The sequence below is a fragment of the Chelonia mydas genome, chromosome 18, assembly GCF_015237465.2.
Source record: "Chelonia mydas isolate rCheMyd1 chromosome 18, rCheMyd1.pri.v2, whole genome shotgun sequence".
NCBI lineage: Eukaryota > Metazoa > Chordata > Testudines > Cheloniidae > Chelonia > Chelonia mydas.
The window spans coordinates 6429785-6544065 of record NC_051258.2 but is presented as its reverse complement, the minus strand read 5'-3'; the positions used below and the strand labels follow the sequence as shown (position 1 = coordinate 6544065).

At 49.2% G+C, this 114281-nt stretch overlaps 2 protein-coding genes and 1 long non-coding RNA gene across 4 annotated transcripts; 2 read left to right on the top strand and 1 right to left on the bottom strand.

The window, feature by feature from the left end:
* The first annotated feature begins 10824 nt into the window (after positions 1–10824).
* SDHB (succinate dehydrogenase complex iron sulfur subunit B) lies at positions 10825–30074 on the top strand. Its single transcript, XM_007069289.4, is given in 10 exon segments — positions 10825–10851; positions 10853–10930; positions 10932–11036; positions 11872–12020; positions 13722–13807; positions 17180–17316; positions 17694–17810; positions 21424–21525; positions 23342–23464; positions 29860–30074. Coding segments are annotated over 10 exon segments (981 nt in total). The 5' UTR covers positions 10825–10845; the 3' UTR covers positions 29938–30074.
* Positions 27501–38745, bottom strand: LOC119563938. Its single transcript, XR_005222723.2, has 3 exons — positions 38620–38745; positions 35834–36045; positions 27501–30632 (listed from the first exon to the last, which is right to left on the bottom strand). It is a non-coding gene; the product is annotated as an uncharacterized LOC119563938 (long non-coding RNA).
* Positions 38741–109865, top strand: ATP13A2 (ATPase cation transporting 13A2). 2 transcript variants are annotated; one of them, XM_037881012.2, is made up of 29 exons: positions 38741–38918; positions 61856–61929; positions 63892–64059; positions 64540–64598; positions 66199–66310; positions 66436–66515; positions 73044–73121; positions 74777–74846; positions 76081–76215; positions 77343–77409; positions 80243–80374; positions 81450–81617; positions 82903–83013; positions 83117–83163; positions 84175–84363; positions 84457–84663; positions 97065–97178; positions 98446–98602; positions 99149–99269; positions 99934–100058; positions 100485–100645; positions 101428–101538; positions 102462–102541; positions 104015–104167; positions 105064–105160; positions 106264–106487; positions 106912–107063; positions 107191–107363; positions 108256–109865. In XM_037881012.2, exons 1-29 carry the CDS (start codon positions 38888–38890, stop codon positions 108424–108426), a joined length of 3567 nt encoding a protein of 1188 aa, XP_037736940.1. In that variant the 5' UTR covers positions 38741–38887; the 3' UTR covers positions 108427–109865. The 2 variants fall into 2 exon arrangements, with proteins under 2 accessions (XP_037736940.1, XP_037736942.1); XM_037881014.2 differs by lacking the exon at positions 38741–38918 and adding an exon at positions 38982–39089.
* The last annotated feature ends 4416 nt before the right edge of the window (positions 109866–114281 follow it).

The window sequence follows — 114281 nt, the reverse complement described above, 5'->3', positions numbered from 1 at the left end:
TATTCTGAGAGTACCTTGTATTGTACGTTAAATAACGCCTTTTCGTGCTTGAAATGTTACTTTTCTATGAGGTTAGATTTCACTATGAAAACTCTTCGTTTTCTCTCCCTGCTCCGTCCATCTCTCCAACCAGCATTTCTGTAGGTTTGAGTCCATTCTAATGTGTCTAAAATGCAGATTTTAGGGACCTCATTTTCCACTGCCTTGCATCTTGGGCAGTCATCCACGTTGATCCAAAGTGGGTAGAAAACTCTACCTTTCTGATCTGGCAGCACTTCTCACTGGAGTAAATGATGCGTCGTGAAGAATCTGGACTCTATAAGAGTTCAGCAACCTGCACCACAAAAAATAAAGCTGGAGATGAGGGCACGCCCTCCTCCAGTCTATGGGCAGGCTTCAGTTACATGCCAGTCAAGGCAGCAGAGTGGCCAGTGGAAGAGCGAGACAAGCAATGACCACACACAATACTATAGAAAGCAACACAGACTATTAGATGACGCAGGGTTCCTTCAACGGGGGCAAAGGCCCAGAAAAGACCTCTTTTTTAACAAGAGGCTGCTCACCCCGTTCCAGGCTAGTGCTCTGGAGAGCCAGAACAAGAGGACAGCAAAGGATGAAAGGGTAGAAGCGCCATGAAAAGAGTCAGACAGCTACTCCCTGCTCCCCTCCCCTCTGAAATCCCAGTCATTGGGAGATTGTTTGGGGATTAGAATGTAGACAGGAGACAGCGTTATAGATCTGCCTGTGGGGATATTGTGAAAGCCAACCACACAGAACCAAATCCTTCCCATCTGTTATATGGAGTGTAAATTAGCTGCTGTAGCCACAATGTCTTTGGCATGCATTTGATCGTCCAGTGTAGGTAAGGGCCCCCTCCCATCAGCAACATGCAAGCTGATGCCTCAGTCAGACCCAAGCAGCTAGTTGTATACCATTTCTTACACACCATGAGACCCCAGACAAGTGCCTTCCCTGCTCTGTGCCTCAGTTTCCCCATTTGAAAATTGGAAATAAGGCACACCTAGGGGGTGTAGTGAGGCTTGCCTCACCAGTGGTTGTAATGTGCTTTGAGATCCATGGATAGAAGGCAGAATGGACCTAATCCTGTGAAGGGCTGAGTGCCCCCAACTCCCCATGTTTTTAGTGGCTTGACATATTTCAGGAACAAGCCCCAATATTGCCAATTACATACTAACACTGAGCAGGAGATTCTCCTACTAGCCACGGAAACCAGGAACCAGTCCTCTTTTTAGCACAATTGCTGGAGGCAACGCAAGGGGGCAGTTACAATGGCACATGGCTTACCCGCCAGAGACAGCAACTGGAATTGGACTAGGCCTCCAACCAATCAAGCTGGTGATCCTTGAGTTGCTTGCTTGATAGGAGGAAGTTAAATTGATAGCTTTTAGCTGTGTTCCTATGGAAGATTTTTACAGCATTAATTTGTTGGGGGCAGATTGTTCTCTACGCAGAAATAATCTGAGTTGGGGCTGGAGACGCTGTGAGGTTCCCTGGCATCACAGAAAGAAGCTGCCCCCCTGTGGAACTAGAAGGGAATTTGATCTCCGGTAGACCAACAGCTTCACTAAAGTCCTTTGCTTTCACGTTGGCATCCAGCTCCCTCTGACGCCAGAATCCCCAGGCAAGAGGCCCAAATCATGAAAGCAGAGGGTGCCTAAGTTACTGCTGGCCCAGTTCTATGCCCTGTTCTGCCACTGATTCCCTCTGTAACTTTGAGCAAAGCAAGCTGGGCCTCAGTTTCCCAAGCCAGGAGGCTAGCACTCACCAACGTGGAGAAGTGCCTTAAGAGGCTCAAGTGAAGGGCACTGTTTGCATGTGCAAAGCATTCTCAGCCGTCTAGACTGAGCCCAAACCCTCCAGCAAGGAGATCAGGTTAGAAAAAGAGCCGGAGCAAGGTGCTGTGTGACAAGAGACGGCTGCAGCCCCCATAAAGCCGGAGCATTCACTAAGACAGTGTCACCGCTGATGCTAATACCACCGCCACCCTGGCCCAAGATTAAATTTAGTCCCAAGTGGCTCAAAAGATACTAAATGGCTTGTAGGGGGTGAGACTCCCAGTAAGGACAGGCCAGTCAGCTGGCTGCCAGGGAGGGCCAACGGATGACATCGCTGTCTGTTCTGGGAATCTGCCCGCTGGAGGAATGGAGAGTGGAGGCTAGAGAAAGATAGACCACATAACTGGTGAGCTCCAAACCTGCCTGTCTTTGTTGTGATGCCAGATCGGGTTACCATCCTGCTAAAGTGTTCAGAACTTGCAGCAGCTGAAGTGCCTCCAACTATGTGAAATGCAACCCAAGCGAGGGGGTGCATGCCCTCTCGCTCCAAATGGGGCTGTGCCGTCACCCCGCTAGCGGGAGGTCCAGGTCGGGCATGCCTGTTGCCCCTCATCCACCTGTCCTGGAAGATGGAGTCCACAGCTGAAGGAAGCTTTAGTCAGACATTCTTTCTCTCCCAAATGAAGGGTCTAATTATGCTCCTCAATTTGTGTGGAATGTTTTCGGAGGTCTTCGGCCAAAGCAAACAGGAGAAATAGCTGACTTGTGAGGCAGTGGCCATGCTGATTAGATGAGGACATCCACTTAATGAGCCCAGGTCAAATTTCCACTGTGTTTAGTAACAAGCGGCAGTAACATATACATCGACATCTTTAACACCCCGATTATTAGATTTTCCACCAGCGATGAATGCAGAGGAAGATCAGCTGCTAAGACTTCTCTCAGCCAAATAAACTCCTGAGTCTTTTGACGCTCTTCAGTGTCATCTCTGAGCAGAGAAATCAAAAGGATTCTTCCTATAAGTTCAAGTCTTGGCATTGTTCTCCAACGCGGAGTTTGTGCTGAGCATGCCAAAGGACTTCTCCGTTCTGCTTGTAAGCTACAGTGGGCATATGACACCCCAGCCCTGATTCTCTCCTCCTTTCCTCAGTGGTGTAAAGCAGGAGTAACTCCATTTTCTTCTGCGGTGTTGCACCAGTGTGAGGAATGATTATTTATTTGTATAACAGCAGCACCTAGGGGCCCCCATCCAAAATTGGGGGGCCCCATTATGCTAGGCACTGTTTGTGCCCATAGTAAAAGACAGTCCCTGCCCTGAAAGACAGACATAAGATGGAAGAAAGGACGTGTAACCTCTCTTTTACCCAAGAGGTTAGCCAAAATTCAAGGGCTAGCGTGGTGTTTTGCTTAGGAGGGAAAAATGGATGAGGGAGTCAGGTATTTCTTTGATGAGTTCCTGTTTATTTTCAAAGAACATACAAAGCCCTGTTTCCCTGAACACAGGAGGACTCAAACAGTAGGTGACAGTTTCTTTGCTCACAATACTAAGCCACTTTATAGCCAGCATTTAACCCAAAAGCTCTCTTTCTAGGCTGTCCTCAGTGGCATGTTCCCAGGGCTTGTTCTAGCTGTGTCTCCTGCTTCTCTCGCACACACAAAGGCACAAAACTCTCCCGAAACTCCTTCACCCACAAAGCTGAGGTTCCCGAGCGGCTTTCCTTGTTTCTGTGTTTTGGGTGGAGGTTCCTATTGTTCTACAAGGCGCTTAATTGTCTCTTACGTTTATCCCAAATGAAGGGCGGCTGTTACTCCCACCAGTTGCAACAAGGTTTAACTCACCCCTAACCAAGGGCTTATTCTCCTCATTTTACAGATGGGGAAGTGAATCTCGGAGATTAAATGACTTGCCCAAGGAAGAGTGGTGGAGTCAGGAACCGAAGTCAGCTCTACGGCATCCCCGTCTCGGGCCGTGGCCACAAAGCCACCCTTACTCAGAACCAGCGCCTGTATGCACCCCGGCACCTCCAGGTTCATCCACGTCATTGTTACCCCAGGTGCCTAGAGATGAATGGATCAGAAAAGACAATGGACTGTGTGACACTCAATCAGGTTACTGATCCAATGGGAATGAATTAGATAAGACTGCCCAGGATTATAGCAGAGGGACAGTGATTTAATGTGTCCCGACCAGAGCTTTATAGGGTCTGATGAGCCCATGGGAATTCTGATGTAGCCAGTCATGAGGGGAGCAGAGCTAGGGCCATGTGAACTATGCCATCCCACATGGTGCCCTACCCCAGAGGCTCCCTTGGCAGCAAAAGTCTGAGGGCAGGGAGCAGTGGCAAGAAAGAAAATGGTGGAAGAAGTGCTAAGCCACCTGCCCGTCCCCCTGAAGTCAATGGGCATTGTGAATCACCTGCCTGTCTCAGCATCAGGCCCTAAATCAGGAGATGGGAGGGGTGAGAATGGAGGTGAGCCACAGCTGATGAGCAACCAGAGCAACAGAAGATCATGATGGGAGGGAAAACCAGGAGTTTTGTTGGCATGAACAAAATCAGTGACCCCTCTCAAACGATCCTCACACTGGTGACCCTCCGTAAGCCAGCGCTGGAGTGAAGGCAGCATTGCAGGGGACCAGCTCACATCTGTCATAACGAAAGGTCCATTGAATATCCAACAGTGGATCTGCAGTCTCTACTCTGGCCTTGTGAGACCTATCCTGCCCCATCTGTTCTCCTGCCAGACGAGGCGTGTTCCGTAGCATGATAACGAGTGACAATACTGGCCTAATTTTCACAGCTAATGAGCAACCCCAGCTCCTAGGTAAGTCAATGTGACTGCAAATGCTCTGCATCTTTGAACACCAGGCCATAAGTGCCTGTACTGCTTTGAGATCAATTTAGTTAGACCTTCCGATTGCTTCCTAGTGCTCATTCTGCATCTGAGCTGCATGGTCTCTGCAGTTTAGATTGTAGGCTCCTCAGGGCAGGGACTGCCTCCTCTTCTCTGTTTCCTGTGACTCACATGGGATCAATAACTGATCATTTCAACAAGGCCAAGATGAAGAAGGCAAGAGATGAGGCAGCCCTGATGCCTATCATGACCTAGATCAATTAGCCTAGCAGACTATTAGCAACCCCGGGGGGGGGAAGGGGGTGATGTATTAAGGACAAATATTGTGGAAGAGGTTCTAAAAGTAACGGCTGCCAACACACAGGACAGAGCCCCATGGCTCCTTGGCATTGCTTTCTCTGCCCTGAAGGGAACAGGGCATGCCAACTCCCGGTCACCTCTCTGTTATGCAAAGGGCACCTTGGGTTACCAGCGACCCTGGCTTGGGAGTGGGTACGTTAGCAGGGGAAATGGAGTTCTGTAATCTGCAGGCAGGTCAAAGGGTTTGAAGTCGAGAGCTGGAGTTGGGGCACAGCTGTGGAATGGGATGCGTCTTTGGCACGAGGGAAACAGGATCCTGCTTGAAAAGGGAAAAGTGCCTGAAATGCCAGAGCTATGCGCAGCACAGAGCAGCAGATCTCCCTCACCTGCTGTCATGTGACCTCTCCCACCATATCCTTTTACCAGTGGGACAGGTTCTAACACACCTGTCCACTGGGCCTGCAATAATGCCTTTGAATTCTATCTGCCACTTAAAAGAGAGAACGCTCAAATTCAGCACCTCTAAGGATGGGGAAATTCTGTCACCCCCAGAAGATGCACTTTTTAAGTGTTAATGTAGCCACAGCTTCTCCAAGTTGGAAAGTGAAATATTAAGAAGCTAGGCAAAGTCATGGGGCCAGGTCTTTGCTTGGTGTAAATTGACATAGGGCTAGATCCTCAGCTGGTGTCAGTCAGCATAGCTTAAAAAGACAGGAGTTTGCTGATGCTTTAATAAACAGATCTAAAATTCTAATACGGAAATGGTCTTAAGGAAAACCTGATGTGCAAGAGAGAGGGTCAGAAGTAACCAAGAATTATAACCTGGCTAACATAGTTGAAGATACTGAATGCCTTAAACAGTGTTTCTTTCCTGTAACTAAAGTAAGAAACCTCTTGCAGGAATTTCCATACTAACCAATTCAGGCATGTAAAATTTAACAGAATATTTAATTTGCTGTTTTCTCGCCCGTAATCTTTACAATGAACATTGCTTTGATGTTACAGATATTAACTCAACTGTCAGCATTCCAACCATTTGGGTTTATTATTTTTAAAGAGCATCAGTTTTCATTAAGATCACTGTGAAAAGCAGACCAGAAGATTTTGTGCCCAAGCAATTCTCCCTGATGCCTTTCAAAGCTGTAATGGCAATTGCCACCCGGGTCACAGTTGGGAATATAGGACCTGAGCCAGTGCCCACTGAAACCCATTGAATGTTCCCCCCACCTTGATTTCATGGGCTTTGGATTGGGCCCATAGGGCCAAACGCTGCTTTCAGTTACGCTGATGCAATTGCACCCAGGTAACAGAGCAGAAAATGGTACCAGGTGATCCGGGCCTGTCATTACTAGTCTTCAATTCTGCAAATGGTCAATAGAAAAGAAAAAGGTATTTCTTGCATAGTTGCTGATCTGACAGTGAAGGGATCAGGGAGGAACGATGTTATAAAAACTGGTCTTGCCCAGCCTAGGGGAGTCCAGGCACTGAAAGGGACCCAGACCAAAAGCAAGCTAATGGCCCAATTCTTCTCCCATTGAAATCAATGACATAACTCCTATTGCCTTTAATAATGCAGGATAAGATCTTTAATACTTGACAAAGCTATTCTAATCTCTAGAGAAAAGCTGACCTTTACCTAATGTAACAACTGGTTTTAAAGATAACTGCAGAACAGAGAAAGTTCTTTTCAACATCTAAGAGCCCTTTGTCTGGTCATTAGGTTGCTCAATGGTTAAAGCAGAGGCATTCAGCTCCAGCGACTTCAGTTCTGTTTTAGATCAGCTCATAAGTGAAAATGAGTCACGTGGTTTCATCTGAGTCTGCAGTGGACATCTGCCCAGCTCCTAACACAACCACACATTCTGGCACAATTGAGCATGATTGGCAAACTCATGAGAGGCCCAGGCCTGAAATAGCAAGGGGTGCTCAGGTCAGGAGTGAGCTGCAGCTGCAGCACTGTGAGGGGCCCAGGACAAGAATAGCAAGGGTTGCTACAGGTCAGGATAGAAATTAATTGCTTGAAGGTGTCATAAGGGTTTAAAAGGCCATTCCCCTCCCCGCTACACCTCCCAACACGGAGGGCAGGAATCTGCTCCTGTAGGTATGTGTTTGAAGTGAGGGGAGGACAATCGCTGACAAAGACTGACTTGCAAGCTGCAGGAGAGGGTCAGCTTGCTCAGCAGCCAAACAAAAAAGTAATTCACCCATTGAGGTTTTAATCTGGTAGTCTTAAATACCATCTATCCTACCAAAAATACCCTGTGCTACCAACAGGTGTCAGCAAAGAGTGCAGCTGATCAGACTGCTCAGCGTAGGCAGATATTCAGCATTGTTAAAACCATGTACAGTAGAACCTCAGAGTTACGAACACCTCGGGAATGGAGGTTGTGCAAAACACTGAAATGTTCGTAACTCTGTTCAAAACGTCATGGGCGTTCTTTCCAAAGTTTACAGCTGAACATTGACTTAATACAGCTTTGAAACTTTACTATGCAGAAGAAGAATGCTGCTTTTAATCAGCTTAATTCAAATGAAACAAGCACAGAAACAGTTTCCTTACCTTGTCAAATCTTTTTTAAAATGCTCCCTGTTATTATTTTAGTAGTTTATGTTTAATGCAGTACCTTACTGTATTTGCCTTTTGTTTTGTTTTGGTTTTTTTGGTCTCTGCTGCTGCTTGATTGCATACTTCCGGTTCCAAATGAGGTGTGTGGTTGACTGGTCAGTTCGTAACCCTGGTCTCATACCTCTGAGGTTCTACTGTCATGCACAGGTTCAGCAGCGTCCTCTGTGCTGACACCTGTTGTTAGCAATGATTCCTTCTACAGTGCAGGCAAGCCTGCAGCGTGCCGAGTTATAAGCAAAGAAACACATGAGAAAAACCCACTTTGGGGTCTACGCCAGCTTTTTAGCAACTACGGGCTGAGTGAGTTCTACCTCTCTCTTTGGACTATTAGATGGTAGCTGTCATAGTAGGGCTCGTTTTATAGATGCTAACAGCACCCTGACGCAGCAGGTGTGTATCAATGGCCACTTTCTCCGTCTCATCCCAGCGTCTCCCTCTGCTTGACCATGCAGCAGAGTCAGAATCCATCCGTATTTAGCACATCTCAGCTTGATGGCTGCAGAAATGACTGATGGGCAGGAAAGGTGTCCCCAGCCTCTGTTTGCCAGACGCTGGGAATGGATGACAGGGGATGGGTCACTTGATGATTCCCTGTTCTGTTCATTCCCTCGGGGGCATCTGGCCTTGGCCCTGTCTGAAGACAGGATACTGGGCTAGATGGACCTTTGGTCTGACCCAGTAGGGCCATTCTTATGTTCTTATCTTCTTAAACTCAGTACTATGACGTTGCTGCTCCACTATGTGGACTAGATGCAATGGGGGGAAGAACAAGCCCTTATGAGCATGTGAACAGAATTTAGCCTCAGCAACAAGTGCCAAGCAAAATTATAGAAAACATCCAAAAGACAAAACACATCCAAGTTTAAATCTGACGTTATTGAAAGTTTTCTCCAGTGCAAATCTCCTTCAAAGTGTTAAAACAACCCCATAGTGTCCTAATCTAATTTTCTGTTCTATTCTATATAGGTTCTTATACCACGCTCAACACCGTGGCATTTGAGCACCTTCCAGCAGGGCATTAAGTAATCTGTCTGACATCTGTCACGTTTGTTCTCTCTTTCTCTCCCCAGGGGGAGATGTGTGTACAGAGGAGTGTCTTGTTTTGGATTATTTTTTAATGTTGCTAAATATTTAAGTTAGAGAAGGCAGGTCAAAGACATGCCTCTGGCACATGGAGTGGGGAAGGTGATGGTTTTTAGTTCCTGGGGGTATTTTATTCTAGTCTTGGACCAGCCCCGAAGAAAGTTCTGTCTCCCACACAGATGGGCTTTACCCTTATTGTAGATAGTTCCATTGTGCCAGAGAAGTGAAGTTCTCACCCACAGTCTTCATCCTGGAGCCCTTTCCCAATCTTCTGGAATGTCTCCCGTCTTCCACGACTTTTCAAAGATAATTGCTGATGGCTCAGGTATCTCCTCAGTCAGCTCCTTGAGTAGTCTAGGATGCATTTCATCAGGCCCTGGTGATCTGAAGACATCTAACTTGGCTAAGTAATATTTGACTTGTTCTTTCCCTGTTTTAGACTCTGATCCTACCTCATTTTCACTGGCATTCACTATGTTAGATGTCCAATCGCCACCACATGTCACCGCTGACCTCCAAGGGACGGAATGTCAGACTTTCTCATGTACTTGTGACCTTTTATGCTCTAGCGGTGGGAGGCCTAGAAGCCCTAATGCCACTGTAGTAAAAGGAGGTTCTGCTGTACCTCCTGGTAGAAGGACTGCACTTTGGGAAGAGTAGGGCCTGAGATAGGGTTGCTACCTGTCCACGCTTTCCCTAGATCATCCCCTTTTTGAAGTATCTGTCCCCAGAAATCTGTACGGGTGCTCAGTGCACACTGTCAGACCAGCTATCTGATTTTATGGGCTCAGGATTGTCCTGGATGTCCTGGTTATTTGTATCTCAAAGGTGACATCCCGAAACTGAGATCTGTCCCTGGTGATAACTGCACAGTCCCTGCTGCCATCACTGATTAAAGATGCCATCATTTTCCCAGTGTGTTAACAAAGCCTGAAGATGAGACTCAAAGGATCCTGTCACAGCCCCATGCCCTTGGTGCCATACCACTGTACTAAAGGCAGGTGGAATCTCCTTCATTTTACGCCAAGTAGGAGCAGTTGGTGGGCCCCTAGCAAGTCACCAATGTGTCCTTATATTGTGAGGTATGGATGCTCCCAGGTCTGCCTCCAGCACTCTCCAGAGCCACTCCCAAGTTGGCTTCTCAATGGCTCCATCTCTCCTCAGCCACTCCCAGTCTTCTTCTTCTTATGTGGCATCTCCATTACTGGTGGTTTGCAACCATGACAGACCATTCTGAATGATCCTCTGCTAATCTTTGTGGGTGAACAATCCTTTTTAATCCACCCAGGATAGCACATTGCTCCTCCAAGATCTTTTTCTGCCTTGTGTTCTTCTGCCATCAACTTTCCCTTCTTGTGCCCGTAGACATGTATTATGCACTGAACCTCTTAAAATGTGCCCTGCAAATCGAATTTTTCTTTTCATCAAATCTCTGACTAGCATTTGCAGTTTTCCAGTCATGTCCAATACTTTTTAGTTGATTACTTGGTCTACCCAGGGTATTTTCAGAATTCTTCTATAGCATGACCGCTCGTGCCGTCTGTATTATCGACTGTTTGAAAGTCCTTGTTTCACAGCTGTAATTTAACACAGATCAAATGTACGTTTTTAAGAGTCTGATTCAGATTTATGTACCATCTCATCAGACGTTTATGCTTCCGGAATGTCTCTTTCGCTCTTGCTGGTCCGGTGCTGGCTTCAGGATCCCGATCTTCCATCGTCCACCGTGATGTGCCCTAAGCAGCAATAATTTCTCCTTGCTGAACCGCCATGTCGATCACTGTGATCTTTCGTGGTTTCCCACGATCCTTGCAAACCACATTCAATTCTAGACCCTATTCTGCCATTCATAATCTTCTCCACCAACTTCATCAGACCTTCTTCTGAATCAGCCAACCGCATAGCCATCAACCAGTCATCCGCCACTCCCAATATGGCCGCCTGTTGGCGCTATCTGCTGAGCCTCTCCCAATATGGCTTCCCAGTGGCTCTATCTGCACTGGGCCACTCCCAATGTGGCCTCCCATTGGCTCCATCTGCCGGCTGCCTCTCCCAATATGGCCTCCCATTGGCTCTCTCTGCCCTCTCGCGCTCCCAATGTGGCTTCCCATTGGCTCCATCGCTCCTCAGCGGCTCAGCCCCTCCCCATAGGCCTTTCCATTGTCTCCCTACTTAGCCACTCCCAGTATGGCCGCCTCGTCGCGGCTCTGTGGTCTTTAGGGAAAGCAGCGTGCTTTCCTGTTCCGTCGCGGTGGCCTGTGGGATTGCGGCGGACCGTGTCGCGGTTGGTGTCCGTGCCCAAGATGGCAGCGGCCGTAGTCGGCGTCTCCTTGAAGCGCCGCGTCCCCGCGATGATCCTGTGGGCGGCCGCGCGGCAGGTGAGGGGGGCCCGGCGGGCGGGTCCGTCAGGGAGCGGATCGGGGGCTGGGCCCGCAGGGGAGGAGGTGGTGGGGTGCCGGGGGGCTGTGAGGGGAAAGGGGGGCCCCCCTGGGCGGAGGGAATCCGGGGTGAAGAGTCTCCTGGTAGCGCCCTGCCTGGGTCTCCTGCCCCCATCGCGCCTCTGCCGGGCCCCCCCTCATCGCCCCCTGGGAGTGGGTTGGGGGCTCCCCCGTCATCGTCACTGACTTAACGTCTGATCTTGGGCAAATCATTGCCCCTTTCAGTGCCTCAGTTTCTCTCTCTGTGAAATAGGGGCGGGCGCTGCGAGGCTGGATAGATTTGGGGCCACCAGGGACACGTCGGTGACTTTGGTGACAGCTGTTCTGTTTGGCTAAACATGAGGTTTTTGAGAGGCACGTGAATCATTTTGAAAGTTCTCTAGGTTGGTCATGGTTCTCTCTACCGATTTATGCCAAAAATATATGAGTAAGTAATGGACATCTAGATAGGCTACGCCCTGTAGACATTATATGTGGTGGTTACGCTAGCCAAAATTGGATCTGTAATTCTCCTCTGATGTTAGCAGTGTTGGAAACTGTAGCAGGTAAGGGGTAAGTATTATCTCTGTCTGTTTAATTAGAAAATGAAAATGCTGAGGTGGACGCTTGTTGAAGGCAACACAGTAAGTCAGTGGTCGATCCTGGGCTCCTGACTACAGATATCTTGCTTTAATCGCTAGGCAGCAAAATAAATCTCTTCCCAACCCAACATGTGTTGTCTAGAAAAATACACGAAGGAAGTCTCAGGGGCTGTGTTGTCATTGTTTGAGCATAGGCCTGCCGTGGAGCACAGACAGCAGCTGCAGCAGCACCCGCTGCTCAGGCCGTAGCACCACGTATCAAGACGTTTGCTATCTACAGATGGGATCCAGACAAGCCTGGGGACAAGCCGCACATGCAGACCTATGAAATTGATCTGAATAAGTGAGTATGCATGTCAGATTATATGGATGCTGACCCCAGAGTGCTGCTCCACAGAGATGCCTTTTCCTCTGTCAGCTTTGGAGTGGTGTAAATCCTTTAAGACTCTAGACGTGGGTTTAATTTAGTCACTCTGTAGCTGTTAATTAAAACTAATAGAGCTGTTATGACCTTTACATGATCATTCGAGCTATGTTAGGATGATCAGTTACTGCACAGACGTGTCTCAATCATGTTATGACAAGGCTTGATTTTGCCAGTGTAGATGGGACCAGATAATGTTGTCACCAGGTAAAGGAAGCCTGGTACAACCATGTTGTACAATTCCTTTAGTCTGATGGTAACACAGGGCCAGAACATGATAAGTAGAACTGTGTCCAGAGGAGTCCAACACAGGTGTCTCTCAAGATGATTAAAAGGATAGTTCAATTTCAGAATGTACATGAGACCCTAAAATGTCCCCAAGCCGTACTAGAAACGCAAACACATCCAAGGTTTTAACATGTTTTGGAATACATGATAAAGTTTCCATGTTTATTCCAAAGTAGAACCATGCTGCATGTACAGCTCATGCTCATGCTCCTTCAAGAGAAGGATCGAGTAGAAATTATGGAGGTTACATCAGCTCCTCTCAAAGTGAGCATGTGTGCCTGCCATTTATCACTTGGGTTTGCAGCTTGGGGTTGTATTAGAGATGCTCAGGTGGTAGCTGTGGCCAAGAACACTTTTTCCCTCTGCAGTTAGCAAGAAGTGTGCAGCCTTTTCTCTGGGATGTAGGAAGGAACCTCGGTACAAACACCTGTGCCTCTGTTTCCTCAGGATCCATTGCACGCTACTTGGGGTCCATCTTAAGTCTATTCTGAAATTCTAAACTAATGCAGAACGTAGCCACATGCTTATTAAAAAAAACATCTCGCGGAGAGAGCTGACTCTGTTGCTACTCTGTAGTCAGCATTGGCTTCTGACTAGTTTCTGGGTGGAATTTTGTTTCTTACCTATTACATAAACCTATTACATAAACGTATTACATAAACCTGTTACATACTTGAATGATTTTGAGACCTGGCTTTCCTTATGTATTATCACCTCATTTATGCTTAATGAGGACACTCAAACTCATAATAATAAACTCATAATTGATTTAAAAGGGAGGAGCCTGTAGCAAGGTCATTTACAATGAAAGCCTCCCCACTGTCCAACCCAGCCAGAGTGTTATTGATCTTTGGGGCACAGTGCAAAGCTCATCTGGTTTTTTGGTGGCTTCGTACCCCCCCAGGAATTTTGGTGAGGGTGTGTATTAAGGCACATGGGGTAGTATCTGTGTTTTATTTGATTGGGTGATATATATTTTGTCACTTGGGATTGGTTTAAATGGGCAAGCTATTGTATTTAGAATTTTTATCCTTAGTATATTTGATAGGCACTTCCTAATAGAAATGCGAAGAATAAAAAATCCAGTTTTTGTAGGATCTGTGTTCTGTAACAACAGACATATAGGCCGATAGCTGGAGGGTGCAGATACTGCTCCTCAAATAAGGAAATGAATCTCTTCAGAATTTCATCAGGAGCAAAGAGGGAGTTGTTGCAAACAAGGTCAGACAAGTAACTTTGTTTCCAGAATCTAATGTGTGAAAAGAGTGGAAAGGAAATAGTTGGGCTGTGGGGAATATGCAGGTTTATTAAAGTGACTGGTTTCCATTATAGGTGTGGGCCTATGGTACTTGATGCTCTGATCAAGATAAAAAATGAGATGGACTCCACTCTGACCTTCCGCAGATCATGTAGGGAAGGTGAGGTGCTCTTTTTATAATTAATTATAAAATCAGTTATGCTGTGGATCATTTGACACACTGGGTTCTGAGAAGATACTCATCTAAACAAAAGTGGATGATGAGAGTGGATATCCTATGTCCAGAAGAACAACTCAGGATAGACCTTAGTATAGGGTGACCAGACAGCAAGTGTGAAAAATCGGGACGAGGGTGGGGATAATAGGAGCCTATATAAGAAAAATACCCAAAAATCGGGACATCTGGTCACCCTACCTTCGTATACTATACTGCCTCTGATGCTATTATCTGTCAGGTTCAAGTGCTAGGCTCATTCATAGAGGAAAGTTATCAAATAACTTTGTTTCAATCTCAGTACATCAGTCAAAATTATTGCTCCTGAGTTTTGTTTTGTTTGCTGGGAATGATTGAAGGATTTTTCACTCTTTCCTCTTGACCAGGTTAAATGATTAGCGTCGGGGGGAAAATCAACCTTGATGATTTTAAAAGCCACTTCTGTTGTGTACCTTTGTGTGTGCTAGAATGCAGGAGGGTAATTGGCCAAGAATTGTTTCTGGTTTTGCAAATATTTCATATACTATAAGTCCAGAAGGGACCACTGTGTTCATCTAGCCTGACCTCTTACAGAACACACGCTATAGGACTTCCCTGAATTAATTCCTGTTAGAATTAGAGCAGATCTTTTAGAAAAACATCCAATCCTGATTTTAAAATGTCCAGTGATGGAAAATCCACCATAATCCTTGGTAAATGGTTCCAGTGGCTAGTTGCCCTCACTGTTCTATATTTGCGGATTATTTCTAGTCCGAATTGTCTAGCTTCAACTTCCATCCATTACCTTTGTCTGCTAGATTGAAGAGCCATCCCTCTAATATCAAATTTCTGTTCCCCATATAGGTAATTATACACCTTAATCAAGTCATCCCTTAATCTATTCTCTTTGATAAATTAAGTAGGTAGAAGTCCTTGAGTCTCACTGTAAGGCTTTTTTCCCAATCTTTCAGTCATTTTTTCAGCTCTTCTCTGAACCCTCTTCAATTTTTCCAATGTTCTTCATGAAATGTGGACACCAGCACTGGACAGAGTATTCCAGTAGCAGTCACCTGAGTGTAAAATACAGGGGTAATATAACCTCTCTACTTGTAGTTAATATTCTCCTGTTTATACATCCAAGGATTACATTAGCCCTTTTAGTCACAGTGTCGCACTAGGAGATGAGGTCCCTTCTAACCCTATGATTCTATGTAAGTATCATGCGCAGCTGATTATACATCATGACCCCTAGTCTTTTTCAAAGTCCCTGCTTCCCAGAGTAGCCCTTTATCCTTTAAATGTGGCCTAGGCTCTTCGTTCTTAGGTCTTTGGTTTGGCTGTCTTGAAACACACATGCTGTTCTCTTGCGCCGAGCTTACTAAGTGATGCAGATCGCTCGGTATCATTTACCTATCTCGTCATTATTTACCATTCCACCAATCTTTGTGTAGTCTACAAACTTTATCAGTAATCTCTCTTTCTTCCTGGTCTTTGATAAAAAATATTGAATAGTGTTGGGCCAAGAGCCAGTCTCCTGTGGGATCCTCTAGAAACACTCCCAGTTGATGGCAATTTCCCATTCACAATTACTTTTTGAGACCTATCAGCTAGCCAATTTTTTATCCATTTAATGAGTACCATGTTGATTTTGTAGCTTCTCTGCTATCCAGCCTTGCTTCTCTTGCTCAGTCCCAGGGTGAGACCATAATTCTGTTGGGAACGACAGTGTGCTGACCTGGGAACAGTTGTGCTGTGATGGCATGGGACAGAAAGATGGGTTGAAAGGGGCAGAGTCCTCATTTTTAACTAATTATACAAGGTTGCAAATAAAAACCAGAAACAAAGGGAAGGGGAATAGATTTCTGTTTAGTCTCAAGTACTAGAATCTTTTCCCCAGAACTGTCTAAAAGACATCTGGTTTTAAATGTTGTTGCCCAGTATTGACTCTGGATATCACAATGAGGAATTTCACACTATGCAGTTGCTTTCAGAATCTGGTGTTGAGGAAACAAATACCTAAGAGGTGGTGCTTACTCTCAGTTCAGTTCCCTATGCATTTGGAAGTAGTTGCTTTGAATATTGTTCTTTAAAAGTTTAACAGTCCCATATCGTGTTGGGCTGACCTAATATATGTCCTCTTCTGCCACAGACATTGTTTTGCTCTCCAGTCCCTATTGATAGCTTGCTGGGCTGTCAGAGGGTGCAGGAATTCCACACCAGATCCAACTAGTGGTCCAGCTAGTCCAGTATCCTGTCTAAAAGTGGCCAGTATCACATACTTCTGAGAACAGTTCAAGAATCCGCATAATGGAATAAACAAAGGAAGCTCCTTAACCTGTTAGTTACTGGTTGGCTTATCCCCTAAAACTGGGCTTTATGCCCCTTAAAATTTTTGTGTCCGTATAAAAAGTGAATCCCTCTTTGGAACACTAAATCTCTTCGTCTCAGTGATATTTGGGACAGGTTCCACAGAATCTGTTACCAGTGCAGAAAAGTGTTTCCTTTTGTTAGGCTTAAAATGGTTGCTTTTCAGTTTCACTGGCTTTCCCATTGTTCTTCAATTGTGGAAAGATAAATAGCAGCATCCAATATACCTTCTGTATATCATTCATTGTTTTATAATCTTCTGTCATGTCTCTTTTCTAAGCTACGCCATCCCAATTTGTTTCAATCTTCCCCTGTATCGAAGTTCACTGTGCCATCAGTCTTCTTTGGTTTTTGGGTCACCTGTGTTAGGCCCCCTTCTGTTTTTGCTACATCCCTTTAGGGATAGAGTGACCAGATCTGAACACAGTATTCCAGCTGAGGGGGTGTGATGGATTTTATATAAAGATACTATAATCTTAATAGTTTCCATTCCATTCTTTGTAGAGCCTCAAATATATTTTGCTTGCATGTGTTTTTTGAACACTGCTCCACATTGCACAGAAACTTCCAGGGAGCTGTCCACAGTTACACCCAAATCTATTTCCTGCATGGCTACAGCTTGGTAATGTGTATGTGTAGTTCAGATTACTCATTCCGATGTGCATTACCTTACCTTTGTCAACCCTGAATTTGCCAGCTTCTGCTACAGATCCAACGTAGTCAACTCTTGATGGAAGTTTGATGGAGCCTGTTTCATTGTTAAACAGTGACACTTCTGGCTGGCACAAGAGTGGCTTTGAATGAGATCCCAAGAGAATTCTGATCTTTCTTCTGGTAGAAGAGTGACAACTACACTAGCTTTTAAGATGGCATAATGGCTGGGGGAAAGGGGTAGTTTGGGGCAAGAAGGCCCCACCAAGAGGGTGAAAGGGTACAAGTCAGATGCTCCATTGTCTCTTCTCTCCTTCTCAGGCATTTGTGGCTCCTGCGCTATGAACATCAATGGTGGGAACACCCTGGCCTGTACCAAAAGAATTGACACCAACCTTAGCAAGGTCTCCAAAATCTATCCTCTCCCCCATATGTATGTGGTAAAGGATCTTGTTCCGGTGAGTTTCTGCCTCTGTTGTGATTTGTGGGACCACGGATGACAGTGTTTCAGACTATACCGTGGTTTTCAGGGATAGAGCGGCATGCCGCTGAGAGATCATTCCAAAATTCGTACCTTTATATAATGTCTTTCTAAAAAATTTTGTGACAGAACAATGAGAGCTGGGGCAGAGAGAGCTGAGTAACTGACTCCTTATTCCTGTAGCTTCATAGCCAGTGGTTACACCTGTTACTGTTAAATAGGAAGTGGGAAGTTAAAGGGGCAAATGCAACACTTTTTTTGCCTGAATGTGCATACAGAATGTCTGATCTCTTGCTAGTACAAATCATAGTAAATAGTCAGTGAAATAATTTTTGTCTTTTTGTTTAAACTCAGGACATGAGTAACTTCTATGCTCAGTACAAAGCCATTGAGCCTTACCTGAAGAAGAGGGATGAATCGAATCAGGGCAAAGAACAGTATCTGCAGTCTATAGAAGATCGTCAGAAACTGGTTAATACTCATGTTTTATTCCTCCCCACCCCACCCCGGTGCTTTAATTTCATCCATATAAGAATTAGGTTAGATATTTTAATATGTCTGTCGTCGTACGTAAGTCAGGGCTGTTCCTTAGAGGTAGGTGCAGAGTGGAAGGTGCAATCATTTCACATCCCTGCTAGAATCCTTTCAGAGATTCCCTTATGTGGTGGGAATTGATTGGCTGGAATGTGGATTCTGTGGGTTTGTTTGCATGGGAAAACTAACTACATAGTGTTAGTTACCACAACTCCTATGGGTTGTAGTCTAATGTGATTGGACAACAAGCAGTATAGACACGGACTTAAACATCAGATCAGCTGTCTGCACTGAGGTTTTGTCTTCGCTGCCAAAGAAAAATGTTTTTGTGGTTTTTTGTTTTTGCTTTTTTTATATCAAGATAACATGCATTAGATCTCTGTGATTTTACAGCGAGGTGAGACTAGGCTTTGTAGGTATTACCTTGACGTAGCTTGGTGTGGTCAACTCTATACCCCCTATCCAAGTTAGACCTCAGCTGACTACATCATGGTAAAAATGACAGTGCCTTGTTTCCACTAGGATTTTACAGGGAAATAGCTAATGCACGTTAGCTAGCTCACTGTGAAAACACATGTTTTTGGCATTGTGGACATAGCCATGGCGTTAAGCCACAGTTAATATTGTATAAGGTACCATGAGTCTTTGTTGGTCATGTTTTAACACACTGTTGTTTTCCCAGGTAAATAAGCCCTTAGGGGCTTTACACTGTTGACAGCTAGGATTGAAGACGGGAGGGCCTTTAAAGAGATTTGCCCACTGGAAAAGTCTTGAAGGAAAAAAGAAAACATTTCTAGAGAAAACATTTTACATTGCCAGTAACTTTCTGTATGTTTCCCCTTTTGCTACAGTTGGTGGAAAAATACAGGTTTTTTCTCTTCACACCCCAGCCTGTCTGGATAGATCCTGCGATCAAGTTATAATTCTGTGCTAGGGACATTGGTCTGTTGCTATGGCCAATACCATGGTGTTGCATTTGCAATATCACTGCAGTATCAAGGAGGAGCAGATGGGCTAGGTTGTCCAAAGAAGTGAAAGAGGGCTTAGTTTGAACTGCAAATATTCCTTTTTTAAAAAACAAACAAAACAACCCTAAGAAATTGTTTAAAAACATGTGAGAAATAATAGGATATCATTTCTAAAGGAATATCTGAAAATTTCCAGTGTCTCTGACATATGAAGCCATCATATGACTGCTAAAAATGTCAGTGGTACCATAAAATACCAGTACAGAAAAAGGTGTGTTATCCAGCCTTGTACCAGCTGGAAAGCTCTCTAAACCGGTGTTTCTAATCTTCATAAAAAGTCCAGTTTATGGTCCAGTTGGCGCGGGGCTGGCAGGCTCCCTACCTGGAGCTCACCAGAAGCAGTGACATGTTCCTGCTGCTCCTAGGCGAAGGAACAGCCACGAGGGGTTTGGTATGTGGGAGGGGATGCAGTTCACGGTCAATGGGAGCTGCAAAGCCAGCGTTCGGCACGGGGCAGGGGCAGCATGCAGAGCTGCCTGCCATGCCTCCACCTAAGAGCAGCAGGGACAGTTCGCCGCTTGTGGGGAGCCACCCAAGGTAAGCGCCCCCAGATCCAGCACCCCAAAGCCCCTACTGTGCACTTGTCCCGAGCCGCCTCCCAGACTCCCTCCCAGAGCCCGTGTCCTGCATCCCCTCCCACGCCCCAACCCCCCACCCCCTCCCGCACCCAAACTCCCTCCCTCTTAGTTAACTGGAATTTTTCACTTACCGGCACCCCCCATTCCCCCAACATGCCAGATAAAAAAGCATTTACTGTACGTTGTTTAACAAAACCCCAGAATTTCCCATCCAAAGGTCTGAAAGTCTGGATTAGGGTATGGAAAAGATGCCATGGTGCTAACTGTATATGGGATGATTAAATTAAAAGTCCTGTCAGCTTTCCTTTTATAAAGTGGCATCCATTTGAAATCTCATCAGTTTTAAAAAAATGAATTAAAAGTCTTTTCAGTTGCTATACAGTGCTGGAGTCTGATACTACCAATGTTTCGGGTTTTGCTGTTTTTTCTAAAAAAAATTCTTACCTTGCTTTGTGAAAACCTACACAAAGCAAAACTGACCAGGCACGATGTGATGTCAAATGCACAAAGTAAACTGAAAAAACAAAACATTTTTCTCAAATCTTTTATTTCTTGTAATCTCGGGTATTACTACTAACTGGTAAAAGTTTTGAGAAAGAAGCTAATTTCAGTTTGACTTTGTCCTTTTAAGTCTTCCAAAAATACATTGAATCCTTTTCTCCAGTCATATAGCACTTTTGCCACAAACTCTGATTAGCTTCTTGAAACTTAAGCTTCAATTTTTTAGGAAAATATAGTTGAAGTGTTGAAAATGAGTTTGATACTTCCTACATTTGGAAGGATTTCACTGCAGTACAGCCCATCTCTTCTCCTGTAGACTTATTTTATTGCTCCTCTTCGCTGATAAATTTATTCTTGTATTTTTAATTCAAAACCTTCAGAATTGCAGTCCTGTGCAAATAGGGTTCATTCTTTAAAAGGGGAGCCCAGTTAGAGTGTATCCCCAAGAAGCAATACTCAGAAATGAAGTTTAAATCAGATCAAGCAACACCCTTTAACTTGAGGTGGGGGGAAGGACATGGAGGACCTTCTTACAAAAATGACCCTGTTACTTTTATTTTTTTTTTTACTTATCAGAGGACACTTCCTGACTTGTGTTCATCCATAGTCTACGCTTGAGAGTTCTACTATGAAATAATGGACTATTGTGTTCCTAGCTACAGGCGTTGTGTCTACACTGGCCTAGAGGTCCAGTGCCGTACTGTATAGTACAGTACTTTTTTTCTTTTTTTTCTTTCTCTGTGTCCCTAATAAATGGAACTCTGAACAGTCAGGATACGATAATTATCTGTTTTCATATAATGTGCCAGATCCTGTGATGCTCCAGCAAATAGTTAAAGGAAAAACACAACTCCAGTGTTTTGTATATAGAAGTGGCTTCATGTTGTGGCTGGGAGAGCAGGGATGGTGTGACTGCCCTAAGTTGTATTTGTGGATCTGTTCAAAACACATGGTAAAATACCACTTCTGTTCTTTAGTGGTTTTGCCCTCCTCTTTTGGTAGCCTTCACTATTTCCTCCTCCTCCTGGGAATGTTGACTTGAGCTATGATCAGCTCTTGATGCATCCATGCTTTTCCTTACAAGCCCAGTAGGGCCTGCTTGAAACAAGCTGTTGGAATATAAGCATTGTTTTCTCTTCCACTTCTCCTACTCCCCCACTATTTTCATTGCCCCCTACCTCCACAAAGAATCTTATTACAATACAGCCAGAAGTAAAGGATCCCTGGTTTCCTGTTTCAAAGCACCAATTGACAGGAATCTCTCTGCAAGTGCAGAAACTGGTCCTTTACCACACTTAGCATGTGAACATATGGAAGTAGGAAGTCACAAGGGGGAAGAGGGTGGCCAGGGAAGCACATGTCTGTGAAGATCACCTTTCAGAAGAATTGTTTCATAGATAATGTCTTGCATTGCTGGCTGTCCTTTCTCCCGTTTGTATTCAGGACGGACTCTATGAGTGCATTCTATGTGCCTGCTGCAGTACCAGCTGCCCCAGTTACTGGTGGAATGGAGACAAGTACCTGGGCCCTGCGGTGCTTATGCAGGTAAGAAGAAGGTAACTGCTGTGTCGTGGGGGAGGGGCGGGGGCAGGGCGGCATGATGGTGTTTGATAAAACAGGGTTGTTGAGTTACTTTCTGGCACTTCCCCTTTTTCTGAAGCCAGTGGAAATGTGCAGCGTGGCACTGTAAATCCTTTTAAGGGGGTCTTGTTTACTCAGAGCTCAAGAGCAAGGGGATTTAGTAAATAACCTCAAATATATTAAAATACTATAAAATATATTTGACACTAAACTGGGAGGAGTGGTAGATACGCTGGAGGGTAGGGATAGGATACAAAGGGACCTAGACAAATTGGAGGATTGGGCCAAAAGAAATCTGAGGTTCAACAAGGACAAGTGCAGAGTCCTGCACTTAGGACGGAAGAACCCCATACACCGCTACAGACTAGGGACCGAATGGCTCGGCAGCAGTTCTGCAGAAAAGGACCTAGGGGTTACAGTGGACGAGAAGTTGGATATGAGTCAAGAGTGTGCCTTGTTGCCAAGAAGGCCAATGGCATTTTGGGATGTATAAGTAGGGGCACTGCCAGCAGATTGAGGGACGTGATCGTTCCCCTCTATTCAACACTGGTGAGGCCTCATCTGGAGTACTGTGTCCAGTTTTGGGCCCCACACTACAAGAAGGATGTGGAAAAATTGGAAAGAGTCCAGCGGAGGGCAACAAAAATGATTAGGGGACTGGAGGTGGTGGAATCTCCTTCCCTAGAAGTTTTTAAGGTCAGGCTTGACAAAGCCCTGGCTGGGATGATTTAGTCGGGGATCGGTCCTGCTTTGAGCAGGGGGTTGGACTAGATGACCTCCTGAGGTCCCTTCCAACCTTGATATTCTATGAAAATAAATTTTGAAAAGTCAGTAGACCCACACGGGGTGCACCTCTCTCTAATCCTGTGTAATTCATCCCCAGTTAGTGTTGGTTATCCACTCTAAGCCCTGCTTGTTGTGAACAGTGTGGATGGGGCATGATACAGATGTTATGAAAGGCCTTGTGATACTACTTAACGGTTAGGTAACAAGCGTTTTTCATTATCTAACAGCCTGAAGAGCAGTAAGGCACAAAAAGACGGTATCTTGTTTTTCCACTGCTTACCAGAGGCTGGCTTGCTCTTCTGGATGATACACATAGACTAATTGGGTCATGTTCTTTACTGTCCTTTAGAGATCCCCTTTTTTTTTCCTCATTCCAAAGAAGGGTATTAAACCCACTTCCTGGCTTGTTCCAAAAGATCAGTGGGTCAATACTGAATATAATACATTTGTAGAGAGAGAGAGACTGAGCACAAGATAGAAAGCCAGGAATTCCTGAGTTCAAATTCCAGCTCTGAGACTCTCCCTCTGTGACTATGATATTTTCTCTAATTTTTCTCCCTCAGTTTCCTTGCCTGTGGTGTTAAAATGACAGTAATACTTGCCTACCTCACATGGGTGTTCTGAGCAAATAACACTTTCTAAAGTGCTTTGAAGATGAAAACTACTTAGTAGTTTTTATTACATCTTACCTGTCATGCTAATGCACTGAGCATATTGCACTGGCAGAGGAAGCAAATTAATCACTGTTCCATTGATGAAAGATCACATTAGCTATTGCAACAATTTCCAGATATTTTAACTAATTACTTCCAATAACAATTGCACACAAGATTTTAAAGAAGTAGTTAGATTTTTGCAGCATATTAAAGGAAGTGATTTAGACTCCGCACTGAAAGCCTTAAGTTAAATCATGCTTTTGATATGTATCTTTAATCAAATGCTTTTTTCCAAGTATGGAAGGATACAGCATGCCCAGTAACGCTCTGCTTTTCAGGCATATCGCTGGATGATTGACTCCAGAGATGACTACACAGAAGAACGTCTGGCACAGCTTGAGGACCCATTTTCCCTCTACCGCTGTCATACCATCATGAACTGCACACAGACTTGCCCCAAGGTATGTATCCCTCTGACAGCATGTACCCCTATGTTCACCCCTTTTTTCAACACTATGATAAATTTCGTACAAAGTATGCCTTGTAAGGTATCATTTGAAAACTCATAATTTACTGATCATTATTGTTCTGGTAAAATATGTGGTGGTGATGTATATAAAGTTATAGGATTCTGCTGAATGATATTAACACAAGAATGTTCCGAGTCTGGGGAAGAGTCAAACCAGTTCCCCAGAGACACAAGTTTAGCCGACACCACAGCCAGATGTCAGCAAGATCAAATGGACTATCACCTGGTTAAGTGGCCACCCTTTGGCAGGAAAGAGGATGTGGGCAAAAATCTACATCTTGACAAAAAGAAACAGCTGGGGGTTCTGTCCACACAGACTTTGTCTCCTGAACCTCAGCTGGAGATGATCCTCAAAGAGGAGAAAGAGTTATAATTTGGGGCATCTCCTATCTCTTTTTACCTGTTCCTCCTTTCTACCCACGGTTTCCATAACACCTGAAGAAGAAATTAAACAGCTCTGGACTGGGGGAGGGATCTTGGCTGAAAGATTCAGGCTTTGTCTACACAGGCAAGTGAAAGACACCACTTTTGTCGTTCAGAGATGTTTTTAAAAAAAAAAAAACCAAACCACTCCCACCCCTGAAAGACAGAAGTTTTGTAGACAAGAAGTGCCGGTGTGAACAGCGCTTTGTAAAACGCTAATGCCACTTGTTTAGGGTGGAAGTTTCTCTCAGCAGGAGAGCTGCCGACAAGCAGTGGCTAGGCTGCACGCCTTTTAACGGCACAGCTGTGTCGCTAAACACCGCATAGTGTAGACATAGCCTCAGTCATTACCTTCTTTCTACTGTTAATAAACTTGTCTTACTGTTTTATCTAGACCGGTGGTTCTCAACCTTTCCAAACTACTGTTCCTCCTTTCAGGAGTCTCAAGCTCGAGCCCCCTCCTTGGGCCTCAAGCGTGTATCTTAGCTTTGTGGGGCCCCGGGCAGTAGCCCTGCTTGGCACCCCTAATGTAGGCCCTGCACTTGCGACACCTCCCCCCTCCCCGCAAAAAAACCTGTCCTGTGACCCCCAGGTTGAGAAACACTGATCTAAATTAATTGACATATGTTAGGGGGCTTATTCCTTCACCCACTTACTTCCGTGGTCCTTCTCGCATGAACAGAGAGCAACAATACCGGAAGTCCAAAGGTGCAAACAATTCGATGTTTATTGGGGTGAACTTCCAGCAAGCATGATTTCAGTTTCCTTCCTTAGTATCCTGCTTCCCAGCTCTGACAACACAGAGCCTTACACTTGTGTCCCTGTTCCCATTCCTGCCCTTAGCAAAACATGATTCCAATTTCCCCACTCCCACCCACCCACTCACTCACTCACTTCCTGATTGACTGCAGACTATATAGTAAAACTTGAGTTCTGCTTAGCTATACCTTAACCAATCATTTTCCTGAAATTTAACTAACCAATCCTAACATATTGTAACATGATTATGTAACCAATTATATCCCACCACCTTAATTAGTTTACACCCAGCAAAATTAATTATACAGCAGACAGAAACAATCACAGAACCAGACAGAGATTATACAGACAAACAATAGCAAAGTGGGAACTATAATGACAAAACCATACAGAAGTGAGGATTTCACATCCCAGCTATTGATAAGTGAGTTCTTGCCAGACAGGATGCTATCAAACTAAGTTTCCTTTTACATTTTCTAGGCACTTCCCTTTCTCTGGAGGTGATAGGCACTATCAGGACAGGATTGTATTCCTAACAGCCCAATAGCACCTTATTTCAATGTGACTAGTTTGGAATGTGAGGACGTGACCGGTCACTTCCCAGCTTATGGCTGCCTCTGCTGCTTAGCCAAAGGCCTTAGCCTAAGCACAGGGCCTCAGACTGTCACAGTAAGAGAAGGCCCTTACACTGGCAGACAGTGATTTTGATTCTTTCTTTTATACCTCTAGAACTAGCCAAGTGATAAGAATACACCTAAATTCTTAGAGTATAGGCCTTTACAGACAGACCTGAATATCTATATCCTAACAACATACCCCCTGGAAGACCTCTGTATGCACCCAGGAGTACACGTACTCCTGGTTGAGAACCACTGTGACTGGAGTCCCAGGGGAGCCAGCTGAGGTCGCTCGATTAGGGTGAACAGTAAAGAATGGGGCAGACAATCCCCAAAGCTGGTGGATATTCCAATACTTAAATTTACCAAGCCAGCACAAAACAGCTTCTACAATACCTCACTGGTTACCCAGAAGCCAACAACACCATTCCCTTAAAGCAACCCAGCCTCAGGCCTCCACCCAGACACCCAAGTCAAATATGATGAGGATTACTGAAAATCTTATTCATCATATAAAAAAATTCTACCAATCCCAAAGGATCAGACACATTACCTCCCAGGTTAATGAAGATTCCAGATCTTACCCAAATAGATGCTTTCAGCCAATTCTTATTAACTAAACTAAAATTTATTGGAAAAATAAGAGTGTATTGGTTAAAAGATCAGTATACATACAGACATGAGTACAATTCTTGAGATTCAAATTCATAGCAGAGATGGGAGCTTTGTAGTTGCACAGAGCTCTTTCAGAATTAGTTCATAGGTTATATTCCGATATATATTCAGGGTGGTCCAGTCAGGAATCTCAGCCTTGTGGCTTAAGCTTCCCTTGCATGAAGTCTCAAGCAGAAGCTGAGATATAATAAAAGGATTGGGACCCAAAACATCTTTATATAGTTTCAGGCCTTCTTGTAACAGCTCGGAGTCCTTCAGTGAACAATAGGCAATTATGGAGACTTTTGAAGTAGATCCATTTCCTAAGCATCACTGGTAATTATCTACACAGATTAACATAAGGCAATTGCCTGTTTTTCCACCATTCGCAGATGATTTGCTATACATTTCAAGGAGAGATGAATATAGGATATCCTATGTTTACAGTTCATTTAAATGTTAAGATGTCCTTTTGATCTCTGAATTAACAATACAGCATAGCCAGGGACTGTTTGATTACATTGTTAACCTCTACCAATATATATGTAAACACACACAAACACAAACATTATCTACTAATGTGTCTTTAAGTGTTGGATTTGGATCATTTATCCTGCGGGATGTTTAACCCTTTCTGGTCATGCGTCACAAACCACTGATCTAGACCGGGGTGTTTGGATTGAAGTGTTTGGGAAGCTCCATTTAGGATAACAAGATCTGTGCATATCATTTTCTATTAATAACATGACAGACTTTATATGAGCTTGTGTTGCCCAGTAGAGGGCTGGGCAGTACGAGGTGTTCATTTCTTGAGGGAAAGTCCGGGACTGGGAATTTGCTTGTGTCTCTCTGCTGTGTAAGGTGGCTGGCCATAGCACCCTTCACAGTATAACAGGGAGTAACTTACATGCCGGAGGCTGTGTGTGATCAAATCAGGAGTGGTAGCTCTCACAACAAAGCAGTGTAAAAAGCATCGCAGGTTGGAGAACTGAGGGGATACAGCTGTTCACCGGGTCAGATTGTGCCCTGGGTAAGGTCACACCCTCCCTGCCTGATCTCACTGCTAGGATGTTTGCAAAGATGATGTGCGGTGGGAGCAGGTGAGTAGAGTCCCATGTAGGTTGTTAGACGATCAGGTTGAGGAATGAGAGCGCATCAGGCTGAACAAAACTTTAAACTTACCCTCTGAAATGTGCTGTATGCTTATGCTCAAATAAATTGGTTAGTCTCTAAGGTGCCACAAGTACTCCTTTTCTTTTTGCTGTATGTTCTTGTGTCTGAACAATCAGCTGCTGCACTTGTATAGCAATAAGTGAAACCTATCATGGAATGGAGCGGTGACTGAAGCCCATTGTTTGTATTACAAGCAATTGTGACATCTCTTCTCCCTCACCAGTGGGGGTCATAGGTGCAGGGGTACTCGCACTCAGGCTGTGGGCCCAATGACTGGGGTGCGAGCAAGAAAGTCTCTTGACTAACATGTTTGTGAAATGCTGGGATTTTTTCCTAGGAACATATGCACCCCCTGAGCAAGGGGCCTCATTACCTCCCTCCCACCCTAAGAAAAAAATCCAGGAAAGAGTCTTATGAGCTCCAAGAAAAGGAGTACTAGTGGCACCTAAGAGACTAACCAATTTATTTGAGCATAAGCTTTCGTGAGCTACAGCTCACTTCATCGGATGCAAGACTCCAGAAAGTCTTGAAAGCTGCCTTCTTAGGGAATATTTGCCATGCACTTCAACTCAATTAGGCACAATTAGTAGTCTCTGCTTCAGAGATTAGGGCTATAATAGCAGTGGGAGGTGCAGGTAAGGACTGCAGTGCCTTGACTGAGTTGTGGTAGGCAAGGGAAGTCTATCGTGGTTCTAAATTTTGGTGTTCGACCATCAAGAGCAGTACGTTTATCCTCTAAATAAGTATCTGTTCATATTCCTGCCGTTCAGGGTATCACTGAAGTGCTGTATAGCGTGTGAGTGTGTGAAGAGGCTAAAGTGGGCTTCAGCTATGTCTGGGAATTGTAATGCAGTGGGAGCCTGTTACCAGGGCCAGTTTAGGTAGCTCCCAGTTTGCTTGTTAATAACGTGCAGATCGCTACATTCAGAACGACGGGAATGAATTTTTCAAATCAAATCTGTGCAGAAAGTAAAATCTCCATCATGTAGTGACCTAGTGAGTTGTCATGGCAGATAATCAAGTTTGAAGGGGTCTAGCTCTCCTGCAAATAGTAGTATTCTTTAACTCTACGTGGGTTGCAGCTGGAAAGGTGTGAAATTCTTCCCTATAGCTTTTTGAAAACAGCAAAGAAATTGCTTCTAATCAGATTTACAACTGAAAGCCCACTACCTAATAGGCAGGAGGCAAATGCCTGCTCCAGGACTACATAACTCTTGGAAGTAAGATTCTCAGGGATCATCCATCTCTACAAGTGCTGATCACTAAAACTCAGTGCTTCTGTGCGTATTAAATTGTGATTCCAGGTTACATTTATTGCTGACTTCTAGAGAATGTAGGTAACCAGTTACATTTGGAGCGAGATCATCAGTTGATGTGAACTGATGTAGTTCCCTTGAAGTCACTGTTCATCTATACTAACAGAAGATCCTGTGTGTGCGTGCACAGGTGAGAGGGAGAATTGTGGGAGCATTATAATGAAGCAGCAAATCATGGGTTTTGCATTTCTTACCGGTATCTATGACTTATTAGTTAACAATCACCATGTTTCAACCCAGACACTGTAACCCTGGGTCTTCCCTTGGTCATATCTGAATTCTCCATGATTAGCGGTCTGGCAGGGTGCTTGTGATTTTTCCCTTTTATGTTGAGATTAAGCATACTCATTTAGTTAGGCAGCACTACAGGATTATATAAAGGCCTTTCACGGCATGAATGGTGGCTCTACAATACAACAACAAATCCTTTGGAAAACTGAACAACCAGAAGCATGATGGTGTGCTAGAATCATTTTTGTGTTGTAGCCTGAAGTGCTTTTGCTTTCTATCCCTCAGGTTCCATTTAAGATGCCGTTCTTGCTTTTCTCCTAGTTTTAAATAAAACATTAGATTTTGTATCTTGACTCCAGTGAAACTTACACAAGAGACCATCTTGATTAGGCAAGCTCCTGCCTTCGGCGCCCATGTGAAAATACCTCCAAATGTATTGAGTACAACTCTGCTCCAACTTAATCAAGAGATCTTATCTCTGAGCCGTTAGGTTTGTTGTCAGTCCCTTGAGTGGCTGCTTGTTAGGTCTTGCTATATTCAGACCAAAAGATAACAAATATTTTTGTTTCTTAAAATGACATGGGCTGGTGCTAACAAATATATATTGTGGCCCAGGAAGGGGCTGCAAACATTTGAACAAGGGCCTTTTTTGAAGATTTTATCAGGGTCAGAATTGGGCACCATTGCAGAGAGGCAGCTACCTGCTGGATGTGTCCCCACTCACCCCACCTGGCTTGCCTCTTCCTCTCTGCTCCCCCCCACCCCCAGACATTGCTCCACTCCTTCCCTGAAAAGTTGGAATTGGGGGTGCAGTGACTTTGCATCTTCTCACATTATGGTATGCAGAGACATCCAGGATATCGCCTGTCTTGTCTGGGGCAGATCATAACTGAGTGGCTCCCCTGTGCACCCATATCATGCGAACAACCAAAAGGAGACACCATACTGGGGCTTGCCATGGGAGCAGGTGGACTCTACTTTTATTTTTCAAAATGAGAAGGCGTGGATTTTGCAGCCCACACTCTGCCAGCTTGTCTCAGTGGGGCCGGCGTGGCTGTGAGCTTACAACACCAACCCAGGTTGATGTAAAGGAAACTCTATTAAGTGTAGTGTTAATTTCTCTGTCCGCTAACTGTTACACTTTGTCTTTGTAGGGACTGAACCCTGGAAAAGCAATTGCCGAAATCAAGAAAATGATGTCAACTTACAAAGAGAAGGCAGTCAGCGCATAATGCTGTTTCTTAATCATAGACATAAAACGCACATACTGTAGCTGAAGGTAATTTATATCTGATTTAGAAAGAGGGTTCCAGCAGGGACTTATGTTTTCCAGAGATATGCATGTACAATAAATACTGTAAAGAACAAATAAGAGCTCCTACTTTATTAATATAATTGAACCAACTTCTCTCTCTCCCCTGTGCCTCCTGGATGAATTTGTAAATTCCAGCTGAAGTCTGAAATTGGTTGACCTTTGGTGTGTGCAGGTTATGGGAGTGCTACACCTCAGGCTTCACTCTAAGATTCTGGATATGGGGAAGTCCATCTGTTTCCACGTTGGCACCACAGCAAAGTAGTAACCCGAAGACGATAATTCATCTGATAACGTTCATTCAAATATAGCCATCGCTGAGGTTAAAGGTATGGGAGAAGCTTTCAAGGAAGGTGTGTGGGTAGAAATTACATGTGATGTGGGAATCATCAGCCTGAAAATTTGGGAGGTTTTATGGGAAGAACCTTGCCTGTCAATGAAACTGTAACTACCTAGGTAAGTGCTATGCTGCCTCAGACCAGTGGTCTCCCAGCCCGAGAACTTAATGATCCAACCAGCACAACAAATTCAGGGATGAATCCTGGTCAGGCGCTGCGTACATTGCATACATGCTAAGAAGTTGTCCGCATCAGATGCTTCCGAGTGCAAGAAACCCTGTAATGCAAAACTGTGGAATAAGCTACCCATAGTGGAATGTTATTTATTCCCCTGTTAGTTACTGGTCTGCCCTGAAGCACGAGGAGTTACATCCCTCCTGAAGCATACTTCTATTTAATGGAACCCTGCGTGTTCTTATCCATATAACTATCTGCTCCTTTTTTGAGTACGTAGAACTCTGGGGTGCTCTCAGAACGTGTGGCAATGAGTTCCATAGGTTAGCTATGGATTGTGGTTAAATCAATTTTCAATTTGCTTCCTTTTCAGTCTCATTGAGTGCCCCTTGTCACGGAGTCCAATGGGCGATACTCTGGAACTGCTCCCCATGAAGCCAGTCAGGACTCTGGGGCAGTCGCCTTTCTGTGAGCAGCCTGTCTTCAGGACACACAGCTCACCCAGCTTCCACCTTCCTGGGTCTGACCTCGGAGCATTCAGCATCCTCTGCCCCTCCGTGTGCTTCCCACAGCGAGTCCACCCAGGCGGGCTCCCGGGGAAGCCAGAGGGTCCTGCCCCCCAACTTCGCAGTCAGACGTGACTCTCAGCCAGACAGTAAAACAGAGGTTTATTAGATGACAGGAACATGGTCTAAAACAGAGCTTGCAGGTGCAGAGAACGGGACCCCTCGGCTGGGTCCATTTTGGGGGGCAGTGAGCCAGACAACCACGTCTGCCCTTCACTCCATGTCCCAGCCAGCCCCAAACTGAAAGTCCCTCCAGCCCCTCCTCCTCTGGGCTTTGTTCCTTTCCCGGGCCAGGAGGTCACCTGATTCCTTTGTTCTCCAACCCTTTAGCTCTCACCTTGCAGGGCGGAAGAGCTCAGGCCATCAGTTGCCAGGAAACAGGGTGTCGGCCATTCTCTGTGTCCAGACCCCTGCACACACCTGCCCTCTAGGGCTCTGCAATGATCATACACCCTTACCCCACCCCCTAGATACTTAAGAACTTCATAGGGGAACTGAGTCACCCCCACACTATTCAGAGGAAACATTAAGAACAGTCCCACTTCGTCACATCTCTCCCCCCTTCGAGATCGAACTGAGCGGGGTCACTTAGGCAGTGACCTGGGGAAGTTCGAAGCCGCCAACTTTCCCATGGATGCCCCAGCATCTCTCCCATTCCTTGGTAGGAGTTACACCAGGCCCTTCCAGTTTCACGCCCTCCCTTAGGTCGGGGGTGGTCGATAGCACTCACAGGCCGCATGTGGGAAGGTTTATGCGGCCCGTGCCCTTTGGCCACCCCAAAACCCCAGGGGGTCAAACTGGGATTGGGTCTTCTCCCCATCAAGCAGGCCAAACACAGCCACTTGGTTATAGGACGGTTTAACTTTCTTAACAGCTTTCACTTCATCTGAGACCTTCTCAAGGCTCTCCACACTGGATCTTTCAACAGGACAGTCAGTGGATCCATTCACAACAGAAAATTTCTGGCTGTTAGGAACTGAAACTGTCTTGATTAAATCACTTTCACACCCTTCAGTGGCAGTAAACTGCTTGCAAAGACTCCATGAGGATTCCCTTCCCTAGGGCTTTTCTATGCAACAATTCACCCCTCACAGAAATTCTGCCCTTACCCTCTTTACCTAGGGCTTGCTCTAGAGGAACACTTTCCTGAGCAACAACAGACCCTTTCTGGGTCTCCCTTACGTCCAGAATTACCTCTGGCCCATCCGGCGGATTCCTACACAATCCCCTTTCAGGCAAACTGACAGACTTCCTAGAGAAAAGGTCAGAAGCATTCTCCTTCCCTTTGCCACACACAAGTTCAGGAATCTTTTCCTTCTTGCTACAGGTTTCCACACCCTCAGTAGGTAACACAATCACACACCTTCATGCTCTCCTTGTGCCCTGGCTCGGATCTCACCCTGACTAGACAGAGTTGCGACACCCTTTCCCAACAAAACACTAGCAACAGGCAAAATACAAGCACCAGAATTGTCTGGGCTCTGGGATTTTACATAGACACTAACTGGATGCGACCTAGTTACAGGGCCATTCTCCTGAGCAGACCCAAACTTAGGACCCTTCCCTTCCTGGGCTTTAGCTGAATCCAGAACCAACTCTGAGACAACTGCACGACCCTCAACCGTCACAGGCTGAAAGGCCCCTTCTGTCTGCTTCACAGACAAAGAAGAGCCGGACACACTTTCTCCTTTCCTAGACACACAGCTTGGGATCTCATTCCCCTTGTCCCAGCACACAAGGCTGGTCACAGACAACTGCTTGGAGATCAGGGTAGCTCCCTCCATAGGCAAGTCAATACCCCTGACAGACACAGGCACATTTCCTTCCCTGTCCCAATTCTCCACCCAGCTAACAGGTAAGGTCCAGGGACACTCATCTTCCACTCTCCTCGCCTTCCCACCCTGCTGACTAGACACAGCCATCGGCTCACAAGGCTGCCTAGGCTCATCCAGACTTTCCTTACCAACACCTTGCCACTCCCCACAGATCCCCTGCCCTGCCTGTGTCTCCCCCCACTCAGCTGGGGTCTTATCTTCCCCCTTGCTCAGCACTGCCCTTGCTGTCCCAGTGAGGGTAGGCAGCGAGCTCGCTGCTTTCCTCACAGCATCAGAGCCAGCGTGAGCCCCTTCTCCAGTGTGCAAGGGCGCAGGGAGCATCTCTCTGTCCCACCCAGCCCCAGGGGTCTGGTTACAGGCAGGCAGGTAGCCTGAGCCTAGCCGCTCCTCCCTGCTGCCAGCCAGGTCATCTGCATTTTCACTGACCATTTCCCTCTCCACCGATTGGTTCCCTGGATTCAAATTCAAACCCTTGGCAGTTACAGGAGCAGGGTCTGGATCCTGTCCCAAAGAGACACAGTCACCCCACAACAGGGTCTCGCAGCCGATATCCCGGAGAACCCCAACAACCAGCCAGCCTGACCCCTCCTGGGTCTGCACAGGGATCTGGGCAGTAGGCAGGGCGAGGGGCTTCATCCCTGGGACCCTTACCCAGCTCACACAGCCCCTCAGCATCTGAGGCTGCACCACCCAGGGCCTGACAACAGTTCTCTCTGTCCCAGGATCTCGCCACCCCAGGAATGTCTCCCCATTGACCATCACCTTCCGCTCCCCCTGGGGGTCCGAGGGGCCCGACCCCAGGAAACTCCACACAGACATATAGGTTGGGACCAGGAGTGGGAGCCCGTCCACCTCCCCATCCATCTGGCTGACGGAGTCTACGGCCTTGGGACCCAGCGAGGGAGCTAGACACCGGGGCTTTTCCGCAGGGTCCCCCTGGTTCAGATCTCCAGCCTGCTCAAAGGCAGTGAGGTGGGCATCCACATCCCCCCACTCCTTAACCAGGGGCAGCAATTTAGTCTCGAGGTTCCCTGCGGAACTGGCCCCCCGGGGTCTATCCCCACTCACCCCTGGGAGGTCCCCTAGGCCTCTCCGCTCCCCCACCGCCAGTTCATGCTGCTGCTGCTTCTGCAGCTCTTTCTCGGGCTCTCGCTGTCTCTCACAGTCCTCTTGCTCTCTCGGACTCAGCTCCAACCCATGCATCTCCGATCCCCGGATGGGGAACCCGATCGTGAAGACCCTCGTCTGGTCGGGGACAGGAGTCTTGGCGATGCCTGGCTCCCACTCCAGCTGCTCCCAGATCCTGCGATAGCCCCATTTGGGTCAGGAATCTGTTCCTAGAGCGGTCCTCCTCCTCCAGCTGCACGATTAACTGTGCCTTGGTGAACTTTCCAATGCTCAACCCTCGCTTTCTGCACAGGGTTACAATGTCCTTCTTAAGGAAACAGTGACAGGCCATCACTCCACTCTTCCCACGTTGTTGTGGACTCACAAGCCTGTGTGCTCTCAGCTCCCCACGGTTTCCAGGAAGAACCCCAAGTATGCCAGCTTTTTCGAGGTCACCACCTCTTTGCCAGGGTCGAGCCGCAGACTCCTCCACCCCTTGGACTGCTCGCTGCAATCCCCAGGGGAACCCTGTTACTGCAAAAGTCCTTCTCTCTCCCAGGGCCAAGCCGCAGGCTCCTCCACCCCTGAGCCTGCTCACTGCAGTCCCCAGGGGGACCCCATTACTGCACAGTCCTTCTCGCTGGTCACACACTCCCAGGGGTTTACCGCCCCCTGAAACCGCTCCTCTCTGAGCCTTCAGCACGCCTGGTCCTCGTCAATCCCCCTTCGTTTTATTGCTCCCCAGTCACTTACTGCAGGAAGCGCCATCCACGGGGTGCAGTGCATCCCACCGCTGCCACCAGTTGTCACGGAGTGCCCGGGCGATGCTCTGGAACTGCTCCCCATGAAGCCAGGCAGGACTCTGGGGCAGTCGCCTTTCTGTGAGCAGCCTGTCTTCAGGACACACAGCTCACCCAGCTTCCACCTTCCTGGGTCTGACCTCGGAGCATTCAGCATCCTCTGCCCCTCCGTGCGCTTCCCACAGCGAGTCCACCCAGGCGGGCTCCCGGGGAAGCCAGAGGGTCCTGCCCCCCAACTTCACAGTCAGACGTGACTCTCAGCCAGACAGTAAAACAGAGGTTTATTAGATGACAGGAACATGGTCTAAAACAGAGCTTGCAGGTGCAGAGAACGGGACCCCTCGGCTGGGTCCATTTTGGGGGGCAGTGAGCCAGACAACCACGTCTGCACTTCACTCCATGTCCCAGCCAGCCCCAAACTGAAAGTCCCTCCAGCCCCTCCTCCTCTGGGCTTTGTTCCTTTCCCGGGCCAGGAGGTCACCTGATTCCTTTGTTCTCCAACCCTTTAGCTCTCACCTTGCAGGGCGGAAGAGCTCAGGCCATCAGTTGCCAGGAAACAGGGTGTCGGCCATTCTCTGTGTCCAGACCCCTGCACACACCTGCCCTCTAGGGCTCTGCAATGATCATACACCCTTACCCCACCCCCTAGATACTTAAGAACTTCATAGGGGAACTGAGTCACCCCCACACTATTCAGAGGAAACATTAAGAACAGTCCCACTTCGTCACACCCCTGTGTGCTACATATTTCACTCAGTTGCAGCTGACCTGTGGTTAATAGTTCCTGAAAGCCATCAGCACCGGTTAACATCCTAATTGGATACAGATCCACAAGATTCCATGTGCAAATATTTTAATGGCTTTCAGCTAACTGCAGGCACATGTCCCCTTTAACTTATTGATATGTCTGTATTCTATTACATCTTCCCTTCTGCAAAATCTACAATCTCTTCCATCTATGGGAAGAATTTAGTTTCCTTATGAATAATTTGTTACCTTATAAAAAATGTTCTCTCCATGCTCCCTATTGCTAAGAGGCAGAGCAGCATCTGAGTAGATGTTCATATCTTCATCACATATTGTTCCTGGAGTCAAATGAATAATCTCCTCTTGAATTCTGGTGAATTTTATCTGCTGACAGCTTAAATCAATTTGCTACTTATCTTCATGATGCCAGAGGCAAAATCATATATTGAGTGAAAGAAACCCTGCAGAAGGCAAGGAAAGAACGAGAATAAAGTTTGTGGCGCACCATCAGCATTATCTGTGTAGAAGGTTTCCTCTGTGAAACAAAGTTTTGATGATTTCTTAAGACTGTCTCTTCACCTAAGAATAAATAAATCCCGGCCATGCAGAATTTTGTTTTAATGGGAAGGAAAGGGAATGTACCGGTTGGCATATTTTAGGGGGATGTCTTTTTAATCGGTTTCCACTAGTTGAGGATTGAAGTCCATGGCCTATACAAAATTAAAGATTTACATTTTTTGAGCTCTTCATGTCAAAAGCATCCCAAATACAGTACAAGGGCTGGCCCCTGTGTCCATCACTAGGGTGGCTTTACCTGTTGCTGAAATGCAGCCACCTCTGCAGTAAAGAAGGTAGCAACAATTCACTCTCCATCCTCAACTCTTGTGGAGAACACTGTATGTAGCGGAAAGTGCAGGGAACCTCAGGTCTTTACCATGTAATTACCAGAGCTGGAATTTGCCTGGAGTGTGGGTTAACATCCTTCTTCTTCAGCTGCTATGGCTTCTTTTCAGATCAGGGAGGGTGCTGCTTACTGGTTAGCTCCAGTTCCGAATGGCTACAGCAATCCAGCATTTATGATAAGCGCACTCATCTCATTCTCTTATTTATGGGTCCGGCTCTAAAATTCACAGGCCATTTTGGTCAATTTCACAGTTGTAGGATTTAAAAAATTGTAAATTTCATCATTACAGCTATTTAAATCTGAAATTTCACAGTGTTGTAATTGTAGGGATCCTGACCCCAAAAAGGGGTTGGGGGGTTTGCAAGGTAATTGTACGGGGGGGGGTTTACAGTGCTGCTGCCCTTACTTCTGCACTGCTGCTGGTGGCAGTGCTGCCTTCAGAGCTGGGCAGCGGCTGCTGGCTGGGATCCCAGCTCTGAAGGCAGAGTCGCGGCCAGCAGCAGCGCAGAGGAAGGGTGGCCTGGTGTGATGTTGCCACCCATATTTCTACACTGCTGCCTGCAGAGCTGGGCCCTCGGCCAGCAGCTGCCACGGTCCGGCCACCCAGCTCTGCAGGCTGCAGCAGCGCAGTTGTCCAGCTGCGAAGGCAGCACAGAAGCAAGGGTGGCAATACCGCAACCCCCCTAAAATAACCTTGCAACACCCCCCCCCCCCCGCAACTCCCTTTTGGGTCCGGATCTCCAATTTGAGAAATGTTGGTCTCCCCTGTCAAATCGGTTTAGGGCAAAAGCACACAAAAGACCAGATTTCACAGTCTGTGATGTGTTTTTCATGGCCGTGAATTTGGTAGGGCCCTATTTATGGCGGCATGGGAAAGAGACAAGTGAATGCTGAGTCTTTGTTTCAGCTTACCTGGCCAAGCCGATGCTCAGTCGGAAAGCTTAAAAGTCAAGGAGGCATAGCTTGGTTTAAACAACAAAGGGAAACTGTAGAGTCATAAAGTTTAAGGCCCGAAGGGAGCACTAGATCAGCTGCGCTGAGCTCCTGTGTATCACAGGCCACCCACCCCACCCTGAAACTAGACTGTGCCCACAGGCTGAGAATAGCAGGGACCAAGGTGCACAAAGGCCCCTGTATGACGGGGAAATGATTATGTAAGATACATCCAGGTAATCCTAGCAAGTGACCTGCATCCACAGGCTGCAGAGGAAGGTGAAAAATCTCCAAGGTCACTGGGGGAAATTCCTTCCTGACCCCACCTATGATAACTGATGAGATCCTGAACGCCTGAGCAAGAACCAGCCAAGCACCGGAGGAAGAAAACGCTGGGTGCCACCTCAGAGCCCTGCTCCATCCCATCCAATGTCCCATTTAAAGTCATGGCCATCCCTGATGCTTCAGAGGAAGGAGATTTAAAAAAATAACAGAATACTTGGGGGGAGTGCCCTTCCTGACTCCTGGAGGTGGCCAGTTTCAACCCTGAAGCATGAGCTTTGAGGATAAGGTAAACACTAGAAATGAGCCTCATAGCTGCTAAGCCTGCCCCCTACTAGCAGATGAGAAATAAAATCCCAGGGAGGGAGAGGAATTGTTTATGGTGCCCATGAGGGTATAATTAGGATTAATTGCCCCACTGAGAAGGTCAGTTCACATGAGGAATAGTCTCCAAGGGGAGATGGTGGAAGCCTCAGTGAGTCATTTAAAACCAGGCTTCGTGGCACACTGGGCAAACAGTGACCAGAACCATCCTGCGCTGGCTGAGTAGAAGGGACTAGATAATAACCTACCTGGCCCCCAAGAGTGGCATGGTCAGCGTCAAGGGGACTAATTCGGCGGATCGCAGAAGAGAAAGAGAGGGTGCGGTCCATAGCTGTACATATGAAGTATAGATGGAGGGACACACAGAGCTCTAGATAGTGTGTGTCAGAGGTTGGGCAGCTAAAGCAAAGGAGGGGAAGTCAGGAATGGACTTTGCCTCTGCCACAGAAGTGGGTTACCCCCTGCGTAACCGTGGGCAAGCCCAGTCCTCTGCTCGTGCCTCAGTTTCTCATCTGTAAACCGGGGGCGCTGGAGTGTGTCTAATACCCGGGGGCGCCCTCCCAGCTCAGTCCTGCCGCAGGCGGGCTCTTACCAGGGCTCAGAATCGGTGCCGGGACCGAGAGACCCTCTGCGGGTCATGATCTGGGGGCGTCGTGGCAGCTGACCGGGCGTCCTGGGTAAAGACAGGACCCCGACCCGAGAGGACGCCCGGGCAGAGAGAAACTACAAGTCCCAGCCGCCCCTGCGCGGCCGAGGCCCGCCCCGCTGACCCGCCAGCTGCGGCTCCTTTGTGTCTCCGAAGCAGAGGGGCCGGGGCGGCGCGCGCGGGTTCGGCTCCCGGGGGGCGCCGGGTGCTGCTGATGCGCGCAGCCGGGGCCGCCATGAGCGCAGGTGAGCGGGGGCCCGGGCGTGGCTGCAAGCTCCGGGCCGTGCACAGGAACCCCCGAGGCCAGGCGGGGCGGCTGCAGGCAGGGCGCTCTCCCGGGCGGGCTGGAGCCCTGCTCTTGCTGCGGGGGGGGAGCTGAGCCGCAGGGGAAGGAAGTTGCGTTGGCCCCAGCTAGGGTAAGAGTCGGTGCCCCGGGGGGGGCCGGGGGGGCTGTTCGGTGCATCCCTCTCGCGCTGCTATTCCGGAGCAGGGCGCTACGGGCATCGCACGCCCCCAAAGCCTGGGCTCTGCGAAGCTGGGGACGCTGCTGCTGGGATTGACAAGGATGCTGGAGCCAGGCGGATCTTGGGGCGCAGCTGGTGGGATGCTTCTGGGGAGCGGTGGGAGGCAGCGTGGAGAAAGTGGGGTAACCTCCTACTGTGAGCGTGGGGGCGCGGAGATGAAGCTATGCCAGTCCGTTCTGATTCTCTCCTCCCAGCCCATCCTGCCCCACTTACTGGGGGCTTGGCTGGCTTGGTTTGGGGTTGTTTGATGTGCAGTTGTGAGCCGTTGGGAACAAGCTGTATCTGTCCCCGCCAAAGAGGAGAATCGGTTTCATTCACACACACCTGCCTCCACCCCTGGGGCTCTGGCAGTCTGCTCTTTGAATGATCTATTTGTCTCTTCCCACCCCCAAAGCTTTCTTAAGTTGGGCAGTTTGGACCTGCCCTGTGACACAGTCCCTCTCAGGGGAGCAGGCTGCTTTGGGGGGTGGCCATTTGTGGGGGCAGGAGGACTCACGCCACAGCGTTACCCAGGTCCCGGAGATGGCACGCGCCTGTTTGGTTTGTGTTTCTGGGGCTGCTCCGCTCAACAGCCCTCCCTTGCCAAACTGGGGAGCAGGGAACATTCAGGTCCCTTGGGCTGCGCTGAGTCTCCAACACGCCTCTGATCAGCAAACTTATTTCCCAGGGACTGTCTTGTCCCATCCCTTGCGTGTCTTAGACCAGGGGTTGTCCAGCTTATGGCTTAGAGCCTCCCTATCCCCTTTACAATCACCCATTGTCCTTGGGGCTGCTGCCGAAGTCGCTTAGGCACCAGACTGACATTAGGGAAGTCTTGATGTATTTTTAGCTGTGTTTGACTGTGCGTTCGCAGCCCCTGGAGGGAAAGGAGGGGTGGCCATTCAGCCCGCCAGGGATCTAGAGAGCGTTCTGCAGCTAGTCTTCAGTTGATAACCTAGGATCTACCACCCTGGAGTCTCTCTTCTCGAGTTGTAAACTGCTCCTGAGAGCAAAAGGGGAGGTGGCAGCTGAGTCCTGGAGTTGAGAGCTGTGACCCTCGCTGGGCGGCTTAGCACTTACTCTTTAAAAAAGGGGGTCTAATAGCATGGAGGTGACCCCAGCGCACCGTTTGTGGTCAGGCACAGCACTGCTGGTGAGCCACTGCCTCAGTTTCCCCTCACCCAGGGTATAAACAAGTCCAAGCAGGCCTTTCGAGTAGTAAAGAGCACCCTCTTTGGAAGGTGTTGTTTATTTAACCAAAAAGGGCAACAGGAAAACAAACAGAAGCTTCCGTCAGCTACCCCATCAGGAGTTCTCTGCCAGTGGTTTGATCAGTCTGATCTCCCCTCACTAGCCCTGGAGCCCTCTCACGCCGAATTCCCTGCCTGGAGCTTGGGCCTCTGCGCGTTCGGCCGGATGCCAGTCTTGCCCAGACAGTGTGCCGCTCTTTGCTGAGCCAGGACATCCCACGCCCAGTTCGTTCTCCTGGGCTCTCTAGTGCCTTGCGTGGCAGCACTGTGGTCTGGGCCTGTTCCTCTGCCTGTGAGCCTCGCTCTCCAGGGAGATGCCACTGGGAGCAGCATCCGCCTTCCAGCCTGAGCCCTGCTAAGCCTTTATTAGGCCCAGACGCTCGTTACCTAATTAACTGTCACCCAGCTATGTAGGCAGGTAGTCACGGGGGGATCTGGGTTGGCTCATTCTCCTTAGTGGAGCCTGTCATAGGTAGGCTGACCCCCCCCCCCAGCCCCCATGACAGCGGGCAGTCTAGCTAGAAATGATCCAGGAAAGTGGGTTCTAACGCATGTACAGCTTAGTCTCCACTTAAGTGTAGCTATTTCATTTGGGGTGTGACTTTTGTATTTCTGACATCGCCGTACTGGTGTAAGCCCGAGTGTGAACATGCTGATATTGGTCTAACCGATATCCCTTGTGCCAGGTGCATTGAACACACTTTTGCTGGTGATAACAGTATATTGGTATAGCTGCCCTGGCAAAGCCGTCCCAGTATAGCCCTGGTTTTATGCCAGTCTCCCAAACTGGCATAAGCTGTACCAGTATAAGCACTCAGAACTATATAACCGCATCCTTGCTCGGAGGGGTTTGCTGGTTTAACTACCAACTGTCCTGATCGAATTATACTGGGCAGAACCTACCTAGTGTGGACAGGTTTTACCCAGGTGAATACACTGCAGCTGCGGGCTTTAGGAATGCTGAAGAAAACCAGGTTTGTGTGCTGCTTTCTGTTTTAAAGGGCCGCTGCCAACTTTCTTTTTTTTCCCCCCACTGGGTTTTTTAAAAATTCCAGTATCTGACAGAGCCCTCCTATAAATAGCAAGTCCTGGAACTTTTTAAACATGCTCTCCAAAGAGAGAGCTAAGGCCCTGATCCCGCAAAGACTTGGACACTGGACCTCTCACTGCCCGAAGTGAAGCACCTGCATAAGGCTCTTGGGATGGTGGCCTGAGCAGACAGGAAGCAGCGAAACTGATGGTAAAGTTCTGTCGAATGCACAGAGGTAACAGCCTGGAAACAAATCATATCAGTTTCATAGATTTCCCCCGCCCCTCCAGGCCTGAGCGGTTCATTATGATCTTCTAGTCTGACTTCCTGCATAACGTAGGCCGGAGAATTTACCCTGTGAAATTAAGGATGCCCCCTTTAAATCTGAATTTTCTTATGCTGATCACGGAGGCATTGATAATATATGGTAAATGACCTCTGCATCAGCGAGCCCTTTTGCTTCTGTTGCACTGGAAACATTCACTCCGTTTTACATAAACGTACATAAAACAGGGTTCCTGCCCAAAGCAGAGCTGCTCCCCAGGGTCAGACTGAATGCACCATTCTGCAAAAACTCCTACCTGGCGGTCATGAACCTCAGTCAGAATTTCCTCTTTGCAAGAGGAATCAAAACCAATAATGAATGTAAAGTTCCCTTTAGAGAAGTTCCACGTGCGGCATAGTAAACAGCTGGTCAGGGTTATTCTTGGGTTCCGCCCGCCGCCCCACTCCCTATACCAAAGGACTTTGGCAGAACTGAAATCTTGTAACACACTACTTCTCGACTTCATAATGGGTTTCAGTTCTTAGTTTCCGCAGGGCACATCAGAACAGTGATGTGAGAAGGTAAACGATTTGCATAGATGCCTGTATGGTAATAGACTGCGTGCATTAATATTGTTATAAGAAAGGGACACGGTGAGCGTGGATTTGTCTTTCTGTTGTTCTAAATGAGCCAGTCAAATGCACTTTGAGTGAATAAACTGCTACGTACTGGCAAGACCCTGAAAGTTCCCCACAGTTACATTAATCCAGTCGAGACTCTGGTGAGTAAATGAATGTGCCTTGCAAGTGATTGGGATGAATTTGCTGCTCCTGGGAATGAGGAGCTGACAGCACTGGTAGGGACTAGCCTTACTAATGACAGGTCCTGTATAAACTTCCCAGGTGGTGCTTGACCAGGGCATCTCAGTGCTCAGCTGCCGGGCCCGTCCTGTGGGCGCTAGTGATGCCAAACGATGTGATGGCTTTTGTGACGTGGGTAAAATCCACGACACGTTAGATAAATCTAAATTTGTGCCATTTCTAACTCAAGAGGGGCCAAAAACTAACAGCCAGCGTTCACTTCTTGTTCTGTAAGCGGTACAGCTCTGACTCCTCCGTGCTGAATCCAGCTGCCTGACAGCAGTTATCACAGACATATTGTCTTTACCAGCCTTAGCCGGTGACCCCAACACCCCCACCCCCAAACTTGCCCAACCCGTGAGCTTGGCAACTCCCAGCCCCCCGCCTTAGTTCAGCGGGCTAAGAACATCCATTTATTCCTTTAAGGAGACAAAACTGTAAGGAGGTTGTCACACCAGCTGGAGCTGACATTCTCTTGTTAACACGACATTATTAACAAACGAAGATTGGACTTTGAGTTCACGGATAAGAGAGAGAGTTAGAAATGGTTACCGGCAAATAAAAGTGAAATCACACATCTAAAACTTCAGTCTAACAAGCTTTGGTTCAGTGCTTTGTCCAAGATGGCTCGTCTCGCCCACGGTCTTCCTGCAAGACGGTGTGAATCCCTCCTTGGTCGGGATCTCTTCCAAAGGCCCAAAGATGCTGGTTCCTTTGGCTTCTTAGGTAAAAAAGAGAACTTGGCGTTCTCTGCCTCTTTCTTTTATAGGCCGTTGACTCTTTGAAATGGGTTTTTCTGAAAGATGCCCCCACGGTCAAACTCATTCAAGCCGTGAGAGGGGCGACACGGAGTCTGGTAGGGAAGAAGGCTCCCTGCTCTCTTCCCCCACCTGTGTTTGCTGAAATGCAAATTCTTTGATTTCCTGCCATCTCCCCCGCTGCCGTGATGGTAATGGCCCTGTTCTCTACATAGGTATAAACTGACGTAAACACTCATTCCTATGTTCAGACTGGGCATGTTTAACAACTTTGCCTAGACAGGGCTGCCTGGTTTTAGACAAGTAACATCCTACAGGGGGAATTTATAACTTCACATATAATGTTGCTACCTATGCATTTCACCGTGATCTCATTGACCAGGGTGGTGGTAGTTTTCAAATGAGACCTCACAAGGTATATTTTGTATGAAGACTATCACAATGGTGTGTAGGGTGTGGATACAGGGCGCTTTGGAGTGCAAGCAGGGATCAGCATGTTCTGAAAATCCAGGCCTCCTTCACGGTGTCTAAACTTGCGATCCAGAATTCTTAGTCTTGGAAATCTTGGCTGTAGCCAGGAGTTGAGCTTGGTCCTCTTCTTGTGTGCCTGCCTGCGTGTTACTCAGAGCATCTGCAGTAGGGAACACGTGTTTCTACAGCACAATCTCTAGCCCCTGGTCCAGCGGTTAGGGTAGAATTTGGGAGACCTCGATTCGAGTCCCTGATCTGCCACACACTCTCTAAGTGACCTTGGGCAAGTCACTTTAAGTCTCTTTGTGGCTCAGTTCCCCATCTGTGCAGTGGGGATAACTGTGCCTTGCCTCACTGGGTTGGTGTGAGAACAAATGTATTAAAGACCAAGGCACCCATATCCTATGGTGATGGGTGCCTTTTCCCATACATAGCTAGAACATACTGTATCATTCTAATGGAAATGGGAAAGATCTTGTTTTAGCTGGTGAAACCAAGGGGGAGCCTAGGTTTCAGCTCAACCAGCCAAACTGAGGAATAACTCCAACTTGCCCTGTTTACACTAAGATTCTACAGTTTGAGACCAATCATGGTGCAAACCCCCTCACTTTCCCTAGTGTAGACAAGGCCACTGAGTTGTCTGTTTTAGAGGGAGGAAGTGACTGGTTCCTGCATGGCTCAGATGCAGGATCACAGTCCTGGTCTTGACGTCCTTCTGTTTGAGCAGATGGCTGTGTGACGTACGACAAGACCGGCAGGTGTCTTCTTTCAGCAGCAGATGCATGGGTGTAGCTGGGCCACGGGGATGAAAGGAAACTGCTCACGTATCGTCGTTGTCCTTGTGTTCTTTCCAAAATAAACAGTGTGGTTAATTTTGACCTCCGGCTCAAGTGCTGTAGCTTTCTGTATCTAAGAGTGAAGCCTAATGGTCTGGGAAAAGCTTGAACTGCTACAAAGCTCAGCAGATCATCTGGTTAACGGTGCTGTGAATTCATTTTCCCCCACCCCCACCCCAAGTCAGGGTCTTTGTCCTAATAGCCAAAGCCCTTGCTTGGGTTTGGCCAATGCTCTCACTCTGGAACCAAGACGGCCACGTTCCACTGAAACAATGAAGCCGATTGTGGAGACGCACGGGGCAGGACGTGCCTCTTGCCGCTGTTGTTTCAGGCTCTCTGCAAACTCTTGCATCAGATCTGCTTGGTTCGTGTTTTCCAGGTTTTCTTCTCGCCATAAGGGTGAGAGGTGAGATTCTGGAGCACAGAGGAATGAAATACACATGGGTCCTGGCCTTGAGCCTGTGCAGTAGCCCCCAGATCTGTTGCAGAGGGGGAGGGTAACGTTCAGGCCTGCCCTGCAGGTCACGGTGGTGTTGATTCAGAAGGGGGCGCTCTTACCTCTGAATCAGTACGGAGCCAGTGGCTCAGTGCAGGGCTGGTGCGCTCTGCTGTAGGACCCATCTGTGGGATAATGCCCAGACAAGGTCCCAACCACTTGTGTTTGTCTGAGATCCCACAGCCCTCTCCTCTCAAGAACTGGCTGAATTGCGTCTCTGGTTACTGCATTCTGGGTGGTACCTAAACTTCCCCTTTACTTTTAGCTGGTTAAGATATTCCTCCCTTTCTCCCACAGTGTATGTTGCTGGTTAAAACCAGGCCATGTTCCAGCTGTGAGCTGACATGACAGAGCAGCATCTCGGGGTTTGGATCTTACAAATAGACGACATTATCCGTCTTTCCCAGCAGGAGAGAAATGGTCTTTAAGGCCGTGCCACCAGCCCCCTGTCTTGCTGCGCCACCTAACCCAGTACTTCTGTTTTGAACAACCCTTCCTATCCCCCTGCATCTGAGGATCTCCAAGCACTTTGCAAACATGCAAGAATTAAAGCCTCCCACCCCCAAGGCAATTATTACGCTCCCCCCTTCTGTGAAATAGGGATATCTCTCTGTGCCTCGGATGTCATGAAAGATCAGACAGCAAGCTTGTGTTTAGAGCTGGGAACAGAGCCCAGATCTCTTGATTTGCAGCCCTGGGGCTTTAACCACGCAGGCGTTCTCCGTCCCCGCTCTGCTTATGAGAAGAGGCAGCCCTTTCTCGAGGTGGGTGCTCCATTGCCCTTGGAGAGCCCCAGGGCCGAGCCCAGCCCTAGGAGTGTGAGAAGAGGGGCCGTGGGCATGCTCTGTTGGGACTTCCCTTCCCCAGTGACACTGCAGCTCCCACCCTAAACATGACCCGAACTGCCTCTTGCATGCCAGCCCTGCCTATTGCCCCTCCTCTAATGGGCAATCGCGCCCCCCACCCTTCCCGCTAAACACCTCCCCTGTGCCTGACCCGTCCGGCTGCCGTTTGACCCGTCCGGCTGCCCCGCGCCCAGGTGCGCTACGTGGGCTGCGCACGACCGGAGCCGCTGCCCTCAGGCGGGACTCGGCCTGCCTTAGCCCCAGCCCCCCTTTGGGCACGTCGTGGAAGAACAAGAAAGAAGCCCGAGAACTAAGCTGCCCAGAAGTGGGTTCTCCGGACCCAGCACCCCGTGCGGCCCTGCAGTCACGCTCCCCTCTGTGGCAGCCGTTTTGCAGGCCGTGCTACGTGGAAACCGTGAGATCAGCAAACAAAATGACCCCGGTTTATTTTTAAGGAAGGCTTTTTAAAAAAAAAAAAAAAAAAGCCCAGCTTTGCAGCGTCCCGAGTTTCCAGCATTGACCAAGGCAGAACAGTTTCTCGGCCGCGCTCCATACGTTCTCCTGCTCAGTCCTTAATGCGAGAGCAAAAGGGAAGTAGGTTACAGGCAGAAGGTCACATGCGTACATAACTGCCTAGGGTTTCCCGCAATACTGTGGGATGTTTGTGAAACATCCCTAAGTAACAGCAGCTGCTTCTGTTAAAGTGCCGGCTCCGTCCGCAGTTATTCTTGGGGCTGGCAGATGTGCGTTTCCTTGGGTCCGGGTCCAAGTGACGCCTAACCAGTTATTCCTTCCAAAGGATCTAAATATCCTCGGTGATCCTTGTCTGAGGCTCATTTGCTTGTGAAACATCTGTCGGGGAGCTTCCCGCAAAGTGCCTCTGGAGCCTTCAGAATCCTTGGCGATGTGGAATCGGACCCTGGCCACGCCGCTGCTTCCCATCATTACCTATGAGCCTTTGCTGTAATCAACTGATGCGAGTCTCCTTGTCTTGCCTGTACCTAACTGAGGCCCACAGCCAGAGGTTTGGGCGTGTTGATCTAGGTGGAGGGCTCTAGGTTCTGGTGGTGTTAATTCAACACTTCCCTTTGCCTAGCATTGGGCCGTCTGCTTTGAAGTGCCCCCTGCCCAGGAATCCGGAGTCCAGAACTTGCAGAGTTGAACCTTTCACGCTTGTCTCATGCACTAATTAACTTGAGGGGAGTTTTTCTCTCACGCCAGGCCTGACCCTGGTTGGTGACGAGGTTATCTAAAGAGCCATCCGAGTGCAAGCAGTAATAAAGCCAAAAGTGCTCCAGCCGGCATGAGTCTGGATGAGCCTGGCTCAATAGAGTTAAGCTCCTGCGGCTTTAACGAGTAGCGTAGCGGGTGATGCTCTGATCCTTTCTAATCCAGTGGCACTAGGCTCGCAGTGCAACTACACCAAGTCTGGAGGCATCATGGGGCCTAGTCTCGAGACCGACATGCTGTCCTTTATTGTAAGCATCTGCACGACGATCGGGGTGAGACAGTGTGGTCCTGTTTTATTGGTAGAGTTGGGTGCTGAACCAGGGCCAGGACAGCTGGGATTTCCAAAGGGATGTAGGGGAATTAGGCACCCAAGTCCTATTGCTTTCTTATTCTGCCCAAGGCTTTGGCGCCGTTCAGGGACAGGGTTTAAAGTCGTGTCTGCGCAGTAAGGCGGAACTAACCAGCATGGCTAAGGTGGTGTTTTAAGCCTTGTCTGCACTAGGGGATTCTTACAAAAATTCCCCACCGTCGTTATCTCAGGAGCGACCGCAACATAGGGTGCTCATTGAGTAGTACACGGCGTGGGCTTTCTTCATAGACCAAGCTGCCCGGTAGAGGGCACCCTTCTGCTGAAACAGACGGGGAATTTTGGCTTCTCTGGCCCTTTAACTTCCACTTGTGGGAAGGGAGAGACCTTGGTTTAAAGTCTCTGCTGAACCTCAACAACTAGGTTGGAAGGACTTGTTTGTAATCAGAGGGCTTGTGCTATGTGACCCACGAAAAGGAATGGGAGGGGGGCGAAAGAACCTCTTTGCTCTCCATGCAGGCTGCCCACGCTGGGGGTTACAAAGTGGATAGGGAAAGTGGGCTACCCCCTGCACTGGAGCAATGAGTGGGTAAAGCCTTCGCTCAGCCTACTCCACATTGCAGTCCCTGCAGCAGAGCTGTTGTGGAGTGGGACGTGAGCAGTGCGGGGGAAAGGAGGGACGTGGCTTAGTATCCCCCACTCCAGAGCAAGTGGAAAGCAGACACCGAATGATTATTTGTATTGCAGTGGGGCCTAGGAGCACTAGCCATAGGGCAGGCCCCCGTTGTGCTAGGCACTGTACGAGCACAGAACAAAACGCTGCCTGCCCCAAAGAGCTGACAGTCCTGTGACCGAGAGTCACAATTTGGGCCTTGCTCCTGGATCCGTCCAGCTGCATGCTGCCCCTTGCGCTGGGCAGATTGCACCATTACTATCCCCAAACAATTGTGAGTGGCGGTCAGTTTATCCCTCCGCCCACGGAGGACAGGAACACTAAATTCCATGTTAAGTCAGACAGACAGAGAAAGGGAGAGTTAAACATTTGCTGGGTGGCCGTATCACGCCCAGCTGTCCTCTTTGGACTGTTGCTTACCTGATAAGGAGAAGGGAACGTGCTGAAATAACTGAATTGCTTTTTATTTCTGCTCCTGCCTTGGTTAGGCTTTAAAACGAGTGAGTGTTTGGGTTTTATGAACTTCCTGCTAGCACAAAGATCTGTTCACTAGCCCCACCTGGGAAGTAAACAGCCGTGTCTGTAAGATGTTCCCATACTATGATTCCAGACAAGGCGTACAAATGTAGCTAGGAAGCAGCTAGGAACAAAGCTGAAATTGACACTCCTGTTGGTAGAGGAATAACTCTTCCCCTACCCCCCACCACCCCCCGAAGTACTGCTGGAAATTATAGGCCCCACATGAGTGTCTGAGCGCCTCGCCAGCTATGAGTTTTATTCTTTCACCGCCCCCTGCGTGAGATGGGAGTTTTATTATCCCATTTTAGAGAAGGTGAAGCCAACTCATGGGGAACATAGGGACCAGATTTTTAAAGGTATTTAGGTGCCTAATTCCCATTGATTTCCATGGGCATTAGGTGCCTCCATATCTTTAAAAATTTGGCCCTCAGTGTCTTGCCGGAGGTCACACATGAACTCGGTGGCAGAGACAGGACCTGAACCCGGATCTTGCATCCCTCCCCCCTCCAGGTCTGGTGCTGTAATCCCACAGCCCCCTTTCCTCCTTGTTCCTTTGACTCAGAAACAGAGGCCTTCCAGCTATGCTAAGGAAGAGTTTCTGGTAAGTTTCATTGCGTGTGAATGTGCCCCTGGAGGAGAGCCTGATCTCTCTCATGCATTCATGGATCTCTCCCACTGCACCCTGATTTTTCCACCTCTCTCTCTGCACACAGGGCATGGGACGCCCGAGAATGCTTGCTTCATAAACAACCTGACCAGGCCTAACTTCTAGAACAACGAGCGTTTCTAACCTCCGGGGGTGGCTGCACGCCCTCCAGCTGAAATTTGCGCTTGATTCATCCCGGTCGCTCTCTTTGTACCCTGTGTTCCCTTTGTGCTGGGGTGCCGCTGGTGCTTCAGTCATCCCGACAATGCTGCGTTTTGTGTGGCCTCCCGCAAACGAGGGCGGCTGATAGCAAGCCCAGCCCTTTACATTCTCTCTTAAAAAGCAAGCTGTTAGGATATAGATATTCAGGCCTGTCTGTAAAGGCCTATACTCTAAGAATTTTGGTGTATTCTTATCACTTGGCTAGTTATAGAGGTACAAAAGAGAATCAAAATCACTGTCTGCTGGTGTAAGGGCCTTCTCTTACTGTGACAGTTTGAGGCCCTGTTCTTAGGCTAAGGCCTTTGGCTAAGCAACAGAGGCAGCCATAAGTTGGGAAGTGACCGGTCACATCCTCACATTCCAAACTAGTCACATTGAAATAAGGTGCTATTGGGCTGTTACGAATACAATCCTGTCCTGAATACAATCCTGTCCTGATAATGCCTATCACCTCCAGAGAAAGGGAAGTGCCTAGAAAATGTAAAAGGAAACAGCATCCTGTCTGGCAAGAACTCACTTATCAATACTGGCATGTGAAATCCTCACTTCTGTATTGTTTTGTCGTTATAGTTCCCACTTTGCTATTGTTTGTCTGTATAATCTCTGTCTGGTTCTGTGATTGTTCCTGTCTGCTGTATAATTAATTTTGCTGGGTGTAAACTAATTAAGGTGGTGGGATATAATTGGTTACATAATCATGTTACAATATGTTAGGATTGGTTAGTTAAATTTCAGGAAAATGATTGGTTAAGGTATAGCTAAGCAGAACTCAAGTTTTACTATATAATCTGTAGTCAATGAGGAAGTGGGTGGGCGTGGGTGGGAGGGGGTGGCTGTGGGTGGGAGATGGGAACAGGGAACGGGGGTAAGGAAATTGGAATCATGTTTTGCTGAAGGGGGAGATGGGAACAGGGAATGGGAGTGGGGAAACTGGAATCCTGTTTTGCTAAGGGCAGGAATGGGAACAGGGACACAGGTGTAAGGCTCTGTGGTGTCAGAGCTGGGAAGGAGGATACTAAGGAAGGAAACTGGAATCATGCTTGCTGGAAGTTCACCCCAATAAACATCGAATTGTTTGCACCTTTGGACTTCGGGTATTGTTGCTCTCTGTTCATGCGAGAAGGACCAGGGAAGTGAGTGGGTGAAGGAATAAGCCCCCTAACACAAGCGCTGGGTGCATCTCGCGTCTCCCGCCTACCCCTGGCTCTCGCCATCTTCTCCAGCAACAAATGGAAACAGAGTCGTTCCCTTTGGGATACTTAAAACTCTAGGTGGTCACATGGCAGCAGGTGCAATCTCAGGTACTGGTGCTGCCCGAAGGACTTCCCGCTGAGCGAAGATCATCTGGCATGGATTGGGAGAGGAGAGGGAGCTTGAGAGTTAATGTCTTAAAAAAAAAAAAAAAAAAAAAAAGGGGGGGTGGGGGTGGGGAGGGGGTGACTCTTATTTTAAATTAGGGTGCTTGTTAGGGGGCTTATGTTTATTGGGGTGAACTTCCAGCAAGCATGATTCCATTTACCTGGAACGCCCACATATGGAGGAAGGGGATGCCAGAGCCTAAAGGCTAATCTTGTGTTTAGAGCCTGGCACTGGGAGTGGGGAGATCTGGATTCTGTTCCCAGCTGACCGTCCCTTCCCTCTCTGTGTCTTAATGTCCCTGTCTGTAAAATCTATTTTAGGTGCCATGCAGCCTCCATTGCCATAGAATCTGAGCATCTCATGATCTTGAATGGATTTATTCTCTCCAGCGGAGTCTTTGTAAAAGAGAAGCTGTCATTTGACCGCTTGGGATACTTGCATTTCACTGCACTAAGCGACCAGAGTGCACCCAGATTTGTTCCCAGCTGCAGCAGCAGCCGCCTCTCCTAGGGAAGTGCAAAATCAAGAGTCAGTGGATACAAACCCTGGGGCCAGCCCCTGCAAATGCTTCCTGGGTTTGGTGCCAGCCACTGGGAATTTGCCCTACTGACTCATCCCTAGAAGTGTGCACAAGGCAGGGCCCACAGTTTGGACACTGGCGACCTTGCACATGTAACAATTTGCATGGCGTGTGATCCATCTCTCCCTAGCAGTGGGCCCACATAGCGGATAACAGCCTACTTCTGCTACCAGCTCAGGTCTGTGCATTGGTTCTACAGGTGACAAAACCAGCTCTACTCAGGAAACCTGTTTTGCAGAAAGAATATCCTTATAACTGCAGAAAAGCAAGCCCACGCGAGGTCACAAGGCGTGGTCACTCCTGCACGCTATCAGGAAGAACTAGTTCAAGAGGGAATCTGATGCTTAGGGCAGTTAGTCACTTAATAAAGGCAGGGTTTTTAATGCATTTTCCCTGTATTCATAGAATCGTAGAACTGGAAGGGTCTTTGAGAGGTCTTCTAGTTCAGTCCCCTGCACTCATGACAGGACTACGTATTCTACCATCCCTGGCAAGTGTTTGTCTGACCTGCTCTTAAAAATCTCCAATGATGGAGATTCCACAACCTCCCTAGGCAATTTATTCCAGCGCTTAACCACCCTGACAGTTAGGAAGTTTTCCCTAATGTCCAACCTAAACCGCCCTTGCTGCAATTTAAGCCTGTTGCATCTTGTCCTAGCCTCAGAGGTTAAGGAGAACAATTTTTCTCCCTCCTCCTTGTAACAACCTTTTATGTACTTGAAAACTGTTCTCCTGTCCCCTCTGTCTTCTCTTCTCCAGACTAAACAAACCAAATTTTTTCAGTCGTTCCTCATAGCTCATGTTTTCTAGACCTTTAATCATTTTTGTTGCTCTTCTCTGGACTTTCTCCAGTTTGTCCACCTCTTTCCTGAAATGTGGCCCCCAGAACTGGACACAACACTCCAGTTGAGGCCTAATCAGCGCGGAGTAGAGCAGAAGATTTACTTCTCGTGTCTTGCTTACAACGCTCCTGCTCATAGGTGCCGACTCTGTGGGTGGTGGAGCACCCATGGAGAAAAATTAGGGGGTGCTTAGCACCCACCAGCAGCCAAGCTCCCCCCTTCTGCGCCCCCACCAGTGCCTCTCCTCCCCCTGCGGCCCTACTGATCGCTCCTCCCCCTCCCTCCCAGCGCCTCCGGTCTGCCGCAAACAGCTGTTTCACAGCCTGCGAGGGAGGAGCGGGAGGGGGTGGAAAGAGGCGGGGAGGGGGTGGAGCAGGGGCGGGAAGAGGTGGGGGCTTGAAAGGGGTGAAGTGGGGGTGGGGCCTGGGACGGGGGTGGGGTCGAGCACCTCCCCCCCCCCCCCCCCCCGGGTAACGGGGAAGTCAGTGTCTATGCTCCTGCTAATACATCCCAAATGTTTCCTTTTTTGCAACAGTGTTTCGCTGTTTACTCATATGTAGCTTGCGATCCACTCTGACCTTTCTGCCGCGCTCCTTCCTAGGCAGTCACATTGCAGTGAACGATCCCACTTTGGCAGCGAGATGCGCTCGGTCTCTGATTCCGAGAGTGAAAACCCAGCAAGCGTCTCTCCTGGAGGGGTCAGATTTCTATCCTGAAATCCGTGCCTAGGTAGGGTATTGGTGCTGCACGTCCACAGCTGACAGCGCAATGGAGGGGGCACTTCGCAGCTTCCTGCGGGCATCACACCTTTGAAATCAAAGAGCCCTGGGCCTCCCTGCCCCCTCTCCTTGCCAAGGCTGTCATTAGGCAGGCTGTCAATCACTCGCCATTGTTCTGTGCTCCCCTGGCTGCGGCTAACAAAGAAGTTCTTATTATTAGATTATTATCCACAGCCACTGTTACATGGCTCTGTGAACACACAAAGGACTTGCAAGGGTGGGGGAAAAAATTGATGACGTGGAAGGGGGTGAGAATTCCCTCCCCCTTTGGGCTGTGTTTGGGCAGTAGGTGTGGTTGCTTTGTTTCATACTGGTAGTGCAGGCCTCTGAGGCGGAGCATTGTTACTGCCCGCCCCCATTCCTCCTCCCCACCCCGCCCCGAATGTTACCTGCCCTACAGCAGTGTCCACGTAAGGCAAGGCTGTGATTTCTCTGCAAGAGAACAGGAAATACCTTGGGAAAGGGGGAATCGCCACCTGCTTTGAAACAGGTAAGCAGCCAGGAAGTCCTCTCTAGAATGCGCTTATTGGAAGGCAGCTGGTGTGAGAGGGGGAGATAAAAATGCAGGTGTGCAGGGTTAGCAGATAGCCGTGGCTTGAAGTGCTGTTACTCTAGAGATGCAGCCACATAAAAAGCATCTTGCTGTGGGCTTTTGAGGCCTGGATTTCTCAGGTCTGTTGAAAAGGAAGGCCGAAAGGGACCCGGTCGGATACTGAAACAAAGCTCCTTATCTTGCCAACACCGTCTTTTTAAAAGGAAAAGACATTTTAAAATGCTAATGTTCTCCTTCCTGTTTATGTGGAGAGGTACAGAAAGCAAATTCATCACTTCCACATTCCTTTGGGTGGTCAGTTTCTAATTAATTTCATTTGTAATTTCACATGCTTTAGCTGCAATATTTGGGTTGCAAAGGCAGCTAGGGAAGGCTTGTGTTTAAAACAACCCCTTTCTCTTTTCTCCCCCCTCCTTTTTAAATTTTAAATAGATTCAGAATACAATCATAGAACCAAAGGGTTAGAAGGGACCGCAAGGGTCATCCAGTCTAACCCCCTGCCAAGATGCAGGATTTGTTGTCTAAACCATCCAAGACAGATGGTTTCAACCTTGTGTTCACGCAACTTATATGTATAGCTGACCTGCCCAAAATGTACGTATCGCAGGCCCGCTCGTTCCATGGTGTTTGGTTGATAACTAATAGATCTGGAGCATGCAGTTAACCCAGCTCTCTCCCGTGCTTTTCACAAACTTTCTGGAGTCCTGCCTGTGAGGTTTGACTTTATTTGATGAAACGGTTGCTCAGACTTGTTCCCTGTGAATTGGTGACATAGCCAGTAGGAAATGTTTGTAGTCAAACAACAGGAATGCGGAACAAACCGAACCAGGTTGGGTGAGTGGAGAAAGCGACCAGCTAGCTTCCCCTTGGGAGGCCAGATCTTACCAAAGAGCTCAGGGCCGGATTTCCAGGTGCTCAGCACCCACAACTGGGGGCTGGATCTTCGAGCATGCCCAGCACCTAATGTGCACCCAGCGCCCTGGGCTCTTCAGAAAATCTAGCCCCTTGTTGTGGTGCGTAAATGGAAGCTGAGTTCTGTTGTCAGATTTATAGCAGCTGCCCCTCTGAATTTTAACCAGACTACGTCTACACTCGAATCTTCAAAGCGCTCCCGCGGCAGCGCTTTGAAGTGCGAGTGTCGTCGCGCGCGAGCGCTGGGAGAGAGCGCTCCTGGTAATCCACCTCCACGAGGGGAATAGCGCCGAGTGCTCAGACTTGCTGGGCTCGGGGGGGTGATTTTTGTCACACCCCATAGCCAGCAAGTTGGAGCGCTGTAAAATGTAAGTGTAGACAAGCCTTCAGTTGTAAGCTCCCTTAGAACAGACTTTCTCGCAATGGGATCTGTGAGGCCTGGTGGCAATTGGCTGCGACGCCCCTTTGCTGTTCATGCAGAGAGAAGGGCGCAGGGACGTACACACGGTATAAATGTGGGACCTATTGGTGAGATGGTTCCACTTCAGCTGTTCAACAGAACGCTCTCTCCCTTGGAAGATCTGTGTCTGTTACCAAAGCTGACCAGTGGATTTAGCTGCATGGCCGCCACTGACAAGGATGTGGGCTGCATGACTCAGATCCCCTTGTCATCTTTGAGATGTTGAACTGTCCTTATCTTGGTGCTGCCATGTTAAGCCCTAAACCTGAGCCAGTGTGAGTCTGTCTACCTGGGCTAGGAGGGTAGACATGCCCTTAGGGCCATTTTCTGATCTCCTTTCTCATGCTGAATAGCCCCATCCTCCCCGAATAGTTCACCTGAAATCAAGGGGGCTGCTTTCGGAGCAAGGTACGATTCTGTCTATCAGAGTCTGGCCCTTTAGTTCCCTTTCAGTTTTATCAGCCTTCCCCTCAAACTGGGTCTCAATCTTCTAATGCGCCAAAGACCCAAGTGCAATGCAACAAATGAGATTTTGCACCTGTGTAGGCTCAAGGATGCTTTCGTCTTTCCCTTCTGCCTCTTTCTGAGCCTGCTCGAGAATCCGCAACCTCACACTGGAGAGTGACATTGACCAGGTCGCCATCACCCAACTTTCATTCTATCTTCAAGGTGTATTCGTCTGTCCTGGGTACAAAAGGGGAAAGTGCCACTCTGAGGGCCATGCTGTGTAGCTAAACAAGGAAGCTAGAGTTCAAGGCTGCTGGCTCGCGGCCTCCCCCACCTGCTTCATTAAAAGGTGGATCTTAAAGCCAGGCCAGGGGGGAAATCTCCCCCCAAACTGCTCAGCTTGCTAAACACCAAAGGAACAGAGTAAGAGCCGCATTGCGCTGTTCATGCAAAGAGAAGGGAGAGGGGCACACGGACATGCACACGGTATAAATATGGGACCTATTTGGGAGATGGTTTCCACTTCAAAAATACAACGGGACATCCTCTCCCTTGAAACACCCTTTTCCCCTTGCAGCTGCCGATGCTGTCTGGGTTTGTGTGAACACAATGAGCAAACAGCCGGCAGCAGGTGTGTCTTCAGGGAGCACGCTGATGGCTCGCTTTTTGCAAATGTCCACTGGTATGGGGGGGATGGGTTTGAAAGCCATCAGCATGTTCAGTGAAGAGCAGGTCACAGCTGCCCCTTCGCTGACGGAGCCGCTGGACCAGCATTGCTCTGTGGCTCGCAGCTGGATTGGGTTACTGCACTTGACACTTCAGGAGTCTGAGGACACCAAATCCAGCCTCTGTCTGAGATCGATCCGTGGCTGCCGCCACTCCAGCTATCTGGTGCTATCTGTCCATCACCTGGGCTCCTTGTCCCTTTGTAGGTAGCCCTCTCGATCAAACCCCGTCTTTTTTTACTCAGCCTCCTCCCTGGGAGCTGTCCTCCATTCCCGCACTTAAAGGGACAAACCAGCATGCCCTCGTTACCCTGGGGATTTGCCTAGGTTATGGCCAGCAGCGACCAGCCTCCACTATAGCTGCACCAATGCAAACCCCTGCTCTAGTCAGAGTAGAGCCCTAGTTTAGTCCCATTTCAAGCAGGGGAAATCTGCACTGGTATATGTAGCAGCTTTGCTTGCCTGCACCAGCTCTGACACAGGTGCTGCCTAAAGCCTGGTCTAAGCAGCAAAAAAAAAAAACACACACTCTTCTAGCTAATACAGCTCTGCCATCGAAACCCCAGTGTAGACACGGCTCTGCCGACAAAAGAGCGCGTCTGTCGGTTTAGCTAATGTCGTCTGGGAAGGTAATGTGCCTACACGACAGAAAAACTCCTCCTGTTGGCACACGCTGCGTCTAAACTAGGGGCTCTGCCAACACGGGCTCTATAATGTAGACGTGGCTTTAGCCTGGCCTCCCTACGTACTGGCCTTTACGCAGCACTGTCCTAGCGCTAGCTCCATGTGTTGAAATTCATGATCTTGGGTAGTAACTCTATCCACAGCTTTCCAGGCCCAAAGGGCCTTGTAAGAGCCCCACAGCCGTGCTGGAAAAGGGTAGCTGGACGGTTCTGTGTTCTTTCTCATGCTAGTTACCCACTGAAAGCTGTTGCTCTAGGACAGAGGTGGGCAAACTGTGGCCCACGGGCCACATCCGGCCTGCGGGACCGTCGTGCCCAGCTCCTGAGCTCCCGGCCGGGGAGGCTTGCCCCCGGCCCCTCCCCTGCTGTCCCCCCTCCCCTGCGGCCTCCGCTCGCTGCTCCTGCCGGGGACAACAGCGGCGTGGCTGGCTCCGGCATGGTAAGGGGGTGGGGGTGTTGGACAGGCGGTCCCAGGGGGCAGTCAGGGGACAGGGAATGGGGGAGGTTGAATGGGGTTTAGGTCCTGAGGGGGGGTTAAGGGCAGGGGGTCCTGGGAGGGTGCGGTCAGAGAACAAGGAGCAGGGGGGGTTGGATGAGTCGGGGGTTTGGGGAGGGGGAGCGGTCGGGGGGGAACAAAGGAGTGTGGATGGGGTTGGGACAGGGAGCAGGGGGGGTTATATAGGGGGTGGGGTCCCGGGGGCAGTTAGGAGTGGGGGTCTCAGGAGGGGACAGTCGGGGGACAAGGAGCTGGGGGGTTGGATGGGTCAGGGATTCTGAGGGGGGCAGTCAGGGGGCAGGGGCCAGGCTGTTTGGGGAGGCACAGCCTTCCCTACCCGGCCCTCCATACAGTTTTGCAACCCCAATGTGGCCCTTGGGCCAAAAAGTTTGCCCACCCCTGCTCTAGGAGCTGTAAAGATAGCATGCTGGATTTCCTCGTTTTTAAGTGAAAGAGGCAGTGGGAAGGAGTGGGAGGAAGAGGATGATTGCATCAGGAGGACACCAGTGTATTAACGGCTGCTGTGTCTTCATTCCTTTGGGGCTGGAATGCATGTCGGCCTCGTTCAGAAAGTCTGGGCCGAGCTGTGAAGATCTGGTGCAGCTGTAAACCAGGAGAGAACAAGTGCAAAGATTTCATGCCACTCTGAGGACACTGAATCCATTACTGTGCCGTCTTGAGGCCGGATACGGCTGTTGAATCCTTGTGGTCTGACAGTGTTGGCTTGTATGCCGTGCTCGTCTGTCACTGAGTCACAGGTGCTGGAAAGCACGACAGCGTTGTAGACGCTGCTTTACAGTGTTACGTAGTTAGGCGGAAATGCTCTTAGCGAGGCGTCTTGTTCTCGTCAGAGCTGGGATCTAGCTCCTGAGTTCCCAATCCCGCTGTGCCACTGACTTCCTGGGGGACCTTGGGCAAGTCTCTTAGGCCTTCCGTGATGGGAGGAAAGGGGAGAAGAAAAGGAAAAGGGGAAACACACATACATGCACACGTGCTCACGCAAGTCTGGTTTTGTTGAGAAACCGAAAAACTTCCATGAAAAATTTCCAAGGAGATTCATGTATGTATAATACAGAGCATTTTCCAAACAGCTCTAGTTAGCTGAAACCACCGGCTTCTAAGCCAGGGTTTCTCTTCTGCTGTATGCTTTCTCTGTATGCTCTGCAGCTATTCTGCTTGCCCAGGGCTGTCTCTAACCACAGGGGGAGGCAATATTCTCACTCAAGCTTGGTCTACACCAGGGGATCTCAACCCTTTTTCTTTCCAAGGACCCCCCCCAACATACTATAAAAACTCCAGGGCTCAGTGGGGGGGGGGTTGGGGCTCCTGGCTTCAGCCACCGAGTGTGTGGGGTGGGGGGGCCCATGGGGCTTTAGCCCTGCAGGGCTCAGGGCTTCAGCCACCGGGCAAAAGGCTGGGGCTTCAGCCATGATGTGATGGGGGCTCAAGGCAGTTGGAGAGCTCGGAGCTTCAGCCCCACAGGGGCATCAGGGCTCAGGACTTTAGACCCAGGGGGAGCCCCACAGCTCCCTGCAGTTCCGCTCCCGGCTTCAGCCCCACAGGAGCCACTGGGGCTCAGGGCTTTAGACTAGGGGGGAGTGCCAGGGCTCGGGACTTCAGCCCCTTGGGAGGCGCCGGGGCTCGGGGCTCCCCATGGCTCTGCTCCTGGCTTCAGCTCCTGGAGGCACCAGGGCTCGGGGCTCCACACTTCAGGCACAGGGCCCCGCTGCCCCCTGAAACCAGCTTGCGGAGCCCTGGTTGAGAACTGCTGGTCTCCACTACGTCGCTGAAGGGTGTGAAAAATCCACACACCTGAGCGATGTCGTTAGACCGACCTAACCTCTGGCGCAGACAGCGCTACGTCAACAGGAGAGCGTTTCTCGGGGACACACTCACCGCCTCTCGCCGAGGTGGAGTTTATTAAACAGACAGGAGAGCTCTCTCCCGTCGGCTTAGAGCGCCTTCACCGGACGCCCTACCAATGTGAATTTGTAGTGCAGACCTGCCATCGGTCGCTCGCTATGTCCACACCTCCGCTCTTCTGCCCTGGGGTTGGCTCATCAACTCCATGCAAACAGCACTGGCTTCCCATTCGTTTCTGGGTTCAAGTCAAGATGGCCTTTTAAAAAAAAAAAAAAAAGAAAGGCCTCTATGAACCATCCTCCACCTCTTTACCCTCACGTTCTCAGCGCTTTCATCGCAAGAGCTTTCTCCACTGCATCTCCTGCCATCTCTGCCTCCAGCGAGGCTCCAAATCATTTCATTCCCCTGCTACGCTCCACATCTTTTGACACCCTCTCTCTCCTCTTTGTGACTGTGTAACTGTATAAAGTGTTTAGTGGTACAGTTTGCACGGAAGATACTATATAAAATGCAGCTGCATATTGTGTCTGAATGTTCAGTCTCTCTCACACACACACACACACTATTAACCTCTAGTGCCCATACACAGTCATTCCCCAGATGCACCGTGAGCCAGGAAAGTTTCTACAGATGGAGAAACTGAGGCATCTCAGAAAAGCGGGAGGGGGCAGGGAACGAAATTTTCATTTTTGTTTGAAAAGCAAACCGAAAATTTCAACCAAAACGTAAATTTTTTCCCCCCTTTTTGGTCAAAAAATGTTTTGGATGAAAAACTTTCTCAGGTCGCTGGGTTTGTGGCCGGAGACTGGAGTCTCGCTTCTGCCGAATGAATCCCACTGCCGGTGCCCATAATCATCACCATCCCTACCCCACAAGGGCCGAGTTTAATTCCCTGGTATCTGAGAAGCTCTTTGAAGATCCTTGGCTGGCAGGTGCCAGGGAAACATTAATGATTACTTGGCTGTTGCACTAGGTTTTAATGCTGTTGTCCGCCTCTGTGCTAGTGGCTGGTTTTATATGTCGTTTCTAAAGCCAGACGAGATCTCTGTGATCATAGCCTTACTGTTGAACTCGGGCCAGAGAGCTTAATTCCTGTTTGAACTAGGAAAACATCCATCCTTGATTTAAAATGTTTTAAAAGCTTTGCCGTCATTGTGTTTGCTTTCAGTGCCGTTGCGTGTGTTTGTCTCTGTGAAAAGTCCTTGTTTAATACCACCTGCTGCTGTGAACAACCGAAACAAGGGAGGGGCTGGGAATGGGACGCTTTGCAATGAAGGAAACTTGCTGATGGCAAAGCTGAGGCAGCCGTGGGAGTGGAGACTCGAGAGCTGGCTTTGAAGTGAAACACCCCTTTGGGCAGGTCTCGGCAAGGCCAGGAGCCCGGCCAAACCAGCATCTCTTGCTACCTTTTCCACATAGGCATTAGATCGCCTTCCTGCCCGACGGCGGGGGTACGTGGCCTTGCAGCCTTGGTGAATAAAGCCCTGGTGCCCCGATGCTGGGTTGCTAGTCAGGGTCGGGTGTTGGTATCGCTCATGAGGAGAGCTGACCCAATGGCACGACGAAGGATTCCTGGATGTTCTCTTACATCCCAGGGCTGATTTCTTTATGATTCGTCGGGAGTTCGATTTTCATGTCTCTGTCTTGGGGGTTTGTACTGCTGCCCAGCACCGCAGTATCTGAGCACCTCTTATGTAAATTCAATAGTAATAGTGGACTGGGTAATCTCTGGCACTTCTCCCTTTTCAGGGTGCAAACTGCTTGGAGTAGGGGGCTGGTTGTTTTGGTTTTTTTGTTTTTTGGTGGGTTTGGGTTTGGTTTTTAAAAGATTTTATTAATTTCCTTTTTTTTTTTAAGAAGTCAGTGATTTATCTGAAGTTTCTTGCTTGTTCCACGTTTGTTAATATATGCACTGGTGGTGGAGCTGTGGTGCTCCAATCAAATTGCAGAAACAGTACTGGGCGTGTCTACAGTAAGTCAGTTGGGATTGCGGCATGTAGGGTCATACCCAGCTAGCTTTAATCTTCCTGGCTCGATTAACAAGAGCATTAGCACTGACTTCAGCGCACATACCCAGGGTCCCAGCTGAGCTTGTTCAGCCCGTGCTGTCATGGCTTCCCTGCTGTTGGTATTCATGCTAGCTAGATCGACACGTGCTACAATCCTCTTTCCAGTTGTGGTGTAGACATACCCTAAGACAACCAATTGGATACTGAAAACAGTCTTCAAAGAAAACAGTTCTACCCATTTGTGGGCTGTAAACTATTTGGCACAGCTGTTCCCTGGTTGCCGTGACTGCTGTCTGCCTCGCATGTTACCAGCCTCCATGGGGAGCCCCCTTTGGTCACCATTCCCCTCAGTCAGACCTGTGTGTTTCCCAAGCCCACTCACGTGGCTGGCTCTGGAGGCACAGGCTGAGAATCGCTGCTCTGAGCCATTAGCAGGATCCCAAATGCAGCTGTCGGGACCCACCGTGCACCTCCGTGTGCTGGAGCTTTTTCCGATTCTGGGAAAATGGGGAAATACGACCAACCCATCAAGTAACATGGTGTTCCTCTGTTTGCATTTGCAGATAGCAGCAAGTTGCTGGGAAACCAGCCCCCAGTCTACGGGACGCTCCTGCAGGGCCCTGGTAAATCCTGCATGGTACGTAGGAGGATTTTGGGTGGGGAAATGCAAGGAAATTTTCAGAACGGATCATGAAAATATCTGTCAATGGTTATTTGCAACGTCAAAAATGAGGGGGTATTTGCAAGCGGATGGCCAGCGATGGGTTCTCTGTAGGGCTAGGGGTAAAGCTCCTCGAGGGAGCTGGTTTCAGGCATGGAGGCGTTAATATTTTCCGCTGCGTTGTGCCACGCAGGGTGTTCAGTAAAGGACTGTGTGTGACGTTTCGACATAGGCGTTGTGAAGGGAGACAAGGTGGGCGGTTCTGCTGGTGTCTCTCTCTCGGGCCACTCTGCCGGCACTGCATCATCAACGCGATCGACCTGATTTATCCAACCTCTTCCCGCCGCGCCCTGTGGAACGGTGCCATCGGGGCACGTGGTCAGCCACGCTCCACTGGTGTCTTGGGTCCTCACCAGCGACACCTGAACAGCTGTTAGCTGAGCGGACGTGAGGCCTGATCTCGTGCCCATTGACGTCCATGGCAAGCCTCCCCTTCCCTTCAGTGGATACTGGATCTGGCCAATGGTTTCCAAAACTTGGGTCTGGGATATCTTTGTTTCCCACCAAAGCAGCTTTGCTCTGGTTAACCCTGTTTTCAATCCACCAGTGCCAGGAAGTTTAGTGACTTAAGGCTTTTATCAGGAGGGGCTGTATACTTGGCATTCCTTTTTTTTTTATGATGATGATGACGGTTTTTTAAGTGAAACAATATCCCACTAATGATGGCGTGAGCACACCTCTGAGCCGCACACGGCACCAGCCTCCATCGCCCACTTGTTGAATTTTCAGACCATTACCTATGTGGTTTGTCCTAGGCTGCCCCTCAGGCTCAGAAGCTGCTCCCCATAAACATCGGCTAAGTGACCTCCTCCTCCCAGGCCACCGGTAAATCTCTCCTTTGCCGTGATGCCTGTGCAAAAGCCGTCAGTCAGGCAGCTGGTGTGCAGAGCCCACTGTCTGTCATGCTGACCAATATTGTATCGTTCTTTCCTTTTACTCCCCTGTTGGTTGAGCTGTATCTAGCTATTGTCTCTTGTCTTCTACTCAAACTGTCAGCCCTTTGGAGTAGGGGCAGTCTGTTTGCTCTGTGTTGGTGCGGTGCCCAGCACAGTGGGGTTCTGGTCCATGACTGGGGTTTCTACATGCTATGGGGGAAGACAATCAGAAAATAATTAATATATTTCTATTTTAAAGTCCACTGGCCTAGTGTCTCTCGTCTCTACCCTGCGATTGCTAAAGCAATTGACCTCTCTCCTATAGAGATATAATTGGAGCAAAAGGTAGGAAGGAAGATTTGATGGTGGATCTCCATCACTTCGAATCTTTAAATAAAAAGTGGACTCTTGCTAAAAGATCTGCTCTAGATCAGCTGGTTATGGGCTGATGCAGGAATCACTGGCTGAAGTTTTCTGGCCTGGGTTGCACTGGAGGTCAGGCTAGAGCAGTGGTTCGCAACCTATTTACCATTGTGGGCCACATCCAAGACGACCTGTATGGCCCTGAGGACGTCACATGGGCCACAGCTGTGTGCTGATTGGGCCACGGGTTGAGAGCCACTGGGCTAGAGGATCAGAATGGTCCTTCTGGCCTTGGAACCTGTGCAAATCCCCCATCGCAGGGTAAGTGGGTAGAATTGAGAGTACATTGGATGTGAGTTTTTTCCCATAAACTCTAAGCAGCAAGACCCGGGGATCAACGTTACCCATGTCAAATGAGGCCGTTGTGTGGACTTGGCCTGGGTGGCGGGGCCCATTAGCAACTCCATTAGGTGGCTCTTGGAAGCCAGTGGGATCTTGGAGTCAGACGCGCCTGGACTGGCAGGTTCTAAGGTCGGCCGCTGCCCGTCACTGCTGTCACCGCCTCTTGCTCTCTACCCTGGAGAGCAGTGACTTGGTCTGGACTGAGCTCTGACCTCTCCTGCCTCTGCTCTCTTCCCAGGAGGCTAGCGGCTACCAAAGCAGAACATGGCGGATAATCCTTTGCTACGTGTTCTCCGTGCTGACGGCAGGAATCCTGTTGATCGTCTTCCGCTGGAAACCAAGCCTGGAGGTCCGAGCAAAGTGCAGGCCGTGTCGTCTGCGGCAAGCCGACTGGCTCATAGTCACCGTGAGTAACTGTGGAGAGGGAGGGAGGATCTGGTGGTGAAGACGCTGGACTGGGAGTCGAGAGACCTGGGTTCAATTCCTGGCTCTGGAACAGACTCCCTGCGTGATCATCTGTAATTTGGCGCCTTTCCGCCCACCCTCTGCCTTGCCTAATTCAGTTTCTAAATTCTTCAGGGGAGAGGCTCTCATCCAGGGCCTAGTGTGGTAGGGTCCTGATCTCTGTGGGAGCTGCAAGTGCCGCTGTGAGACATGTTATCAGCCAGTAACCAGAGACTGTGCAAAGCGTAGAAACAGAGCTCCCACAGCATGAAAAGTTAGGGGGGAAACTGAGGCACAGAGTGACTGAGTGACTTGCCCAAGGTCACACAGAGATTACGTGGCAGAGCAGTGACTTGAGCCCTGGACTTATTGTTCCCCTGCAAGCACCCTAAACCCGAGGCCAGCCTTCCTCAAGCACTTGTTTTGAAATTATATGTTCCAGGACCGGTTCGGGCAGTGCTTCGTTACCCAGGTGCAAACTGAACAGCTCGGCGAGGGCAGGTAAGTGGGACTTGTGGATTCACTCCTTCCTGAGTGTTTGAGTCAGTGCTCAAATGATCCCATTGTGATTTTGCCAAGAGAGTGAATGATCCCTCAGGGGCTTGCTGTGTGTTCCACTGTGGACTGAAACACAATGAAATGGATGTGAATGGAGGTGTGCAAAACTGAACCCCTTGCAGCTATGCAGCTTTTGTTCCATTTCATGCACCCAGAGCACTGATTTGCATTTGGGGTATGAACAAACCCACCATCCCACTGAAACGCAATTAAATCCACTGAATATACGATTGATTATTACTCCGATACCTGTGGAGTCCAAAAGTCACCATCTCTTTGAAAGCCAATCAGCTCTGAAAAATTGGATTGTTTTATTTTGTTGTCATAGCAAGCACCCAGTCACGGACCAGAACTCCATTGTGCAAGGCGCTGTACAAAAATAGCTTCAGATATTATAGCAGCCCCTGAATCCATCTGACAAGTGGTGTTTTACAATCACATTTTCCTGCTTTTTTTCTTCTCTCTCCCTTGTTGCTGTGTGACAGACCCAAACAAACAAAAGAAATGGGTAACACTTTGTGCAAACAAACTGGTAAAATAGTGTTTTCCCCCCTCTGATCTTTCAGTTCTAGTGATCTTGGGTGTAATAAATAACAATGGTAGGTTTTAAAAAACAAAACAAAACCCTTTCAGACAGAAGTGTGATTAAGTTGATGGTTCCACTTTAATCACTAGATTACCTGGGTGACATAATGGTGGATCCTGCAGGGCTAACAGGAGTGAAAAGCACCAGAATCTGTTTCTAGTTACTGAAGCAGGCAGATGTGATCCTGAATATGCACAGGGCGCAGATTGGCTGCATGAGACGCTGCCATTTCTACATAGTCATTTTTCAGAGAAGAACCACGCTTTACACCTGCATAGGGTTCTGCATCCCCAGAGCACTTTATAACAGCTAGTGAGGTCTCACCTGGGCAGGAATTGCTCTGGCCGGCAACCTTTCAGAAGTGGTGTGCCAGTCTTCATTTATTCACTCTAATTTAAGGTTTTGCGTGCCAGTGACACATTTTAACCTTTTTAGAAGGTCTCTTTCTAGAAGTCTATAATATATAACTAAACTATTGTTGTATGTAAAGTAAATAGGGTTTTTAAAATGTTTAAGAAGCTTCATTTAAAATTAAATTAAAATGCAGAGCCCCCCGGACCGGTGGCCGGGACCCGGGCAGTGTGAGTGCCACTGAAAATCAGCTCGCATGCCGCCTTCGGCACGCGGGCCATAGGTTGCCTACCCCGGCTACAGATCATGGATAACTGGAAAAGACCTTGGTTTTATTTTAGATTACAACTGTTGTTCAACTGTTTATTTCTTAGTGGAGTCAGAGCCAGATTAACTCCCCATCTCATGGATTGCCTGCATGCATCGCTGGTATAAGAGGCACTGCAAGATGGGCTTGCGTGTAGTTGCAATTCGAAAGGCTCCTGGAGTTCGCCAGGGTTCCCAAAGCCCTTGCATACTGAAGCTCTGTGCTCAGAGTAGCACCTAGAGATGGGGCCTTTATTCAGGAGCAGGGCTTTTTGACATTGCGCTCTTCTTCCCGAGAAGCCTCGAGCATCATCCTGGGGCCAGAGCCGACGATGGGAGAACCAGTGTTGCCATTGGAGTGTTGGACGAAGATGACAGCAGAGACACCGTCCGGCTTCAAAGGAAGGAGGAGGTAACATCCTTCCTTCTGCTTCCTGTTGGGTCTTGCCCTTGGGGCCATCAGAACCTCGTCCTAGAGGGGGCTGAGCCGTGCTGGGAGCTGGGGGCTCTCCATCACGTGTTTCTCTCTGTGTTTAGAAAAACGTCGTGCGCTACTATCTCTTTGAAGGGTCGCGCTACGTCTGGATTGAAAGACGGCAGGCGTACTGCAAGGTCAGGTATGGCAGCCATCCTCTCAGCTGGAAGAACTTTCCCCTTCCGTGCTCTACTGAATGTTCTTCTGCACTCTTCTTGCCTGTGACCCTCAGTAACTTTATTTGCACAATAGTAGTATCCGAGACCCCAGCAGAGATCGGGGCCCATTGTGCTGGTGCTGTAGAGACACCCCAGGTCTGTCTTCGCTGCGGAGTTAACTCAGGTGAGCACCCCAGGTTGGCCTCGCTTGGGTGTGAGCAGCCAGATGGCAAAGCCCTGCCCGTCCTCACAGGTGTCACGCTCATGCACGTTTTACTGGGGGCACATTGTGGCCATGGTGCTTTTAGCTATAGTGAGCTGAGCCTCTCTACAGTCCTTTCCCAATGAATTGTGAGAGAACTTGTCTGTCCTTGTGGGCGCCCGGGGAATGGTGGGAAGGTACTGGAGGACTGTCAGCGATCGAGGGATGCGGCCGACGTTGTCACTGCAAAGCGAGCAGGCTACCTGCCCACATGGAAGTGGCTTTTGATTTCTAACTCACACCCCAAGCCAGGCCAGCTAGCCTGGAACGAAAGCACCACCAAACTCAGGTGAGAGGGTTTTGTGTGTGGACGGGAGAGAGGTTGGGGGCAACAACTGAATAAAAGCCCAAGTTAGCTCTGCAATGAAGACCGACCTGCCCCACCCGCAAGGAACTTACAGGCTGAAGCCCTGATTCTGGAAAACATCCCCAGTCAGGACAGCATCTAAGCCAGTGGTGGGCAACCTGCGGGCCGCATGCAGCCCATCAGACGAATCTGATTGCAGGCCACGAGACATTTTGCTGATGTTGACCATTGGAGGCTTGGCCACCGTTCGCCGTTCCCGGCTAATGGGAGCTGCAGGAAGCGGCTGGCCGCAGAGACGTACCGGCCGCAGCTCCCATTGGCCAGGAACAGAGAACCGCAGCCACTGGGAGCTGCGGGGGGCTGAGCCTCCGATGGTCAACATCAGCAAAATGTCTCACGGCCCACAATCAGATTACCCTGATGGGCCGCATGCGGGCCGCAGGGTGCCCTCCACTGATCTAAGCGCATGCCTAAAGTTCAACACATACCTCAAGTATTGTCCTGAATCGGAGCCCAAATAGACAGGCAGATACAGGAGGGTAGAGTCGGATGCGCAAACGGGAGCTGGGGAGCTGAGCATAGTGACTAAGTGACTTGCCTGAGGCCAGAGCCAGGAATTGAACCTAGATCTTCTGATAGGCACATGTCTTCACCACAAGCCTGTCCTCCTTGTCTCTTGGCTGGGCGAATCAGAGAGCTGCCTGCTCTAGAAACTGTCCTCCATTGTGATGTTTTGGTGATCGCCCGGACCAGTCAGGGGTTCTGTCACCACCTGCCCTGTAACTTCAGGGGCTTTTATGCTGTGCAACTTTGGTTCAGAGCCCTGGTGCCAGTAGCTGGCCCATAAGCACAAGGTCTCACCCGGGCGTCCACCAGCCTTTGCAGGGTGACACCAGCAGCCCTTCCCATCCGGAGTCTCCCCAAATCTGTCCTCCCCGAGGTCTTAACCACCAGACGCTGACTTTCCCCTCCGGCGCATCACCCTCAAAGGTGTGAAACCAGCCCCCCAGACACCAGCTGACTTTGGGCCCCACAGCCGTGTGGTTTGCCCACTAGAGACCTGCGTGGGGTGAAAATAAACAAAAGGTTTATTGAATAGAAAAGCCACCGATTCAGAGATGAAATTGTGCGAGAGACCCAACCCATACAAGTGACACAGTAAATAAACACCAAGAGACACCCTCAGGCTTTACACTATTGCATGAGATAAAATCCCTTTTCTCAGGGCTTCTCTACGCTTAAAACTCTGTAGTGGCCCAGCTGCACTGCTGTAATGTGTCAGTGTGGACACTAATCCATCCCATCGCTGTGGTTAATCCACCTCCCTGAGAAGCAGTTGCTAGGTCAATGGAAGAATTCTTCCTTCGACCCAGTAGTGTCCACACGGCGACTTTAGGTCAGTTTAACAACACCGCTCAGGGGGGTGGATTTTTCACACCTCTGACGGCCATAGTTAAACTGACCTTATTTTAGTGTAGACCAGGCCTAATACAAGTTACCTGTTGCTTTTGAATGGTTTCCCAGTGTACCCCCTAGCTTTAGGGGGTTTCCAGTGTTTCATAGACAGCTTCAGGATACCAAAGCTCAGACACAAACCTGCTTTAAAAGGGTTCTTCTCCCCCCCCCCCCCCCTCGCCCATGGTGACTCATGGTTTTTCAGTTGTGGGGGAAATTCTCAGGTGTCTCAATGTATGCAGTGTTGTTGTGGTCCCAGGATGTTAGAGAGACAAGGTGGGTGAGTTAATATCTTTGATTGGACCAGCTTCTGTTGGTGAAAGAGAGGAAAGCTCGTGTCTCTTACCAACGAAAGTTGATCCAACCAAGGTATTAACCCACCCACCTTGTCTCTGTTGTCTCAATGGTTTTCCATTAACTTTAATGGTCCACCGTTGTCTTTACCTGGGCTGAGCGACAGATGGTTATTTGAAGCTGGTTTCGTGTAAACACCTGGCATGGGTGGTGCCTCTCGCTGTCTGATCCACTCACCTCTGCTGTGAGATGGAGTTGAAGTTTCTGAGCACAGTTCTCTTATTCAACACATTTGTAGGGTACAATAACCCTGTTGATTTAATTGCTTATTTGGCGGGGCTGGGGGGTCCTGTTCTCTCTTGTGGGTGCCTGGACCCTCCTTGTCGCAGCCACATAGTCACAATTTACAAAGATGATCCAGTTGGAGGTGCCTCTCTTTCCCACATCTACCCTGGGCTGAGAACCCGGTTGGCAGGACTGGATTCAAACTCTGTTTTGACCCAGATTGAGGAAACCTGGTTCACATGTTGTTGTGTCTCCATCCGGCTAAGCCAGCTAACGGGAGCAGATTCAGTGCCATGTGTGAGGTGAGGTCACATCAGTTTGTGTGCTTTTGGATGGGGCTAAAATGACTTGCGTTCATACCCCCATATTAAGCATCTGCGCCATCTCCTCACCTGGTTTGGTGATGCCTTAAGCGTGGCCTGCACTGGGCAAATAACCTGGTGTTGACAATGGGCGTTAAGAGCAGGTCTCATGGACCAAGGTGGAAAACGGTTTAGCAGCAAGTACCATTAGGAACAAGTTTTCTTCACTGTCCATTGCAGAAAGTGTCCCAGAGACCTAGAGGTGGATAGTGCACCCCACCCCGCGTGTCTGCCCTGGCAGCCAGATGATACCAAGTCCAGTTGTAAGACGAAGGAGGCTGGCGACTCTTAATAACAGAAGATCACTTTTCATAGTGTAGATTCACCCTTAGCAAATGGCTTGTGGGTGCCGCTGCCCTTACCTAGGTCCATCTATTTAGTGGCAGAGGGTTCAGAGGAGAGGGATGATTTGGGTTTGTCTGATGGCGATTGCATGAAATCACCTTGACTCTAGATTGTAATCTCCCTGGAGAAGAAAGGATGGTATTTTCCCTCCTCTCTGTTTCCATGGGGTCCGGGTCCTGGATTGAGGTCTAAAGTGGTTATGCTACTGCATAGGTGAAGCCAAGCCTAAGAATAAGCCAACCCTACCAGAACCATGCCTAGGCAGAAAGAAAGTGATTTAATAGGCCAGCACAATGAAGTGGCTTCTTGCGTGCAGCTCTGCAATGCTGTGTGCTTATGTAACAGGAAACCCTGATCTGGAGGATGGGGATTCATCCTGGGCCAGCCCCCGGAACTAGCCTGCAAATCTGTAGAGCGTTCAGGCTGCCATCTGAAATGTTGAGGCTCCCAGCTGGAGTGTGGAGAGGAAATACACGTGAAAGGATAATTCTTGTTGACTCGAAGCTTTTTTTTCCCCCCTTTGTGTCATGTATATTGAACTCAAAGTGGAGTTCTGATCCGGACAGTGACACCAAAAAACTCGGCGGGCCTGTGCTATTCAGGAGGTCACTAGCTGATCGAATAGTTCCTTACGGCCTTAAAAATCTTTAAGCTGTACTTTGGTTTGTTTGAAGTCCAAACCGTGACAGTTTGAAGCCATCGGACTGTGAAATAAGTCTCTGGTGTTACTCCTGAGGCCAGGGGGTGAGAGCTCTGGATCTGGGCACAGAAAAGCACATTGCTCCACCTCTCCTGGGAGGCTTTCTGACTGATCCCCTATCGGAACTTTTCATGGTGTGAACTTTCAGAATACATTTTTCCCAAGCTCACATAGGTAGGGCTTGTATAGAGGCTGTTGTGCCCACAAATCGGTTGTGACGACACACCGATCACCCCTTCGCCCTTGTGATTTGAGGTTTCTCGTGATACTTCCTGACGATGAGATGAAAATCCTGAGCCAAGGGGTGCTTTTAAAAAAATAAATTTCTTAATCTGGCTAAAATGATCAGAGAAAAATTAAACCATTTAGTTTTGCTAGACAGATTTTTGTGAGCAGCCAGGCAGGTCTGTTAGCAGTGTTTCTGTGTGAATGTTGGGTTCTGGTTTATTTTCTTACCGTAATAGAGTCTCGGTGTCATCGATTGTGATTGTACTTAGGTTTTATTGTTATAGGTTCTTGATTGCACCTTCTGTAGTTAAGAATGGAAACTAGTCCAGAGAAAGGTAGCGTAGCCCAGCAAAGAGATCACTAGACTGAGACCAAGGAGTCCTGGGTTCTATTCCTTCCTCTGCCACTGGCCTGCTGGGCGACCTTGGGCAAATCACTTATTTGTGCCTCAGTTTCCCCATATGTCAAATGGGGTAGTGATTCTGACCTCCTTTGTGCAAAGCATATAAATATCTTCAAGCAGAATCTGAGCATGGAAAGTATCAGCCCCAAAGGTGAGTGTTTCAGAAAAAAGTTCTAAATTTGATCAAAAGTCAAACTTTAGTGATCGGAACTTCAAAAATATTTGGAGCATGGCATGGCCATAGTTCTTTTTGGGTTAGTGTCCTTGCTTGGTTTGGGGGCAGGGACAGAGGACTGTCTGCAATTTAGCACAGTTGCAGCCATTTGAAAATGTCCATGGAGCATGCAAGGTAGACCGGTCCTTTTCATTAGTAGGTGCGCACTAAGAAAGATGCATTCTTGTGCATCTAGCTGAGGATATGCCTCTTGATTCAACAGCTTGGAAATTCTGGTAGCAATCCTCCGATATCTGTTTAAAAAACAAAAAGCCACACACCCACCACTTCGCAGATTAAATGCATAAAGCTTCCGTTAATGCAACACAAAGATCGAGTTGGGGGTTCACAACTTCTTCAGGGTAATGATTCTTCAGAAGACCTTTTCATCTGGTTACACGGCACATCTGTAGTGTTGGTTTGGGTGGCCTCTTTTAAAACTCCTTTATCCTGTGGTGAATGAATGTTTTCCGCTCTGCAAATACGTACGATAAAATATGCAGCAAGTGCCCAGTGCCAGCATTAATGTTGCCAGAGCTGCCTTAGGCCAGAGTGTGAGCTTTCTACTCCCACCCGTGAACAATGTCCTGGTTTCTTACGGCTTGACCTTGTAACCTTAATCATAGAATCTCAGGGTTGGAAGGGACCTCAGGAGGTCATCTAGTCCCACCCCCTGCTCAAAGCAGGACCAAGCCCCTGATGCACTTGTGTTAGCGTTTAGCATTTTATAGCTTTAATTCAGCTTTATTTACCTGTCCGTCTGCTCTGTCAGACCTATTGATCTGACAATGTTTTATTTCAGTTATTGTACTGTTGAGATCTGCTGGTACTGACAAATGTTGAAACTCAGTCAGAATCCTGGCACGTGCGTGTGCTGCATAGGTCTATAACGTAGAAATGTAGGGCTGAAAAGGACCCCGAGCGGCTGTCTAGTCCTGCCCCACCCCCCAAGCCAGGACCAAATATACTTAGACCATCCCTGACAAGTGTTTGTCTAACCTGTTCTTTAAAACCTCCCTTGATGGGGATTCTGCAGCCTCCCTTGAAAGCCTCTTCAAGAGCTTAACTACCCTTAGAGTTGAAAAGTTTTCCCCACTTTCTAACCTAAGTCTCCCTGGCTGCCGATGAAGCCTGTTGCTTCTTGTCCTACCTTCAGTGGACATGGAGGACAGTTGGTCGCCATCTTCTTTGTAACAGCCCTGGACGTATTTGAAGACTGTTCTCAGGTCCCCCCTCAGTCGTCTTTTCCCAAAGCTAAACCTGCCCAGGTTTTTAGACTTCCCTCAGAGGACGGGTTTTCTATACCTTCCGATCAGTTTGTTGCTCTCCTCTGGACTCTCCCCAGTTTTGTGTAATACTATAGATTTCATTGTAGGAGGCTAACCGTGACAGCCATCTCTGCATAACTGATTGGTATGTGATGGCATCAGCTTAGTATTTTTCGAATGGTTAATAAAACTAAGGGACAGGTTTACGTGGTGGGCTCTTTCTTTTAAAATGAGCCCTACCCCTCATAATGCAGGATATTTGAGATAATATCCATGTGTCCCTGAGTTCTGGTCGCCTTCACTTCTATCCACATACCCTCACCTGGATTTGGCTACTACTGGACATGTGTAAATCCAGGTGTCTTCTTTTTGGTGCATGTATTTTTCAGTGTCTTAGATGACGGCTGGACCTGTGCAGACATCCATCTCTCCCGGTCAGGCCTCAACCACCAAGACCACAGCACCAGGTAAGTACACTATGGCTTTGTTAATGATTGGGGACGGGTCTGGCTGCAGATCGGGCTGTTTCAGGGAGTGGCAAAGCTGGTTTGGACAAGGAAGCGTAAAAAGCTTGGTGTGTAGTTAACCTGTAGGACGGGGAGCAGAGCTGTCTCAGATCAGTGCAGGATTTTAATCCCTCCATGCCAACAGTCTGTGCCTTGTGCATTCTGGCTTGCTTTGGCCTTCCTAAAGTCAAATGCAAAGCACGTGAATTTGGAACCTGGCTGATCAGCTCAGAAAGCCCACGCGGGTGTCAGTGTAGTGCAAGGGAAATCTGAATATGGTCACACAAGGGCCCAGGTTTATGCAAAGTCCCGTGGACAAGTGTTCACGGCCCCTCTCAGGTCTTCTCCGAAAGATTTCACCTCCAGCAGGACGATGTCCCCAAATGCCCTGCTGGGGCCTGACTCTATCCTCTGTCCACCACCTTCTGAATCACCAGCGCTAGCTTCAGAGGCTTTCCCTCCAGTAGCAAACCAGGCACGACCCTATGAGCTTGTGTGACTGAAGAGATCACTGCCTGGCGCAGCCACTTGCCCCACAGATCAGCTTTCAGGTGACTGATGGCACCTGGAGAACTAGCAGGTGGGCTCTGGGCAGTGGTGTTCTGGCGAGGCGGCGCCATTCTGAGCTGCAGCTCCTGCTATCCCAGCTTTGTGGACACTGTCTCAGGTAGACCCTGATCCTGCACCGTTAACGGTAACGGGGGCTTTCTCGTTGACTTAAATGAGCGCAGGATCCAGCTCTGATTAGCAGCTTTATTGTTCCCTGTACGGCCCCCCCAGAATGCGCCCAGGCACTTCCGCTGTCCATAGAAAAGCCTCGCTTCTTGCCCCAAAGAGCTCGCTACCTGCCACCTCGGTACCTGTTGTTAACGAGCAGCAACAAAGCTTGGGTGGGGAGCATGGCGGTTATAACGAGTTAGGGGATGTGGCTGTTTGACTGCAGAGTACAGGCCTTGATGACCGGCTGTAGATACAGACGTGCGTCCGGAGCAGGGCGGGTAGACGTCTAAAATGTTCATTCAGCTTTAACATCAGGGTGGTTTTTTTTTTTTTAAATTATGCAATAACTTGGGTGATGTAAATAAGGATTCCCTAGCTATTATGTGGAGATCACAGTGTTAATTTCATTTGTATCCTAACCTACCTTGAGAGTGCCCCCCCCCCAGAGGTCAAAGGGCTAGTGACCACTCTGTGTGCCCCTTTGCCCAGCCACCGCTTGGCATCCATCTTTACAGCTGCCTGACTTATTCCCTGGCGCTGTGTATTATGATGGCTCGGGGCCCCATTGTGCTGGGTACTCCCCAGAGAGGTCAGATTCTCTTCTCACGCCCAAAGAACTTATGACTACTTAACCAACTAGAGGCGCTCATGCGTTTAACATCAGTAGGAGGGGGTGGGGGGCCGGGGTTATAGTAAACCTCAGGCGGGATCTGTGTGCACTGCTAGCTGGCGTAGAGACTTCCCTAACGGCGGTAGGCTGACTACCCTGTGCTCCGCTTTAAATTGGCACTGCGAGCCGGGGCTGAGATCTGGGCAGTGTGTAGCTCGCTTAACAGGAAAGTTTGAAATTCCGAGTCTTCACCTAAAACCTCTGGCGTCTGTTCTGTTCTGCACAGGAGAAAGGTCTATGGGCCAAACCTGATTGATGTGCCGGTCAAACCCTACCTCCAGCTGTTGGTGGACGAGGTACAAAGCTACAACGTGTCACGTGGCTGTTGCCTTTCGCAGAAGGGAAAGAGCAGCTTTCCCCTCCTCAGACCTGGCAGAAATAGACTCCTTGTTAGCCAGGCCTGGCGGGACAAGATGGGGCCCTCTGTGAAGCCCCTTGTTAGGGAAAAACCCTGCTAAATATGTGCTAGTGCAGGGGCCTAGTGGCTAGGGCTCTGGACTAGATGTTGCAAGTCCTGGGTTCTATTCCCAGCTCTGCCACTGATCTATGGGTTGACCTTGGGCTAGTTGCTTCCTGTGTCTGTCTTGTCTAGTTAGTCCCTGCCCCAAAGCGCTTACAAACTTCCTTGCTGTGCGTTTGTCCAGCACCTACACGATGGAGTCCTGATCTCAGTTGGGGCCTCTAGGTGCTACTGTAATGCATTCTTCTTCCGACGTCCTTCCGCCACAATCAGAGGTTTTTCCAGCGTTGGGCACGTTGACATGACCCAGTCGGGAGCCCTGGCAAGATCTCCCTTGGTCCATGGTTCCTCCAGGAGCAGGCCGACCAACAGATGTTCTGTGGTTTGCGTTTCACTGTCTGCGAACCCAGCTCAGCACCTGCCCCATCTCTAATACAGTGACCCATAATGTGGATTTTCAGAAGAGACCTTTGAAAAACACCCGCTGCTCTTCCCGTATCTCCACTCAGTGGCTGGGCTGGTGTGGATGGGGTGAACTGCGTGGTGGTTTCTCTCTCCTCGCACCCCCCTCTTGGTTTGTAATGCATTGCCAGGTCAGGTCTTGTTTGCTGTTTTCTTGGAGGACTGGGGAAGTCCCTTTCCGAACTCTGAAGGGGTGGGGATATTGACTCACCAACAGCAGGACGACGACCGTTTTAGCAGATGCCGGTCGGCCAGACTTGGTGGGCGTGGGTGAGGCGGGGAAGCCAGGCCACAGCAGGTTACGGTTAATGGCGGGCAGGCTGCGATACCTGCCACGGACAAGCGCTGTAGCATCTCCTAGCTCAGACGGGGCACGCCCATCAGTAGCTTGCGGGAGATTGCTTGCGCTCCTCAGGATGTGGAGCCCTGTGCTCCGCACCAGCGGGTGAAGAACCCAGGGCCGTGATGTGCTCTGTCCACCAGCTTTCCCAGCACTGCCAGTAGCCCCCTAATCTCCCTGTCTTTCAACCAGCTGCCACGTACTGAGTCGGAGAGTTTCTTTGTATACTGATTGCCCTAAAGGCCCCCTGCTTTTTCTCTCTTTCCAGGTGTTGAATCCCTTCTACGTCTTCCAGGTTTTCAGCATCATTTTGTGGCTCTGTGACAATTACTACTACTACGCTGCCTGCATATTCATCATCTCTGCAATATCCATAGGGCTGTCTCTCTACGAGACTAGAAAGGTGGGTGTCCGGCCTCTTGGGAGGGGAGGGACAAATGGCTGCGTTCTGCTGTCCGCTCCGCATTGCAGGGTTACTCCGGGGATGCTGAGCAACTCCCGCTCTGCACCCATGGAACAGAAGAGCAGCCAGCCTGGGTCAGACCAGTGGTCCATCTAGCCCAGTATCCTGTCTTCTAACCGTGAAACAATGCCAGGGGCTTCAGAGGGAATGAACAGGACAGACAATCGAGTGATCCATCCCCTGTCATCCACTCCCAGCTTCTGGCAATCAGAGGCCAGGGACACCCAGAGCATAGGGTTGTATCCCTGACCACCGTGGTTACAAAAATTACTGGCTTGGGGCCAATTTTATTTTATGTGGGGCTAAGAGCTCTCGAGAAGTATTCCTTCCCTTTTGTCCCCATTCTTCCTGCAGGCTGGCATTCTGCCGCATGTGCGCTGCTTGCCAGGGGGCGGTTTGTTTGCATTCCTTGTACAGTTGCAAGCCTTTTTCCAATAGTCTTTTCCTAGCCAGGACGACTGGCGAAGGGTGGGATGGAGCAGCTATTATCAGCACACAGCCAAATCGAGCTCTCACGTTTTCAGTCATAGCACAAGTGCATTTAAAGCGTGTGACGGCCTATTGCATCCCCTGGCTCTTGTCCCTGCGGCACTGCCTGGAGACAACCAGCCCTAGCAACCCAAGGGCGCTTCTGGGGTTTGTATCCTCCTGGGCGCAGTGCATCGCTGCTCTATACTGGAGATGCCTTTATTCCATAAAAGGGAATGGGGATGTGGGAGGGGGATTAAGAAGGAAGAGGAGAGATGAAGGAACGAGACGAAGATGGTACAGAACAGAGCCAGATCTGGTGGATTCTCCAGCAGTGAAGTCTGGAAATCAGCACTGAAAGATTCGCTCTAGTGCAACCAGAAGTTATGGGCTTGGTGCAGGCATCACGGGGCCGGTGGAGGACTAGATTGTCCCTCCTGGCCTTAAAGTCTATGAATCCTGGGGGGGGGGGGCAGGGCAGGGAAGGGTTTCCTGCCGCCATCACGTGGTGCCATTTCCATTCTGGACTAGTCCCCGCGAAGTGCGGGTGTAAAGCCCTCCCTGCCCTGCTAGCGATAGTTCTCTTTGATTCCTTGCAGCAAAGCATAACGCTGCGGAACATGGTGAAGATGGCCATCAGCGTGAGAGTCCACCGAGCCGCTGGAGGTGAGCAGCAGCAGTAGGTTGTAATTCTCCACTGCCGCATGAAAGGCAGGCAGATGCCACGAGCTTTCGCACCATCAGCGCTGAGGTAAATGGGCCTTTGTTGGCAGAGCTACAAGGGGGAAGATCACGCCGTGTCTGTGGTGCCATCGTCCTCGCTCTGAGCAGCCGGGTCGGTTGAGATGGTGAGGGTAGCCTGGACCGGATGCTTCGCCTGTTGCAAAACGAAAAGGCTACGCTCTTAGGCCCTGATCCTGCAAATGCTATCGGGCATGTATGCTTGCTCCCATGAGCACTTCCAGTAACTTCAGTGGGGATAGTTGAAGTATTAAGATCCTTGCTCATAAGATGAAATTCACCCATGCACAAGGTCCATGTGCCACTCCAGTCTCCCCGAAGCCTTTCAAATAGGATTCAAGTGGTGCACCAGCCTTGTGCTGGCTGCACGGCTGTGAACTCCCCCCCCCCCCCGCCCCCCAATCAGGCCTTGCGCTCCCCCTGAGCTGCTGACATAGTGAAATCTCACGTGTAAACTGCCAGGCTTCGTGAGGGTTAAGGCATTGTGAAAGAGTGCCGTGTGTAAGGACGCTGTTAGATTTAAATCAGATAGAACACACAATTTGCTCCCCTGTGATTATGAAGGCAGTGTGGTCTGGTGGCTAGAGTACAGGACTGGGACTCAGGAGACCTGGGCTCTATTCCCTGCTCTGCCACTCACCTGCTGGGTTTGTGCCTCAGTTTCCCCATCTGTAAAATGGGGGATGGTGGTATTTTGTAAAGCACTTTGATTAGAGAGCTTCAGCATTCCAATGAAAACAGCATTTGGGATTTTAACTTTTCCTTCCAATGGCCCCAAGATTGTGAACGTGTAAGGAGGCTCCACCCACCTGAGCAGCTCCATTCATGTGAGGAAAGCCATGCACAGGTCTGCAAGATCAGGGCTTGTATGTCTGTAGTGCGCATGGAAATGCCCTTGGCAAGGAGAAGGGGAACATATGCGTTTATCTTCATTGTCCAAAAGGAAGCGAATGGCAGAAAGTAACGCCATATAAAGAGTGAAAGGAAAATCCAGCTTTTGAAATGCTTTTCATTCTAGCAAGATAAGTGCTGTTGTGAGGCACTCGGGATGGTTATTATTATGTAGTATCAAGCGCTTTTCCATCAGTAGATCTCAAAGTGCTCTACAAAGGAGGCCAGGCTCATGATTCCTGTTTTACAGATGGGGAAACTGAGGATGGGGCAGTGCAGTGAGTTGCCCAGGGTCACCCAGCAAGCTAGAGACGAAGCCAGGTCTCCTGAGTCCCAGTACAGCGCTCTAGCCCCTAAGGCAGGCTGCGCTCGGCTTTGTAAAACCTCTAACACAACATCTAAACTTGGAACCTAGGCAGGTCGTTGCTCTGTCCCTTTCTAACGTGAAAAACGTACCTGCTGTTTAAGAAATGTTGCGTACGAGTTCTCTTGTAAACCAGCCCAGCTGAGCAGCTTAATCATGCTCCATTAGGCAGAATTTCTTACGACTGCCTCTCCACTGAACTCCAGTAAGCCGCCTTATTAGTTCAAATTAAATTTTCTCGGCAGATAAAAGGCTGGCTTCTTTTTTTAACTTTTGCTAAGTAGCTGTTTGCCTGGGGTCTCGCGCCCTGTGATCACAAGATTAAAGTTAAAAGGTTAAAAATTACATGAGACTTAAAGAACCGATTCCCGCCAGCCCCTGCTGACTTGTCTTTTTGTATCTAATCTTTGGAAGGTTCTCTCTCTTACGGTGGCTGGCGGGGATTTAGTTTCGCTATCTACCCGCTGCGGGATGGCATCTCCTGCTGTGTGTGCCTATCAATGCAAGGCTAACATGATATAAAATAATTGAGCAGCCACTCAGAGCACAGATATTAAATGCACCACGGCACATCCTTTTAAGCCTTTAAAGTGGTGATTATGAACCAGTTAGCTCCAATTTCAGCCTTGATCCGAGGCAGAGCGATCTGCGTAAGTTCTTTAGTGGAGATTTGGACTTTAATGCCTTAATAATTAAATGGAGGCTGATCCATTGCTTTAAGGCAGTGGCTTTCAACCTGGGGGTACGCAGAGGTCTTCCAGGGGGTACGTGAACTCATCTAGATATTTGCCTAGTTTTACAACAGTCTACATGAAAAGCATTAGCAAAGTCAGTATAGACTAAAATTTCCTAAAGACAGTGACTTGTTTATACTGCTGTATATATATAGTATTTATATTCCAGTTGATTTAATTTATAATTATATGGTAAAAATGAGAGAGTCCGCAATTGTTCAGTATTAGGTCTGATTTTGTCAGCAAGTTGTTTTTTAAGTGAGGTGAAACTTGGGGGTACGCAAGACAAATCAGCCTCCTGCAAGGGGTACAGTACGCTGGAAAGGTTGAGAGTCACTGCTTTAAAGCACCGCAGGGAAGAGTTGGAGGACCGAATCTAGGAGGGCTTATCCCCGTGGTGTGTGCCAGGAGTGGTATTGCCAGGCTGTCCCGCAATGAGCAGAGGAGGAAGGTACAAGACACACCCACCCACATACACCCAAAGTGTACTGTTGCTGCGGCGATATTTGCCCATGATACGTGGCCTGTGTTGCGTTTCCTTGGTCCCAGTCCAAGGCCCTGGGTTCTGTTCCCTGCTCTGCTGCTGACCTGCTGCGTGATCTTGGGGAGCCCCTTCCCTGGGCTTCTGGGTCCCCGCTCTGTAAACCGGGGGCAGTGCTATTTAACACCTTTTGGAAGCCGCTGCGAGATCTGCCGGTACCAAGCACCACGTGCCTGCTTGTTACAGTGGGAGGAGTCTGAGTGCGCTGTGGCTTGCCTGCCTTTGCAGAGGAGGCGGTGGTGAGCTCTCTGGACCTGGTGCCGGGCGACTGCATCAGTCTCCCCTCCGACGGGTTCGTCGTCCCTTGCGACGCTGCGCTGCTAACGGGCGAGTGCATGGTCAACGAGAGCATGCTGACAGGTGAGCAGGGGCGGGAGCGCGAGAGAGGTACATTGTGGGATGCAGAGATCTCTGCTTACCCAGACCTGACTGTCCCCCTCCTGCCATTAGCAGTGCACACAAGGAATCGGAGCTCAGCTGTCTGCCCGAGCCTGTGGTCCCTGACGCCAGCAGGACGGGCTGTGAGCGTCACCGCTCGACTAATAGCAGGGAAGCCGCAGAAGGGCAGGCTAGTGACTCGAGTGTATACCTGGGGCCCTGGGCAGGCTTGTCCAGCCCATGCTGCCATGGCTTCGGTGCTATTCTTATTGGAGCCAGCTAGAGCAAAGCTAGTTCAGGCAAGTCTACACGGGCTACGCTCACACCTCTGAGTGCAGTGAAGACGTACCCTAAGCCTCTTTTGGGATGAGAGGGGGAAGCTCTTCAGTGACTCCTTCTGGCCATCCATTGGAACACAAGGAGACTGGTCCCGGGGTTAGGGCAATAGTCTGGGACTAGGGAGATCTGTGGTCAATTCCTTGCTCTGCTACTGATTTCCTGCATGACCTTCAGCAAGTCACTTAAGGCCAGAATTTTACAGGTATTTAGGCACATAAAGATGCAGATAGGTGCCTAGTTTGTGCCCAGCTCCCATTGATTTCAGTGCTTGATTTCAATGGGCGTTTGACACCCAGGTGTTCTTGAAGATCCCACTATGCACCTGTCGGCATCTTTTGGCACCTAAACATCAGTGTCTCAGTTCCTGGTCTGTGTAATGAGGATCACAGCCCTGCCCTGCCGCACAGGGGCACTGGGAGGATAAATCTACTTGTAAAAGATTGTGAGCTGCTCGGATATTACAGGAATGGAGCCCAGATCAGAACACGCAGCCCTCTGTGGCTGAAGGGTGGATCTGTCCAGCAAGAGGGCTTTTGAAGAGTGTGTTGGGGAAACTAAGAGCATGGATGGTGGATCCTGAAGGATTCCCAACCTGCCCTTGTTCTCCTCCAGCCCCACTCCTGCGCAGCGAGAACTCAAACACTGGCTGAATATGAAGGCATGTTTGTACGAATCTGTCTATCCATAACCTCACTCTCCAGCTGATTTTCTCCTATAGGGGAGAGTGTCCCAGTGATGAAGACGCCTTTACCCAGCGGACCCCAAGCTGCCAACATGATCTATTCCCCCGAGGAGCACAAACGGCACACGCTGTTCTGCGGGACTCAGGTTCTCCAAGCCAAATCCTATGTGGGCAAGGAGGTCCTGGCTGTGGTGACACGCACAGGTAGCTGCATCGGGGAGCAAACCCAGAGCCCCCCGGTCCTTAGTTCCCATCTGTACCGTGCCCAAGGCCAAGACTACAACAGGGTTCAAAAAAGAACTAGATAAGTTCTTGGAGGTTAGGTCCATTAATGGCAATTAGCCAAGATGGGCAGGGATGGTGTCTCTAGCCTCTGTTTGCCAGAAGTTAGGAGTGGATGACGGGGGATGGATCCCTTGATGATTCCCTGTTCTGTTCATTCCCTCTGGGGCACCTGGCATTGGCCACTGTCGGAAGACAGGATACAGGGGTAGATGGACCATTGGTCTAACCCAATTTGGCTGTTCTTATGTTCAAGTATCATTGCTCCCTGGATATGACACATGGGGCTGGTTCTGTTTTATCCTGGCCAGATAATAATTCTCCTTCTGTCCAGATACACCTGTACTAGCGACTTCGCTGTTGGTTTAGCCCTGGTCCATTGAACAGAATGTTCTTAGAAGCCAAATTAAAGTGTATTGTCTCCTTGGCTAGCCTGGCACCATGGCAGAGCCGTTCTCCTGCTGAAACCTGTAACGTTCCTAGGCTGCTGGCTACTCCTCGTTCTCTGTAGTTAGCCTGTTACCCCCTAGCGTTCTCTGCCGTGCCCTCCTTGGGACCCTCCCGCTCTGCAGGGAGAGCGTGTGGAGTGTAACGTGGACACTGACCCTGTTCTCTCATGACTCAGAGCACCAACCGGGCAGCATTTTCACAACGTGTTTCACTGGCCCGTGCCTACAGCCTTGGAGACTCGGATTCCCACCCGTGCTGCTGGGGATTCCCTGCCCCCCCCAGGGCGAGTGCAGCTGGGGAACACTGAGCTCTGCAGAAAGGGGAAGGAAAGTCTTCTCTCCTTTCTTTCAGGGCAAGTGAAAAACCAACTAACCTGGACAGACGGACGGGCACGCATGCACCCCATGCGCACAGGCGCTTAGGGGATCCCCTTCACACAACAGAAGAACCGTGGTTACGGCCTGTCAGTGTTGTTGCAGCCAGGCTCGTGAGCAAGGGTTGAGAGATGCTACATCTCCACAGTCAGGAGCTCTGAGCTGATCGTGTTGGGTGTGGACAGAAACCCTGCTTTTGAATTCAGTGTTTCAGCTGTGTTGGAAGAGCCCCTCTGATCTGAGATGAGCTGTTATGTCAAAGGGAATCACAGGGCGGCTTCTTCAGTTCTCCCAAAGATCTATGGCTTTTAATGGCCACAATTCACAATGTGAGTTTCCAAGTCCCATAAGCATCTCTTTTCCTTGCCTCCTCTCTCCCGCAGGGTTCTGTACAGCCAAAGGGGACCTGATCAGCTCTATCCTCTACCCCAAGCCTGTGAGCTTCAGGTTCTACAGGGATGCGGTGAAGTTTGTCCTCTTCCTTGCAGTTCTGGGTACGTCTGAAAGCGGGCGGCCTTGCAAGCAGCAGTCGTCTGGTGCTGAGTGTCTTATTAACTGATGAATCCACTTTACAGCTGTCCCTTCTCTCTCTTGCAGCTCTTATCGGCACCACATACAGCATTGTGATTTTGATTAAAAACCAGGTAAGTTGCCAGTGATGGGGAAAGCTCTCTCCTCCCAGTCCTCTCCCTTCTGTGCCCCTCCTTTGATTTGGATCCAGGGCTTAAATCAGGAATGGTCCAGACAAGTTTGGCTCTGTTACAGATGCTGGCATGGGAGAAACCCTAGGCATTGCTCTGCCTCCAGTTTTCTCTAACAGCCAGCACTGCAGACTCCACCCGGGATCTGCTCTGGGTTCCGTCTGGCTCTCTCATCCCTCCTAGTAACAAACAGCCTGCAGATGAGTTGGCTGACACAGAATAAACCCCCCAGTTCAACTTTCCTGGGCCCTGCGGGGCTAATGGCAGACACAGCTTGTCTTTGTTGAGGAAGGAAGCAGAGGCAAGATGTTAAATTTAGAGACTGCAGGCGGGAGACCTGCAGAAATGCCTAGGTGCAAATCATCAAGAATTTGATCATCATTAGGGGGCTTGACAAAGCCCTGGCTGGAATGTTTTAGCTGGTGTTGGTCCTGTTTGGAGCAGGGGGTTGGACTAGATACCTCCTGAGATCCCTTCCAACCCTGATTATTCTATGATCTCATTGCACCTGCAATCCATATGCTTGCGAAAGTGCCGGAGCAAATCATGCTCTCCAAAAAGGGAGCTGTGGCGTCTGAAAACCTGGATCACATTCTAAGTTGTTTTTCCTTTCTGCTCTGTCTGGAGTTGTCAGGGGCATGGCAAGCTTGTGTGTGTCTCTGATAAGGAAAGATCTGGGAAATCCCAGGTGCTCTCAAACCCAGGTGAAAGCTGCTGGTGAAAAGCTGGTTTAGCTTTATTAAATAGACCCGTGCAGGGTATTGTGGGCGTTTGTGCTCCATGGTCCATCTGCTCCCAGTGCTGCTCAGATGACCCACTGATCTGGGTGCTGCACTGTGGGCTAGTGTGTCCTGCAGAACCCCCACCCCCGAAGATCCTACACCCAATTTAAGCTGAGCTCTCGTGTTCTCTCTCCTCTCCCACCCCCCGTTCCTGGCTGTCGCTCCTGGACAGGTTCCTCTCCGGCAAATAATTATCCGTGCGCTGGATCTCATCACAGTCATCGTGCCCCCGGCTCTCCCTGCTGCGATGACCGTGGGCACAATCTACGCCCAGAACAGGCTGAAGAAACATGGCATCTTCTGCATCAGCCCTCCCCGGATCAACCTCTGCGGGAAAATCCGCCTGCTCTGCTTTGATAAGGTGAGTCCCTGGGCTCGTGCACCGGGGCTGCAGCTGGCTTGACAGCCTGCCAGCTTGTGGGCTGATCAAGTTGTCTTCTCCCCCTTGCTGCAGACAGGGACCCTCACAGAGGAAGGCCTGGATGTCTGGGGCGTCGTTCCCGTGGAGAATAACTGCTTCCTGCCCATCACCCATGAGCCCCGCTGCTTGGCCGATGGCCCCTTGCTGTACTCGCTGGCCACCTGCCACGGTGTGTCTCTGCTGATGGAGCAGCCCATAGGAGACCCCATGGACCTCAAGATGGTGGAATCCACCGGCTGGGTAAGAGGGAGAGGAGTCAGGGTGTGAGCCAAAAGGCTTTGGACTGATTTTGGGAGTGCAGGGGGAAGTTTGGAAGCTTTCAGGGGAGTGTGTATTGGCTTGCGTCTTTGGGTGGTTTGCAGAAGTGGTGAGATAGCGGCTGGCCTTCTGTATCCCTCTGAGCCTTAGGGCCCTCCTTCCTTCCCCCCCCCCCCCCCCGCCCCATTTGCTTCCTCCTTCCATCTCGCCCAACTTCACAGGCTCTGCATCGCAGCCTTCATCCCTCTAGCCAAAAGAGACCAGAAGACACACCTTGGGGAGCCCATTTGTGCTGCAGAGAGGCTGCCGTCGAGGTATCGACTGAAAGGGATAGCCACTAGTTTACTCTACTGGGGGAATGTTCAGGAGACCAAATAACCGAGCTCAGCCAGATCTATTGTCTAAAGACAAAGCAATGCGGTACAGGAAAGAAAGAGAATTCTCGCAGTGTGGTCAGTTCAGCTTACACAGAAGGTCTGCGCCCCTTAAACTTGCCACCATAGCATGGCTGTTTACAAGTTACACAGTGCTGGTCAAGTTACTTAAAGTTTAACTAACCAGCTGGTGCCAGCTTTGTCTTTGGTGCCTCCCTGTGCCTTCTCATCTCTTGCTTTGAATATTGAATTCCAAGCGTTAGGGGGCTTGAAGATACTCCTTACAGCGGTCCTACGTCTTACATGATTCCTTGTGCCGCGTTGTTCCTTTGTTCCAGATGTTACTTTTTGGTACCTGACGCGCGTCCGTGTAACTCTTGACCGTTTCTGTATTTGCCTGTACCAAGTGCTTAGGTATACGTGTCCCAGGGCATCTTGGGATGTGTGTCTTAGCATAAGTGAGCAAGAACAAGCATAATCCAACTTAACATGATTGTCCGACACTTATATATCTCATGTTAATACCTTGCAAATAATACCTCGTAATGTGATGTGTGTATAACCCGTATGCGTTGGCTAACCGTCCCCCACTTGACCGCGTAATAATTATATCGGGGTCACACCGTAGCCAAATTAATATATGAGGCAACGGTAAGGGGTTTCATGGCAGATTGACACTGTTCTAGCAAACTGCATAAGCAGCAGTATTAGTACAATTAAAACGAATACACCTTGTCGTAGAAGCAAAACCTTCGACACAACTTCTGCCCAAGTGCGGGAAGGTCGTCCCGCCGGGTCACCTGCATGGATAAGGTTATCCAAGGTTTGGGCTGCTTTAAGAATGCCAGTGCTCATTTGAACCAAGTGGAGTACCTTTGTGTTCCGATAAGGTTTTAAAATGCAAAGTTAGGGGATCCCTATATACACTTAAAAACTGGCGCGCACATATTTTTTACTTCATCCTGGTGCTGGGACTTACTTTGAACTGTGTATTTATTTTGTAAACCTGGGATGGGCATTAGTATTGTATGACACCGTACCGACCTACGTGGGGAGTAAAACAAAAGTTTTGAGTACAATTATAATTAGTAACTACACAGTGCTGCCTATTCATATTCTAGGTCAGAGGTGGGCAAACTACGGCCCGTGGGCCACATCCGGCCGGCGGGATCGTCCTGCCCGGCCCCTGAGCTCCCGGCCCCTCCCCTGCAGCCACGCCGCCACGCCGGCAGCGCTCTGGCCCGCCGCTCCTGTCGGGCAGCATGGCGGCGTGGCTGGCTCCGGCATGGTAAGGGAGCAGGGCGGTTGGACAAGGGACAGGGGGTCCCGAGGGGCAGTCAGGGGACAGGGAGCAGGGGCGGTTGGATGAGGGTGGGGTCCGGGGGGCGGTTAGGGGCGGGGGTGTGGATAGGGGTTGGGGCACTCAGGGGACAGAGAGTAGGGGGGGTTGGATAGAGGCTGGGGTCCTGGGGGGCAGTTAGGGGCGGGGAATCCTGGGAGAGAGCGGTCAGGGGACAAGGAGCGGCGGGGTTAGATGGGTCAGGGGTTCTGAGGGGGGCAGTCAGGGGGCAGGAAGTGGGAGGGGGCGGATAGGGGGCAGGGGCCAGGCTGTTTGGGGAGGCACAGCCTTCCCTACCCGGCCCTCCATACAGTTGCACAACCCCAGTGTGGCCCTTGGGCCAAAAAGTTTGCCCACCCCTGTTCTAGGTTACTCTTATTGCGGGTGATTGCCTCTTAGCCACTACCGTCTCATGCCATGGGAAGCTTGCTAGCTTTGCTTTCTCATTATACTGGTCCAGGCCTGCATGGGCACACACTGAAGATGCAAAGTGAAAAGGAATTACATAGGTATTGATATTCCTTAACAGAAAAACTGATTATTTTTTTCCCCCCTCCAGATTTGCATTGAAACGAGTAGCTGAAGTGGATCCATTTGTTCCTTATAGATTCCTTTTTTTTTTTTTTTTTTGGTAATCTGCACAGTAGCCAAGTTGTCAAATGTTTCAGTGTCAGTATCTAGTATTTGTAACAATACCATAAAAGAAATAGACACAGAACCAGACACTGAGCAATATGGTTTTAGGATGCAGTGTCTCTGACCCCAAAGTACAAATTGTGCAAAAGAGAATTTGTCTGCACAGTTTAGTGCATTGCCAATTTATAATTGTTTTTTATTCTACACAGAGAGCAATACCACCTTGCTAATTGCTTATCATTAATAAGTAGGGCCCTACCAAATTCACAGCCATGAAAAACGCATCACAGACCATGAAATCTGTCCTTTTGTGTGCTTTTACCCTATAGCCTATCGATTTCAGGAGGGGAGACCAGCTTTTCTTAAACTGGGGGTCCTGACCCAAAAGGGAATTGCAGGGGGTCGCAGCATTGCCACCCTGACTTCTGCACTGCCGCCTTCAGAGCTGGGCGGCTGGAGAGTGGCCGCCGTTGGCCAGGTGCCCAGCTCTGAAGGTAGCGCCCCGCCAGCAGCGCAGAAGTAAGGGTGGCAATACCAGACCAAGCCACCCTTACTTCTGCGCTGCTGCCTTCAGAGCTGGGTGGCCGTAGAGTGGCGGCTGCTGACTGAGGGCCCAGCTCTGCTGCTGACGGCGGCTCGGCCTTCAGAGCTGGGATCCCGGCCAGGAGCCACCGCTCTCCGGCTGCCCAGCTCCGAAGGCAGCGCCGTCGCCGGCGGCAGTGCAGAAGTACCACAACTCCCCCTCCTCCTCCCCCCCCAACTCCTTTTTGCGCCAGGACCCCTACAATTACAACACCGTGACTTTTCAGCTTTAAAGAGTTGAAATCATGACATTTATGATTTATTTTTTTAAATCCTATGGCCATGAAATTGATCAAAATGGACTGAATTTTAGGTAGATTAGGCAGGTTTTCCTTTTGAATCTTATGGTAGTTAATGCATAACTCCCATAAGCAGCTCATTTAGTTTTTGGGTTTTTTTACCTACACAATTTTTCCTGATTATCTTACTATATTTTGTGACTAATTCATACATTTTTTTTCTTGTTTGGTTAATCAGTTTAGCAGTGTTATGCCTCTTATATAGCACATCCCATGTTTATAATAGCTCGGGGGTCCTCCGTGTCGCAAATGATTGGTTTAGAGACCGTTGCAGCTGCCTGATGTTCAAAATAGTTCATGACTTTTTTTATTTTCTATAGCAGCCCTGTTCCAAATAGACAATTTAGGTCCAAATAGTCCTGAAATACAATCAATAATTCCATTTCGTTTTTGGAGTCTCCTATTTGAAAGATGCCAGACTGTAGAACAGTCTTTTGCCCAGCTATTGAGTTTTATGCACAATCTTGATAAGATGCTATTATACTAATTAACAAAGACCGCCCACAATGATATGCTTGCTTTTAAACAAAAAACAAATTTAGCTATATTCTAATGAGAGAGAGTCAAAACCACAGGTGTATGCATAAACCCACTGTATTTAATAATATACAGTTTAAATAACAGTTAGCCCTGCCCGGACTAGTGGTCTCTTTAATGGTTCTATAGTTCGTTGCTTACACAGTCGTCCATAGATGGTAGGTTGAAGTGGTTTAAGAACTTACCATTATTAAGGCAATTCTAACCATCAGAGGAGTGAAGTTTTGGAATAGCCTTCCAAGGGAAGCAGTGGGGGCAAAAGACCTATCTGGCTTTAAGATTAGACTCGATAAGTTTATGGAGGAGAAGGTATGATGGGATAACATGATTTGGGCAATTAATTGATCTTTAAATATTCATGGTAAATAGGCCCAATGGCCTGTGATTGGATGTTAGATGGGGTGGGATCTGAGTTACTACAGAAAATTCTTTCCTGGGTATCTGGCTGGTGAATCTTGCCCATATGCTCAGGGTTTAGCAGATGGCCATATTTGGGGTCGGGAAGGAATTTTCCTCCAGGGCAGATTGGAAGAGGCCCTGGAGGTTTTTTGCCTTCCTCTGTAGCATGGGGCACAGGTCACTTGCTGGAGGATTCTCTGCTCCTTGAAGTCTTTAAACCACGATTTGAGGACTTCAATAGCTCAGACATAGGTGAGAGGTTTTTCACAAGAGTGGGTGGGTGAGATTCTGTGGCCTGCGTTGTGCAGGAGGTCGGACTAGATGATCATAATGGTCCCTTCTGACCTTAATATCTATGAATCTATAAGTGTAGTTGGCCAATCTGTAATTTATAAAGCACTTTATCTTTTCTGTTTCTTCGGACGCCTGGGAGTTTCTTCCCTGTTCACTGATATATTCTTGTCTCTGGTTTGTGGGATTCACCTTTCAGCTGCTTAAGTTGGCTAACTTGATAAATTTCTCCACATTTCTTTTGTTTCCAGTAACCCAAATTTATACAGAGATGAGCTCAGTTTATTTACCATGTAATAGGGACCAAGTCATTTATAACACAAGTTATGCTTTGGTACAGCATATGACAGAAGCATGACCTGGTTCTTTTTTTTTTATTCGTTTGTTATATATAATTTATTTGTACTTCCTTAACATGGGCATTACTAGTTTTCCATAATAAATATAGTACTTGACAGCTCAGTCTGATGCTCGCTATCTTCTGTGAGAAGATGTATTGCTCTTCCTCCTGCCCCAAGCACTCTGTTTTAAGAAGAGAGTTAGCAATAGACTTTTTACCCAAGCTTTGGAGAGTTAATTTGCTTGTTGTAGCAATTAAACTTTCGGTCAATATTTGAAAGCACAAACTTTAATAACCAACACTTTTGTTAACAGAGCACAAAAGAAAATAGTGTAAAAACTAAAGCAAAATGAAGTTTAAATGCAGATTTATTCGAACACATTGAGGGTAATGAACTTTTATGACATTTGCTGATGCTTGAGAGAGACCAACGGAACCCTGTTGCGGTTTATTTGATTAGCTATCATGTTTTGCAGTATAACCAGACATACTGTGTATATTTTTAAAAAGAAAATTAGCTATGACCTAGCTATAACTATATTTTAATAGTAATAAAGGCACAAACAAGTTTATAAAGCCTTTAAAAAGTTATGGTTTTATTAATATTTTTGCCTCAATATTGAGGTTCTCCCCTTCAGTTTTCTTTTTATTTTTTTTCTTTGAGCAAAAAAGTTTTGATTAATAATAAAAAAGAAACCTTTGTCTGCAATTGAATTGTTTAGTGGGGCAGAAATATATGTACATATGTTAATCACTGTCGCCTTTTAGAGCTTTGCAAAAAATTGAATTGGTATTGTGAGGAAATGGTTATAACCCAACCACGATGTTAAAATACTGTGGGACCACTAATATATATTTGATAACGAGTGCAAATTTGATTTTTGTTGCAACAAAGTAAAATCAAAAAGTCGTATGGCACACGCACTGTGCATAAAACATAGGACAAGCTTACGATTAAAGACGAGTGGTGCCAAAATTGTATTTATACCTCTACAAGCTAAGTCGTTAAGAACTTAACGTTAAGGCAATGTATTTTAGAAAACAAACATTAAAAGAATTAAATACGTAATATGGCAGGTTCTTTGTTTTGCTACCTTTTTATTTAAAACTACTTATAAGAATTGATAAAAATCCCTATGAAGTTATTTGCGTACGTCTTTGTATTAGTTTAATTAACTTAAGGCATTTTACGTTACTTTTACCTTAAGAATACTACTGTATAGGAATAAAAAAAAAACATGTTTCATATATTAGTGGCTAGTATTTAGAATTAGCATTTTTGTTTCTTGGCAACCATATCTTCGGGAAAGTTTGGAGTTCCTTTAGTTGTTGCATTCCTAAAGGGTTAAACCTATTAGTCTTGCTGGACTTATTTAAAGTAAAGTTTTTATTGGAAGTACTTTGATTATTTCTTTGTTGATTTTTTTTTTTCCATTTCCCCCATCTCTTTGTGCAGTGGGTGTTTCTGTAATAACTATAACCCTTAAAACAAAGAGGGAGGACAGAGATGGAGGAAGCAGCATAGGAAGGGAGGGAAGCATAAGCCAGTGGAGATTAATTAACTTTGTGAGGGCATTTGAAAGTACAGCACCAGCAAGCGTAGCAAACTGAGCTGAGTACAAGAGAAGAAAGGGTGCGGGGGGGGCAGGACAGAGAAAGGACATAAAGGAAAAACCTGACCCAAATGTAAAAATGTTAGTGAAAGAAGGTTATGCCGTTAACTCTGTAGCCAGTGACTTCACTTTATCATTCATTTATTGTGCGATGTTAGGATTATTCACTGTATGTGAAATAGATTTAAATTGTTGGATTAGAGCAGTATAGGATTGATTAGTAGTTAGAAGGGAGAAGTATGCATTAGGTATCTAAGTAAGGAGGGCTGAAATTTAAGGCCTACAGGCTGAGCCCTGTAAAATGCCAGCTTCGCCGTGCTAAGCCATAGGTTTAAGAAATGCTTGACATAAGTAAGTGACCAAAGAATGACCCTGATGCCACAAGATTATGGGAAACGAGGTGCCAATGGGTGGAACTGCAAAAAATTAACAGTAATTTTTTTTGCTTACAAGATACCCAGTAGTTATATTTTTCTAACACACGCCCTGGATCGGGTTCCCAGACTGGGGGTCAGGACCCCTCGGGGGGTCACGAGGTTATTACCTGGGGAGTCGCGAGCCCTCAGCCTCCACCCCAAACCCCGCCTTGCCTCCCGCATTTGTAATGGTGTTAAATATATAAAAATGTGTTTTTCATTAATAAGGGGGGTTGCACTCAGAGTCTTGCTGTGTGAAAGGGGTCACCAGGACAAAAGTCTGAGAACCCCTGCCCTCACTGCAGGGTGCACTATGTGTGTAAATGCTAATGAGGTGTAGTTAGAATCACGTTATAAAAAGAGGGTGCCCAGATTGGGTAAAATGAGTTCCCTACGGGAAAACTCCAGCAGGAACCATCCCTCTACTGAGGCTCAATGGGCAAGGCAGCCATCAGAGTTTGAGTATCATTAAGGATGTGAGTCCTGTATAACTATATTTGTAGCTCGTGCATTGGTCTTTATAGGATTTCTATACGCTTGGATAATTATAAGCGTAATTGTAACGTTAATAACGTTGATAAAACAGACTAGACCTTGTACTTGTGAATGTCTGTGTGGTGGTCACTATCCTTGATTTTTGTGATCCTAGAGACTATAATCTGAAGCAAGTAGCAGAGGTGACTTCGCTCTTTTGAGCTTGAAACTGTAGTGACCAGAGCCGAACCTGCAGTGGTGTCATACCACTTTACTACATTCACTTTAAATCAAATAAAAAGTTACAGCTCTGAGAAGGGAGTGGGGTCTGGTGGGTTAGAGCGGGGGGGGGGGGGGGGCTGGGAGCCAGGACACCTGTGTTTTATCCCCACTCTGGGAGGAGAGTGAGCACTGCTACTGTCCCCGCACAACCTGAATTTGTTCCCCAAGTCCCTGTTGCTTGTGCCTGCACTCCTAATGCTCTTTCTTGCTGCAGTTAACTGTTTCTGGGCCACTTAATACAAGTTTTAAGGCTTTTTAACCTGTCTTTGCCAGCCTAACTTCTATCCCTCTTGTTGGCTGTACCTTACCTGACAATCTCCTGGTCTTCCCTTCACTTCTTGTAAACTGTAAGCAAGGTACAACTGCATTACAGTTGCTGATATTGTCCGTTTGCTGTTTTAATTTCCTCCTTTGATCTCGTTCTAGCTTTAACCTCCTTTTAGTCCTTTGACTTGTTTCCTTCTTTGTTTAACTTTCATTTCACAGAAAGAATCCCAGGGTTGTGACCCGCGTGGGTGAACCAGCCCCATAATTAGTTACATGTTTTCATACAAAAGATTCTAGAGCTCTTTTATGATGGTTTTTGGCCATCATTACTGCTAATTCTCGGGTTTTGGCATTTTGCTGTTTTAACGTTTGTTGTATCTGGGCATTCAGCCCAGAAAAAGATTCCCTTGTAATTAGTCTTTCTGTATTCTTAAAGTATGACTTTATGCCCAGAAAAATAGTTTGCTTTTATTAGTTTAACTGGTTATTTAAGGTGTTGTGCCAATTTAACACTTATTATAAACCCTCCTTACCCCCCCAAACGGGCTAGCCTGCTGCACGTGTAGTTAGGACCGCTAGCCCCCAAAATCCAACCACTATGAGATTGCTATCCTGAATCCAAATGGCCCGTTGCCCCATGCCAAATTGGTTTAGCAAACGGCTCCTGCCTGGCTCGCCAACTATTCACTGAAAGGTGTAACCAACTAATTGGCTACACTTGTGGTTCAATATTAATAATGTTCAAGAGACCCAATAAATCTGGCTGAGCATGGTTATTGTCCAAAGACAAAGTAATATGATACAGGAAAGAAAGAGTTAATACGTCACCAGTTCTTCCCAGGAAGTGAATTCTGGCTTCAAGTTCAGTTCACTTTACGCAGAAGAGGTGCGTCCCAAATGCCCACTTAAACTAGCCATCGTTTATTGCATGGGTGTTTACAAGTTACACAGCGCTGTTCATATCACTTAAACTTCATGTTGAACTAGCCAGCTGGTACCAGCTTTGTTTGGTGCCTCCCTGTATCTTCCCATCTCTCATTTTGAATAATAAATGCCAGGCATTACAGGGTTTAAAGATACTCCCTAAAGCAGGGGCGGGCAAACTTTTTGGCCTGAGGGCCGCATCGGGTTTCTGAAATTGTATGGAGGGCCGGTTGGGGAGGCTGTGTCTTCCCAAACAGCCAGGCATGGCTCGGTCCCTGCCCCCATCCAACCCCCCCACCCCTGCTTCTCACCCCCTGACGGCCCCCCTGGGACCCCTGCCCCATCCACCCCCCGCTCTCTGTCCCCTGACCGCCCCCAGACCCCCCGCCCCTAACTGCCCCCCGCCGCCCCAGCCAACTCCCCTCTCCTTCCTGACTGCCCCCCCCAGGACCCCTGCCCCATCCAACCACCCCTTCTCCTTGACTGCCCCCGCCGCCCCATCAACCCCCCCCTTCCTTCCTGACTGTCCCCCCGGGACCCCTGCCCCCATTCAACCACCCTGCTCCCCGCCCTCTGACCGCCCCGACCCCTATCCACATCCCCGCCCCCGGATCACCACCCCCGAACTCCCCTGCCCTCTCTCCAACCCCCCCGCTCCCTGCCTCCGTACTGCGCTGCCTGGAGCACCGGTGGCTGGCGGCGCTACAGCTGAACCGCCCGGCTGGAGCCAGCCGTACAGCACGGAGCACCGGGTCAGGCCGGGCTCTGCAGCTATGCTGCTCCGGGAGCTCGCAGCCCCTCCCCGCCCGGCAGTGCAGTGAGCTGAGGCTGCGGTGGGAGGGGGAACAGCAGGGGAGGGGCTGGGGGCGAGCAGCGTGGGCCAGGAGCTCAGGGGCCGGACAGGACGGTCCCACGGGCCGTAGTTTGCCCACCTCTGCCCTAAAGCGTTCCTACATCTTACACTATTTCCTTGCACCGCATTGTACTTTTGTTCCAGATATTGCATGTTAGTACATGATGCTCGTCCATCTAACTCTTGACGGTTTCTGTATTTGCCTATGCCAAGTGCTAAGCTGTACTTGTCCCAGGGCATCGTGGGGTATACGCCTTAGCACAAGTGAGCAGGAATAAGCATAATTCATAAGGAAGTGTTGTTTGCTACTTCTCATAGCACAAGAACTAGGGGTCACCAAATGAAATTAATAGGCAGCAGATTTAAAACAAACAAAAGGAAGTATTTCTTCACACAACGCACAGTCAACCTGTGGAACTCCTTGCCAGAGGATGTTGTGAAGGCCAAGACCATAAGAGGGTTAAAAAAAGAACTAGATAAATTCATGGAGGATAGGTCCATCAATGGCTATTAGGCAGGATGGGCAGGGATGGGGTCCCTTGTCTCTGTTTACCAGAAGCTGGGAATGGGTGACAGGGGATGGATCCCTTGATGATGACCTGTTCTGTTCATTCCCTCTGGGGCACCTGGCATTGGTCACTGTCAGAGGACAGGACACTGGGCTAGATGGTCTGACCCAGTTGGGCCATTCTTATGTTCTTATAATTCATACCCAGCACAGATACACTATTAATACCATGAGCATAATACCTATTAATGTGATGTGTGTTTGTGTGTAATCTGTATGCATTGGCTCCAGGGCATTTTCCCTCACCCCCACTTTTGCTCTCAAAGTGCAGGACTCTGGCACTGAATCTCAGGCCTCCTGTGTAGCAAAGCGAGAGGTCCTTGGATGGCCGCGCTCTCCATGTTTGTTTGCTGCCCACCTCACCTGGGAACTGTTCAGGGCACCCACTGGCCTGAAGGGAGAGATGGAGACATTGGGGCAAATAAGTGTTTGCCACCAGCTTGGTTTGTAGCTGAAAGCACTTTGCCTCACATGAATTGTCTGTGCACTGAAAGGTCTGGAGGGTGTCCAGCCCATGTGACTTAGTTCAGAGAGACGTGATCGTTCCCCTCTATTCGACATTGGTGAGGCCTCATCTGGAGTACTGTGTCCAGTTTGGGCCCCACACTACAAGAAGGATGTGGAAAAATTGGAAAGAGTCCAGCAGAAGGCAACAAAAATGATTAAGGGACTGGAACACGTGAGTTATGAGGAGAGGCTGAGGGAACTGGGGATGTTTAGTCTTCAGAAGAGAAGAATGAGGGGGGATTTGATAGCTGCTTTCAACTACCTGAAAGGGGGTTTCAAAGAGGATGGCTCTAGACTGTTCTCAGTGGTAGCAGATGGCAGAACAAGGAGTAATGGTCTCAAGTTGCAGTGGGGAAGGTTTAGGTTGGATATTAGGAAAAACTTTTTCACTAGGAGGGTGGTGAAACACTGAAATGCGTTACCTAGGGAGGTGGTGGAATCTCCTTCCTTAGAAGTTTTTAAGGTCAGGCTTGACAAAGCCCTGGCTGGGATGATTTAGTCGGGGATCAGTCCTGCTTTGAGCAGGGGGTTGGACTAGATGACGTCATGAGGTCCCTTCCAACCCTGATATTCTATGAACATTGATCATGGGAGTTGTAGTGTCTAGAATAGCTACAGAACCAATAACACCGATAAAAGTCTCGTGTCTCACCCAACAACGTTACCAGGCTCTGTCATTGTTGAGCAAGGTGGTGCCCTCAGTTGGGAAAGTCGAGAAAAAGCCACTTAAATTGCAGCACTTTGTTTTTCCAACAACACATTTAGTCTACTCAAAGCCTCTCCAGCAGTGTATAAATAACAATGCTGTGTAAGTACTTCAGGGAGGCCATAGCAAAGCCCTGAAGAGGATTGTTTGTCTGCACTGGGTCCAGTAACAACACACAGACTGGTAGGTTAAAATATGTAGTTATTTAGGCTACAGTTTAGGGAAAGATTCCAAAGATTCACGGGGCCCCATTCGTGAAAAAAGTCGGGGCCCCAAGTCCAACCCCCGGAGAGGTGGTCAGAGCACAATTCCTGGAAATGTTCAAAGAGAGGTTAGATGAGACACAGTCTGTCCCCACTTGCCTGCCTCATGGATCAGGTGTGACTGAATGAATGAAACAGGCATTCTGCTGCAGGCAGGGGCTGTGGAGAGGCGGCTCCTGCAGCTGGGGAGAGCTGGATTTTTTTTCTTTTTTAAACAACATATCAGTAGATCTAAAAGGTCAACATGTTTCCGAGTTACTCTCTTCCATCCAGCACTGTCCTGGCTCCTGTGTCTGTGCATTAAAGCCATGGAAGCACTAGCTCCATCGGCAAAGCTAAGGGTATGTCTACACAGCATTCTGGAGCAAGCCTCCCAGACAGGGTCGACGGATTAAAGGGGCTTGCGCTAGTGTTTGAAAAACAGCCGTAGAGACACTGCTTTGAAGTCGCAACTTGGACTCTGAAGCCCACCCCCTAACCAAGGCTTCAAGTGCTAGCATAAGCCCGTCGACCCTGGCTGGGAGGCTCACTCCAAAATGCTGTGTAGACATATCCTAAGAGGCCGCATCTGAAATGCAAATTGCTGCCTTTGTTTAGCGAGCCCATTAGTTTTGTATGGCTCGGTGCTGTGAGCTCAGCTGTTGGGTGGGGAATAGATGCTGGGCTTGCAGAAAAGGGGCATCTTCTAAAGTGCCTGACTTTGTTGGTTTCAGACCCTGGAGGAGTCCACATGGGAGGAGGCCAAACTGCGCGCAGTCCAGCACTTCGGGACAAAGGTCCTAGCGGTGATGAGGCCGCCCCCTCTGGAAGAACAGCCGCACGGCATGGTAAGCCCCTGCTTAGCTGGTGTCCTGATTGCACAGGGATGGAAGTGCCATGGCTGGAGTGGGAGGGAGGGGATGTTTTGTACTGTACTTCAGAGGGGAGCAGCTTAGTTTCTCTTAACTACTAGGCTGGCACCTGCTGCTGGGGTGACATAGATTCCATGGCCAGAGGGGACCATTGTGATCATCTGGTCTGAGCCCTGGCTAACACAGGCCGGAGAACTGCCCCAAAGCAATTCCCAGCATGTACCTCCTAGAAAACACTTCCACTTCTGATTCCAAAATAGCCAGTGATGGAGAATTCATCATGATCCTGGGTAAATTGTTTCAAGGGTTAACCCCCTCGCTGCTAAAAAATCGACGCCCCACTTGCAGTCTGAAATTGTCTAGGCTCGTGTCCAAGCCTTTCTATGCCACACCAAAGAGCTCACGTAGAAGAGGCACCAGAGCTGAGCGTATTGTTTTGGTTCGGGGACCTCAGCGAAAAATCCCGGGGGGATCAGCTCACTTCGAACCATACTGAATTCTTTTAACGTTTCATCAAATTGAAAACTCAAAACCCTTTTGTTTCAGATCAACCAAAACCTCTCAGGTCGATTCAGAATGAAATTTTTCCCTTTTTGTTTCAAGTGGACCAAAAGGTTACGGGGCAGGGAGGGATAGCTCAGTGGTTTGAGCATTGGCCTGCTTAAACCCAGGGCTGTGAGTTCAATCCTTGAGGGGGTCATTTAGGGATCTAAGGCAAAAATTGGGGATTGGTCCTGCTTTGAACAGGGGGTTGGACTAGATGACCTCCTGAGGTCCCTTCCAACCCTGATATTCTGTGAAAATAAATTTTTTTTTTTTCAAGTTTTCCATTTTGATTTGGCCATTTTCAGGAGGGTTTTTTTTTTTTCTTTTTTTAAATTGGCCAAATATGAGTTTGAAACACTGGTCCCAAATGAAAAGTTGAAATGAAACATTTTAACACTAAAAAATAATCATTTTTCAGTCGAAATTATTTCGCCAAATTCGACCCAAATTCGTGAATAGTTTCAGAGCTCCCCAACATGCATTTTTGACACCCCCAAAAAACAAAATCTCCCACGGCTCCCATTCAGATGTGCCATTCCTACCACCCCGGGAGCAAGCAGCGCTTCTGGCGGGTGGGTATGGGCCACCTTGTGACTGGAACCCTGCCACCCACGGCTGATGTGCCATGTAATCTTAGTGTCGCGCGGCACTGTCTGGGCATGTCAGGGCATGTCACTGGATTCCATTCCCTCCCCAGAAACACAAGGTGTCCGCTGGGATTCTCCGTCGGTTCCCGTTCTCCTCCTCCCTGCAGAGGATGAGCGTCCTGGTGAAGCTGCCTGGCGACGCCCCTTCGGAGGCGTACATGAAGGGGGCTCCAGAGATGGTGGCCAGTCTCTGTAAGGAAGAAACAGGTAAAGGGCAGGGACCCACATCTCACAGCTAGGGATGTCTGACCTGCCTGCTGGGCTTGGCAGTCGGCCGTGGAAACCACCCGTTAGCATTTCCCTTTGCTCTCCAAAGACGACCTAGAGAGGAGGCAAATGGCTCAAATTTCATGAGCAGCAACAATAGTGACATCTCTGTTTATGGCAGCCTGATGTTGGAGGCCATTGTCTACAGCAGACCAAGCAAGGAGATCAGCTGTTAGGACTTGGGGGGCGGGAGGAGCAGGTACTCACTGAGCAAGGCTAAGAATCTCTGCCACCCAAATCTCTCTAGATCATGTACCTTGGTTGCCAGCTATTTCAACTTCCTGCCCCTTATCTTGGGAGGAAAAGGGAGGGGATCAAGCCACCCTTTGGGCAGTAGGTGAAATGAGTTGCCTCTTGAATTTCCAGTAGCCCTGAAAGTGCTGATATACACTAGATCAGCCATTGTTCCCAGACTCATTCTGCATGTGGTCCCTGGGACCTTGGACGTAGTCTGCGTTTCTGAACTGATACAGCCCTTTTTTGCAGTCCCTCTGGATTTCTCCCAGTTGTTACGACACTACACTACAGATGGTTTCCGGGTCCTGGGGCTAGCCTACAAAACGCTAACTACCGTCAAAACCTTTGAAGAAGCTCAGCAGCTGACTAGGTGTGTGAGCCTGCATGAAGTTTTCCTTCCTTCTCACTTTCCTCTCCTCCTTTCGTTCCTTGTACGAGCCTTGGGGCACTTCAAGTTCCCTGAGTCAGCTAGAGCTGGGCAAAAGTTTTTGACCGAAATTCTTTTCTGAGAAGAAAAAAGTTGCTTTGTGACACTGCACCGTTCCACAAATTTGTGTCTGTTTCACTGAGTTGTTTCAGCTGGGGTGGGGAGGAAAACCCATAAATAATAATCAAAAAATGGATGTGTTTGGGGGGTTTTGTTTTTTTTTTTTTAATCCAAGGCTTCATTTAGAAATGTTCTTTAATTTTATTAAACTGATCAAAACTGTTGAAAAATGGTCAAATGTTTCATTCAACCAAAAATGATTTTTTCGTCTGTTTGGAATTGTCAGCAAACATAAAAATCACTTCTTGGCATCGCTCCACGGTCAGCATTGAAACAAAACTCAGTTCCTGGAAGGTCTCTCTCCTGTGTAATAGGAGGTCAGGCTAGATGATCGCAATGGTCCCTTCTGATCTGAATCTATGAATATCAGGAGATCTAAACGGCTTTTAAAGGATCAGATACTAAAGTAACGGCCAGTCTAATTCACTCCCCTAATCTTGTTTTGGCATCCGACACTTATGCCAAGTGCCATCTTGTGTCCTGACAGGGATGCCGTAGAGAGTGGAATGACTCTCCTTGGCTTCCTTGTGATGAGAAACGTTCTCAAGGCGGAGACGGCCCCCGTGATCCACCTGCTGAGAAATGCAAACATCCGCACCATCATGGTGACAGGTAACCAGCAGAGCTGCTTCTGGGGTTGGGACAGGAGAGGCCGGATCTGTGGAAGGGATCACGGGTTTAAAGCTTATTGCAACTGCAAAGGAGTAAACAGCCTTTCTAATAAGAGTGGGCTCTAGTGGTTAGAGCAGAGGACTGGGAGCCAGGAGTCCTTGGTTCAATTTTTGGCTCTGCCACTGACTCTCTGTGCTTGGGCAAGTTGCTCTGTTCCTTAGTTTAGTCATCTGTAAAATGGAGCTAGCAAAACAGACCCCTTCACGGTGGGAGGGGGACTTGGAGGCTCATGTGTCCACAGTCCCTTGTTTATTAACAACCTTGGCAAGATCAGCAATGTTAAGTCTGGTTCTGGTTGTGAAACCATGAGCTAATGCAGCACTGTTCTGAGAGGTGTGAACTCCCCCATTCCTCTCTCCTTGCCAGGGGACAACATGCTGACCGCGGTGAACGTGGCCAAGAGCTGCCGGATGGTGGAGCTGAAGGAGCGGGTGGTTTTCGTGAATGCCTCGCCACCCAGCCACGACAAACCCGCCGCCCTCAAATTCATCCTCTCCGACGACCCCCAGGGGCAGGAGCAGCCACAGGTGAGTCTCGGCCGGGACTGTGGGAAAACCCAGCAGCCGTGTGTGTGAATCCCTCCCCCCATGCAATACTATGGGTTATGGAACAAACAGGGCCATGCAAGAGCCCTCTTCCGTCCCCTTCTCCCCCAGCTGGGCTTGTGAGGCATCCAGCTGGTTCAGTGGTGAGCAGAGAGCTGGATGACACGTGCCCCATAGCACCAGGACTCCAGGGCCCTGCAGTGGGGCTCAGTAACTTGCCCTCGTCCGTTCCTCTTCTTTATTATCTGCAGTGTCGTGTTGCCCCGTGGCCCCTGTCTAGAGCTGGGCCCCATTGTGCTGGGAGCTGTACACGTGTCCTGTACCTTGCTCCTGCAGGCAGGCTGGTTCCCCACCCCCAAGAACATACTCATCCCCTAGTCGTAGCTGACCCCCTTACGCTGGAACAGGCAGGCCCAGGCCGGAGCACGGCAGGCGCGGCTGCTCCGAACTTCCAGCTGCTTTAGGCAGTGGGATCCGATCTACCCTGCACTTCCTCAGCCAGGGCAGGGCACGTCAAAGGAGCCACCGCTCGGGCTCAGCGAGCTGGGGACTGGGTCGTGGATCAGGGCGTGACCCTGATTTGGGGCCGACGGGGGTGGCTCAGCTCAATCAAAATCCAGCTCTCGTTTGGGTGTGGAGAGGGATGATCTCCCTCGGCCATCTCTCCCCGGCTGCTGATCACAGACCCTGGGGCTAGGTTAGACTGTGGAAAGAAGTGAAGTCCACGAAGAGCTGAGCGGCTGGTGGTGTGGTTTGCTCTGCAGGGCCTGTACCAGCAGGATGGCTGTTTCCTCGAGCAGCAGCCCTGCCACTTGGCACTGAATGGGAAATCCTTCGCTGTGGTTTGTGAACACTTCCCCCACCTGCTGCCCAGGGTGAGTCCTTCCCTCTCCCGCCTTCCCCATCTCATGAAAACAGCCTGCTGGTGGTGAAGTCTGCATTGCAGCCGCAGGGCAGTGGGGACGGCGAAGGTCTCCTGCCCACCACCAGTCTGTGCTTGACGCTTCTCCTCCTTGTTTTCTGCCCGAGCCTGGCAGTAGCGGAACAGAGGCGCACAAGCTGCAGCGTTCCCGGACTGCCATGAGTTTGTCTCCCTACAGATCGAGTAAGGAGGCAGCCCCTGCCCTGTGGGATTTCAGGGCCCTGTTTCATTGCAGCTAGGAGCATGGGCGATGCATGAACTTCCGGCTGAGGAAGGCTAGCCCGTGGCCCCACCCCTTCCGCCCAAGACCCTGCACCCGCCAGAGCCCCCCATCCGCGGCCACCAGCCCTTGCACCCGGCTAGCGCCCCCGAGCACCAGGAGGGCGGGGGGCACAGCCGCAGCCCAAGTCAGGGCCGCCGCAGAGGAGGGCCTGGAGGTGGAGCATGGGTGGGGCCACACCTGGCTGTTTTGGGAGGCACAGCCTTCCCCAGCCTAGGATACCACCACCCATGGCTAGGAACCTCTCCTACGGGTAGCTCCTTGGGTTCCTGTCATCACTGGTCATTTATGAGGCGTCTCCTGGACCAAACACTCCCGAGTCCCCATGGGAACCAGCAGTGGATACTGCATAGCCACATTGCTTGCCCCGACCTAACCACTGTGGAAACAATCCAGGGACCAGAGTCACAACAGCGAGGAGAATGGCCCTTCTCTCGGGCAGCAGCCACGCCCATCGTCCCACAGCCACTCCCATCGTCCCATTGCCCTAAAGCAGTGGTCCATTAGTCTCTACTGAGTAGCCACACTGGTGGTAGCTCTGCTTACGTGCTTCTGATGTCATGACTTACCTGACCATGAAGCCCTTTCCCTTTCAGATCCTGATTCAGGCCACGATTTTCGCTCGCATGTTGCCTGACCAGAAAACACAGCTGGTTTACAGTTTACAAGACCTCAAGTAAGTTGGGGGGAAGAGGAGGGTGACAGGACAGTTTAAGACCTAACACTTCCTTCCAAAGCAACGTCTTGTCAATGCAAAGTGGTACACTTCCTTTCTCATGGGCTATTGGCAACTGTGAAATCACCTTCTGACCGACCACGCCATCGGATCCATTTCCATCTTTTCCCTCCCCCACCCAAAAACTGGGGGTTACCCTACTTTCATGCTGCAAAACCTGGATCCATCTTTTTCCCGAAATTCACAGGGGTTTGGCCCTTTTATAGAGGAGGGGGGTCTGAGCTGTGATGTTCAAATCGGAGTTTTCCCCAAGATCTGAGCTTGTTGAGAGCCTGGCTTTTGATCCATACCCATCTCTGGTTTCTCTAGGCAGGTGGAAACAATGATTTTTCTAACTATAGATTGTGGGGGAGAGATAAGAAATTCATGATTCAAGAAACCCTCAGGAAAGTCCTAGAGGACTCGGAACCAAAATGCTATGGTGCTTTGGCCGTTTTGGAAGTGGAGATCTTGGGTTTTTTTAAGCCAGAGGGACATAGATTTAGTTAATCTAAGTAATTGAGAAATTAGCGCATTTGTCCTTAAAGCTGAATTGGCTTCTCTTATTGACTTGAGTCTAAACAGTTTTAAGTAGAGTTATTGTGGGGGGATGGAAGATTTTTTTAAAATAAAATAAGCATTTCAACTTCTCTTTCAGGTTTGTTTTTAGTACCTACATAGGTCCAAAGAAATTTAAGATCACAGTCCACTAGTATGTATGTGGTGGTCAGCATTTCTGATGCTTTTTCATCTAGCAAAAAACGGTGCATAGCAAGAAATTCTCTGGCCTGGGTTATGTAGGAGGTCAGCCTATATGATTCTTAAAGTCTCTTCTGGCCTTAATCTGTGGATTCTGTGAAATGCTGAGTGCCCTCCTCTTTTTCCAGAGTCAGTGCAGGCTGAAGTTGCTGCATGTGACAGGTGGGGGAAGCGTGTGTTGCCCATATTAATAGAGGCACTAGGTCCCTGCCCCGAGGAGGTTACAATCTAAACGTTATACCAGGTTGCAAATGTCTCCCCTCCTGTAAGGGGATTTGAGTTAATCTTTATGGAATGATTGTTATGGGGAGCAATGTTTCGTAATTAAATGGGGGCAGGGCAGAGAGTCGGACTCCTGGGTTCTACTCCTGACTCTGCCACTGATTCTGGGGCAACTTGGTCCCCCCCAGCTCTGTGACTCCATTTTCCTATCTCTAAAATGGGACCGATGATCATTCTAGCCCATCTCCCAGTGGGTTTGTGAAGCTCGGTGCTATGAAGAGCTTTGCACGGGCCTGGCGCCTTTGTTGGAAGATCTCAATGTACCGTCAGTGCTTTTAACGCTGCGTGCCCCATGCTTTCCGACCCTGGATCCAGGACGCTCCGTTTCCTGGCAGGGCGGAGGTGGGAATCCTTTGGCTTATACGGTTCGTGTGTGCGTGTCTCTTGCCGCAGCTATTGCGTGGGGATGTGCGGGGACGGTGCCAATGACTGCGGAGCGCTGAAGGCGGCCGACGTGGGGATCTCTCTCTCGGAGGCAGAGGCCTCCGTGGCTTCGCCGTTCACCTCCAGAATCGCCAACATCGAGTGTGTGCCCATGGTCATAAGGTGGGCTGCGTCCGCCTGGAACCGCATGGCGGGGGGGGAATGGAACATGGGGGCGGGGTGGAGATGTGAACACGGCAAGGGGCTGGCAAAGCCCTGGCTGGGATGATTTAGTTGGGGTTGGTCCTGCTTTGAGCAGGGGGTGGGACTAGATGACCTCCTGAGGTCCCTTCCAACCCTGAGATTCTATGATTCTAAATTGTCTGGAAGGGCGTGTAGTGGCTGCCAGTGTGCGGCCTGGAACGCGGAGATTAATTAATGTTAATTAACAATATTCTGAGAATCTCAGTGCTTGTATTTTAGTGACCTGACCATGGCCTCTGACTCCCCATTCCCAGATCATAGAATCATAGAATACCAGGGTTGGAAGAGACCTCAGGAGGTATCTAGTCCAACCCCCTGCTCAAGGTAGGATCAGCCCCAACTAAATCATCCCAGCCGGGGCTTTGTCAAGCCTGACCTTAAAAACCTCTAAGGATGGAGATTCCACCACCTCCCTAGGGAACCCACCCCAGTGCTTCACCACCCTCCTAGTGAAACAGTGTTTCCTGATATCTTCACCCCTTGCCCTCTCTCCTCTTCACCCTGCCGGGAGTGTCTGTGACCTGCACGAGGTCCTAGCCATGAGGCTTGCTGCCGAGCTGTATTCATGAGCAAAGGGAGTCTCTCCTTCCCCTCACTCTGTCCCCTCCTCCTTGCCCCTAGCTTAGGGGCTATGTCACTTATAGGGCTTTTGAACTAGCCATGGAGGCGGCTGCTTGGCCCACAAACCTGGTCTTCCTCCCTGCTCCAAAATGAAGTCCTGTCGATTCATACCTCTCCTCCTGCACAGAACTGCCTGGCCCCCTTGTCTACGAATGGCGGGTCCGTCAAGTCTTTCTTTCTGATCTCTCTTTCAGGGAAGGCCGATGTTCTCTGGTCACCTCCTTTGGGGTTTTTAAGTACATGGCCCTGTACAGCCTGGTGCAATTCGTCTCCGTGCTTCTACTCTACACAGTGAGTGTTTCGGGAACCATCATTTGTGGGTTGGAGGAGAAGGGGGGACTGGATGGTTCTGGGAAGCTGTAAGGAGACCCTGGAGCCTCCCGCCTCTAAACCCCCTGGTTTGAATCCTGCAAGGGCCTCTTGCTTGCTGCTGTCTCGCAGCTGACTGGCCAGGGCAAGTGAGGTGATGGAGCTGGCTGCTTTGGGAGTGTGGGCAGAGAGGCCAAGAGTCAAACGGGCCCTGGAGACTGAACTCTCCTGGTGCCCTGAGAGATGTGGCGTGTCCAGACAGGGCCAGAGCGAGGCGCGCTGGTTGACTGGAGGGGAGGTAGCATTGCTGTTCCGGGTATAACCAGAGGCCCCAGATCACTGAGGCTGTTAGTCAAGCTCCTTTCACCAGCATACTGCCAGAGCTGGGAGTCCCGAGGGAGGCAAAACACAGAGCTCCCGTGCTCCCCAGTGTCTCCGAGAGCCCCCCTCCAGTGAGAGGGGGTGGGCTTCAGAGGAGATCTCCTCCAGGCCTCAGCTGCAGCGTCGGGGCTCAGCAAAAGTGGGGGGTGGTTGAGATGAATGGGCGGAGGGAAGCATGTGCATCTGGGGGTGAGGGGGGGGCTCAGAGGTTGGGGAGCATCCTGTGACGTGGGATAGTTCGTGGCTCTGTGGGGGTCCTCTTTGTAAACTGGTGTTTGTAACTTTGAAGGACAGAATGATAGAGACCATAATGCACCACTGCCCGCTGGAATTGGAACCGCCCAACCATGTGTCATAGCCCCCTTTACTGCCAAGAGCAAACTGGGATTCTCCTTTAGCTCATCTAGTCAGGGCCTGTGCTTTTCATAACTGAGCTCTCTCTCTCCAGCACACAGGCTGGTCTGAGCAGCTGGGCTCTGCAGCATAGCAGCCACCGTAACGTCCTAGTCAGCCACTGATTTGTTGCAGTATTTTGAATTCGGGTCTTTCCTCACAAGATTCTGCTTTAGTGACTTTCTGTCACTGTTGGATTTGAACCAGTGACCTTGAGATGAGGCTCTGTACCCCACTGCCCAGTCCCTGAGCCATCCCCGTCTGCTCCTGAGGGAATATTCCATTTTTCCTTCTTTCCTGCCCACGCCCAGATTAACACCAACCTGAGTGACTTCCAGTTCCTCTTCTTTGACCTGGTCATCACTATGACCGTGGCTGTGCTGATGGGCAAGACCGGACCTGCCAAGGAGCTGGGCGCAAAGCGCCCCCAAGGGGCACTGATCAGCATTGTTGTCCTCGGCAGCCTCCTCCTCCAAACGGCTCTGCTGATCACGGTTCAAGTCATGAGTTACTTCATCACAGTCTCGCAGAGCTGGTAAGTGTCTGCCTGGGGCAGAGCTAGTTCCTTGCCTGCAACTGGCTACAGCAGCTAAAAAGGGAGGCCCAAAAGCTCATTTTGGCCTCGTGAAAGGCACCGTGTTGGGAATCCCGCAGACTAAATCAGAGCTGGGGGCATCCTGTCTCCTCCCTGGCCAGCACCATCTGCATCAGGCACCAGAACAGCAACCTGCCCCCAGAGGAAGTTCCTTCCTAACCCCCGTCAGATGGGTCATGCCCTGGAGCATGGGGGTTTATACCCTTTCTTGTCCACTAATCCTCAACTGGGAACCAAATGCGGCTTTCGGCAGTGGCTCGCTCCAGGCCAAGCCAGCTGCACGTTGCAGGCAGGTCCCACCGGATCGTGCCGCTCCCCGCGTTGAGGCTCGTGCCTGATCCCTGCCCCTTCCCTCCTCACCCAGGTACGTCCCGCTGAACAGCACAGTGAGTGCCCCCCAGAACCTGCCCAACTACGAGAACACCGTGGTGTTCTGCATCTCGGCCTTCCAGTACCTGATCCTCGCCGTCGCCATGTCCAAGGGGTACCCCTTCCGGCAGCCGCTGTACGCTAACGGTAAGAGCCGAGCCGGCCTCCTCTCCGCAGGGGGTGATTCCCGTGGTCACTTGGCTCCTGTAACCGGCCCTTTGGGGGCGGGAGCTGCGTGTCCTGGGTCCGTGATGTCTCCTCTTGCCCCCCCCAGTGCCGTTCCTGCTTGTCCTCGTCGCTCTCTTCGGCCTGACAATCGGGATAACTCTTTACCCGCTGGGTTTCGTGAAAGCCATGCTGAAGCTGAAAGACGTAGGCGACATGAGCTTCAAGCTGCTGCTGCTAGGCATGGCCACGCTCAACTTCGTCACAGCCTTCATGCTGGAGGTAGGAGGGCCGGGGGGAGCTGAATTCAGAGGGAGCACCCAGCTACGGGGGCAGGGTTCCTGCGGGATCCCCCTCTTACTAGTACCCCTCACTAAGCCCCCCATGGGCTGATGTTCCCGATGGGCTGGGGAGTGCTGGGCACTGCTCCTTCTAGAGCAGAGGTCCCCAAAGTGTGGGGCACACCCCCCTGCGGGGGCTTGGAGGACCGTCTGGGGGGGGCACGGCGGGGTCCAGGCTAGCCCCCACGGAGGTGGGGGGGAGCACCACCCAGCCTCTTCCCACCCCCAGCTCTGCTCCGGTTAGGCTCCCGGCCGCGGCCCCAGCCACACACAGCCCAGGTCCCAGCCTCAGCCAGAGCCCAAGGCCAGGAGTGGAGCCACACCTGGCCAGGGGCCTGTCTGCCGGCCCCCACCACAGCCTGGCTGCAGCTCTGCTCCTGCCCCCAAACCCACTCCGAGCCTCAGCCCCCTTACTCCTATCCGCATCTCTCCCTTCCCGCCCCCACCAGCCACGGCCCCGCTCCCAGCCCCGGCTTTGCGGGGAGGCACGGACAGGGGTAAGGGTGGTGTGACCCTCCAAGGTTTGGAGACCACTGTTCTAGAGCCAATCAGTGCTACAGAGTGCATCAGCCAGAGGGTACCACTCTGGACTGGCATGAGTATGGGCTCCCTGCCTGGGCCCTTCTGACCTGTGTCCCAGCACAATCCTGATCCAGGCCTATCCTCCCAGCCCAGATTCACCCCTTCTCCCAGGGACAGGTGGCCAATGAGCCATTCCCTTCCACTGCAGTGCTGTGGGTGTGATGGGAAGGGAGCTCGACGCTGGTACGAGCTCCCCTCATTCCCTGCTGAGGCTGCCTTGACCCACGTCCCTCTCGTCCTCCCCCCTCCAGACCGCCCTGGATCACGGCATGCTCACCTGCCTGCGGCAGCTGCGCCGGAAGAGGGCCTCCAAGAAGCTATTCAAGAGGCTGGAGCAGGAGCTCAGTCAGCAGCAGCCATCCTGGCCGCCATTGAACGAGCCGCTCTTTGCCACGCCCAAAATGTCCATCTCCGGGAGCTAGCCCCAGCTCCTGGAGAGCCCTCGCTCCAGGGACAGTGTCCGTGAGTCCAGCAACAGCCTGGAAGAGCTTTCCGGCCTTCCCCGATACAGCTCCGTTTATTTATGTTCATCTGTCCGTCGCTGCCTTCCCCATGGGCTCTGGCTACAGCAGGGTTCTCAGCGCCCCGCCCCAATGAGAAACCTCCCGCTGATCGCCCCCAGGTGCTCGTCTCAGGGGAAGGAGGCGGGAGGCAGAAGAAGGGCCGGGGAGCCCATCGCCCCTGGGGTGCAAGTTCTCCCTCGCTCTGGAAAGCAGGACAGGTGCGGTTACCCCAGGGAAGCCCTCAGCAGCACTACCACAGAGCAGCTGCCCTCCGCGCGGGGACTATTCCAGATCTCTGGCGTGCGTGGGTCAAGCGCCAGTCAGGATTAGACGCGGGCAAGTGACTGGTCCAGTTGCGCCTGTGACTCGGGAAGAGGAGCCGTCGGGGACTGCTGCTGTGTCTTAGTCACAGTGCCCCGTCGAATGGTTAGCTTCCCCGTATGGGGCCCCAGCTGATTCCTTCATCCCCCTTGGGACCCCACTCTTCCACTCGCTGTGGGTGGCTGGCTCAGATCCACAGCTGGGTGATTTGCCCTGGACTGAGCAGGGAGCAGTCCTCACAGATATGTTACACCTTGTCAGGAAGGGATGCGGGGGGCAATGTTTGAAAAGGGGGAACCCCTCCCACCCCACACCGTTGTCCTTGGTGTTAAAAGCCACTAATAAAAGATGGCTGCTGTTGCCACAGTGCTGCCCTCGTCTTGCGGCTCTTCTCGCTGTGAACAAGCCGCCGGAGTCGAGGCGGTGACCTCCGAACGGCCACGCGGAGCAGACACTGTTAGCTTGCCGGACCTGTTTGCAACCCAGCTGCTGTAGCAAAGGAGAGTGTTACCTGGGACGTGTGATGCTCAGCGCTCATTGAGAGACCAGGCATGACTAGCTGCTGGAACGTGACCAAGGATGGGATTAGAGATATTTAATTAAGAGCTGTATTTATTCTGCGCCCCCCCCCCCCCACCTGTTCATCAGAGCAGGTAGAATTGTAGCAGTTGGCCGTAGTGTCCATCCAAACCGATCCTTGCCTCCACTCTTGGGGAGCGCATGGATTGCTGCCACTGTTCCAAAAAGCTGGGTCGTTTGCCACCACTGTAGCCGAGAAGCTGCGTGCCAGATTCCAGTTTGAAAGCCAGGTTTGTGCACTTCCACTGCTGATGGGTCCTCTGCTAGAACGTTACTGGTGACGCTTCGGCAAAGTGATGGAATTGAAACGGAAGATGTGTAAGATGTAAGCTCTATTTTTATTCGTCAAAGAGTATAGAGAGTGGGGAGGAGGTGGTGTGTAAATCATGTACAATCTCCAACTTTGCTGTGTTGCTTTTTTGAGTGTATCTAATAAATCAACATTATTTTCTTGAAAACTAACTTGTGCCATTTAATTCTGAGGGGCTACATTCCCCAGTGCATCACAACTAGGTAATGGAGAACAGGTACGGAGATCGAACCGGGCTACCCGGAGACTAACACGTGTCTACCAAGAAATAGGAAAATGTATTTGTGATTGCATGGAAAAATTCCTTTCTTCAAATAACAAGTTAACAGTAATATTCAGTATTGTTCATGTTTTTTTACTGAGTACTGTTGGTTGTGGTATTTTTGTTTTTATATCTGCTCCTTCTGTCACTTGCATAGTCTGATGGCTTTACTGATACAAACCCATTTTAAAGCTGCCAAATGTAAGGTCACACATCTATGAACAAAGAATAATAGGTCACTGTGACATACCCAGGGTACAGTCTGGACTGATGAACCGCTGTGTTCCCTCAGTTCTCCAACCTGGGGTTCCTTTTACACTGCTTCACCATGAGAGCTACCACTCCGGATGTGCTCTCACACAGCCTCCAGCATGTAAATCACTCCCAGTTATACTGCAGGGGTGCTACAGCCAGCCACCCTTGAATTACACTGCAGAGTAACACCTGCAAATTTCCAGTCCCAGACTTTCCCCCAGAAATGTGTCTTGTACTGCCCAGCCCTCTCCTGGACAACACAAGCTCATAGAAAGTCCGTCATTTTATTACTAGAAAATGACGTGCACAAATCCTGTTATCTCAAATGGAGCTTCCCAAACACTTCAGTCCAAGCACACTGGTCTAGATAAAGCAATAAAACTAGTTTAACACTACAGAAAGATGGATTTTAAGTGATTACAAGTAATGAGGCATAAAAGTCAGAATTGGTTACCAGAAAATAAAAGTAAATCGCAACTAAGGCCTAACTGAACAAGTTAGAGTGAATTCAAAGCCAAGGTGCCTCTCACCACACGTTTCAGCAGTCTTACTGCCTGAATGTTTCCATCAGGGTCCCTCCCCCAGTCCAAAGCTGTTCCCTTTGTTCTTCAGGTGTTGTGGATGCTGTGGGAAGAGAGAAAGGAGGAACCATTCGGAGCATCTCCTCTCTCCGTTTTTAGCTCTTTCTGTTCTTGGAGAATCATCTCCAGCTGAGGTTCAGGAGACAGAAAGTCTATGTGGATGGGAACCCCCAGTTGTTTCTTTGTCAAGATGTAAATCTTCACCCACATCCTCTTTCCTGCCAAAGAGTGGCCACTTAACCGGCGATGGTCCATTTGATTTTGTTGACACCTGGCTGAGGCATTGGCTACATTTTTGTCTCTGGGGAGCTGGTTTGTGGCTTCTCCCCTCCAGACTTGGAACATGTCTAGTAATATACAGAGGAATCCTATAACTTGAAATCTGTGCGGCAACATTGCATGTAACCAGGATAATAATGATCACCAAATTATGAGCTTGCAAATGATATCACACAAGTCATACTTTGTACAAAATTTATGTTCACCCCTTTTACAGGACTATGATGGGGTACAGACTGTCATAGTCACCCTTATGATTAAGGCCAGAATTCATAGAGTTTAAGGCCAGAAAGGACAGTTAGATCATCTCATCTGACCTGTATTTCACAGTCAGTATTTCACCCAGTTATCCCTGTATTGAGCCCAATGACTTGTGTTTGAGTAAAGCATCTCTTCCATAAAGTCTTGATCTGAAGACATCAATTGATGGAGACTCAACCACTCCCCCAATGGTTAATCACCCTCATTGTTAAAACATTAGCGTCTAATTTGAATTTTGTCTGGCTTTGGCTTCTGGCCATTGGTTCTTGTTTATGCTTTTCTCCAAATGACTGCATCCTGGAGAGAAATGTCTCTGAGAAGGATTTTGGGGTCTCGGTGGATAACCAATGTTACATGAGTGCCCAGTGCAATGCTGTAGCTAAGAGGGCAAATACGACCCTTGGATGTAGAAGCAGGGGAGTAACTGAGCAGGAGTAGGGAGGTGGCATGACTTCTGTATGGAGCATCAGTGAACCTATCACTGGACAACCATCCAGTTCTAGCATCCACTCTTCAGAAAGCATGTTGACAAATTGGAAAAAGTTCAGAAACCTGCTGCAAGCACAATTTCAGGTCTGGAAAGCTGGGAAGAGACTAACCAAGATCAGTCTGTTTAGTTTATCCCAGAGAAGGTGACTTGAGCATGGTCTACACGTGCCTATTTGGGGAAGAGATTTCTGATAATAGACCATTCTTGAAAGTGGCAGAGGTCCAAAGGCAGGCAACTGAGGCTAGACAAATTCACACAAGAAATGAGGAATCCATTTCTTAACTGAGGGTAATTCACCGTGAGAACAACTTAGCAATGGGCATGGTGGATTCTCCATCACGTGAAGCCTTCAAATCAAGACTTTCTAAAAGATGTGCTTTAGCTCCAACAGATGTTATGGGCTTGATGCAGAAGTCACTGGCTGAGCTTTCCAGACTAGTCTATGAGGCTTGCTCCTGAGCTGAGCCAGCAGAGGTATTGGGGAGAGAGTCGATTTTCCTTTGGCATTGTGCATAGCAAGGAAATCATTCAGTTGCATTCGGACTGCTGAGACTTTCATCAGCCCCAGCAAGAAGCCCAGAGAGCACAACCTGGATAGAAATCTATTGCTTCTCTTTTTCTTTCCGACTTTGGATTCTGCTCACCTGCTTAATAACTTGTGACTTCAGAACTGAATATCTGACACAGACGTCACCAAGGAGGAGTATACAAAGACCCATCCAACTGTAATATTCAGAGGCCTTCTCAGATTATAAGAGCTTCATCTAAAGCCTACTGTAGTCAGTGAGAGTCTGTCAATTGACTTAACTGGTCTTTTGGATCGGCTTTGATCTGCATTTGCATGCACTGATTTAGTATTTCCACCCATCTGCAAATTAGAGAGAGAGGGTGGGCGAAGTGATATCTTTTATTGGACCAGCTTCAGTTGGAGACCGAGACAAGCTTTTGAGTTTACACAGAGCTCATCTTCAGGCCTGGGAAAGGTACTGCAAATATCCCCTAGAGGGCGACGTGAGACTTGAGCTTGAGGCTGTGGAGGAGAAGCCGTAGCCTCCAAGTCAATTTCCTTATGGATCTACTTTCAGTGACACAAGATGCCTCTTCTGCAGATCTGAGCAAGATTAGAAGAGAGAAGACAAAGCTTTGAGGCCTGTACTGTTTGTAAATTCTTTTGGGGTAGGAAACTGGTTTTTAGCTGTAAAGAAGCTTCAGTGATTTCTGGAGCCTGTCTCCAAACACAGCTGCTTTTCAGGTCCAGAGTTTGTTTGCACTTTTTATTGGCCATATGACCTCGTCCACACTAGGGCTAGTAAAACTTGTTTGGAAACCATCTCCAAACACTGTGACAACCCAACTCGGCCTGCGTCCAAACGCAAACCATTACAGCGGCGTTAAGAGGCTGTGTTAAGAGCCTGATCCACTCAATGGCAATCAGTGTTGTTAAACACATTTGATCTAAATACTTCTGTCGTTCTAATACAAATATTAAATATAAGCACACACAACAGCCAAAGTGAATCGAAGCAATGTTGTGCTTTGGTTGTTGGAATGAATTATTCATTCATTCAACATCACTGAAATGAGAGAATCATTCGGACTTTGTCTCCACCAAATTTTGTCAAAATCGACACTTTCCTGGGAAACGTTTTGATTTCGACAGTTGCATTTTCCAGTGGACAACTGGTCCATCTAAAACTTTTCAACCCGGCTCCACCCAGGAATTATGATCCCCATCCTTGAGTGCCATCTACTGGCCTGTTATCCATAAACTCTTTACATATACACAGACATAAGCACTCTTGTCACAAAGGCCTCCTGACCTATGATGTTTCCTCTTCTGATTTTTCTCTTCCTTCTTCCCCACAACCAAATTATCTTCGTAGCAGAGCAGCCAGGCTCCTGCGAGGTGGAAAACTTTCAAGCCAGTAATGTTCCCAGCTTCCACTGAGCTAAGAAGTGTTAGCAGCCGTAGGGAGGTGCAGTGCTCCTGCGCCGATTTGCCCCTCAGCCAGCCCAGGTGAGTCTCATTAGCTCCCATGGAGCAGAGTGTGCCTCTCTGAAAAGGGCAGCAGTAAGAGAGGGACAGGGCAGCTTGCAAGCAGGGCAGCTCCGGGGCTGGTCGGCTCAGGAGCATAGCCTTGTTTCTAGGGGGCTCGCTGGAAGCATGGCTCCTGCTTAAGTCCCTCAGGAAGGTGGATAAATTCAATGATCACGAAAGGGGGTGAGCTTTCATAGAGATTTCATAGAATATCAGGGTTGGAAGGGACCTCAGGAGGTCATCTAGTCCAACCCCCTGCTCAAAGCAGGACCAATCCCCAACTAAATCATCCCAACCAGGCCTTTGTCAAGCCTGACCGTAAAAACCTCAAAGGAAGGAGATTCTACCACCTCCCTAGGTAACCCATTCCAGTGCTTCACCACCCTCCTAGTGAAAAA

Excerpts from the sequence above, each read along its gene's own strand:
- ATP13A2 (XM_037881012.2), top strand. The coding sequence starts at position 38,888 with ATGCGCGCAGCCGGGGCCGCCATGAGCGCAG. Across the intron at positions 61,930-63,891 it reads GCCCTGGTAAATCCTGCATG|GAGGCTAGCGGCTACCAAAG; the intron begins GTACGTAGGAGG and ends CTCTCTTCCCAG. Across the intron at positions 100,059-100,484 it reads CCGCACCATCATGGTGACAG|GGGACAACATGCTGACCGCG; the intron begins GTAACCAGCAGA and ends TCTCCTTGCCAG.